Source organism: Gambusia affinis, linkage group LG15 (assembly GCF_019740435.1).
Source record: "Gambusia affinis linkage group LG15, SWU_Gaff_1.0, whole genome shotgun sequence".
Lineage (NCBI taxonomy): Eukaryota > Metazoa > Chordata > Actinopteri > Cyprinodontiformes > Poeciliidae > Gambusia > Gambusia affinis.
Window position 1 is genome coordinate 20,844,374 of NC_057882.1, and position 118,565 is coordinate 20,962,938.

The 118,565-nt window shown below is 37.7% G+C and overlaps 6 protein-coding genes across 24 annotated transcripts; 3 read left to right on the forward strand and 3 right to left on the reverse strand.

The window, feature by feature from the left end:
- Positions 1 to 19,848: 19,848 nt before the first annotated feature.
- Positions 19,849 to 41,389, forward strand: supt20 (SPT20 homolog, SAGA complex component). 13 transcript variants are annotated; one of them, XM_044140016.1, is made up of 24 exons: positions 19,854 to 19,994; positions 20,463 to 20,558; positions 20,716 to 20,751; positions 20,884 to 21,009; positions 22,130 to 22,265; positions 22,353 to 22,456; positions 22,622 to 22,738; positions 22,834 to 22,887; positions 23,822 to 23,961; positions 24,115 to 24,271; positions 25,922 to 25,978; positions 26,080 to 26,154; positions 26,976 to 27,145; positions 27,224 to 27,256; positions 27,356 to 27,467; positions 27,589 to 27,694; positions 32,163 to 32,321; positions 33,907 to 34,216; positions 34,298 to 34,413; positions 35,163 to 35,218; positions 35,711 to 35,821; positions 36,819 to 36,909; positions 37,588 to 37,676; positions 40,391 to 41,389. In XM_044140016.1, the coding sequence occupies exons 2-24, from the start codon at positions 20,556 to 20,558 to the stop codon at positions 40,535 to 40,537; spliced, it is 2,505 nt and encodes an 834-aa protein (XP_043995951.1). In that variant the 5' UTR covers positions 19,854 to 19,994; positions 20,463 to 20,555; the 3' UTR covers positions 40,538 to 41,389. The 13 variants fall into 13 exon arrangements, with proteins under 13 accessions (XP_043995956.1, XP_043995951.1, XP_043995944.1 ...); XM_044140009.1 differs by having other exon boundaries at positions 19,869 to 19,998; XM_044140013.1 differs by having other exon boundaries at positions 19,869 to 19,998; positions 40,406 to 41,389.
- On the reverse strand, positions 41,313 to 45,888 carry exosc8 (exosome component 8). The gene is made up of 11 exons (XM_044140024.1): positions 45,702 to 45,888; positions 45,416 to 45,452; positions 45,233 to 45,296; positions 45,065 to 45,138; positions 43,866 to 43,911; positions 43,676 to 43,781; positions 43,541 to 43,586; positions 43,361 to 43,457; positions 42,868 to 42,988; positions 42,162 to 42,268; positions 41,313 to 41,525 (listed from the first exon to the last, which is right to left on the reverse strand). The coding sequence occupies exons 1-11, from the start codon at positions 45,716 to 45,718 to the stop codon at positions 41,407 to 41,409; spliced, it is 834 nt and encodes a 277-aa protein (XP_043995959.1). The 5' UTR covers positions 45,719 to 45,888; the 3' UTR covers positions 41,313 to 41,406.
- A 1,684-nt stretch (positions 45,889 to 47,572) lies between these two features.
- alg5 (ALG5 dolichyl-phosphate beta-glucosyltransferase) lies at positions 47,573 to 52,788 on the forward strand. Its single transcript, XM_044140025.1, has 10 exons — positions 47,573 to 47,949; positions 48,794 to 48,962; positions 49,202 to 49,248; positions 49,636 to 49,704; positions 49,798 to 49,890; positions 49,997 to 50,110; positions 51,178 to 51,237; positions 51,330 to 51,481; positions 51,930 to 52,015; positions 52,225 to 52,788. Exons 1-10 carry the CDS (start codon positions 47,887 to 47,889, stop codon positions 52,338 to 52,340), a joined length of 969 nt encoding a protein of 322 aa, XP_043995960.1. The 5' UTR covers positions 47,573 to 47,886; the 3' UTR covers positions 52,341 to 52,788.
- A 3,566-nt stretch (positions 52,789 to 56,354) lies between these two features.
- On the forward strand, positions 56,355 to 64,264 carry smad9 (SMAD family member 9). 2 transcript variants are annotated; one of them, XM_044140026.1, is made up of 8 exons: positions 56,355 to 56,488; positions 59,513 to 60,071; positions 61,596 to 61,811; positions 61,937 to 62,194; positions 62,288 to 62,398; positions 62,485 to 62,706; positions 63,573 to 63,829; positions 64,083 to 64,264. In XM_044140026.1, the coding sequence occupies exons 2-8, from the start codon at positions 59,876 to 59,878 to the stop codon at positions 64,224 to 64,226; spliced, it is 1,404 nt and encodes a 467-aa protein (XP_043995961.1). In that variant the 5' UTR covers positions 56,355 to 56,488; positions 59,513 to 59,875; the 3' UTR covers positions 64,227 to 64,264. The 2 variants fall into 2 exon arrangements, with proteins under 2 accessions (XP_043995961.1, XP_043995962.1); XM_044140027.1 differs by having other exon boundaries at positions 56,364 to 56,488; positions 59,920 to 60,071.
- A 408-nt stretch (positions 64,265 to 64,672) lies between these two features.
- Positions 64,673 to 67,575, reverse strand: LOC122844505 (regulatory factor X-associated protein). Its single transcript, XM_044140028.1, has 3 exons — positions 66,911 to 67,575; positions 66,670 to 66,780; positions 64,673 to 65,454 (listed from the first exon to the last, which is right to left on the reverse strand). Exons 1-3 carry the CDS (start codon positions 67,340 to 67,342, stop codon positions 65,350 to 65,352), a joined length of 648 nt encoding a protein of 215 aa, XP_043995963.1. The 5' UTR covers positions 67,343 to 67,575; the 3' UTR covers positions 64,673 to 65,349.
- A 296-nt stretch (positions 67,576 to 67,871) lies between these two features.
- Positions 67,872 to 118,286, reverse strand: dclk1a (doublecortin-like kinase 1a). 6 transcript variants are annotated; one of them, XM_044140030.1, is made up of 17 exons: positions 117,847 to 118,286; positions 116,969 to 117,361; positions 115,260 to 115,609; positions 102,820 to 102,931; positions 98,262 to 98,369; positions 86,402 to 86,496; positions 78,174 to 78,255; positions 77,493 to 77,665; positions 77,140 to 77,259; positions 74,468 to 74,614; positions 73,343 to 73,476; positions 73,146 to 73,223; positions 72,764 to 72,860; positions 72,597 to 72,677; positions 72,405 to 72,518; positions 72,142 to 72,215; positions 67,872 to 70,989 (listed from the first exon to the last, which is right to left on the reverse strand). In XM_044140030.1, exons 1-17 carry the CDS (start codon positions 118,187 to 118,189, stop codon positions 70,932 to 70,934), a joined length of 2,559 nt encoding a protein of 852 aa, XP_043995965.1. In that variant the 5' UTR covers positions 118,190 to 118,286; the 3' UTR covers positions 67,872 to 70,931. The 6 variants fall into 6 exon arrangements, with proteins under 6 accessions (XP_043995965.1, XP_043995966.1, XP_043995970.1 ...); XM_044140031.1 differs by having other exon boundaries at positions 102,832 to 102,931; positions 117,847 to 118,285; XM_044140029.1 differs by lacking the exon at positions 67,872 to 70,989 and having other exon boundaries at positions 71,034 to 72,215.
- Positions 118,287 to 118,565: the final 279 nt, after the last annotated feature.

Consider the following 118,565-nt stretch of genomic DNA (forward strand, 5'->3'; position numbering starts at 1 on the left):
GACATATGTTTTGGAAATTGGGAAAAAGCTGTATCTACCTGAAGAAAATCCAGGCAAGCATAGGAAGAACACATAAAGTCAGCAGAGAAATGCCTCAGGTAAGACTTGAACCAGCCACCATCCAGCTGTCTGTTGGGTTCTGTGTTTTCCTGTGTTTATTTTGAAGTTTTCTTGTGTGTCTGAGTCTCTGTGTTGTCCTGTCTCCCCGTGATTAGTTTCCAGGTGTGTCTCGTTCCCTGATTACCTCTTGTGTATTTAGTGTCACCTGTGTGTGTCTGTCTTCGTCGGGTCCTCAGTCTATGTAACGTTACACATCTGTTGTTCCTTAGTCTGTCGTTCCTGTCCATTCGTTCACCTTGTCGCTACCTGTGTTGAGCCCTGGTTTCAGTTCAAGCAGTGCTGCCTTGGTTTTTGGACTTTGTTTGGATTTAGTCATTAAAATTACATCATTACTCATTTCATCTGGGTCTGCTGCGTCTGCCTCACCACCACCACCACAACATCTTATGACACTGTCAGTCTGCATTGTTAACTGTCAAAGGCCCAGTGCATTTATGCAGGTTCCTGAACTACTTTCCACTGTGCAGATAAAATAATCAAACATCATCCCACAAACCTCACATTAAGCAAGTCTATGCCTTCTCAGCTTTGCTGTTTTTCCTGTCACTTCCCCATGACAGCTTTCTTGAATGGGTTACATTTTAGAGACTTTGAGTTAATCCATGTCAGTGGTTTTGGTTGGCACTAAAAGTGGATGACTGACAACCCTTGTGCATTCTGTCTGGGATTGCTATGAAACATCCCAGGCTGAACATACATTGCATTAGGCGCAAAATAAACTTACCCCACCATCAGCACCATCACATCACAGCAGGTAAAACAACATGAGCAGATGTTCCACTGTTGTTCTGCAGCCTTATATCATACAGTCTCATTTACAGGAAACTCATATGAAAACATTTACAGACATTTCCTTTAAGAATTACATGCAGTCCTAGTGATGTCAGAAGTGCCACTTTTTCACTGCCAGGTGTACAAAACAACAAGGAATCTGATTCCAACCATGCTACGATTTATTCCACAGTCTCATCCAAAATCACAGACTCCCGTGTCTTTTTGCTTTATGCAGCAACATTACAAATGGACCCAGTTTGTTGCTTAACACTGTTTCCTCACCTGCTCCATTACTGCGCCTTGTAACTGTCAGTGCTTCAGTGAGCTGCCATCTGGCCACAGGCCAAAACAATGTATATTCTACCTCTGCAGGTGCTGTACAGTCATATAAGTGAAACTCTGACATAATGTCAATGTTTATTTTTCTTGGATAGTCGGGTGTGGATGCCAACGAATCTTTTTTTTTTTTTACTTAGATATTTTCACTGCTCCTGAAAGTGAAAAATTACTCGGGTCTTCATCTTAGCAATTTGTGTGATGTCTTGGATTAATATTGTCACATTCTTGAGTCTAACATTTCTTTCCATTTTGCTATTGCAACTGTACAGTCTAATTGTAACAAATAGACTGTAAAATGTCCTCAATCATCTCAGATAGAGATTAGGTCAATAGACTGTAATAACAGTATCAGAATCAACAATGAGATAACTTGAATTAGAGAGCATGGTATTGTGTTGATGAAGGCTAGATGCCAAATAGATTTTGTAAAGTTAGCTCATAATTTGTTTTTATGGCTTTTTTAACATTTAGTAGAATATTTAAAATGTAAACAGGCTGCAGATTATAGAATTCCACCAAAGATGATAGAACTGGCTGCCCATTATCACCTTTTTCTGTTATTAAAAATTTTCTGCTGACAGCTAATAAAATGATATTTAGGATGGGATCATTAAATCCGCTCAATAAAAAAAAAACATTTTGATGAAACAATGTGGTCTTAATGAAAGTATGTTAAACACCTTCTTTAAGATAGTTATTAATCTCACAATCTTTAAGGTTGTATTAATCTGACATAATAGTCTTGTGTGACACCTATTGTAACTTATTTAGTGTATTGAGTGAGAATATTTCTTTATGTAAGTCTTGAGCAAAGCGTAACTGTATAAAAACAGTTTAGTGTCCGTGTGTGACCGTTGCCTCTGATTTTTTACATGTACAGTGGACATCATGAACACTCACACTTTAGAGCCTTGTCATGAGTTCCATTTCTGGCGCCTTATCCAAATTCTCTTTGCTTATTCAAATTACAAAACCACGCATCTGCCAGGGGACATTTTGACATTCAGTAACTTATCCTGCTCACACAAAACAAAAAAAATCTATAAGATTAATTCTCAAAGTGAGATGTAAGGAAATAGCTAATACAACACTACTATAATCAAACACATCAATCACAGTACAACATTTTCCCTGGGAAGTACATAAATGAAGAAACAACAAAATCAAATCTCAAAATATGCGGTTTGTTCAGAATCCACTAGAGCAAACTGAAAAAATTCCAAAGTCATATTTTAATATTCCAAATTCCCTCCTTTCCTTTGTGGTCATTCAGAGGGCTTGGTTCTTTGGGATGCAATTATAATTTATTGTGGAAGAGAGACACAACCCTAAAGGCCTGTGCTAACTGGACCTGATCAGACTTCATTTGTTTGGCTTCCTCATTGTACACACTCTATCACTATGAGTGATGTTGTAGATGGAAGAACCACAAGTCAACATCTGCAGAAACCAATAGCAAGCCATATGGTTTGATTTGTTACACTCTCACCCTTGCAGATTTACCGATTTACTGGCTTTTTAGCAAACACCTCTTCCTCTGTCTTAGTTAAATCTGGCTCTCTGGGGAATATCTACTGTAACAGAGACTTTTTAATGACTCACAGCTTTCACCTTATAAAATTAAATTGATCTAATAATGTAAAATAATATTTCCTCATGTAAACTCTTTTTTCCTTTTGTGGTACAATAAAGTCACAAGCACTCACTCAAACTTTACTGTCCCAAATTGGATTTAAATTTATGATTTACAACTTTAAAGTCTGAGAGTGCAAGGGGAAAAAATGCTAACCCTTGCAAATACATCAGTAAGTACATTAAAATGTCGTTAATGGAGCAATTGCAGTTCATCACTCAAAATAGGATACAAAACTCATGTAACCTATGGCTGTTAGTGTTCAACCTGAAATTAATAATATTTCTTTAAATAAATCTTTTTTTGTTTGTTTAATACAAAAATCTAGACTGTCTCAACCCTCCAAAATATGGAATATTTAAAATAAACTTACCTTTAAAAGAATAGTATTATTTGAAGAATCCTGAGGTAAAATGCATAGAGCTTTTCTTACTAGTGAATATTATTTTTCCCAGGACTTTGAACTTTTAATTAGATGGTAAAACTACTGAATATTTTAATTTAAATATATTTTCAGAATAAAATTATGCTTTTTCATAATTTTATCATGAAAAAGCATAATAACTTAACATATTTAAGAAGCAGTAAAAAAAATTGCTGACATGTTTGGTAAAACTAAAATTCTTTTGTAGACCTGTTGACCCTAAGATCCCACTCTAAGCTTGAGTAAATGCCTATCCGTGTTTGTCACTGTAACAGTTGGTTTTAACATTTTAATCATTTAATGAAGTTGATCTATTGATCTTTATTTCTATTGAATATTTAAAGAATGCCTTCATGCCTTGTGTCACACTTTGATACAACATATTTTTATTCCACCTGGTTTACTCTAATCACTAAAATCTAACAAATAAGTCACTCTGCCACCGTGAGTTGTCCAATGAGTAAGTTTATTTCACCACTTTGTAATATAGTCACAGCTGTTTTGTGAAGGCTTCAAATGTTTGTTAGAGAACATCACTTTAAATCCAGGTCAGTCTATTGATATAAGGTGACAAAATGTTTACTTTTAAAAAGCACTGTATGTTTTGCTCTCGAAATTCTTGAAGGAATTTTTTCTACTTACACATAAAATCTCCTACATCTGGCTTGTAAAACAACTTATCAACTGTAGACCAAACCACACAGATATAGTCACATAACGTGTATGCCTTCTATAAAACTTTGAAACAAACCTGCACATGGCAGAAATCCTTTTTCCCCTGTGACAGAAGTACCACAACTGGTTGCATGACAGTGGCCACAGTGTTCATGGTCTGCCAAGCTTTCTTACAGTAGAGGTAATGTTTATTTCACAGAATAGAGGTCTGTTTACAAAGCTAACCAAGCTTATTACCACAGCATGTTTTACTGCTCAATGTCAGAGTACTGTGCCAAAAAACCACAAGAACAAATGTAAAACAGAGGTATACAGTAAAATCGTTGCTTTTTTGCTATTAAATGTATACCATGCTTTTTTACTTTTGTAGTCTGTATTCTTGAAAGTTTCATACAGCCATATAACAAGCTTGCCTGCTTTACCCTAAACACAGACATCTGCAGGTCGAATTTCCAAGTCTGAGCCAGCTCCTACTCGAACAGAAACCTTGGAGGAGTTTTCTGGCAACAAAAAGATGAAAGCTGGAATGCTAATCAAGTATCACTGAGTTCATATGACATATTGGAAGACGTGAAAGATTCTGCTGGGAACGTGAACATTTCGCTGAGCATTTGAGTTTTACTGTTCCACATTTGTTACTGGGTGTGTTGAAATCTTTGTGAGAAAGTGTGTTTTTCATTTCAGAGTTGTATTTTGTAACTTGACAAGCTCCATCAGCAGTGTTATAATCACCTGCAGTAATTCATGCTTCCACTTCAAAAGGGCTATGTGGGGTATCCTGCTTATTAAATTTTACAATGAGCCAATTCTTATCTGCAAAATGTCACCACAGCAAAAAATAGAGAAACACTTAGATGTTAAACTGGGAGTATGATGATAACTATGGCCCTGAATCTGCATCAGAACTTTTAAAACAACAGAACTCTGAAGATAAAACTTATATAAAAAATTCACTATCTTGTTGTATCATCGGTTTTGCTCACAGTCGAAACTCAAACTATGCTTCCAATTATTTTTACAGCAAACAGTCATTGTGGCTTTGTGAAACATTTCTTTTGACAGTCACTCTCAAGGTTGCCAGCTTTTAACAAGACAGTGGCCTGAGCCTCCCCACCAGTGATGCCAAAACCCATATCTTTTTTGTAGAGATTGTTGGAGCAACATCACAGTAATATCTAGCGAACAAAGAATGTCAACACTTACACCTATTTGTTCATGTGGAATATCTCTTTTGTACTCTTTTGTACTTCGTCCATCTTTTTTCATTTTTAAGAATAATGTGTTAAACTTTCCACATTTCTTAAAGGCAGATTTATAATGAACAAAAGCAAATAATTCATTCCTATCCTTAACAAAAGTTAAGGTATTGCATGTGCTTTTCAAGCTGAAACCAGACGTTCACATACATGTATTTTTAAATCTGACCAAATTTTTCTTGTTTTAGGTCAGTTGGGATTACCAAAAGTATTTTTGTTTGCTATATGCTAAAAAGGTGGGCAACATAATCTTTGCAGATATATTTTTATAAACTCTAATAGGCAGAATTTCTTCTGAACAGTTTGACTTGGGTCAAACTTCTCTTTGAGTGTCCTTCATAAACCTTTCACATTACTTTGCTATAAACCTGGCCTATTCCTCCAGACAAAACTGTTGTAACTGAGACAGATTTTTAGGTCACCTTCTTGTATACACCTTCAGCTCTGAACGAAAATTTTTCATGGGATATCAGGGTTTTGCGGTGGCCACTCAAACATGTTAACTTTATTGTCCTTAAGATGCTCTGCAACTAACTTGACTTGTTGCTTAGGGTCTTCTATTTTGGAATACCCACTTTTGTCCAAGCTTCAACTTCTTGGCTGTCTCGAGGTGTTGCTTCGATTTTCAACATGGTGTTCTTTCAGTCAAGAATTTTTTGAAAATTGTTAGTTTATCAAATAAAAATCAACTATTTAATTTCTAAGGAATTATATTAAGAACATCCCAACCCTTCAAAATCAAACTCTGTAAGATCTTATTGGAGCTCATCTGCGTGCAGATAATATCATTTTAGTCAGCTTTCTCCATATCATTTTTCTTTCCCTATTAGATGTACTCTGCAACCATGTGTTTATAATATAGTCACACCACTACCTCAAGTTTACTCCTGCTTATGGCAAGGATACCCACTGGGGTTAACATCTGGACTGTGTTGTAGCCACTACTTACGTGAAAACAATGTTTCATGGGTCCCTCAACAACTCTTTCTCGAGCTGATGCTGATGAATCCCAGCATAGTTATTTTGGAATATACTCGCAGCATTGGAGAAGACAGGCTTCTTTTTCTGCAATAACCTGGTTATGGAGTCAATTCAAACAGAATGTTTATTTCATTTCTTTGGCACCAAACATTGTTGAACCTAAGACTGAACAACTAAAACCAAAAACTGTAGATTGTCTTTATCTGCTTCTCACTTCATTCCAATGTGACCATTATTCTGTAGCAGAGTAGACTAATTTGACTAATTTTACAGTTTTCTGGAATTCAGGTTTTAATTTTCTCATCAAATGAAGTCTTTCTTGAACTAGATGTCATGACTTGTATTTTATTGAACTGCACAACTGATTAGTCTTATTGTGTTGAGTTCTTTGTTCCATGAGCATGTGGAGATACTTAGTTTCTCCATTATTAAATGCCAAAATATTTTTTTGTCTTTCCTTATTAGATTCATATGAACGTTAGCAGAATCAGAAATATTAAATGTTTTTCTTCTCCCACAACTACTCTTCCATTTTTCCTATATTCTACACTCCATAACAAAATCTTATAGTTTCAACTATGTTCCTATGTTGCATTTTTCCTTGTATCTAATTAGACAAAATCTCAATAAGTCACAATAAAAAAGAGCACAAACATGATATCATTAGCTTTGTACTTCAGCAAAACTGCTCTGTGTGCAAAATGTTGTCAGCATAAGAAAAAACATGAATTTGTTGACAATTGTAGTTGTATGTTTTGAGTCAGATGCATGACTAAACATCAAACTCAATTCTGAAGAAACACTTGCTAGGACAACAAAATGGTCCTGCATAAAAAAAGCTGTAAGCAGAGAATTGGGGTAAAAACTTTACCCTTCCACCAGTCCAAAAATGCCAATAACACTTCTAAATAATCCATGAATAAATACACTTTCTGCAAATAATTTGGAAAAAAGTCCTACAGAAAAATCCACCAAAAGGTGAATCCATAAATACTAAAGTGCCCTTAGATAGGGTCTTCTTTCCTTTAGTTGGCAAACTTTGAAAAGTGTGTTATTTATTAATATTTAGGAGTTACTATGCTAAGGGTTTGAATAACTACAATGTAAGTTCAGTTCATTCAATAGGCAACTTCTATTGTATACTACTGTGAAGCAATGCATTATCCTTATATGCTTTTACTTCACCGTCTACCTTCAGAGAACTTACTAAGACCAAAATAATGGCTTACTGTTTCTTAAATAAAGTGATTACAGTAAAGTTTTAACACTTTAACAAACATGGAAACAGACTTACAGTGACTTTTGAATTGTTCATCAGTCTGCTGAGATGCATGTGTTTTCAGGGTACAAGGAGTGAATAGGCATGTTTGAACAGGTCACTGGGATAAACTCAAACAAGCACAAAAGTCAATCAGTCAAATGTCTAACTCTAATACATTTCTCTTTGTCAGTATTTTTTGTGAGTTCAGGAACTTGAAAGTAACCTTAAAGTAGTGCTAAATCAAATTAAATCCAATACAGATGTTTGGCTGTGACAAGCATCAACCAAGGAGAAGAAGAGCACACCCAAAGCTGTTAGAGGTTGTACTGCAAAGTTGTAGGTATGAATTTATATATTTTATCAAGCTGTAAAGTAAATTTATTGTAGATATAAACATTTATGGGTGAAATTCAGAAAAAGTATTTTAAAGAGACAGTCAAAAGCATGTAAAAGGAAAATATTTATAAAAACGTTTCCCTTATAGCCACAGCTTAGTTACACTTAGTCAGCCTTAAGTGTTAGGAGCAGTTTTCTTTTGAACAAGCACGTGGTATTTTGTCTTCAAACAAAATCTGCATGAATTACCAAACTGTAAATCAGTTCACAGTGCAATAAAACTCCTTTATATGCTTGATCTCTAAGCAACCTCATAAATCATCACTTCAAGTAGAGATGGGCGAGACATGAGAGGAGCAGATTTTGATGAAAGTGAGGTCAAAACAGTGATTTCACTGTGCAGACAGTTGTGAAGTTTGGATAGGGGAAAAGACTGCATTTCCAGCTGCCTTTGGCAACAAAATATCAGGCTCCCTGTGAGATCTGACCCAGTTGTTAAACAGAGGATAGACATGCTCAAACCTAACTCTCCACTTAAAGTTCCCTCAAACAACTATAAGTGTTAAAAAGCTATTGCTTTACCTTCTTAAATGCCAGCAATGTTATGCTATGACAGGGGAGGAATCATAAAGAGTGTGACTAATGTCGAAATAAAAGCAAGGGTGTGTGATGATATGCTTCTTTCTCATCTATGTAAATATCAAAATCCTAAAACCAGCTTTAGACATTAGCTCATAACCCATATAAATTGTTCTAACTCAAAGAAACCATTTAGTTTATGTTTTAGCTAGACTCATAACAACCTTCCTTGAATTGAAAAACTGTTTTCAGGAAAAGCATTCCAGTAACATGATTCATGATATGCTTGGGCTTAAATAAAGGCCAGTGGTTCAGCGTCTGAGATCCTGCCATGTACGTTTTATGCTTTGTATCAATTATGTGTATTAAAACAAGACATGAGGGAAGTCGACCAAAAGATCTGAACTATACTCCTTCTACCACAACTAAATATATTCTTCTTTCTGGTTTTCAATACAAGATATTGGCAGAAACCGAGAGTGTGATATTTAGCATTAGTGCCTCACAAAAAGCAACCATATTCCTTCAGGGTGTTCATATCTTGCCACATCACGGCTACAAAATTCCCTCTATTATACTTCGAGTTGATGTGATAGAACACAAGACTGTACATATTTGTGAAGGACATTGGTACATTATTTTCAATGGTTTTACAAATAAGGATCTAAAATGTCTGCATTTCTCTTCAGCTCTGATTCTTACTCTGATAACTCTAAATAAAATAACTAACTGGACAACAATGGTATCAAGAACAGTCAGTGGGCACCAGGTAACTCTAGAGCCTAGACAAACTGAAGTCATCCATAGTTCACATGGGAGAATTTCTTGAAAAGATTACTACCCACACACACACACACACACACACACATTTTGTTTTTGGTGATGATCACTCAGTCTAGCGTTAGAATTTATTAAATTTAACAATGTTTATTAGAGTTAACAATGTTTGGGTTTCGCCATCGGAGGGCGCTCAGTACCACATGCAACAGCGGGTGACGCTCTGGCAGAGTGTAGGAGTCCGCCATTGCCAAGAGGACAGTTTGTTGCAGCAGATGTTGTGAGCGCTACTGTAACCGCTGTATTTTCTGTTTGCAGGTAAGCTGAGTATTAGAATGTATAGCTCATAACGCCAGTAGCCTCCGATGGGTATGGAATAACACAATAAAGGCGCTTCAGTATAGCTGCATTACCGAGCTAGATATAAAGCAGGAGTTAGCATCAGGCTAAAGTAGCGAGGCTAACGGCTCACGCTTGGCTCGCGCTTATGTGGGCTCGGTGGGTCTGCTTAATAGGGCCGTAAAATGTGTTTTTAAACCTATGTATTGTTCGAGTTCAGTTGAGTTAATGAAAGTATGTTGGATGTAGATGTACAGTGATGTCAGTAGAGAGCATGTGTATTTGTTGTAGTACCACATGCAACAGCGGGTGACGCTCTGGCAGGCTGTAGGAGTACGCCATTGCCAAGAGGACAGCTTGTTGCAGCAGATGTTGGGAGCGCTACTGTAACCGCTGTATTTTCTGTTTGCAGTTTAAACTGAATAAATATGCTGCACGAGGAGTGACTCGGCCCATCATTTCCTGCGGTGTAACATAACCTCCAATTAATCTGGCTTTTACAAGAGAGTGGGATTTTGTTCAAATTAAATGCCCCCAGAAAATTTGTTTCAATTTGTGACAAGTCTTACTTGGACATTTTGCAAATATGTGAAAGAATATGAGTCACATTGGACCAGAATTGAACCTTTTGGTCTAATTGCCAAACTGCACACCATCTCCAGGGTAAAAAAAAAAATGTATCCTTTTATTCAATAGGTACAAGAAGCAGGTTAAAAATGTTGGTATGATACGTGAAGCTAAGACATTTTGAAAAATACATCTCCTTTCATATCCCAAATATGCAACACTTTGTGTTGAGCTATCTTATTCTTTCTCAGGTAAGTGCAACAAAGAGTGTGGTTTCACAATGACAAAGTGTACAACATTAAAATTGTATGAACAATTTGCTAAGGAATTGGAAGAGAGATAATTACAACAGCTTCCACTGATCAGTTTGAGGCAGTTTCTCAGGCATGTGGTCCAGATTTCCAGCTCAAACAATTGTGGTGGAAAGTAAAAAGAGGAGTGAGGGAGAAAACTAGTCACAGCCTTGGAAAACAGAGGACATGTGTTCACTTACTGGCCTGCCATGTGTTTCCTTTGGCCAAGACCTCATGCTGTGTTGTCCCACATAGACCCACACACCATTCCTGCCAGAAATAATTCCTGGAAATATTTGCATAGCTTCTTTAACTATTGTCCTTTTGGTCAAAGGGACCAGAGTCATTGTTAAAAGTATGGCTCTATTTGCAGCTTAATGCCCGTGAAACACTGAAACACATCCAAAATTTGTCAGAACAAAGATTTAATAGAAGGCTGGAAAAATAGGAGCCGTATCCAAAGCAGCTTAATATCAATTTCTTTGAATCATTTTAAAGTGGTTCCCTGTAAAACCTCAAGATCTAATATTTCCAAACATCTCCAAAAATGTGCAGCCTGTAGTTCTGGTTTGTCAGATTTCATGATTTGTGTTTAAAACTCTGAAGACCTATTGACACCAGCTTTTAGGATGTGTAAGCTTAAAACAAAGTCATAAAAACTGGGCTGATCCTAAGGTCAGCAGCTGCTAACACAGTGGCGTATGTACACTGTGGTGCATGAATACTGTGCACTACTGTATAAACAGTGGTAGCACTGTTGCTTTGGAGCGAAATGATCCTCAGTTTGAGCCCTGATCTGAACAGCCTTTTTCCCACAAAAAAGGCAATTTTTTTTGGAAAAAAAACCTGCCTTTTTATTATCCAGGACAGTATATATACTGGATATATATCAACTAACGGATACATATTGTCAACCACCGAGTGCTGGTGACCTCACTAGGGATAATCATGTAAGATAACAGATGGATAGATGGACTTTTTTTTTAATCTCTTTGTAACAAAGGAATTGTGTAACACTGCTTGTTCCTTTTGTTTTCAATGACATGACTCACTTTCTTTTTCTTGCCAGCCTTTAACATCAGACAGTAAATGACTCATCAACCTAAGAAAGAAACAGATTTCTTCCATTGAAGCGATTATTAGGGTGTTATGTGTGTGCATGATTGTTTGTCCTGTCTGTGTTGCCCTGCAATGGACTGGCAACCTGTCCAGAGTGTACCTCACATCTCTCCTGTTGACCTCTAGAGATGGGCACCAGCGCCCCTGGTGACCTCACTAGGGATAATCATGTCAGATAACAGATGGATAGATGGAAATTTTTTTTAATCTCTTTGTAACAAAGGAATTGTGTAACACTGCTTGTTCCTTTTGTTTTCAATGACATGACTCACTTTCTTTTTCTTGCCAGCCTTTAACATCAGACAGTAAATGACTCATCAACCTAAGAAAGAAACAGATTTCTTCCATTGAAGCGATTATTAGGGTGTTATGAAAATCCTCTAAACTGATGCTTATGATTAATTCTTATTTTTATTCCTACTGGTGTATTTATTATGCCTGTTTTTATGAGTTTCTTACATTTTTCAACTATTTTCAAAATGCCAGAATGATTAAAAAGTATATAAATTTAAGGGAGTCTAAAATTTCTGCTGTTCCAACATATGGCAGTTTAGAGTCCGGCTTTGTCTTTTCTTCAGTTTGCTGCCGTGTGGTCTGATAGTTGGAACCTTCACTAAAACATGATTCAGTCTCCCACACACTCCAAATGCCTTTGGACTGTTCCCATACGACCGGATAAGGTGCTTTGCTAATCAGCTGGAGAGAAGCAATAGACCTTCAGCTGCAGATTTGCATTGGCCTGCTGTACATTTCCAGTAATTCCAGAATTTGTTGGCGCCTGGATTAAGGTTGAAAATACATTTACCTATTGTTTTATTTTAACAAAATGAAAAAATCACCTCCAGGCTTGGCTCCTCCTTGTGTAACTTAAAGCTTCCATCCTGGCTCATGATTAGGAGGGCTTTGTGCCTTCCTTTGACTCAAAAGAAATTTGACTTCCTGATTTGACATTTTGAAATTGGCCTTTTGTTTCTTTAAGAAGCTCTTGCTCTTTCTAACCCTATGTCTTCTACACTTCATTTCTATTAAGCTAGGCCGTTAAAGAGAGAGTCTTTGGTCTCCTAGTTGCTACCGGCCAGCTCACTGTGCTCTTCAGATATTTCCTCCACGGTGTAATCTTATAACAAGACCAAACAGCTCATTGTTTGGAACTAAAGCTAAATCATGAGATCAATCTGCAGTGTCCAAAAACACACTGATTCCCTGAACACAAAACAGAACTGCACACAACAGACTGCCAGGTATAAACACTGCAAACTTGGGATTTCTGCAAACACATTTGTACTCCAGCTGAATGGTGGAAAAACAGCCTGAACAATTTATCACCCTGCTCTTAACAAAAGAAATAAGAGTATTTTTAGAACCCATGCTTACTTGACCCTCCATATTTGTTCATGTCTTTAACTGTGTTTCAGTGCTCAAGTCTTTGTGACTTTATTTGGTATCAATATAAAAATCCAAATTTTGTGGTGTACATATGGTGTACGTTGAGCGCTGTTTTCTCTGAAGGGTTAGGGCTTTTGGCAAAAGTATGTTTTGCTGCATTCATTTTTCCACCCTTCCAGGACTCGTTGCTGAGAAGAATCATCACAGCATGATGCTGCCATGCTTCATGGTAGATATGGTGTTTTTGTGGTAATCTTCAGTGTTGATGTCCACCAAAGGCATCTTGTTTTATGGCTAAAAATCTCAAATTTGGTCTCATCTGACCAAACAACTTTCTACCGCTTAACAATGGAGTTTTCTTCAACAGTGATTTTCTAATTGCTATTCTCCAAAAGAGCTTTGCTGGATGATGAACTTGGACAAAAGTTGTTGGATGTAGAGTCTCTCCCTGATGTTTGTAGCTCCTTCAGTGTGGTCATAGATGTGATGTGGCCTCTCACAAGTCTCCTTCTTGCACGGTTACATAGTTCATGAGGACGGTCTAATTTAGGCAGATTGACACAAGTGCCATATCTCTACCATTTTATGATGATGGATTTAACTGAACTTCCGGGGATTCTCAGAGCCTCAGAGATTTTTTCCAATAGCTTTTTGTCTGATTTACTTTTATTCTTTTGTTTTCAGGCTGTAATGGTGAGAAATCCTGATTACTTCCTCCTGTAAATTTACAAAGCTAGTAAAAATATATATATATATACAAAAGAACTGCAGAAGGAACTGAAAAGTGGCGTTGCAAAGAACATCTTGGAGCTCAAATGACCAAAACAAAATCTCTTGGCATTTATTGCTACAAATTATTATCCGTAATATCTGGCATGGCTAACCTTAATATGTAAAATTAACAACTGTATCATTCATTCCAAGAATGTGAATTTAACAGTATTAGAATCTGAGAATCATTACATTCCTCTCTCCCCAAGTGTTAACTTATAAACACTCTCACACAGCTGCAAAACTTGTCTCCCCTTCTGAGAGGGAACATTTTTTTTGTTTCTTGTTCTCCCAGAGTTTCACAAACACCACCTGTTGAGGTAAATAAGGCATGGGGGACCAAGGCATTGAGGGAAAAAGAAAATCCAAGGCTCTTCCATGCTCTTCAACATATGTTTAACTGCTCCATACGGACTCAAAGTGTATTAGATTGTGTCTATCTAACTGCATATTGGAAACTAAAGTATGTTTTTTCTATTCAGTGCTTCTTTTAGTAGAGGAGTTTATAGGATTTCATAAATGAACAGGAAGAAGTACATCACAATAAAACCCAAAATGCACTAAAAAAAGCTTTAATCTTCAGACTTAAAAGTAAAAAAAGAAGAAAAATAGAGATTATTTGATAGGCTTTAATCGACAGCTGGAGTAAACTTTATTACTTTCTGTCCTGATATAAAGGAGCCAACAATTATTGCACATCAAAGATTTTCAAGTGACAGCATACCTTAGCTGTGAAAAGGCTTGTTGTGATGCTTGATCTTTCACACCTTTCATCATCTTGCAAATCAAAAGTCCTCAAAATTGCAACAGCAAGAAACATTTGTTTAGCTTTTATCCTAAATTTCCTTTTTATTTCAGTGAAAAATTACTCATTCCCTGATCTTTCTTAATTCAGCCTTTGAATGAAGGGAGGTGTCAGAGGAAAAATTGCATTTTGAGGTCTTCCAACCCAGTTTTAAACATCTGTAATGCATATGCACTGAGACAATCATTTTGAACGGTATCCTTTTAGGCTCTGGAAGCTTTATCTACCATGCTAGTAGATATGAGTTCAACAATTAATACTGTTGACCACATCACCTACATCTCTCATCTAGCGCATTGGATTGGGATCAGTGGTCAAGCAGAAGAAAATGTCAGTGTTAATATTAAAGATTTTCTGATTTTATTCTCAGGCCTCTTTTCTCTATATCTGCTGTGGTGTGGTCTACTTGGAGTAAAAAGTGACATCTCCTTCTACTTACATGTTGAATACTGCCAAATTTACTTGGCTCTTGTATAAAATAATTACTGTTCAAGCCAACTCCTATTCAAATGAGCTGATGGCATTAAGGCGTAGAATTTTGCCTTGATGGTTCAGAGTTTTCTTCAATGAAAGTAAAACAGATGTTATTTAAGTCAGCCAAACAGTACCTCACATATCCCTCTTGCCAGCCTTGATTACCTGGAGCCGTACCATTGAGTTACCAGTATAGGGGTAATTATGTATATTGGTTTTAAATTTAGTAAGCAGATATGCTCTGTTTTGCAGAAAAGCATTATTTATTCAAGGCAAGCAGTAAACATTTAGCAAGTTCTGTAAAAGCAAACCTAACGAGAATGAAAGATTCCTTTGTATCACAGGTCATCTTAACTACAGCCATACACTTTATACAGCAATAAGTGAGTGCCTTTTAATTGGTTTTGAAATCCTATTTTGGCCTGTGAATCGAAAAATGGTCCTATTCCCCGTACCTCTCTGACTTGCTTCAGGCTTAAATCTAGTCCCTTGGATTAGCTGAACAGCTGTTTTTGATTGTGTCAAATGTAGACTGAAGCTCAAAGGAGATGAAACTTTCTTAGTAATGGTTCCCACATTTTGGAACAAGTTACCTTCCAAATGTAATTTTTATGGACATTTGATTTAAAAAGCCCTTTACAGTTCTTGATCAGCAATGGGTTCCATATAAATAAATAGCTGTAGCCAACAGAGGCCAGTGTCCCTGTAGATCTGGTCCTGGCCCGTATCATTGCTCCTGTACTGAAGAGATAATCATAAATTAATTTCTTATAATGATATTCACTGGTACAGAAACCTTAACTAACTGGTTCCGTGGAACTAAATCATTTTCTGTCTTCACAGTTTTACTTCTGCAATGAATTAAAAATTAGGGTGCTGCACTGTTAGCTTCAGCTATTAAATATTACTCTGCTTTTTTTATTTGTTTATATGGTGGTGGTTGTTTTGTTTTAGTTTCACTCTTTTTATTTATGCTCCCTTAATAAACACTGGGCCCACCTTAACACTGACATTATTTCAAAGATATCATTCTCATTTCATATGAACAACAACTCCTTGGTTAAGTAAACCCTCCTGTTATGTTCGTTTCTGGAATACAGCAATAATGTCCGTGGGTCAATTTGACCCGGGAGTGTTTAATTATGTAATAGTGTCAGAAACCAAAAAATTCCTCCAAAACATTTTTGTATCTGATTATTAACTCCAATACTAATCATTTCTATCAGTATTTGTGCAATGATGTTTTTTATTTCTCAGAAATTAAGGATCTATGACGACAACTTACTCATTTACTCATCTGGACGTAAAAAGTTGAATTTACTTTTTTTTTTGTCCATTGAAAAAAACCTAGACACAAAAAAACAAACATTTCCTTAAAATTGATATTTGGTAAAAAAAAATTATATTCCGCTTTTTTTTTCAATGGGTGATCTTTAAAATTGAACTTGAGACACACATACTGTTCAGGGCCAAATTGACCCGCTGATTAAAATCAAGATAAATGAGTTATTCAGAGAGTACTTATGTTTCCCTCCACTTCTACTGAGTGTCCACTCAGTGTGGGTGGCGTTTATCCACAGGAAAAGAAAAGATTCCCGTCAAAAGCTGCATGAATACCTGCTTTCTCGCAGTATCCTAGTGAAGTAAAGGGAGTAGTGAGAAAGTGGGTTTGTGTGAGTGTGTGCATGTGTGTGTGTGCGTGTGTGTGGTGAAATATGGTTCATAGATGCAAGGAAACATATAGAATTGGACATTTTTTAAAATCTTTTTTTGCACTTTAACCTGTCTGTTGGGTTAAATTGACCCGAACAGAATGTAAAAAGTACACCCAGGAGGGGTTTTAAATGTGTAAAATGAATACATTTTCAATTTATATGTAGAGTGCACCTATTAAGACAAAAATTTTTAAACTTTAAAACGGGTCAATTTGACCCGGAACATAACAGGAGGGTTAAGTAAAAGTAATCTTAAAGCTACATCTGCATTTGATGGGATTAGCTGTACATCTATTACATACTTAATCATTTCACTTTGGTTTCAAATGGGTTTTACAAATAAATTGAATTTCAACTTTTTTTAGCTCCAATTCAAGCATTTTCTATGCCACTAATAAAATTGTTTGCAGTGTTATAGAAGTTAAGTTGCATTAATTTCAAAGGAGAGATCAGAGATTACCTTTCTGAATCACCTAATTGTTAGTCTGATTTACTTTTCATTCATCCGAAGGAACAAAAAGGTAAATGAACAACATTGCAAGAATCTTTTTCATTTGTTACACATGCAGCCATAACACCCTGTAAAGTCAGGACAGAAAACAGATGAAAATGCATTGCATCAGTCTGCTAAAGAACTATCTGCCTGCCAAGCATTTCCCTTCACAGGAGAAAGAGATTTACACAGCCATGGAGTCAAAATTGTTGAAATCATCATCACTGTCAAAATGGACTCAATCCCACTTATATAACTGCAACACTGTGCCAGTAATCGCATGTTTAGCTTTGCTTGTTTGAAATATTATGTTCCAAATTTACGAGGTAAGACTTTCTTGATGTCTGATCTCCTTATAGGACTGTTTACTTGCATTTTAATGCTTTTGAGTACATTAACTTTATCAAATAGTGTCCAACACTCCAGATGTTCAATATTATAAGATAATTTCTGCCAAACAAACAAACAAGTAATTGTCTCCACAGACGAGAACATGGAAAAAGAATTATTGTGAAAGAAGATGTCAGTTCAGCACCACAAGAGGGGTTTCCAGTGATGTTCTGGGTGCAGAAAGTCAGAACCCAGAGAAATAGAGATGGCTTTTTGCTGCACGATGCAGTCTCTTTTTAATCTTTTATTTTATTTCACATATAAATAAAGATTTGTTTTATACGTACATTTGATAAAGTCCATTACATGAAATGCAGTAATATCTGTCTGTTACTCCTAAAAATTCTTCCCCCCTGATTCAGCTTAAAGAATCTGGTGTCCTGTTCTACCATCTACTGGTCAGTGAAGGAATTTCAACAGGCCTATCTGGATTAGTCATGAACTTGAAGTCTTAAAGTTATGCTTAGGCAGATTTAATTAGTTGTATGAGATTTTGTCCTTCAGCAAATACTATATGCCACAGTAATAATGTCAATGTATTAATGTCTTTACCATTAGTCAAAACGCAATAATTTTTTATTTTTTTTTCCATTGTGAACCAGAGAGTAATGAGAGGGATTGATTTCCAGCTGTTTACAAATTTGTCACAAATCCAAATCTAAAATTAAAACAGTGAAGGATTAATTTTCTTTGGTGCACCAAGCCTTATGAAATGGAGTGGTAGCTTTTGATTGACCTAATCATTTTGATCAACTCCGCATTACCAGAACATGCAAAATGAAAGGTATGGGATTTTTTCGACAAGTGTCTGTGATTTAGTTTCAGTAATTTATTTAGTCTTTGGATTATTATGATTTTTTATACTCATCTGAAGCTCATCAATTAATCAGCTTAGACTCTGGAGTACAACAAATTTCACAATGTGTCAGATAGAAATCCCACTCTTTATTCAGATTTAATAGAATTTTAGACCTACTTTTAGAACTAAAGCCATGTCATGCAAGACCAAAAGAGTTTACAAGCAACAGAAGCAAAAATAAATAAATATTCTTGACATAATACAAAAAAGAGAAGTCGGTTGGTTTTCAGTCAAAAGCTTTAAGCATATTAACATATTATCTTGTGAATCTGTTAAGTAATCTGAATATATCTGTAAACTTTTGGTCTGGAGGACACTGGTTTTCAAAGGTTTTCATAAATCTTGAACTTTTTCAAATTGAGCCCCTTTCAATTTATGCTATGAAAATTTAATGAGTATGGCACAACTATATTCTACTTGAAACTTTGCAGAGATTTCATCTCAAATAGAAGAATCTGTTGACCAGACAGCCATTAGTTGTGCAGTCCACAGATCTAGGAAGAGTGGCAAAAGCAAAACAGGTGTAAAAATAAGACCATAACAAGTTCTATTTTCAACTTGCCTTAATTTATGAACATGTGAAGGGAGGTGTTCTAGTGGGATGAGACTAAAATTTAACCATCAGGTCTATATGCAAAACATTGCATATGTGGAAAAACTGCATCATGTTGCAAGATTATGTTTCTTCCTTGGGGACAGTAAAACTGATCAACATTGAATATGTGCATAAACAACATCATATAGATAGATAGATAGATAGATAGATAGATAGATAGATAGATAGATAGATAGATAGATAGATAGATAGATAGATAGATAGATAGATAGATAGATAGATAGATAGATAGATAGATAGATAGATAGATAGATAGATAGATAGATAGATAGATAGATAGATAGATAGATAGATAGATAGATAGATAGATAGATAGATAGATAGATAGATAGATAGATAGATAGATAGATAGATAGATAGATAGATAGATAGATAGATAGATAGATAGATAGATAGATAGATAGATAGATAGATAGATAGATAGATACAATGAAACAAATGTTTAGATAGATAGATAGATAGTACATAGATAGATAGATAGAAAATAGATAGATAGGTGGATAGATAGTAGAAACTATGATAGATAGACTTCAATTGTAATAGATATTAGTTCATTACATTGAACAATGAGCATAGATAGATAGCCTAGATAGATATACTTTCACTCAATAGTAATATCAACTGGTTTGTCACCGACATAGATCAAAGATGCATGTTGTTAGATGGATGGGCATGTAATAGATAGATAGATAGAATGAATTATTGATCAGGTAGATAGATAGATAATCAACTGGTTTGTCACCGACATATTTCAAACGCATGTTGTTAACCTGGATGGGCATGTAAAAAGAAAAACTGAATGAATTATTGATCAGGTATTGATCAGTTGTGAGGTATAGGTACCGGCTGAGGCTCCTCCCACCGCTGCTCAGACCGGAAGTTTAGCTGTTGTTGTCACACTGGAAGAAAATGGCTGCTGCTCCGACTTTTTTTCACTGAAGACACTGATATTTCCATTTCATTTTGTTTCATTGCACTGGGGGCTTTTCTCGACCGCTATGCAACCTCAAAGGCAAGTGCGTTCTGCTCGCTGACACCGACCTGTCTCTGCTTTGTTATGTCCCAGACGGTGTAGTGTAGCTTTTAACTTCAAGCTTGTGCTAGCGTTAGCCATGCTAGCCTCAACGGTCAGGCATCACCGAGCTTGTTGCTGTTCAGGCACTCTCTCTGGACTCCATTCACTGTCACTGGAGTTTCATCTGCCACATACATTTTATTCACTCCCAGCTACTTTCGGCGTGTATTTACTTTATTGTAGGATTTTAAGTAAAAATAAAAGATGGAACAACTTAGATTACAGTTCGCTCGTCAATAACCGTTGGTGTTTTTATATGTTGCATCTGATTAATTGCCAGCAACACTGTTTTAGCATAAAGATTGTGTGAACGATCCGATGGCCACTCTCGATGCATATAATCACTTTTCATGGGAGTTTGGTTTAACCGACTGCTTGCAATCTGTCTGCTGTTCTGCTCTGCAGGGTGTGAATGGTCACTCTAGGAAGGTGACAGTGTGGGGCAGAAAGGACAGCACCGTAAACTGTCACTCGCCTTGCAGCTGGCAGTGGACCACAATGGTAAATGCACTTTCACTTCACCCACATATTTGCTTTGTTTTTACTATAGCTGTTAATCAGATTGTAGCATTTCAGGGATAAACCTCTCATTTGCTCTGATCTCAGGCTGTTTATACATCCAACTGATCTGTTTTTTTTATTATTATCCACCTCAAAGCAACAAGTTCTGGAATATGCATTGGATCGAGCCGAGGTAAAATGTTATTTCTGCCATGCCGGTTTATGTACTGGTGGAATAATGTATTCTTAAAAAGTTTTAGGTTAGCATCAATTCTGCAAAGCTTTCCTTAGCTTCGTAATTCAGTTTGTTATTTGTGTGTTGTAGTACATTGTGGAAAGTGCTCGACAGCGACCAGCAAAGAGAAGAATCTCATCCAGCGGCAGGAAAAGTTTGTACCAGAAGCTCCATGAGCTCTATATTGAAGAATGTGAAAAAGAACCAGAGTTAAAGGTTTGTGTTTGGCTGCTTCATTCATAAATTAAATGTTGAATGAATGAATGAATAAAAGAATAAATAAATAAGTTAGAATACCTATTAGAATAGATTTATTTTTGTAATTTAATTCAAAAAGTGAAACTTATATTACTTGATTGATTAGGCAAGCTTGTATATCTCTTAATTTTGATAATTAAGGCTTACAGCTAATAAAATCTCTAACATTAACAGTAACTCAGAAATTTTGAATATTGAACAGAATTATTTTTAAAAAAATCATGAAGCGTCATGATTGGCTGCTCTTGACAGTTTCAATTTTCTCAATGCTGTGCCTGTTCCTGTTGCTTGTGTATGTTTCCGTTCCACTTGGCTTTACATTAATATGCTTGGATTCAGCACTTTATAAATGGTGAGCTAATAATAAGCACTAATGGTGTCTGAATTTTAAAATAATTTTTGTCATTATTGTAATATACAGCATAAAAATTTGTGATAAGATTTAAGGCATATTAAATTAAGGCATATCAATTACATGTGATAATATGTAATTTGCATTAAATAAAAGTATTCACAGTGATGTTTCAAATATTAGGCTTTGTAGCCAAAAAAATTGAAAAGGTTGAGTTGTTTTGTCAAAATGTGTGGAAGTAAATATCAATGTTTAAATCACCTAAGTGTTAGCAGCTACTGTCATTTAACTTAAGCAGGCAACAAAAGATCTATAAAAAGAGTGGAAACATTCTGCTTCTAATTGTATAACCTAACTGTTTTAAAAAATACATGACATTATTCAGGAATTGTCCTATAGAATTGCAGTTTTCTGAAATAACTGCAACCATGTAATCATTATTTACTTGTGCCAAGCTGAGTGTGTTGATGCTGTTTTTTATTCAGACTGATACAATTTTTCCTTCACATTAAAATATTTCAGGCTACATGCATTTTTGCAGCTTTTTAAAATGCACATATGCCATTCTAAAAGACCCATTACACATATGCCACAAGTTTAGAGCTGCTTGAAAACATCCACCTAATTTTGTAAAATAAAGCAATATCCTGTCCTTTAGGTTGTACAGTATTTCGGAAAGTAGTTCCAACATTCCCTGAGTAGGTCTTTTCCCATCTCTTTCTGCAGAATCTGAGAAGAAATGTGAATCTACTAGAAAAGCTGGTGTCTCAGGAGTCTGTATCATGTCTGGTGGTCAACCTGTACCCTGGGAATGAAGGCTATTCGCTAATGCTCAGGGGCAAAAATGGATCCGGTAAAAATAGTTATGTAGAGTTTTTTTGTTTTTTTTTTACCTCTAGATGTACGTAACATAGTGTTTCTAACCAGATCGTTTTGTTCTGCTGTCTAGACTCTGAAACCATCCGTCTCCCATATGAAGAAAGAGAGCTTCTGGAGTACCTGGATGCGGAGGAGTTGCCTCCCATTCTGGTGGATCTGTTGGAGAAATCACAGGTGTGTGAGCAGAGTGGATCCTACAGTAACAGCTTCAGATTGAAACCATATAAAGGAGATGGAAAAAGCAGTGATGCACAGTATTTTCTAAATCTCTGACATAATTAGTTTAGGTATTCTCTTAAATTTTAACTGCTGACTATTGATTTGTGGGTTATGTCTCAGGTGAACATCTTCCACTGTGGCTGTGTAATAGTCGAGGTGAGAGACTACAGACAAGCTGGTAATACAAAGATTCCCACCTATCAGAGCAGGCACATTCTTCTGCGGCCAACCATGCAGGTAATTTACTGACTGACATAATATGATGTTAAGTTATTGCTGGAACATTTTCGGACTGTTATTCAGAAACTAAAACAACTCTGTATGCCCTGCAGACTCTAATCTGTGATGTACATGCCATGACCAGTGACCATCACAAGTGGACACAGGTAAATGACCATGCTAGGTGATAGAGTTGTGAATGTCGGTGTCCTGTTATCGCTACTGTGCATCTCAATCTCTTGTATCCTCTGGTTAAAATGCAGCCCCACAGCTACATTCTTCGTTATATAGTGAGGCAACAAAATCTGAAGTAGAATTTTGTTTTGTTAGTAAAATTCTGAATGTTTTTCTTAAGAACACATTTTTCTTTCAGTACCAGAAAACACCTGCTACTGAAAGCTATCCATGCTCTACCTTACTTTAACGTTGGTCAGCAATTCTTTACCCAAAACTTTAGCACATTTATATAAATATATTAAAATATTATATAAATAGTTTTTAAGTCACTGCTTTTAATCAGAGCCTATGCCACTGTTCTAGAATCTTTAATTGCATTAAGATTACTGACATTGATATTGTCTCTTTGGGTTTTTGTGTCCATTGCTGTTTTATGCTTTTGCATAGATGTTTGTCTAATTATTACTCCTTTTTCTTCAGTTTTTAAATGAATTGTAATCTAAAAGCTGTTACATTTGCCAAGATAGTAATAATTTTTATTTATTTATTTTTTTTTGCTTTTTTTACTCTGCAATGTCACCTGTGCTTGGTAGAAGTTAGCAAGATCACAAAGTCTGTATGTCTTGCTTTGATTTTATTGTAAAAACAAATGCCTGTCTTTTTTCTGAAAATAGTTGAAATTACTACAAGATTTCTTGCAAAGCTGAGGAACTTTGTAATCAGTTCCATTTGTTTCTACGTGCAAAAAACTCCCTTTTTTAAATTCTAATACTGGTTAAAAAGCTTTCTGTTTCCTATTTTTATTAGAATGAAGCACATGTAGTATAAATTTATGTTGTCATTCTAACCACTTCTCATGTGTCTGGATCATTTTTGAAGCCGACTCATTTGTTGGCCCTTTCTCTCGTTTCTTCCCTGCTGTAGGATGATAAATTGCAGCTGGAGAGTCAGTTGATTTTGGCCACAGCTGAACCTCTGTGCCTGGACCCTTCCATTTCTGTTACTTGCACAGCCAACCGTCTGCTCTACAACAAACAGAAAATGAACACTCACTCGATGAAACGGTACTGAGTACACTCGACGGAGTTGGCAGGAGCTTATCTTGGCTTTAGTCATACAAGGGGAAAATCTTAAACAGTGGTTATTAAAAGTGAAGTCATGGGATTGTGAAAAGAAAACAGGAAAATAATGCTAACATTTGTTTGTCTGTTTTGTAGGTGTTTTAAGAGGCACTCCCGGGCTGCTCTGAATAGGCAGCAGGAACTGTCTCATCTGCCCGTGCCACCACAGCTACGACTCTACGACTACCTTCAGAAGAGGAAGGAAAGGAAACCTGCTCCTGTCATAGACTTAAAAATCTCAAAAGTTGGAAATGTAAGTTGATGATTATTCCCAATCAGTTTCTCCAAATATATCAGTTTCGTCCTGCAACTGAAAAGCATAGGTGCTAAGAATTTGGAAATTATATTTATTGAGCACACATGACATGTATGCGTGGGTGCAGTTTCTGTAAAACAGGCATTTACTGGCAAAATGATCAGGGTGATATTATGAATTCTTTAACATCTTATGGAAAACAGAAGCTATTTATTTTATTACATGTTTTTTTTTTCTCTTAACACTTACTGTTACTATAAATAGCAGTTGTTCCTTACATTTCCAAAAGGCCATTAACACTTCCAATATGTTTCGTGACAAATTGAGATGGAAAGTTTGAAAGGATAAAACGTAGCAAGTTAGCTGTACTCCAATCGGCCTTACTGTTATCTGCTGAAACTCTTGCTCTCTCTTGCAGTCTGAATGAAGCACAAAACTGTCTCAAATCGGGTGCCGCCAATAAATTGACCCTTATTTCCTCAATTTTGAGAAATCTGTCTTTAGTCATGGATTTCTTATCCACTGATCTAATCTACCTCTGCAAAGATATGAAAATCAGCCACTGCTCCCTTTTGTTCTGTCGTGAGAAAGGGCCAATTGACACATCCGTCCACCTGGTCACAGCCGCATGTGCTCGTTTAACAATCACCCACTGATGCTATATAAATCAACTTTTCAGATTCAAATTTGTTCAAAACTTGACAGGTCAGGCTTTATAAAGATCAGTGATCGGCCAGAAAACTGCAGTCGGCACAGTCCTAGTTTCAACATGCAGTAGAAAATATATTTCTCTTTTAAATAGATTATGTCATCTCTGTGGTTTAAGCATGGCTAACTTTGACGTTTTTTACTGAACACATAGAGAGAAACTTGGTTTACGCTGAAGGCAAAGACTGGATTTTTGAAATTTCGACCAGCCGGTCCACTGATGGAACCAATCATACTGAAATTCTGTTTACTAGCCAATTTCTCTTTGCAGCTCTTCTTCCAGCCTCTTTGTGACACTGTAATTGATTAAGCGGGTATAAAACAATGATAAATAAATGGATGACTTTTAGGTTTGAAGACCATGAAAAGGAATTCATACCGAACAGGCTAATCATGGTTGTTGATCTTCCAATATTTCTCACAGTTTTAAAATGTGTCTGGGTTTCTTATCCAGCTGCGTTATGAATCACCCTTCATAAACATGCAAATCAAAGAATGCATCTGAGAAATCAGTTTGTTAGTCGCTTTAATGCTTGTTTCTCCCTGCATCTGTTGTTGGTGTGAGTTTAATGATTCTCTGTGCTATTTGTTCCTTTGGGCATTCCCACATCTGTTTATTTGAGATACGGCAGTGCTACTAGTACTAAATTCAGAGATTGTTTAATCTATATTTTTACTAAAAAATGTGAGCCAAAATTAAAACACCACTAAAAATATGTTATAGCCAACATTATTATGGCTGTAATGATCGGCATGTCATCTAGGAGCAGCAGAAATAATTGCTGCTTTTCTGTTTTTAAATATAACATTAAATCTTGGAATACTTTATTATTAGATCATGGTATACATATCAAAGAATCTCATACCAAGCCAAGCCTAACCCAGAGTTAACATCTCTGTTTATTGAAATCTGTGCCTCTCAACATTTAACATTCACAGTGTGTCGACATGTGGAAGCAGAACAACTGCCAGCTGACGGTACCGAAGGAAATTGATGTAAGTAACATGGGATCATTAAAACGCTACTGTAAAACTAAAAGATGATTTGTTCAAGTGCGGGCCCAGCCATCCTGATCTTTTTTGTGGTTCTTCTGTAGGTGGAAAAGTATGCTGTGGTTGAGAAATCTTTGCAGTTGGGAGACACTCAAACCACTGTGATCTGGCCTGCTGAAGTAAGTTTGGCTCTTGCATTTAACACTCCCTGAGGATGAAAAGCAATACTGCCTGTGTGCTGTCAGAAGAAAAAGCTGCAAGAGCTTGTTAAAAATGTTTATGGCCCCATTAAAAACCAAGTTAATTATTTTTGACCAGCTATATTGTGCAACATGACCACACAACATCTTTAATTTAGTGAGCAAAAAGGAAATAATAAAAACAGGAATAGTTTGGAACTGTTTTAAATTTCACTCCTGCATCTACTAATGTCCCTAGAAAAGCCTGAGTGTCGTTTTCTATGGGCTGCATTGTATCTTCTTAGATATGAAGTTCCTACAAAGTCTGAAAAAGTATGGGATATTTTTCAAGTGTTTACTAGGTCTTCATGGATACTGAAAAAGTATCTTCTATGCATTGTTTCAGCTAGACATCTGTCCATTTACTCTTGTATTCTATCATTTTATTTCTTTCCTTTTTTATGTTTTTTTTTTCTTGCTTTTGTATTTGTAATTTTGTATTTACACATAGAAGAAAGAAAATCGAGAAATTTAGATATTAAAATTTTCTACTTCCTCATTTTCGAAGGTCACTGGAATAAAGTTGGATATTTGTAAGAAATTAAGGCCTGAAATATAGAGACCGCTTAGCATGTCTTATTATCAGCCAGGAGTGCAAGACAATGAAATCATTAAACACATTTCCAGGTCAGATAATGTGTAAATAATAAAAATGTGGCTTTGCAAAGACAAGTTATCAGATTTACGTTAGACAACATGTCACAAAAGACGAAAGTCTGTACTTTTGTGGATGAAATGACATTGGGGGTCTGTCTAAACAGGAAGTTATAGATGACTACACATTTGAATGTGAAGTGGGTGGCCAAGCTCAGAGAACCAAGGTGTCCATCTTCCAGTCGATGGGGGACCCGCTGGTTTACGGGAAGATCTACTCTGCTAAAGAAACAAAAGCAGAGGAGGACAGCCCAGATTTAAAGCTTATACATCCGACGTAAGGATACAGCATCAAATAAATTTTTCCTGACATAATTGGATTTTAAGTCATTTATTTTCATTGTTGGATTTGCAGTTTCCTCATAGGGTCAAAGATCGATGCAGAAAGGTCAGTCTCATCTTTAGTTTGTCGATTGTTTCCTAATCCTGTCATCGTTTTTTCAGTGCACTTTTAAATAATTCTGTACATTTTTTATCTGTTTCACAGGTTTCTTACCCAGTACAAAGGAGTCTATGAGAAAGATGTGAAGTGTGAGGTCAGGATGTCTCATAACTCAGGCAATGTGGGACAGGGGCCTCCGTCCCCCAGCAAAGATGAGGTAAGAACCTTCCTTCCTTTGAGGGTTTGTAGCTACTGCTTCATTAAGACCAACTGAATTGGTTTTAGATTATGTGATGTCTTGGTTAGACCTTTATGATTTGCCATGATGTCATCTGCAGGGTGATGGTATTTCTCCTCTTGTACAGACGTCTGTGTTAGGAAAAGGGGTGAAGCATCGACCCCCTCCCATAAAACTGCCTTCAGGATCGGGCAGCAGCTCCTCAGGTACGTCCCATATGGTGTTTTTCCCAGTCTCATTTGCTAGATTTTATTAGTCCATTCATCTATCTGCTTCTCCATCACCTATACATACATTATTCATCCATCTGTCCATCATTCTTCTGTTTATCCAGCCTTTCATTGACATATCTATTATATATTTGTTAGTAATCTAGTAACTTTTTTAACTATGTATTTCTCCACACATCTGTCATTATCCACCCTTTGTCTATATTTTTTGTTTCTTCCTTTCTATTTTTCTTGGCGTCTTTCTTTCGCACTGCATGCTGTGGTTTGCTGGTTGGGCGTGTGGTGAGTGGAATAAGAGATACAAATGGCTTTTTTTCAATAATTTCTGGGTTTTTTAATGTCTGGATTGGTATTTGTTTTTGCAGTTTGGTTTCAACAGTAGTGCTTTTTGGTTACTGGTTACGTTTTTTTTCTGCAGGGATGGCGTCATTAAAGGCACCGTCCCTGTTATTGAGACATAGACTGAGAGTGGAACATGGAAATATTGCATACGGCTCTCTTATGACTAAGGGGATTGTTGTTTTTGTCAAGCAGCCCAAGTTGGTTACTCATCTTGCTGAAAGTGGAACTGCAGTAAATTATGAGTTTATTAAAAATTCCCTTTTAGCTGTTCCGTCCACCCGGATTACACTGTCCAGAGTTTCACCCTTTGTATCTAACAAAGTGCTAGCACAGGAGCATACATGATTCAAAAGAATAGTTGGGCTATAGGGATTCCAAACTTCAACACGTTCAATCTCTGCGTAGACAGGTGTTTATGTACTTGGATTCACCAACCCAGTCATTAGATGTCTCTTTCCATGGTAAACACGAGGAAGGGATATTATGTGGTTTAAGCAACCTTGGGTGTTTTGAAGTATTTTGAATGTGAAGATGTGGGGCAACTAAATGTATTATTAATTTAATGTGCCACAGTAAGGAAAAATAAGGCAGAAAAACTGTTGAGGAACAATTCAGGACCACTTGTTTTCTTTTTTCTCACTCTCTGCATCATGTACGCGACACGCAGTTCCATTGCCATAGCAACTGACAACAATGCTACTGATGTATCAGGATTCACACCAAAAAACACAAAAACATTTCCCACACAAAGAACAGAACATTCATCTTGTTGCAATATTATGTTTCCAGGCTTGATAACTATTTTATGATTATTAATAAGTGATTGTCTGAACACAGCAGTGGTAGCTTAGTAGATTAGCTGATTTTCTTCTGGCACGACGCTCCGTACACCTCTTTCACGGAATTTCAAGCAGGGATTCCGCCATCCCTCACGGATTTTTGTGCAATTGCAATATAGAATCAACAATCAAAACATGACATTGAGTCAAGTTCCATCATTAAATTTATAATTGATTGTGTTTCAAATACAATCCTAAACAGGTGGGTTTTTAGTCGAGATTTAAAGGAAGTCAGTGTTTCAGCTTTTTTACAATTTTCTGGAAGTTTGTTCCAAATTTGTGGTGCATAGATGCTGAATGCTGCTTCTCCTCATCTGGTTCTGGTTCTGGGGATGCAGAACAGACCAGAACTGGAAGATCTGAAAGGTCCGGAAGGTTGATACAACAATAGCAGATCTTTAATGTATTGTGGTGCTAAGCCATTCAATGATTTATAAACTAACAACAGTATTTTAAAGTCTATTCTTTGAGCTACAGGGAGCCAGTGCAGGGACTTTAAAACTGGTGTTATGTGCTCTGTCTTCTTGGTTTTAGTGAGAACATGAGCAGCAGCATTCTGGATCAGCTGCAGCTGTTTGATTGATTTGTTGATCAGATCTGTGAAGATGCTGTTGCAATAATCAATCTGACTGAAGATAAACACATGGATGAGTTTCTCTAGATGTGGCTGAGACATTAGTCCTGTAATCCTGGAAATGTTCTTCAGGTGATAGAAGGCCGACTTTGTAACTGTCGTTATGTGGCTCTGGATGTTCAGATCAGAGTCCATCACTATTCCTAAGTTTCGGGCCTGATTGCTGGTTTTTAGTTGTAAGAACTGAAGCTGTTCACCGACTCTAGATTGTTCCTCTTTAGGTCCAAAAATAATAACTTCAGTTTTGTTTCTGTTCAGCTGGAGAAAGTTTTGGCACATCCACACATTTATCTGTTCTAAGCATTTGTTCAGTGATTGGATGGGTTCTGAGTCACGTGGTGACATCGTAATGTAGACCTGTGTGTCATCTGCATAGTTATGGTAGCTAATATTATTTCTTGATATAACCTGAGCTATTTATAGCATAATTATGTTGACAACTTGATAGAAAAACCAATAATAGTCATCATTGGCAAGCAATTGTTTGCCTTCCACACAGAGCTGGAGGGCGAGATCTTCCACATGTGACATCATGCTGCAAAGTATCTATAGATATTACACCTGAGACTTCTCCTTTCAGACTGCAAATTTCTCAAAAGCTGTTTGGTGGATGTGGATACTTTTGGTTGCCTTTGGCTTGGCTGCTTCTCCGGAAAGCTACATGTCTTGGACTGGACAAACATCTTTTTATGTCAGAAACATCAGAGCTCGATCTGACCTTGTTAGCACATTTCTGTTGCTCAGTATTGATGCTTGGAGAACCTTAAGAGTTTTCTGGGATTCTGATCCTAGACCTGACATGTGGATTTTGAAGGAACCATTGTTCTATAATGACTTTGTTACACAAGACTGATGTTGTCATCCACAATAAGGATTAAATTTGTTCAAGCTGGGTTTGTGAAACTTGTTCACCTTGCAAGAATTTCAATGAAAAGGGTATTCAATACTTACATCAAGTCTATCAGAATTCTGAAGAGGATTACGGTAGTCTGGCAGTCCGTACCGGTGCCACTTAGAGTATTAGATGGAAAAAGTGCTCTAGCTGACCAATGGAACAATGAATATAAGTACATATTTCCGGTACTTTCAGTCACTTCAATTTTTGATTGTTTGTATGAAGAGAGTAGATTGCTTCTTTCTCTGAAAATGTATCGGGAGCTCTCAGTTCCTGTGGAAAGAAACAGATCTGTCAAAGCTGCGCTCTCTGGCTGGTGTCAAAGAGTTGAGGTGGACTCAGATTTTTGGATCGTATCTTACCACTAAAGGCAGATGGAGGATCCTGTATAAGCTACCTGTTGAAAAGCGGGTTGATAACCTCCAGTGGAAGATTATATATGGTCAATATCTATAAACCAATACAGAGCTCACTTTGACCCAATTGCTCAGGAGGAATGTTCTTTTTGCAGGCATCAAGCGACAGTGGAAGTTTTGTTTTTGTCTTGTTGAACGTTAAAAAGCTTGTTTAGGATTTTGCAAGGCTATTTGGAAGTTTCGAGTGAACAATTTTCTACAGCTGTTTTTGTTTGTGGTCTTAAATACACTGCTAGTAAAAGTAAGATTCTTGTTTTACTTAATTTCCTTTTCAGAATGGTAAAGTTAGCAATTTGGAAAACAAGAAAGAATAAAATGTTTGGACAGGATTAGGTTAGGTAAGGTTAAACTTTATTAATCCCATAGGGAAATTGAGGTTATCTGTTGCTCACACATTAATTCACATCCACACAGCATTAAAATCGTACAGCTGGAGACATCCATAAAAGGTACAAGAATATAATAAATACATTACCACTAAAAGAGGTCAAATAAAAGTGCTTAAATATGTTAAAATACTAGTTACCCCGTCTCCCTTCCTTTCCCCTCCCACAAATAGCAGCATTATAAAGCCTAATGGCCCGTGGGACAAAGGAATTTTTAATCCTCTCAGTTGAACAACCCAGTGAGAGGAACCTGTCACTAAAGGAGCTCCTCTGATTGGAGAAAACAGTGTACAGGGGATGGCTGGTGTTCTCCAGAACTAAGCTGAGTTTAGACAGTGTCCTCTGTTCCACCACCGTCTCCACAGACTCCAGGCTCACACCGACCACGGAGCCAGCTCTGCAGATGAGGCGGTTCAGTCTCTGTGTGTCTCTCTTCCTTCCTTGATTGGACCGTTGTGATAAATAAATATGAGTTAAAGGTCTCTCCCTCTCTATTTCTCTCTCATTCTTTCTTTTATTTCTCTCCATCCTTCCTTCATTTGAATAAATAATTAACAGGGTTAAATGCTTACTAACTTTGGATATTTTACTATAGTTTTTCAGGTTACTCTGCATTTTAACGAGTACAAGTGTGTCACCAGCGGAAAAAGAGAGTTAATCAAGTCTTTGTCACAAAAACAATGAACAGCATATGATGTCTTAGTTTTCTCAGGTTCCAGTTCACAAACATGTCAGTGGAGGTTTGCTCTACATTTGTAGGAAAGAGGTGAACCTTCCAAAATCACCAATTTAAAGCTAAATGTTTACCAGATGTTTTCTAATCCTAAGGATTAAAGCACCATCTGGGATTGTTAGTACCTTATTTAAGCTTTATAAAGGGTTAAACAAAGCTTTCTGAGCATTTATGTAAAGAGTGCTGATCTTCTTTCCAGGTAATCTGTATAGTTCACAAACCACGAGTGGTTTACTAAAGTGTCCTACGCCGCCACCTCCAGCCAAAAGCCAGACTCTGAACAGGAAGCACTCCATGGAGCTGGGCCAGGTGGGCCTGCTGTCACCTGCCTCCCTCTCTCCGATGGGCTCCACGCAGAGTGAGTACTGCCAACTCTGACTAACTCTTGGGCTCAGCGTGAGCTGTGCTGGAGCGTGCTGCGCCAGCTCGTCTCCCAGCTTCCAAGTTTAACAGATGTGAATTTTTTATGACAAATTCTGATGGATTACCCCAGCAAGAGACCAAATCTCAAGAAATTTGGAAAAATATGGGAACAAGCTTGAGACCTTTGGGAAATGTTGGAATTTTATATACATATCATCTTGTCTCTAAATAGTCATAAAAATACTTCTTACTAAGCCTCATATTTAGGCCTGTCACAATGGCAATTTTTGCTGAGCGATTAATTGTCTCAAAAAACTATTGCGATAGACGATAGTATTGTTTGAAGACCTTTTTACACTGATTTAATGGAAATTATGTAATAATGCATGCGATTTCCTGCCAAAGATAAATACACTTTATTTTCAAAAGAACACTTAACACTGGAACTGATAAAATAAACAAAAACAAAAATAAAATGGATTCTCAGTCTCCATTAACAAAAATGTACTTGAATAAAAACACCAAAGTGTAAATAAATACTGCATTCAACCAAAAGAGTGCAGATTATGAAGTCTGTATACTATTTTACCCTTCAGTAATCATTGGATTTAAATAGAGAAGATGGGCACATCCGACTACCTGATTGAATAGTTCACACTACATGTTAGTTCACACCTACATTTTTCCCTCATGACAATCTTAGAACGTTGATGTTTTAAGATTGTCGCTTGCGATCATCCTGTAGTGTGTGGTGTGTTACGGTAGATCGTTGTGGCCGCTCCGATCTAAATCAGGGGTTTTCCCCACTGGGAGCGTTTATGCAGCCTGTTGAATGTGACAGGTAGCCAATCAGGAAGCACGGATTTTCCTCCGTGCTTTCTGAAGGGGAAATTACAGAGGGGAAAAACAGTTGACATGGCGCAACCCAGGGGACATTGGAGATAATATGTGGAAACAACATTAATGTTTATAAAACATTTCGTGCAAAGAATATAGAAATGACGAGGGGAGGAGTTGGAGCGACGCAGGTGATAAACCCGGTAACTTTTCACCTGTTTTTCGTTAATGTGACATAAATAGGTTGTAATGATTTTCATTCAGTCAGGATGTTATGCTGACACTAGAGCCACTTGCATTGCAGGTAGATTGTAGTAAAGCATTGATTAATGCCTGGTTTTAAAATGAGTTAACTGAACTTGTAGTCATTATTTTGTGCCCATTGTTGGACAACATGGCATGATTGAACCCGAACCGTTATACCTAGGATTTCTGTCGGCTAATGTTTGGTCTCTCTGGTTTTGAAAATGGGCCGACAGTCGGCCGACAGCTCTAAGATGGTGTAGTGTGCGCTGGGCATTACACTAAGGAAATGAGAAAGGGGGGGTCAGTGGAGAGCACCAGAGTTGAGCCTTTTTTCATTTTGTGTCATCAACAGAAAGATAAAAAGGCCGGAAGAGACAATAAAGGCGATAATTAAAATGACGTCGATAGTTTCAATTTATCGTACGATTAATTGATTTATTGTTTATCGGGACAGGCCTACTCATATTCTTTCTGGGCATATTTTTTCTCCTCTTCAGGATCTGGAACCCCTAAGCCTTCTACTCCCACACCCACCAACACACCATGCTCAACCCCTCACCCTACCGATGTGCTCTCCACGCCCCTATCAGTGACCTCTACCCCCTCGGATCCTGCCATGGTTCAGAGCCAGTCACAAGCTCCCCTGCTCACACCTTTCGCCCAGCAACAACTGGCTCTTAGCCAGCCTCTACCTGTCATGTCCATCCCTCTTCCCACCATGGGGACATCGATCACCACAGGATCCACCTCTTCACAAGTTATGGCAAACCCAGGGCTCAACTTCATAAACGTGGTCAGCTCTGTCTGGTAAGAAATAAGTTGCATTGGATGCCTTGTTATATGCTAGTCATTGTGTGTTCTAGTATTGATTTGGTATTTTCCCTGTAGCAGTCCTCAGACTTTAATGAGTGGCTCCAACCCAATGCTGGGTCCAGGTCTTAATCTAAGTGGAATCCTGCCACCTGCAGGGTTGATGTCCACCATGCAGTCCGGTGCCCAGACTGGTAAGTCACTCACTGGCACTAGTGCTCTAACTTATTGTAGACACATATTAGGAGCGGTTTCTAATATTAAACATTCAGAAATCAGACAGGACTGTTTTTCAAATTTTTTTCTAAACTTATACTGATAATTTCTTTTTAATATCTGCTTGAAAAACTGTAATACCAATGTTTCACCAGTGGGTGTCATAGTACCTCATGTCACTAGTGAAGTCAGACTGAATAATTTGTTGCTTCAGCAGTTTCATGCCAATAAACTGAACAACAGTTCAAGCACACAACCAAAGATTTTCCTACAAATCTTTAATGAAAAAAAAATTTGCTAAAACAATAGTTCCAAAATAATTGTATTTAGGGACGCATCGATATCAGCTGATCTGAGTCATTTGGTAACATATTTTTTTATATATAGATGGGAGTTCGCAATGCTACAAAAATATTATTATTAATCAGTTACTGCATTAAACATTCTGATCCTTTCTGTCCAATCTTTTTACATTGCGTCCCAAAACGTAGCAATGTAAAGCACTTACTGTAAATAAGAACATTTTTACTGTTAATGTATACTCAAAATGAATAACATTGTAAAACAACCCTGCCTTATCTTATGTTTACATATAATCTAACATATACGTAACAATCAATTTAAAGATGTCACAAGGATCTAATAGTAACAGTCAACAGATACGTTTGTGTTAAGAAACTAAAAAGCGTATTAGTTTATGCTGTTGTGTGGTTCTGGTTTGTTACAGGGAGTCCTTTTGGTCTGAACAACAGTGCTGGACTGAGACCACTGAACCTGTTACAGGTATGCCTCTCTCTCAGCCATTGTAAGAAGCATGTTGATGGATTTTTCCTCACCCTTACCTTCGTTGCCATGTGATGTGTGAACCAGTTGCACAGATTAAACTTTCTTTTATTCCCTTCCATCTCATTGCATATGCAAAGCAGAAAGTACTATACTTCTTACTAAAGTGACATTTTATACTTAACTGGAAAATATTATTGCTATTGTCTGATTGGAAGTGCTTAGTCTTTGCAGGGGGAATAGCAGTAAACTAGAAGAATCCCTCTTTTGAATCCAGTTTAGTTTTGACTATTTCTTTGTAGGCACAGTCCAAGTTGGGCTCCTTTTTAACTCTCCCATCTCCTTCTTCCTCCCCTTTCCATCACATGTACATCATTTTCCTCCCTCTGCCCATTCTGTCCTCCCATCCTCCATTCGTCCTCATCTCCTTGTGTTTTACTCCCCTACTTTTGTGTGTGTGTGTGTCGGTGTGTCCATGTTATTCATCTCCAGATCCCCCCTGGTCCTTACATCCTTAACTCTCTGCAGCAGCAGCAGCTGTCCCAGTTCTCCCCACAGCAGAGTCAGTCAGCTATGTCCAGTCCTCAACAGCAGGGGGAGATGGTGAGACACTGATATTTGAACACGCACTGCCAGCAGCAAAGATTACACAATCAAAGATGTGGAAAATATGTTGGCTAAAACTTGTAACTTCTACTACAATAGCAACATTTGAAACCAATTTCCAAACCAATTTCATCATGGTGGTGGCATCATGATGATGTGGGGATGCTTTTGTTAATCTGGATTGACGGGAGATGGATGAAGCTGAATACATGGGAATACAGGACAGGAACTTTCTAAAAGCTGTTTTGTAAAAGAAACCAGCATGCAATCAGAGCAACAATTAAATGTTTGCAGAAATTATATTTATGTGACAGAATAACCCAGTAAAAGAATTATAACAATGAATCTATTTCAAGTCTCCATCTATTCTGACTGAGCTTGAGCTGCTTTTCAAAGAATAATGGGCAAGAATGGTTTTCTCTAGATTATTTGGAACACACATTTCAGCAACAAGGCGCTTCAAAGTGCTTTACAAAATAAAACTTAACATACGCAAAAATTGTAGCTGTTGATTGCAAGAAAGATTTCTTCTACGAGATATTGTTGTGGGAGCCTGGAAAACAAATACACACCACACTTTTCAGATTATTTTTAAAAGGAGAAAAAAACATTCTCATTTTCTTTCCATTTCACAATCCTCTGCCAAAGCATGAACTTTGCTTACCTGTTCATGCTTAACTAAGGCATGCCCCACAGCATGATGCTGCCACCACCATGTCTCAGATTTTCAGATTGGGGACGTTATATTGAAATTTTTAAGCCTCTTTCTTCAACTTCACAGTTAGACCTTATATTGTGTCAGTCAGATAAAATATCAGGAAATATGTTGAAGGAAAAAGTTTTGTAAATACTTCTGTGAGACAATATTATTATTTCTGCTTGCACATCTCTTCTACGTTTGCTCTCTTTCTGTAAAGCACATATGTTTGCAATTGTACAGGTTTGTCTCTGTTGTCAGCTGCATGTAATTTTACCTGCTGTCTTGTCTTTTCAGAGCGACCAAGGATCCGATCAGAGTTTAGGAAACCAGCAGACGGCTGTCATCAATCTCGGGGTTGGAGGCTTCATGTCTCCACAGACAGCAGGTATGAGCCACACCGACTCACCAGTACAGCAGCACACACTTCTACTCTCAATCACTACGTTAACCTGGTTCCACACAGATGACACCATCATACTCACCACAATGAATAAGACATGATGTGTTGTTGTTTTTATGATTGTATTTACTGTTCATAATATGTATATAACCATGATCATTTTGTTGAAGTTAGTTATTGTTCTTCTCTTAGAGGAACGTGTAAAACTGGCAGGAGAGACTCAACTTCCCCCTCTTCTCTGCTACATTCTCTCTTTTTTTTCATTCCCCCTTGTTATTTTATTTTACTTTTTTGCCTCCACCCTTCTCCCCCGTTCTGTATTGTCCTCCTTCCCCTCAAATCACTCTGTTCCTTCACGCTTTAACTCCCCACCCAATTCATGCTATTTGCCCATAATCCATGCACATGGTAATTTTTAATGTGCCACTGGATTCCCTCCAATGTTCCACCTTTTTGCCCTCTCATTTCATCTGTCTGTGTGGTACTTTAACTGAAACTGCACTCTCCCCCATCCTCATCCTCACCAATGTTTTCCTCTTTGTGCCTATTCTCTCCTCACACTTCACCCCCATGTCTCTTTCTGACCTTCTCCCTCTCATCATCACCCATTTCCTACTTGGGGTTCCCCATTCTCCCCCTTCCTCCTCCTCCCCCTCCCCTTAGTGCTGTCCCAGTTGGGCTGTGGGCTGGACGGGTCTGGGCCCCCGCTGCCTTCTCCAAGGCTTCAGCAGCAGCACCAGCCACAGATTCAAGTAATACAGCAACATTAACATTCCTATACACTCAGAGAGGATTGTAGGAAGCGAACACAGAGATGGGAGCAAGCAGCCAACCGTCTGTGGCTTTATTCACCAGGCAGCTGTTTGTTTTGCTGTTCTGTAAACTTTGAGGAAATGAGGGAACACATGATTTTTTTTTAATGTTACAAATTATAAAGCAGGCCATTTTTTCTTTTTTTTTTAATTGCTTTGCATAGAGTGCATTGAAAAAGTATTCATACTCCTTAGAATGTCTTGACATTTTGTCATGTTAGAACCACAAAAGCCCAACACAACCTAGTGCGTAATCACAAACAGATATATTGTTTTGAAATTTTGGCACAAATAAAAATCTGAAAAGTCTGGCATCCATTTATTTTCAGACTCCTTTCCTCTGACACCTCTTAATAAAATTCAGTTCAGCCTGTAGTTTGAGGAGTTACTTGTATTGTAAATGGTCTACTAAAATTTACAACACAAAATTTCAGTAGATTGCTTTCCAACCTTAGAAGTTGGAAAGCATTAGCAAACAAAAAGCCTTATGAAAACCAAGAACTGTTCATTCCATCATCTTAAAATAAAATGTCTATGAAACAACTACAATCTTACCAAGATGTGACGATCCACCTGACTGTCAGGCCAGGAAAGGACAGTGTTAAAAATACAAGCAGCCAACAGCATTGTTCTGATCTAGAGTTCACATAAGACAATATGTTGACAGAACCCATTCACTCCACAAATCTGGTGTTTGGAAGAGCTGCAAGAAAAACATTGTTGAAAGAAGCCAAAAGAAGTCTGTTTGATGTTTGCCTCAAGCTATGTAGGGAATGTAATTCATATGTGAAAGAAGATGTTCTGGCCAAATAAGACAAAAATTACAATGTCTTTCCTTTATTAAAGACAGAGTTGGTTGGAAAATGAAACTAAATGTGTGAAAATCTGATTGAAAATTAAAAAAGTTTGAGACCTGGGTAAAGTGGAGCTTAATACCAGACAATGTCAAAATCAGTGTAATCAGCACTGATTCTTTATACATTTCCTTTTTTTTTTTTTTTTTTTTTATATGATTGTGCAATGGAATAACAAAGTACAAACTTTCATCAAACCGAGAATCTGTTGCAAGATTTCAAATTTGAAGCATATTAAAAAGATGCTTCCCTTATAATTTCACTGAGCTTTATCTGTTTTACAAAACAGAGTGAGCAAAAAATAACATTTTCTCTATGTAGCTGGTGGAAACATACACTTAAACCATGGGGCTGTAACTGCAACAACAGGTGGTTCGACAAAGTGTTGAATCGACGGGAGCGTGTGCTTGCCAGACTTTTCAGATTTTTATTGGTAAAAAATTTTAAAAATTAGGGATCATTTTCCTTCCACTTTACATTTAATGTGTACGCCTGACATATCAAGCTCAATGCTTATAATATGTGGCCCATAATACAATATAACATGGGGTGCAATATGATGTCATAAATTTATTATTAACAGCCTTCCTGTATTTTACTTACTCCAAATATACTACATGTTCCATACTGCACTATAACAGCTAGTTACTCGATGGGATGCACATAATCGCTGCTTGTTGGAACGCCAGAGGAAGAAAACAAAGATACTTCCCACTTTACCAAACAATGACTAAGTCAGCCCTACTCCGTCCTCAGGTGAGGAGCGAGTTCATACCCTCTTTGCTGATCTAAACAAAGACAACAAAACCTGGAATCGTTTTACAATCCATGAAAAATGCATTTGCAGACATCCAGATGGATTTTATAGAACTGAGGAGTGCCAGCACTATCAAAACCAAACAGGTCATGAAATTCTTTTTGGACTCTTGTGCGCTTTACATCAAAGTTCGGTCAAAAAATATATATATATAGCGAAATTTCACCTAAAATGGAATACCTTTTCAAAGCACTAAGTACATTTATAATTTGATAACACCTAAATATTAACAGAACAAGTTACATATAGTATTTTAGTCCAAAAAACGCACGAATCATTAAGCACTAGATTTTTCTGGGTGTGTTCTTTCCTGGTAATTTTCATCCCAAGCATTCTCAACTTAATATGTTTAAGATCTTTTTGCTGTGCTGTGTGTTTGGGTTTCTCCCAACAACCCACATATGTCAAAGCTTATGGAACTTCCAATGGCAGCAACTAACAGCGTGTCAGACCAGGCAGGCAGGCATGATCTAAAACAGCATTTAGCAGTGAGATGTTCAGTTCATCTGTGAAAGGTTCCTGTGATCATAGGCTGATAGGCTGCACGCATGAATGGAAGGGTTTTCCTCACTCTCGGTTGCTGGGCTGCATGTTTGTCTTCACTGAGATCACAGCCAATAATGTGCGTCTCCAGACACAACTGGTGCTGCTTGACTGCATCCTGCCTCACTCCCCAACACTTTCTCTCCCTCCCTTCTGAAAACCATTAACCTCTCTTCTGTATTTCTCTGCACACTCCTCTTGTATGTTGTGCAAACCGGCCTTTAAGTCAGCTTCACTAACCCTCGCTAACGTGGCACAAAGTATATTAGAGACGATCCAGTTTCAAGTGAGGGAGGCTGCTTCGCATCAGGGGCAGTTAAAGTGTTAACCAGTGCCAGAGATGATAACATGTAGATTAAGAAGCTCTCACTTTTTGTGATTATTCAGGTTAAAAACAGTGAGACTTTTCTGATTTGTTTGTTTACTTTTTTATTGAACAGTTGCAATTCTTGCAGCACCAAATGCAGCAGCAGCAAATGGCTATGGGAGCAGCGGTTCCTCAGGTGGGAGCGCCACGGCAACATACCGGCAGTCAGCCAAGAAGTAAGAGGAAGAGGAGCACGCCACAGCCCCTCCCAAAGTCATAGCAGACAGAAGTCACACTAAACCCCCAGCCCTACACACACACACACACAAGGACATGAATGATCTATACTGTGCTGTTTGTCTGCCTCACTTTTAAGACAGCAGACAAAAGACTTGTTTATGCTTTTTCTATCTGATAAATTTGTATGTATTGGTTCTCAGAAGTTTTGGAAAACCAAAACGTCCACTGTGGAGGATCAGGTTTTTACAACAGGGACTACTTATCAAGTGAGATGGTCCAGAAGGTGATGGGTCCGGTAAGCAACGGGCCTCCGTGGTTACAATGTCCTGTTAGGACGACTTTTTTTTTTTTTGTGAGGACTGAGAGGAGCCCGAATGCACATTCTCAGGAGGATTTTGCATGGGGCCGTCTGATCCTCCTGCCTCTGCTTTGTTGACCCCCCCAGCCCCCTTATCCCAAAATAAAAAACCCCAGTAGATACTGCCCTTTAAGCACAGATACAAGCTGAGCTTATATTGACACCAAATCCTCCATGTAACCATGACAACTTTGTGAGAATGCAAACCTGATCTTGGGAGTAATGCCTGGGGGCAGCTGTCTACCTCTCAGTCTGTCGGAAGTGTTTCTTCTGTTAGCGGTTCCGGCAAACAGGACTCAAGATCAACATGCAAGACAAGGTGTACTTTTTGTACAGCATATTTTGAAAAATGTGTCACCTTTTAATAAGTCCAGGAGCCATGAGCATATTCTTTACATGACATCAGCTGAGCGTGTGCGAGGCATTTCTGGACACTGAGAAATAATTTTTTAAGCAGTCTTTGTCATCAGTTTTATTGTTATTAAAAAAAAGAATATATATTGACAGTGGAAAATACAGCTTTTAGATATAAAACGTTGTCTTGACTGTTTTTATTTTGTCGTCTTCACACTGTCCAGAACCTTGTCGATGAGTTTGTGGATTTCTCTCTGCCGGGCTGTTGCTCTGTTGATGCAGTCCTGCAGCTTCTCTCCTGAAAGTGACGTTCCACCTAAGCCACAAAAGGTGTTGATTAGCCTTTTTATATGTCCTTTCATCTTTATAAAACTTTGAGATGCATATTTTTTATGTAAAAATTCTAGATTCGCTTCTTTATTCTAGATTTGCTTTAATATATAAAAGAATCACTATAAATTGATGATAAATATTTTTACACTAGGCAGGCTTCGAAACATGTAGTCTACAACAGAAAATAGGAAAGCAAGAGTAGGACAGAACAGAATGAATGACGAGAAAATAAGGAAGCAATAGAGGAGAGCAAAAGGACACAAAATATGGAGAGAGGCAGAACAAGAGCAGAGGTAAAGAAAGAAGGTTGGATACAGTAAAAGTGAAAGGAACAAATAAGTAGAGGAAAGACAGAAAAGGGGAAGTAAAGACGTATTGGAGGACATTAAAATTAAGAGAATGGAATGGGGCTTAAAGTCTGAAAACAAATATTTTTCCAAGCTCAATTTTTTTTATTTCATTCTTGACCAGACAAATATTGAGTTCAGATGTAAACTTTTAGGTGAACAACAATTATACTAAAAAAAATAGTCATAACATTTTTGAACTGAGCAGCATTTCTATTCCCATTCCTGCATGTTTTAAGCTTTTGAAAGAGTCCCTGTAGGCTGCATCTCACCTGGTTTATGTACAGAACAGAGACGACCCTCCTCATCTGTGACCACAGTGAGGTGAGCGGTTGACAGACTCTCCTCCTCAGCTGTGGGGTCTACAATCAGGATAGAGCTGAGCAGAGGGAACCAGGAGATGCAAAATAGATATGGGATGTAACAGAATCAAAGATCACATATTTAGAAAAAGAAATTTGAAATCATAAACTTCTATCTTAACATTCCTGCAGTTTGGAATATTGTAAATAAGATATCAAAGAAAGAACTGGAGTGGCCAGAGTTTTTGTTGCCCCATGAGGGTAAAGCTATTTTAAAACTATCTTAAGCTATGCATTAGCTGGGTATAGCAATGTTAGCTTGCCATACTTGTGTTACTTCATGAAGAACAGAATGGGAAATGGTATATTTTGCACAAGGACCTGGGAAGTACAACTCAATTTTTATTAAAGTGTCAAAATAGTTTTTCTATTATGCAAAACAAGATAACTATAGTATTCATATGTTAGAATAGTTTAGGACCAGCAAAATATATTTCCTATTTTAATTAGTATCAATTTGATTATGTTATTAATTTTCTTATTTGTTTACATACATCCCACCAAACTGGTGTTTTCTCTTTAGGCCATCATGTATATTGTTATTCTTTTCATATGGGATTACAATTGATGTAAATTACGGACAAAAAAAAAAGTTTTTTTTACTAGACAAGCTTACTCATCAAAGACGCAAAAGGAAGCACTGGCGGGATGTTTGTGAATATGAAGCCTTTGTCGCTTTTCCAAATTCACCTCTGGTGAACATGTCTCTTTGTTCACGGTGACTTCTGGGAGTTGTGCTGTAACAAGAGCAGGAAAGGTTTAGTCAAAGGCTCAAATAATTCACTACATAAAATCATTTATGAAAAACAGCTAGCAGCACTGTTTGACAGGCATGTATAAAGTTAGTTTTATAGATGATGTGACAGATAGATGAAATAAATTATTTTTTAAAGAGATGGATGAATTATGCTGTGCCTTGCTGATACTAACTTTTTCTCTGATTGGTCAATTATGATTGGTTGATGTGTTTATGAACCAAAATAGAACGTTTTTAGTTTTGATCAATGGAAAACCAGCTGATTATGATCCCTGTCCAACTGATTGGTGCATCTCAAGCATTATTTCTTTATTTTAGTTCCCTCCAGTGAAGTTGATGTAGAATCACATACTGTTCTTCAGGGCAGCCAGCAGGGCGATAATACAAGCGTCCAGAATGTTCCCGTCATAGTCAAGACACATAATGTCACAGTAGAGCACCCAACAAAGCTGCAACAACAACAAAAAAATCATTATTAATGATCTATCATATAAAACAATTAGCACAAGTGTGCTCATATTTCTCAAGCTACCTTTCCTCTGTCGACGCATAAGTCCTCTGCTTTGATCACCTCAGAGCTGCGGCGCACACACATCACCGATTGGTGAAAACACAGACAAGTGTTTAGGCAGTGAACACACACACAGTTGTAAAATGTTGGTCACACCTTTCAATAATGTCAGCAATAAACTGGCTGGCAGCCTGGGCCTGTTCTCCTGGTGGACCCGGCCGAAAGCGGGACGAACACAGAGGAGGCAAATCCACATTGGGCACTGAACATGAACATGTAAGGGTCATTAAAAACCTTGTTAGTAGTATTAAAAGGGAAGTTCTACATGAGAGTTTGTGATACTTGCCAATGTAACCTTTACCAGAGGCATCTGCGGTGGGATTAGCCAGCTCCTGCACAAAAACAAGTTGTGAGATCTCTTAATGAGAAACTAATGGAGAATTTAGAACCAAGATGGTCGCTCTTGATTTTTAAACTTCATTTAAATTGTGGTCAATTTCTTCACCAAAAATGTACTGTATGGTAATAAAAATACAGCTGGATAGTGAAGAATGTATTTCCACTGCAGATATTCTGAAAATACATTGTTAAAAGCACACTGAAGTAAAAACGTCATTCTTTGCATGTGTGTTAGTTGATGACAGTGGTGAAAAAAAGTAAAGCCTTTCAGGCGGCATTAGTTAACACTGTGGTGGATAACAAAATTGACGGATCTTAATATAGATTCTAAAAGATTCAAGTTACAAGTGGGTTCAACTGTAAGCATCTAATTCAGAGTTTGGCTCCAATGAGTGGTGAAAAAGATGACATGGATAGCAAAGCAAATGTTTATTTTTAGTATTTTAACTGACACATTGTTTTACTGTTTGAATTTTTCTATCTGACTTGTTTTTGTTAATACTACCAACTGATAAAATGAGTAAATTATTTGTTTTATTTGTATTAAATGGTCAAAGTGAATCAGTCTGAAGTCAGACTATAGATTAAATGACAATTTTCAGGTTTTTTTTTATTATTTATTTATTCTTATTGTCATTAAAAAGAATTTTGAAGGCATAAGCTTAACACTAAACATAGGGGAGGAAAATGGCAGGGTTGGACTCATTCTATATCAGTATGACCAGCAATAATTTTAGGCATAACCATGCCCTCACCCTCTTCACAACAAACATCAAATGTTTCATTGTTGTCAATTTTTTTTCTGAAAGTCATGTTGTGTTCTCATTTTAGCTCAGACTTTTAGCTGAGCCAAAAAGAATAGCAGAAAACATAAATACCTGTACTTAAAATATCATTTGGCCTATGTCTGTTATGATGTCACCAGGCAAGGTCATGTTGAATCTCGTAAATCTTTATTTTTATCATAGATTTACAAAATTTCCAAACAAATAAAGGAAGCTAACCATGAAGTCCTGTTCTGTTGTTGACAAACTTTCCCCAAGGTGAGCTGGACTGATGTTTCAGATCAAGTCTAGATGCTACCATTAAAGATCTTTTTTTTTTTAAGACAATAAATTGTAAAACTCAGAAATGTTGTGTCTGTACCGCTTTGATTCCGCAGATAATCGTTGTGTTTCCTATCTTCACCAATGCTGAACCATCTGCTGTGGATATGGATCCTGAAATAAAAGTGAAATATAGAATGTACTCCCAAAATATTCCCTTAGGCTTAGAGATTAGTAAAAGTGGGTCAGAACCAGCAGCTCGCCTTACCAATGTTCAGTGTTGTGGTTCTGAATTCAGACAGCTCCCGTCCATCAGGACGACAGTTTTCTTTCTGGGTCGGAAACAATTTCAGATTGAATTTTCACATAAAATTTGTTCATGTAAAAATTCAATTTGTTGAATCAGAAGATCGATGACAATCATAAACTAAACATGGAACATTTCACAAACCAAAAAGCTTCTGTGATACTCCAGAGGTTCCGCAATCCTATAGGTAAGATGGAAACAACATAACAAAGACATCACTACTTCGTACATGCATTAACCTATATTAATAAAATGAAGTGGAGAGGAAATGAAAAACTGACAGAAGCTATTCGTGTTCTATATTTATCTAAGAATCAGACGACGAACACATTTAATGTGCCGCTGTTTTAAAATAATTTCATACGCAAAAAGAAGCTAAAATAAAAGGCTTGCATTTGTAGATAAAAATGAAAAGTTAGAACAATCTTACTTGAACCCAGTCGCCATGATGTTTTGGTTAACCACGTGGGTTTGTACTACGGTGGCCGGTTGGAGGAAGTGCACTTTTTAAAAAAGTGGGCTAATGGTGTCGGTGCTCTCCCCTGAATGTATTTACAAACAAGAATTGGGTGCAAAAGTTTGGGTTACTTCTGACTAGTGATGTTACGTGATGTGCCGAGGCTTCGAGGCGTGTGTCGAGTAATGGAGGGGGCGTTTCCGTAAAGCGCGTATCGAGGCTTGCTTCATTTAGGGGAGGAGCCGAAAACGATGACGTCCGAAGCCTCGCTGCCCGGCTGTACCACGTGACTGCTTCGGGAAGTGGCTGAGATTTTGGCGCGGGGTTTAGAAACCCCACAGGCTTCATTCAAAATGTGGGTGGATAGAGTTTTGATAGTTTGGATTATTTAGTTTGAGACAGGTAGAGAATATATATATATATATATATATATATATATATATATATATATATATATATATATATATATATATATATATATATATATATATATATATATATATATATATATATATATATATATATATATATATATATATATATATATAAAGAATAAACACATATAAACACTACAACTTACCCAATAGGGCAGTTTCACTAGGACCGCCGCACGTCGTCTACAACTCCTTGTCCTCTGAGAGAGAGAGAGAGAGACACAGATACAGAAAGAGGGAGAGAAAAAAGACACAGGCAAAGAGAGAGAGAAAGATATATAGATCTAGAGATAGAGAGAAACAGAAAAATCAAAAAATATATTTAGACAGACAGACAGAAAAAGAGAAGAGAGAAAAAGCAGAGACAAAGAGAGAGAGAGAGAACAAATAATATATATATATATATATATATATATATATATATATATATATATATATATATATATATATATATATATATATATATATATATATATATATATATATATATATATATATATACAGAGAGAGAGAGGGAGACACAGAGAAAGGAAAAAAGAGAAAATCCTATCCTGTCCCACAGCTATCCTATTTTTAATTTTAATTTTAATTCTAATATTAAGGATACGTGAGTTACCTTGAACTCCAATACCATCATCACACACATCATAAGCAGATTTGCTCTGGAATAAGCAAGGTATTGATCTAAATTAATTTTTTCCCCCTCCCCCCTTTATTTATTTTTCTGGGATTATTATTTAATGTTTTTAGACTTTATTATTTCAGGACTTATAATTGGGTTATTTATTTAATTTGAGCTTTTTACTAATAATCTCACTATTCTAAATAGGATTGGTTAGTTAGTTGTAAAGTTCTTAATTTTTATATTAGGATTTTTAAGATAGCTGTGGGACAGGATAGGATTTTTTTGTATATATATTTCTCTCTAACTCTATCTCTATATATTTCTTTCTCTCTCTCTTTGTCTCTTTTTTTGCTTGCATTTGTAGATAAAATGAAAAGTTAGAACAATTCTTACTTGAACCCAGTCGCACATGATGTTTTGTGATTATACAACTGGCCAGTAGGTGGTTTCGTGTGCACATGAAGCCTCAAGAAATGAACCCTTTCTCGAACCAGTTGGCTCAAGTGGTTCAATGCCTCATGAGGCTTCATCTCACCATCACTACTTCTGACTATAACTGAATGGAGGGGAAGATACAATTGAGCACGATTCTCTAACAAAATGTTTAATTCATCTCTTCCTACTCATTCTTAAAAAAATAAATTGCATTGTAATGAGATAAGTTAAACAAGAATTACGCTCTCCAAGAATTGCGCTCTGCAGTAAAGCTGTATTGTCTTAAATCAATTATAAATAATTGCCGTCGTTTCCCCCTATTACCAGTAGATGGAAGTGTTTTGTGACTACTGCCTGTCTAGGAGCAATGCGGTTCCTTCTTGTCTCAAACTGATGATGTGTCGAGTAACAACAGTGACTTCCGTGTCGCCGCTGTGTACAGTTGTGATTGGAAGCAGAGTTCATCTGTCCACAGAATATTGGACGAATGACGAGTTGTTCATCATTTTCACTGTAAACGAGTTATTGTAAGCTTGCGTTTTCATGTAGGAAGGTTGAAACTGGAGCACCGGCTGCAAGGTTTCAATTCAAATATCAAGGAAAGAAGCTAGCCTTTCAGCTAGCCACCTGGGCAGGTGGTCTGTTAAAGGCTGCTTTAAGGAAAATGGATATCCTCTGTGATATAATCCAGGTTCTCTTTGCTTTGGCAGCTCTCGGTTTGATTGTGGTGAGTAATATTTGACGTTGATGCGGTTGAACATGTTAAGAATTTATTGATTAAAATGTGATGCAAGAAGCTGGCTACAGTTTTAAAGTTTATGCACTTTTAATTGACAGTCCTGGGTAAAATGAAGACTGACTTAAACTTTTCAGTTTATAATGTAAAATGAGTCCAGGTTGTCATGAGGAGTGAGTTGTAATGAAGCTGGTTAGAAATCAGTGTTTTAGCCCTGAAAGCATAATTACTGTAGCCTTACGGTTAGATCGAGTCAGCAAGTGTTAATATGGACAGAACACATGATGCCACTCTACCTCTGTGATTGTATTGGAAGAGGATTATAACTGCTTTAAATTGTGTTTAGTTGAAAATATATGTTTCCTTTATCAACTATAGTTTTTGCCAAGATTGGATTTGGTTTTATTCTCAATTTGTTTTCTTTTTGACCTATTTTATATTAAGCACACACAACATACCATAAGGCATAATCATAAGCCGATCTTAGCAGGGATTACTAAGGGTTAATGAATTGTTATATACTGATTTTTACAGGGTTTACATTTAGTCAAATGTTATACAAAGCCTACGTAGAAGTCATAAATGTTTCAAACCAACAAATAAGATGAAAATAAACTTATAATGTATAGTTTAAAAAATGTCCAGTCTGTACAATGTAACAATATTATTTGCTTTAATGTGAACAAAATCCTCAAACATTATATTGTTGTTTTCAAAACACATGATAACTTATCATCTGTACAAAACGTGTAATGAAAGGCATGTTGCTAATATAAGATGAGATATTTCCTGATATTTTATTCTGAAATTCATTACCATATTTATCCCATTTTAGGTGCTTCTAGTTGCACATCTGACTGCAGGGATGGTGAACCTGACTCGCCACGAGAATGAGAAATACTTCCTCACAGCCACAGGAGAGCGCAAACCCTTCCCGAGTCTGCATGATCCATTTTCCAGAGAACTTTCTGTGGTGATACCTGCCTACAACGAGGAGCTCCGAAGTGAGTTGTCTCTGCTTTTCTGTCAGGTACTTTTTTTGCAGTAGCAAAATAAATAAATTGAGGAAGTAATCTTTAATGTGATTTATAATTTAAATTAAATCTAAATCATTAAACCGAACAACGGGCCTTCACTAATAACTGGGAAATTCTTAATAATGCATCAAACTTCATCCGCTAGGTTTTATGTCATGGTCCACCCACGGAAAACTGAAAGGTCTTGCATCTTTCTTTGATTTCAGTGCCTGTGATGCTTGATGAAGCAATGCAGTACTTGGAAAATAGACAAGTGAGTAAAAACATGATTATATGAAAAGTCTTGTTCTACTTACTAATATATAGGTGCAAGTTTTATGGCAGCACTATTCTTTTATTCTGTGCTTAGTTTTTGACACAAATTTTTTTCATGCATCTTAGATGGATCAGTAGATCAATTTAATTGTTCTACTCAACATTCTGTTAGTACAACTTTTTTTTCATTTCTCATAAGAAAACAGTTTATTTAAAAAAATTATAAGACTTTTTGTAGATTATGACTTACAATGAGTCTAAGAGTAGCATCTTCTAAAAGTTCTCATTTCAGGATGCAGGCATTATTTCCAACTGCTACCGCTAGGTGGCAGCATTAGTCCGATTAAAAGCATTGTTGTGAAAATCCCTCTCATTATCACTGCAGAAACAAAACCCCTCTTTCACCTATGAGGTCATTGTGGTCGATGATGGCAGCAGAGACAAAACCACAGAGGTAATGGTTTGAATCGTATTTTTTAATATGCTCCCATGAGTTCTGCTCAGTGATGCCGTTTAAAGCGGGGATGTTTTTGTGATGCTCTACCAGGTTGCTTTGCGTTATACCAACAAATACAGTGCAGATAAAGTGAGGGTCCTGACGCTGGTGAAGAACAGGGGGAAAGGAGGAGCTGTGAGAATGGTGAGGCTGTGGGCTGCAGATTTTTAAACATTTTTCTGAAGTAACTGACATGGTTTGATTTTATGTTGCTATTACTAATGTTGGAGTCTCTCTGGTGCTCCTAAAGGGAACTCTGAGCTCCAGAGGGAAACTCATACTGATGGCAGATGCGGATGGAGCCACGAAGTTTTCTGATCTTGAGAAAGTGGAGGCTGGACTGAAAGATCTCGACACCGGACCAGTTGGGTTTTTATTTTACTTTTCCTATACAATCTCTTATAAATGTACAGTGCTGTGTTTTTATCAGTTATCCTCCAGACTTTTAAAGTTACTCAATGTTTCTCTTTGAATTCTGGCTCTTTTTCATATATTACACAGCACATGCTTAAAAAGACATGGCAGTGTACAAGTAAAGTGTGAAATGTGTTTTTCAACCCTAAAATAATTTTTTTCATCAGATCAATACTATATAATAGTAATGTCCTCAGTTCAAAACAGGTAAAACATGAGAAGTTCTATCATCTACTGCATGTCCCATTATCAGCCAACAAATGAGAATCACCTCATTGTTTTTAAAATTATTAATATGTTTCTGGTTATTTCTCCAGAAAGTGATTGGTAATGTAAATACACATATTTTCAGCTTAATGTAATCTGTAAACCTCTTTAGTGTGGATGTTACAGAATTAAGAAAACTGAATGTATTGTATTATCCATATCAGTGGGAGAAGTCTAAAACAAAATCAAAGAGTAACATTAAGAACAAATGTTTTTATGACACATCTGTGGTTAAAAAAAAACAGCAGAAATTACCCTAAGTGTTAATAGAATATACTAAAAGCAGTTTGAAATGTGAACTCCTTTGTTAAAAATCTTATTTTACAGATACTGCTCCATTGCATACAATGTAATGTCACCTCTGCTCTTAACATAAAAATATGACTTCTAATGGCAGGGAGACTGTAATAAATGTTTGAAATGCTGTTCTTCTCTTCTGAAGCTTTAACGCTCTTCAGAAGCACTACAGCTTCTGAAGAGCATTAATGCATTTTAAAGCTCTTCAGAAGCAACTAAAATTAGTGCTGGCGGGTCACATTTTTACAAAAGCGTATATAAGTAAATGGCCACTGTGACCATTCTGTGGCCGTTCCTTCAGTTCAGACTTAAATGGTTTCATAAACAAATAAAAGTAATACTCAGAAAACAGTCATGTACCACACCTAAAATGAGTGGAAAGAAAAAGTGAATCAAAGGTTTTAAGAAGACACTCAAAAGACACAGATTATTTACGCCATTTCTTTCCTGCAGGAAAACCTGGCCATCATGTGTGGCTCCAGAGCTCACCTAGAAAAAGACTCTGTAGCTCAGGTAAACTCTTTTGTCTTCTTAAAGACGGGAAAAAAACCCCAACAAATTATGTCTATTTTGAGCAATGAATTCCCAATTTTGTATTTCTTCAGCGATCTGTGTTTCGTACATTCCTAATGTATGGCTTCCACTTCCTGGTGTGGTTCTTTTGTGTGAGGGGAATCAAAGACACACAATGTGGCTTCAAGCTTTTTACGCGGGAAGCTGCTCTCAAGACCTTTTCCTCTCTCCATGTAGAGCGATGGTAAGAAATTGCAAATCCAATAAGTCACGTAGTGATCCGAGTGTAATGTGTCAAAATGGAAATCTGTTCATGTTTAGGGTCATTAACTTTTATTTATAAATGCTTGGTAATAAGGGAAAGGTTTTTGACAAGTTTTTCAAACTACTAATTGTAGTTAGTAGTTTGAATTATTTAGAATTAGAAGTCAACATTCAGTGCGGTGTTGAAGTCCTCCTATCCCTGGAAGCATTTCATATTTTGTCATTGTATAATTACAAACTTCAATGTGTGTTATAGTGATTTTATATAATTAGATCATTAAAATAAAATCTTAGTATAATATATAAAACGGAGTCATCAATTGAACTGTTATTATTTATTCTTCCTCTCTTTTAAAATTTTATTTAGCTGGTGTGAAACCTGGATTTATTGCTGAAGGCCTGCTCTGTATCTGTCTTTGCTTTCTCAGGGCTTTTGACGTGGAACTCCTATACATTGCCCAGTGCTTTAAAATCCCCATAGCAGAAGTGGCGGTGAACTGGACAGAAATAGAAGGTTGGTTTTTCATGAAGTTTTTGGTCTTCACCCTTTACCTCTTGTTTGTCCCCAAACTGAATTCCTTTGCAGTTGTTTTTTTTTTTTTATGCAAGCTAGCTACTTTTTCTTTTGTCAGTAATTTTTAATTGCCTGCAAACCACCACAGTTTTACTGTTTGACTTTAAAGAACTTCTGTTGAAAGTGCAGAGTTGATTTTTCCTCCTCAGGGTCCAAACTGGTCCCATTTTGGAGCTGGCTGCAGATGGGACGGGATCTGATTTTCATTCGCCTGCGCTACATCACCGGAGCCTGGAAACTGCATTCGCCACATAAGACTGATTAGCCAAAAGGACAAGCCATTGTGTCACAGAGACAACCTGTTATAGGACCATGGAGCCTTACAGTGAACATGGGGGGGAGTTCTGTGCCTGTGGTTTAACTTAATCATCAGAAAAAGCAAAGCTTAAATCAATTTTCCATCCAAACATTATTGGAAATGAAATAATGACACTGTTGTGGATTCCTGGTGGTTCTGCCTTTTTTGTGGATACTGGCTTTTTATTGGCCCCTGTTACACATGCGTTTCTGTTGTCGACGTAAACAGGATGTCTGACTGATTCTGTACTGATGTCTCCTGATGTTTATATTGTTCTCAATCAGCTAAGAATGTAAGAGTTGCATGTAAAAAATGTGTGAAGGACCTGATCATGTGGAGTGTCTGTCAAAAGAACAAATGTGGTTGATGGGCTGAATGACTTGAAACATAATTAAACAGAAAATAACAGAACAGAGATTGATTTTATTGTCAGTATTTTTTTTCTGCCCTTTAGTGGCCAGCCTTTATAAAAGTATAAATGTTTGTTTTTAATAATTTTCCAACAAAGATGTACTTCAGATTTAGAGCTTAAAAATATGTACATTCATTGCATTTGTCATTTAAGACAAAATAAAACACCACTTTGCGCCAAAGGATATTTTCTTTCTTTGGCCATTTCCACAGTCTGGGTTATATCAGTATGTAACAATTCATTAACAGTAAACTACAAGAATCTGTGTCAGACAGTCCCTTTTAAAACTTATATATATATATAAAGACCAGAAAGTTCTTATTAGAAAGAAAACAGAGCCTTCTAGAGTTACACGTGTGTCCAGGACATGGACTACAGCTGTCGCCTGTCTTTACAATAAGCCACACCTGTACCACAGACGATGTCAAGAGTATATCCTTGGCTATGGAGAAAAAGAACCTGACCCTCTTCTCATAGTGTGAAAGAAAGAGTTCATTGTGAAGTTTCTACAAACAGCAATAATCTGGAAAGTGAAGTAATCTGCTGGTGTTTGGTCACCGATTACTGTTTTATGAAATCATGTCATCTTGACATAAAATCTGGATCACAATGTTTTTGGGTTTTTTTCATTTTGCTTTTGAATTCTGACAAATCAGAAATTCTTTGAAAAAGAAACTGCTCAATCACTTGGTCTGGTTGGCATTAAATTGGCCTCTGGTAATACAGCAAAGAATCTCTGTGTTATCTCTGACCAGGACATACCATTTAAATCCCCTATTAAACTGGTTTCTAGGATTTTCTTCTTTCATCTCAAGGATATTGACAAAAGTTTGATACTCTTAACCCTTTGATCCCAAGAGTCTCTTGAAACCAATGATACTGCCCCTAAATTTGGGATCTTTTTGGAAGATGATAATCAACCTCCATCATACAACAGAGATCTGATTATTCCAAATGTTCCCAATAGCACTTTGCTCAGACTGCAGGTTCACTGCTGGTTCTTGGAATTTCTAAAAGTAGAATGGGAGGCAGATATTTCAGTTATCAGGCTCCTCTCCTGTCGAACCAGCTCCCAGTTTTAATTTGTGAGGCAGACACCTTTTCTACCTTTAAGACGAGGCTCAAAATAATCTGTTTTTGATAAACACTATAGTTCGAGCAGCTTAGGTGATCCTGACATTACGTTGCTATGGCTAAGACTGCTGGAGGACATTATGACCACTTCTCCTTGCTCTGATATGTTATCATTCTGTTACTTCAACTTTTACCTTTATATTCTTTTTTACTCTTCAAAGAAGTTACCCTTGGTCTGGTGCTTTATTTAACTAAATTGAGATTTACTCTTTCGTTCAGAATACCATGCACTTTGTACCTACAACCCCAGAGCAACATTTATCTAATCTGACTGATTCAAATTTTAAGTTTACTAAATATCTAATTAGGTTCTATGTTTTAGCTACAAGGGTGTCTAAGTATTTTTATTGATCTAATTAAAAACCAAAAGGAACCCCTGAATTCTAGATGACTATACCCTACTCCCTTTTGTTGGTTTACATTATGCACAGGTTGACATTTTGTGGAAAATGTCCAGAAAGGGTAGCTTCTTTTTTCTAAAATGAACCTTAATAGTGCTGTTTTCATCCTGATCTCTAGAGTCCCGTTGATGCGCATGTCTCTAGGGCCTCACGGGGCCCCATGGAGCGCATCCTGTTTGTGTTCTCCCTGTCTGCGCTCTTACAGCCAGACAAGACACAGAGGCGGCGAATCATCATCATCTGCACAGTTCTTGCTTCCTGTCTCCGGAATCAGCTCTTTTGTGAAAGAAAAAAAAGCACATTTTGGCCGTGGAACGCCTCTGCTTCCCTGTGTTGAGACTTTGGAAACACCGGCTTTTACTCAGGTCTCTGCGGTCCGCCGCTGATAGGGTTATTGGATGATTTACCTGACGGTTGGTGGAGGGGGAATAAAGCATGTTTTTTTCTGAAAGGGTCTCCTGAGAGGTTTCACTTGGTGCTGGCAGTACCGTTACGTCCCGCAGCAGTTGCTGTAAACTGTGAAAATGTCAAACTTGTAGACTCACTGTCGCCAGCCGAGTCTGCGTCATTAACTGGACCGGTCACGGCACTCCCAATAAAAGGATCGTATCCATCCGCAATGAAAAAGACCTCTACGTGACTTCCAACGATGGGTGATTATGCAAACCTTAATTCAACAACAGAAAACTCAAATTTCACAGCGTGGAGGAATTTATGCAGCAGTAGCGCAGAAAATGAGTCCCAGTTTTATCATTTCTTCACACCACAGGTGCAGTGTTTTTATTTGTCTGCATTATTATTATTATTATTATTATTATTATTATTATTATTATTATTATTATTATTATTATTATTATACGTTAATGTTAAGCGAGAGTCTAATAAGCAAATTGTCCCATGATGCTTATAATTTCAGTTTTTCAGATAAAGAAATTAAACTCATTTCTGTAGAAATAATCACAAATGCATTGTAGTAGAGGTCAGATAACTAAAGTTAGAAGCACACTATAAATAGCTTATAAATAAGACAAACTATCACTGGCTGTCTCGGAAAACTTGCTAAAATAGCCTGAAAGAGAACAGGTGTTACTGTAGCTCTCCATGAGGTATAACGTGATGAATGGAGAAACGTGCGCGTTGTGCGTGGCTCAGGTGGCACGGATGCACGGATGAACGGGCGCGTGCGGACAGAATCTGAAATCCTGGGAAAGTTCCAGGACGGTGGGGGGAGGCGGAGGGATCCAGCACACAGGCGCTGCGGTTCCAGCCAGGCTGACGCCGCCGAGGCTGTGTGGCGCTCGGCTGTGGCTGCTGGAGGAGCGGAGTCTCTGAGCTCCATGAAACCTGCATCAAAACGGGAAAACGTGGTCGCGTAGCACCGGAAGACACTGTCACCGGTATTTCACAATAAAATTACTGGACTATGTTAGTCACTTTTTCAACCATGAGCATCCTTTAGTGAGCTGGAAACAAAAAACAAACAAACTAAAAAAAAAAAAAAAAACATTCAGTGAATATGTATTCCCAAGTTAACTATTGACAAGGGCTAATGTCTTCTTGTACATTTAAGCATTTCTCTTTGATAAACATTTCAGATGTACTTCAATAAAAAGAAAAAAAATACCCATGAATATATAATGAATTAATACTATATAATTAATCCATACTATAAGCATTAGGTTATAAAACAAAAGTATGTTGATAAAGTCATCTAGAGCAGGATTGTCCAAAATACAGCAGGTCTCTGACTGCAGATTGAAAATGGTGCAAATTTGGCCCTCCATCTCATAGTCAGTGCAGATGGACACTTTTTGTAATTGTTTTAGGACAGAATTTCAACATCAAGTATATATCTTCTTAAACAAAAAATGCTAAGTACTCCACAAATGATTCTTTCTTTCCAGGTTACATCCACCAACCCGAGTTTCTCTCTGACACTTTTATTTTGAAATAGAACTAACTGGATGCACTTCGGTTTTACTACTTTCTTTGTTTTTCAACGTAAACACGCTCCTAGACACAACCCACTCCGCAGACACACACATGCACACACATTTGCAGACAGAAACACACCTTCACAACCTCAGCACACCGGCCTGACCCGCTGCAGACGCGGAAACATCCACACACGCTTAACACTCAGCGGTGCACTTGCTATGACAAAACAGGTGAGAAATGAAATAACAACACTCTATTTGAGAGGGTTATGAGTGTTTTTGTCATTTTACCGTTTGTTATGAATTTGCATCCGATACAAAGCGTAAAGATTGTTATTGTCTTAGGAGTTGCATAAGATGTTTACTCTGACAACTTTTATCCTGGTTGCTATTAAAATGACTTTCTCTTAACATATAACGTAATTTAAAAAATTAAGATGCCAATTTTAGACTATTTTGGTTAAAATGTTTTCATTTATTTCTAAAAGCATTCCTGTGGCGACGACATGTTGTTAAACATTATATATTAGACCTGAAGTAGTGGCTACTTTATGTTTTCTTTTATGGTTTTTTTTTTATGTCACAATCTCCTGAGCAGAGTAAAGGTGTGTGTGCAGAAACCGGATTCTGCTGCGGCACAGAGACTGGATGCAGCGATAGTTAAAGGAAGCTGGCGTGTTTACTTTTTTGGGAAGGGGTGCACTGGTGATAAAGCATTAGGTAATTAGCCTATCTGAGGCTGCAGACTGAGTGACGCCAGGCTCCATAAAGCAGCGGCAGCAGCAGAGACGGACTGATGCAGCTTTGCTGTCATTGTAAGAGAAAAAAACCCTCCTCAGCTGTCTGCTTGTCTGCCATTCTGGGGCCACAGAACTGGTCACATTTCAACCAACAAGCACAAGTATGCAGATACACAGATGTGCTGTCTTTTTGTTTAGATCTGCTCAAGTGTGGATCTGGTCTTTAGTTTTTTTAAAAAACTCATTATGCCATAATCACCTTTAAAATGAAGGTCCAAGTCATCCTAAGTCATCTTTTACATTTCCGGTCTTTGTTTTTTCTAAAGTTCCATCCAATGCACAAAAACCCCACAATATGCATAATGTGAAACAAAGCTGTAATCACCATTGCAAGACTGAAGTGAAAATGCTGAGAGCCTGAACCACACAATGAGAGAAAAACAAGTAGGCAAGTTATAATCTTCTGCTTCTGTCTCAGATAATTCCAGTGTAAATATTTTAGAGGCCGGACATCAAAGTGTCTCTTTTTGCACATCCGCACCTCGCTGTGGGCATTTGTGTAATACTCAGTGGCTATTTAGGCAGACAGAAAGATACAAACAGGGACTGTGTTTCTGTCTCCCTCCCTGTCTCGCTCTCCCCCTCCTGTTCTGTGATGTGTTCTGGCCAGACAGTAAGGCTCCTGGGCGTCAGTGGCATGATCATAGAAACAGAGGCCAGAAAGGACATTCCTCATTGTTGGTGGATCTAGAAATGAGCCTGGCCATATTGGCTTTCTCTAACTAAGACAGTTTTGTTAAGCATTTAATGTTCTCTTCCACATATAGTGTAGCATGTGGAAGACCACTGTGATACAGGCATGCTCTGTGTAGCCCTGCTGATTGAGCCTCTTTATTGTGGAAATCCACCTACAATGCCTGTACAGACCATTTTACCCTTTCCCATACTAGTGAAGTGAAGGGAAAGTGATTTGTGATTAATTTTTCTCTTTTTACAATTCAGTAAAAGTCTGGAAAGTGTGACATCTATTATCATCCAGCCTCTGTTACTCTGCTACCTCAAAATAAATCCTTATCTAAAGCTTTGATAATCTTATAGAACTGTCCAATCCAACCTCCAAAAGAGTGTTGCACAACTACAAAGTGTTAAAGACGTACTTGTCCAGCTCAATTAAAAGGCCAGAAAAGGAGAGCTTTGCCCAGAGAAGCAGCCATGAGGCTTATGATAAATCTGGAAGAGCTGCAGAGATTCACAGCTCAGGTGGGAGAAACTGATGATAACTGTTATCTGTACAAACCTGGCGTTTGCGGTAGAGTGTCAAGACAAAAGCCAGAGTTGAAAGACATAAGAAGTTAGAACAAGCTTTAAAAGCAGACACAGCAAACATGTGGTAGAGGGTGCTCTGGTCAGAGAAACAAAACAGAATTTTTTGGCCTACATGCAAAACATAATGCTTGGGGAAGAGGCTTGATGGAGAGTTATGACCTTCTCTGCATCCAGGGATACGAGGTACTTGAACCATATTCATACTATTTTTGGCTCAGTTGATTTGCTCTCTTCATCTTGATAGTGGAGATGACTTACTAATTTGGACACTCCCTATTCAGATGTTGAAAATAATGAAATGGGGGATTTCTCTCCAGGAAATCAAATTACTTTTGTTATTTTGCTCTTCCTAAAAGATAAATTATCCAAATGAGAAAAACAACATCTTCTTTGTGCTTGGAGTTACTAATGGTAACGTTATTGTCACAGTTAATGAGTACAGTCTGTGCTGTCAAAAAACCTGAGCTGCATGCAGACATCCGAGGAGAATTGTTATGAAAAATAGCAGGCAGATTCACATGACGAAATTTACACACAGAGCTGAGTCCGAGGTTTGAATTAGGTCCTGTGCACACCCCTCTCTATCAATAATGCCGGTGGCAGCATCATAAAGAATGTATGCTTTTCATCTGAATCCAGGAGAGCTAGTCAGAGTTGGATAGAGTCAGACACAGGGCTTATTTATCTGAAGGAAAAAACTCCTCCACGTTACAAAAGTCAAGTCAAGTCAAGTCAGAAGATTCACTTTCCACTTGGGCAACAAATCTAAACTTGCAGTCAGAAATGGCTTAGATTAAAGTTCATCCATGTGCTGCAAAGGTCCAGTCAAAGACCAGACCTAAATCCAATCGAGAATTTGTGGCAAGACTTGAAAATGGATCCTTACGTAACATTCTGTCAAATCCGACTGATCTAGAGATGTTTTTCAAAGGAAAATGAGAAATAAATTCTAGTCTCTAGACGAAGCATACATAAAAATACCTGCTGCTGCAAGGCAGCGGCAGGTTGTTCTACAGTGTCCACTCAGATCTGCTGAATATAAATCTGCGTCACATTTTTTCGAAGCATGAATCACTTCTCTTCTACTACACAAATACATCTCTTTGGCCTCAAAATATACAAACAGTGCTTCCATCCCCCTGAATTAGCAAAACTGTTCCTTAACTCAGTCTCTCCTCTCTCTTGCTAGATGATTGAAACCTGAGCTGGATGTCTGGCTGCGTGAGGAAAAACTATCCCTGCAGGAGGTTTTAAATCCAAAGTTGCCGGATCCCATTTGTGCCAACACAGAGAAGGGATTTATGGTTTACACTGTGCTGGCTGAAGTCCAGCTTCTTCCCCCAGAGCTGCTTGGAAGTTACAGCAAAATAATAAAAGGATCGTCTCTGTTTACTCATCACAATACCTCTTTCATCCTCCATTTTTATTTTTTTTTGTCTTGTGTCCTGGCAGCAAGTTATTTGTCTCTTCACTCCTTCGCCTCAAGGGAACGATTGCACTGCTAACTGGACCTAATCTCAGCCCATCCTGCCAGCTATTTATCCATATCACAATGAACTCTTCTTCGTCGATTACATCCTTGTTCTCCTTCACTAGCCCTGCCGTTAAGCGTCTGCTTGGCTGGAAACAAGGAGATGAGGAGGAAAAGTGGGCAGAAAAGGCCGTGGATTCTCTGGTGAAGAAACTGAAGAAGAAAAAGGGAGCAATGGAGGAACTGGAGCGAGCTCTCAGCTGCCCTGGGCAGCCCAGTGAGTAGCACATTGAGAAACACAGAAGAGCTTAGCCCATGGTTCTGCCTAAAGCAGCATTCATAGCCGATAAATGGAGTCACAAGGCAATCCCGAGATGAGCCCAAGAAAATGCGACCTTTATCCTTTTATCCATGGTTTCATGGTGCTTCTACCTGTAAAAACACCAAATCGAAAGAGCTGTGCCCAAGTTCAGCTTGGAATATTTGCCAGAATAGTTTCATTTTTTGTTATTGTAATCCATTAACTCTTGTATTAGTAAACACACATGTCCGAAGTATATAATATGACAAACTTGATGTAATATGTGAGGCAGTTAAAATCCCAGTTCAGGACTTTTCTCTGTATTTCTTTAGCCTTTCTCTGTACATTACCCTCTGCAGAATAATATACATACAAAATTGTATCTTTCTTTTTGTGAAGGCCTAGTCCCAGGTGGTTTTTTGAACCAGTGTTGCATCAGTTTGTATCAGTCTTTTGTTGGTTTGGTAGCAGCTGTGATTATCAATGAGTGACAACCAGCCACCAGGGGAGATAAACACTCCAGGTACAAGAAAGGGGTTGCCCAAAATTGCTGTTCAACCCCTGTCAGATAGTTCTGCTGGTATCATGTTATTTATAAAATAATTTATGATAGGAGAGCACATGTTTACATTTATTCACTTATATATAGTATTTCTTTATTCTTATGTCATTTTTTTTCTATTCTTAATAGGATGATACCAAGAAATTACTAGTGACCCAATCCTGCTAAAAATTTCAGAAATTTCTGAAGGTGCCTTTGTATAATCGGTTATAGGGAATTATTTTTTATAAATGTCCAAATCATTTCTAGTGCACAGTTTGTATCATTAGGGACAATAATTTGTCATGTTTCATAACAGACAACTGGTTTAGAACCACAGTCAATGGAAATACAAGAGTAATACAAGGTGAACAAAAACATATGTGTGAATAATGATATACATATACAATTTGAGCATTTTATGATAATGTAGATAATTCATTTAAATACTTTACCATCAAGATAACTAAACTAATATTTATCTTGGTTCATAAAAGGGTAATAATTTGTTTGTGGGTATGGAATGGATATAGGTTTTGATGAAGTAGGTATGAAATTGGGATATGAATTTACAAGGCGGAACTAAAGCAGAGAAGTTAATATTAAAAACAATGGAAAAAAACAATGAAATAATGTGAATTTGACTTTTGTTTTCTATCTTTTTACCACTGAAAGACACATGAAAAGTTTCTAAGAACTTTAGAAGTTAGAAGTTGTAATAATTTAGACATTCACACAAGGTCTAACTTTTAGAAATGACCAAACATCTCACCAAAGTCACAACTTTGAAAATAAAAGTTCAAAATCTCTCCTGATTGATACATCAGTCTCTATAAAGCAGCTCCGTCTTTTCTAACTACAACAGTAATATTGTTCCTGATCGCTGAGCTCTAATGATTCAGTTTGTCTGCATTTAGACAGATATTTACATGTATTTCCATTTTTACTCCTACCTTCAGGTAAGTGTGTGACAATTCCTCGGTCGCTGGATGGGAGACTGCAGGTGTCCCACAGGAAGGGTCTTCCCCATGTCATCTACTGCAGGGTGTGGCGCTGGCCTGACCTGCAGTCCCACCATGAGCTGAAACCCCTCGAATGCTGCGAGTTCCCCTTTGGCTCCAAACAAAAGGACATCTGTGTCAACCCTTACCACTACAGGCGTGTGGAGACTCCAGGTACAAGAAAGGATCTGCCAGAGTTTTTGGTGAAAGACAGGATTTATAAACTGATTGTGTTTATTGGAGGATTTTGAGCTTGTGTTGTCTTTGGGTGTTTTATCAGCTCTCTCTCATGTCATCAGTGCTTCCACCAGTTCTGGTCCCACGCCACAGTGAGTTCAACCCTCAGCACAGTTTACTGGCCAAGTTCAGGAATGCTTCCCTGAACAATGAGCCACTGATGCCACAGAATGCCACCTACCCAGACTCCTTCCCGCCGCTTCCCGTCTCCTCCTTCTCCTCCTCTCCAACTTCCTCCCTCGCCCAATCACCCACCTCACAGAGTTACCCCAACTCCCCCACCAGCTCTGCAGAACCTGGCAGTCCGTATCACATCACAGGTAGGAACCAAAAAACTTCCAGCTGTTAAAGATTCTGACCTTGATCAATTTGCATTGATTATTTTTCTTCTTCTGATGTTTGTGTGAATCTAGCTGAGACTCCTCCCCCTCCATACAGTATGATGGAGACAAATACTCAAGAAGATATGAAGCCAAGCAATTCTACAGAAACCCCCAAACTCACATTCTCTGCTCCACACAGAGGTAACTTATCATTTTCCTCCATTCTCAAATCTACACAATTATTTTTTTAAAGTCCACCATCCCCCCTAAGCTAACTCTGTCTTTAGATATGAGGCCTGTTTGTTACGAAGAGCCTGAGTACTGGTGCTCCATAGCTTACTATGAGCTCAACAACCGGGTGGGGGAGACGTTCCACGCCTCGTCCCGCAGCGTCTTGGTTGACGGCTTTACAGACCCATCCAATAACAAGAACCGATTCTGTCTTGGTCTGCTTTCCAATGTCAACCGCAACTCCACCATCGAGCACACTCGCAGGCACATAGGCAAAGGTGAGTACCTCCAGCTGATTTGCAGCCGTTTTAGTTACATTAAGCCCACGAACTTCAGTTAATTTTAATGGGATGTTATGTGACAGACCAACACAAAGCAGTGTAGTAGAATGGAAGGGAAATTATACAGCAAATAATGCAGTAAATTGTATTCAGTCATCTTTAGTCTGATAGCCCAAATATAGTCTTAAAAAAAATCTAACTGGGCATTTACAAGGTAACGCAAAAAGAAAAAAAGATAAGTAATGTGTAAATGAACACACACACACACACAGTCAAATATTTTAATGGGGTCTTTTCACAAATTTTGATTTTCAAACTGAGGTTGAACATAACCTTTTGGATGTTGACTTTATGATCAAAATTATGTAGGGCACCTGGATTTAATTTAATATTGGAGATGTATATCTGTTAAACAAATATAGAGTATTGATGTGAAGGGATTTTGCTCCATTTTTCTAAAACCACCTCAACTCTTAACAAGTGGTAATTATTCAGTGTTACTGTATTTTTGACTGGAAGGAACTTTGTTTTAGTATTTTTGCAGTTTTCCAGAAGTTCATTCCTGGTTAGTGTTCAGGAAAAACAAAAGCTTGATTTGATTCGTCTGAACACTGAAAAACCAGCTTTTTCAAAAAACAAAAATGCACTTGTTTGTCGCAATCCATTAAATTCATACATGAAAATATGAATCTAAGACTAATTGGCCAAATTTATTGGAATAACCATTTCTCCTATTGCTGTTTCCTTGGTGATGATAATGTTTATGTCAGAATACATAAACATTATTCTAATTTTCTAGTGGTTTACTTATATTGGACTTCTCAAGCTTGAATGTAACACCTCCTTCCTTCCCTTTTTCTCAGGTTTACATCTGTACTACGTGGGAGGGGAGGTTTATGCAGAGTGTTTGAGTGACAGCAGCATCTTTGTGCAGAGCCGTAACTGTAACTTCCAGCATGGCTTCCACACCACCACTGTGTGCAAGATCCCAAGTGGCTGCAGCCTTAAGATCTTTAACAACCAGCTGTTTGCTCAGCTTCTCGCCCAGTCTGTCAACCACGGCTTCGAGGTCGTCTACGAGCTCACCAAGATGTGCACCATCCGCATGAGCTTTGTCAAGGTACCGGAGTTCATTTTTCATTATACATCTGCAGGAACAAGCCCAGTAATTCTTCCTGAAAGCTGAATGAAAAGTTAGTGCTGGCACTGTACATTGTTGGTTGTAATTTATTGAGCAGTGAAATGTTTAGACCTTATAGCCGCTGCCAGACATGTCAGATCCTGCCACATACAAGGTGGGGTGACACTCCCTCCCATTAGCACTCACACCACCATCCAACCAGCTGAGATTTATGGCCACTTCCATTCCTCAGGGTTGGGGTGCTGAATACCACCGTCAAGATGTGACCAGCACCCCCTGCTGGATAGAAGTGCACCTGCATGGACCCCTGCAGTGGCTGGACAAGGTGCTTACGCAGATGGGATCCCCACACAACCCTATCTCTTCTGTATCATAACATAAACGCAAACACACACTTTTGAGTGTGTGGTCACTGTCTTCACACATGTAGTCATATGTTCCGTCCGTAGGTTTATGTCATCACATCTCATGATGGCTACTGTAGGAGTCATAAGGATGTACTCTAGAACTGTTTTTGCATTTAACATGACATAAAGACACAACGTAATTTCAGCATAATGAAACATTTCTGGATTCAGACACTTTAGCTGTACAAAAACTAATTGGGATCTATTTGGAGGTACTCTTGTGTTATAGTGATTTGTGGTGTATTTCCATGTTTTGACCAATGTTTGACTGAATGTGCTGGGTTTTTTTTTTTACTTCTCCAATTAAACATTTTCTTTATCATGTGTTTTTCCAAAATTTGTATTTTTTGAAGCCTTAGCACCCTTATTAAGAATAAAGCTCAATCCGTACTGTAAATGCAATCTGTAGTCTGTGTCTGAGTATTAATGTTTTTATTTTTATAGGCTCAGCAGACATAGACGTCATAATTTTCACATCACACATTTGGCTTATAGTAACTTATTTAGATCTAGATAAAATTTAGTTTATGCTAAACTTTAAGATAAAAAGAACATGCAAAATGTTATTTTAAAAATAACCAGTGACACTCTGTGGGGTGAAAATATGACCACTGATTGTCACAAGGAAAAACATTAAACTGCATAAATACAGCACTTCTTTTAAAGCAATGCTACAATTGTTTTTGAACATTTCATGTGAATTACATCAAGTTGATGTTCAAAATAATACAACACATAAATACCACAAAAACAGTAAGGAAGCAAAAGAACACACAAGATAAATAAGCAATTAGAAGACACAATATAAATATAACGACGCAGGGATGCAATGTCTTAAAAACATTAGACAGTTACAATTAAATGTCCTGATTAAAACTGCAATACGAAGGACAGTAAAACCAACTAACTTTAAACTAAAACATAAAGCTAATGGAGAAAATGTTTTGCTTACACATTAAAAATTATTTTTTTGTTCAGTTCAAAGTCCGATTTTGAGCAGCTTCATCTAATTATAAATAAATTACTTTTCTGTATTTGTTTCACAACCCTTGTGATGTATCATAAATACTATCAAATACACACTAGTCACTGTCAACAGCCCTGAAAGTGCTGCTGTGATTGGCTGCGGCTTTGTGCAGCCAAGAGCTGCTGCTGCTGCTGCAGGAACCGGATCACCTCTGGACTCCTGAGCAGAGACTGGAACACAGAGACATTCATGTTAGATTGGTGATGCAAATATGAAAAAAAAGAGGGAAAAAAAACATCAATACAGAAGATCAGGGTTCTGCCACATGTGGCCTACCATTCTGCATACCAGTATATGAATGTGTGTGTCTGTGAGTATTAATATGTTAATGTGGGTTAAGTGCAAAGTGCTTTATTTATTCAATACAACTAGAAAAAGGTTATCAAGTTTCAGAAAAAAAACTTATGAATGACAGAGAAGTCAAGTCTTATTTAAAGCAAAATAACAAATGTTTCAGAAACGCAATCTCTATGTTGCATTTCTGACAACATTGTCTGGAATCTAAGTTCCAGACAATTTACCTGACATTTCAGGAAAGCAACCTCGGACTTAAAGAAAGTAGCTTCAGACTTCCTGAAAATAACATTTAAGTCCCATTTAAGTCTTGTGTATCTGGTCTGGGAGTGTGGCAATTAGAACTGTTGTCTGGAGGCCAAGGAGAAGACTAGATTTATTTTCATAAGTGCAGTAATAAGGTTTTTGCGATAATGCGTGATTATATTTACAAAAAACCTTTATTAGAAATGTCTTTGAGTGCCTTTCAAATGGACACAAAGATGAACAAGAAAGATACAAAAAGGAAGGGAGAGAGGTGGTGTAAAAAGTTAAAAACAGAGAGAAGATGAGAATAAAAAAGAGTGATAGTAAGAATACAAGAAAACACTAATAGTGTGGTTCTACACCTGCAGAAAGAGAGAAAATGAAACAGAACTGAGAAACCATTGACAACATGTATGACAATAACAATGTCACAGCAAACCACACAGTAGTAATTAATAGCAGATGTTTTTAGTTTAAGTTCTTGAAAGAAACGTCTAAATTCTGGGAGGTAACCATTTAGGTAAAGGAACGTTCCAGAAAATTTTCAGAAAAGTAAACTAAAGAAGCCCCTGTAACATTCAGAAAAGTAACCTCTAAATTCCTGAATGGTCACCTGAAAGTTCCAAAAGAAAAAGAAAAAGACTCTTCTTTTATCTTTCAAATCCTGAAAAGTAATCTCCGGAATTTACTTTCTCAGACTTTATGGCAAAAATAAAGGTGAGCAAGCTTTTAACAGGTATTCGTCCTGGAAGAGTAACCTGTACATTCCAGAAAGTATTCTGCAAGTTTAGAGAAAAATACAATATGCTTCAGCACATGGGAGCAGACTCAGGTCAACAACTCACCAGTCTTTTCTGGTTGAGGACTTGCTCTATAAGGGAGGGTCTGGCTGGACGGTCCCCCATGGCTCCGAGGCGCTGTTTGTTCACAGACACTGGACGCTCCTCAGAGTTTTCCTGGTTATCCCCACAAAAAGAGCAGTTATGTTACATTGGAGTGTAGAAACCAGAGAAAAACTCCCGCGATACCTTAAATTATTTGCAATTTTTAAAACGACCCTTTAGGTTTAAAAACTGTTTGCCTTACATCAAGCTTCCCGCTGGACATAGCCTGGTCGCTCTTCTTCTTTTTATATTTATCCTTATACATCTTGTTGCGATGTTTTTTGCACATCCACGGCTTCCTCTGCTTGGCCACCTGTGTGGTGGTCTCCGTGCAGCCCTCGTACGTGCACTGTTTGGGGGCGTTGTCGCCCTCCGAGGTCTCCTCTTCATTGAGCTCCTCCGGGCTGGCTGCGCCTTCTCTGGGATCAGACGCATCCAGCACGTCGCTCTCTTCGTCCGGATCGTCCACGCTGAAAGACGACACGTTGTTCTCCGATTCATGCGACGTTGTCACGTTTCTGCTGTCCACAGCTCCGCTTTTACTAACGAAATACCGCTGGCCGTCTTTAGTGAGCAGAAGAGTGGAGTCCTTGTCTTTATTTGAAGCGGATGAAGAACTGTCCTTGTTGCTCATAGTTATGGCAGTGAACGCAATGCTAATCGCCGGTTCTCTACATCAACCTCACTTTGATACGTATTCACATACGAAACGCGCAGCTACAAGTTACTAGTACATATTTTTGTCATAAAACATGCATTATCTTCGTAAAACAAATGTACATAATCGCCCATAGGCGAAAGCTACACTTCCTTGATGATATTCTTCTTCTCTGGCATTGTTAGCGTCTGACAATAGCGACGCCTTTTGGCTCAAACGAGAGCTACACATAAAAATGTTTGCTATTTTAATTCTCTAAACGGTACGAAAAAAACATTTCATACTTGTTCTACCTCTCTTTAATTTACACTTTCTCGTCATCTTCTCAAATTAATGTACTTCTTAGTCTTCTACGGCTTGGCAAAAATGCTTGGAAAACAAACTTGGAAAAATATTAAGGTGACTTACGTAATATTTATTGAAAATATTCAGTCAGAGCAAATCTGTGTGATGATAATTATTCATCACCCTGTAACACCCTCAAGAAAAGAAAAGAAAAAACACATTAGTTTTTAAAGGTGTTTTAATTATTACTTTTGATTATTGACAGACCATTGATGAAGAGAGGTACAGGTATCAGTATTCAGGAAAGGCTGAATGCAGTAGAGCAGCAGTGAGAGCACTTTGGTTAACCGTGTACCGGAGAGTGTGGGTTTCATCACCACAACATATTCACACTGCAGCACATTACTGTGTAAATGTCATGATAGGAAGAAATGCAGAAACACAAACAAATGACACAACTGCTTTAAAATCTCTAAAAAATAATAATAATAATAATAAAAAACAAATGCAGTTCTGTATTTCTCCCTTCAAATCAGTAACTGAAAATCAAAATTACTGTCTGATTTTGCACATAGAGTGGCATCTTTGTTAGAACTGACAATGATGCAAAAATTATGGTTTCTATTTTTTCCCACAAATGTATATTTGACTGTGTGGATTTATCTAGATGAAACAACATCAAGTAAAGATACTATTCATCTCAACTGTAGTTTTCTTTTCTCCATTTTGACCAGATGATTGAATTTATATCTTTTTTCTTTTCTTTTTTTTTGCTTATTGACTGTCAGACATGATTCTTTTTGTTTCATTTTTTAGCTTCTTTTTTAGTTTTTTACAATTATCATATATTTACTGCTAGTAAAGAAATATACTGTATTATGAACTATCAAAATAAATAAAACTGTTATTTACATAACATATAAACAATACTTCAACACTAAACATTTTTTTATTATAAGAATAGGCTACTGTATGTCTGTCATGCTTTCATCTAAATAAATGAAGTCATGAATGAGGTTTACAGAGCTTAAACAAGTCCTCCTCCATCTTTTAACTGCTTTGCACGAGTGCTGCTGGTTTTCATCCATCCTGCCATTGTTTCTGTCATGTTTAACTGTATAAAAACTGCAAAACGTTTGTGTAAATAGGCACCCCTTCATAATCATGAGTACACATTTAAGAAGCATTTGGACCACAACAATCATACCGTTCTTAAATGTTGGCATAAAGGTGCATCTCAGTAAATCAGAATAAAAGTTCAATTATGTCATTAAATAAATTCAACAACTGAAAATATACCATAAACTGAGAAATATATTTAAATAGTTTATTTCTGTTAATATTAATAATTGATTGTTGATCATTACCCCTAATGAAAATCTCAAATTCTGTTGTTTAGAAAACCAGATTATCACATAAGACAAATAAAAAAATGTTAGAATGGAAATGTTATTTTACGAGAGTCTAAACAATTATTTGGAAGTACTGACTTGATAGTTGTCCAGCCGACCAACATCAACAAGAAAAAGGTAATTACAGAAGAAGTTGGCTTTCCACACAGTGCTGTATACAAGAATACCGATGGAAAATTGAGTGGAAGAAAAAAGTGTATGGGGAATCTTAAAATGATTATGAAACAAAGTCCATTCAAGAATTTTCCCTTCCCTCTGCTGAAGATGCTGATGTCTGATATAAGCAGGACCTGGTACTTACCCATGCTGCTTAGATTTTCAGTACCGTGTTTACTAATCATGACAACACCAAACTTGGTCAGAAAACTTGCCTGACTTAAACGTGAAAGAGAATTGATGAGATATTATCAAAAGGAAGATGAGAAACACTATTTCCAACAATGCAGGTGAGCTGAAGGCCACTATTATATCAACCTGTGTTTACTGAACATCTCAGCAGACCTCCTCTATTACACGCTCCACTGATCTAGTAGTTCATGCAAAAGGAGCCTCTGACCAAGCACTGAATTAATACACTGTAAAATAGCTACATGGATATTCTCAGTAAGCTGTTAAAAAATTGTTTATGGGTATCATGTAATATTAAAATACACATCAGAATTTTTAATTCCTGTTATAAATCTGGTAAATATGACTTTCACAGTTTGAATCAAGTTGATGAAATAAATGAACTTTTCAATTACTTTCTAATTTGACGAGATGCAGCTTAATATTAATGGATTACAACGAAGGCGTTGGTTGAAAATAAAGATCAATGAAGTAAATCAACATAAATGTGTTCAGAAAAAGTGGTTCAGATGTCTGCTACAAGCATTTGGATGCTGCTGTATCTTCTGGTTTAAGATGTTGTGACCATAGCAGGTATAAAGAAGAGAGAAGATGCACCATTATCATCTTTGTAACATGTAAACCCTGCGTTAGGCGAAGCTCGAGTGGAGCAGGGCTGTAGCACGAGTCTCTGAACATCTTCACAAATTTCTCATAAGTGATTCCAGTGTTGACCAAGTCTACCCCAGCCTATGTTAACATGTCCCAATTCTATTTCTACATATGTCTCCTTCATTTTCATTCCACTATGCTCTTTAGGACGACAATTATTTTTTTCCTCTATGAAAAAGAGCAATGCGTATAAAAAAATTTAGTAAATAAATCATGATTAAATAAGGTTCAATAAAACATGAACATCGGTCAGTGTTCTCATATTGCCATATTGAGCCATCCCAGAAGTGAGGAAGCTTCCATGTTTGGCCCGGATCATCACTGAAAGGCAAACTATTCTCGCTCTTTCTTGCTCCTTGAGCTCGACATGTGCTCAGATAAGAGAATGTTCAAAAGAAATAAAAGAAAGTCTATTTTTCTACTTCCACCCTTCCATCAATCTCTCCTCTTGAATTGATAGATGGATTCAGGGGATTTTAAAAATTCTCTCTTAATTGTCTTTTCTCCATAGTTATCTGTGATGACCCCACAGTCAGGTGTGGGGGGGGTCATCTCCTTTTCCTCCTCTTCCTTCTCCTCTGTACAGGAGGAGCTGGATGAGGATTTCCTCCTTGCTTCTCCTCCTCCTCCCCCTCCGTCTAATCGCTAGAAGGGTGAGCTGGGGGAGCAGACGGTGCTGACCGAGCTGATGGAGACATCATCGGAGTCCGACAGGGGGCTTGGATCCGAGGAGGGGTCGGAGCAAGAGTCAGGGGTCGGACAGGGAGGGTCTGCGGGCAAGCCAGGGAGGCAACTGGGCGGCTCAGGCCGGAGTGCCCTCACTGTCATTTCTGTGTTCACAGTCTGGATCATCTGCAAAGGTGACGGCTTCACATTCGGGTGGCGTCCTCGTCTGAGAACCTGCCCCTCCTTATCAAGAGGGGTGGCCTGTCAGAGACAAACGCAGTAGAACATCATGATCAGATCCATCATGTGTAATCCTGTAAGGGGTCAGACAAGTTTTGCCCATGCTGGTCAGGAAATGATTTGTGGTTAGGTGGGCAGTGACAAGAGGAATTACTAAGTTAAATAGTCTACATAAGGTTTTTGATTTCTCCAAAGCTTTACCAGGGTTTTTACACAGTTCTGTCATGATTCCATTCATTTACAGGATAACATTTTCTAAGGTCTCATTCATTTTATAGGTAGTTAAAAAAAAATTTATTCAGTAACTCACAATAAGTGCTACAATTGTAAGGCTTTGCATATAACCAGAGAATGGAAGGAGGAGACATGGAGAAAGGTGTTGATGGATATCCAGATCTGGAAAACACTTTTCCAGATAGCATAAGAATCCTGCATCAGTCCTTTAATTTCCATAAAACCTGTTCATAAGATTCATCATCCTAAACTCAAATATACACCAAAATAACTAGAAATCAGACACAATGGTTCATCAAACTGCTAATTTTGTTGTTAATTTATTCATATGTGTCGTCAATTCGTCTTGCCACTGGTGTCTCAAAAAGCTGTGACGCTCAAGGTCGTTCATATGTCAGTGATTGGGCCAGATAACAGAAGCCAGGGAAGTGAAGCTGAAGAGCAAGGTCAGTTCTTAAAAGAGTGAGCTGGGTTGGAAGCAACACACATCAAAAATGATTAACATATTCATGCACACAAGAGTAAAACCACAGGAATTTAAAAACGCAAATAGAGAACATTTGTTTGAAAAGGCAGGATTCACAAAAACATTCTCTGAAGACATTCACTGTGACACTCATTTTTGACGTTTTCCATCAAAGATGTAGCTTTGTTCCAGGCGACACAAATAAATGAACACAACACAGGACAGTGCAGGTTAAGCAGGTGTGAAATGTGTGTTCAGGCCAAGGGGAGGATGAAAGGGAAGAAGCAGAATGCCAAGTACAAACACCAAATCTTGCTAAAATAGCAGCACAGCAGCAGCAGCAGCCAACCAGCGGGGTAGCGCTCAGCGATGGATGGGACTGGGGCCATCAATTTCACAGACACTACTTTAGCTTGTTTTGAATTCTGACCACTTTGTGGCATTTTTCACATCTCCATGAAAACCTGGCGTACCTTATCCAGTACATAGCTGGGTGCTGGTAGAAATCCAACGACCCAGATCGCTGCATAGAAAAGCTGTCATCCAGCTGAACACAAAGAGAAACCAAAAACCAGGACATGTGAGAAAACTTCAATCAGAAAGCTGGAACTGTCTAAAGTGTTGGAGCTATGTGAACAAACGAAGAATACAAATGGTTCTTTTGTGTAAAACATTTTAATTGTGTGCAATAGTTGTCAAAGTTGTCAAATAACTGGGTCTGCAGTTGATTACTTACAGAAATGACTGACACCCCTGCGTTGGTGTCGTTGACCTTGGGCCCAGTGTTGAAGTGCTTCTTTATCTTTCCCGCTACAGACAGCTGGTGTTCGTTTTCACACAGACCCTCATTCTACATTGAGTAAAAGATTAACAAGTCAGTATTTCTGAAGGAAAGGCAGTTTCACAAACTCACAGATGCTATACTTACAGTAACCCAAGGATGCTCCAGCACCTGCAGGGCAGTGTATCTCTGGTCCACCTCCACCTCCAGCATGGACCGGATCAGATCCTGCAGAAACAAACAGCGGAGGGTGAGCTTGTTTCTGTGGTGGCACATCATCTTCACAGTCACGATGCATTCAGGGGATTACTTACCTTTGCTGTCTCTGACACGTTGTCCCAGTAAGGAAGAGGAAATTCAAGCTGCCCCATCAGTATATGATCAAAAAGGGCTTCTTGATCCTCAGTGCTCCTGCAAAAATGTTCATAATAGAAATCAGATATGAATGAAAAAGTTCTCTGATAGAGCATTTTCGCAGCTACAGTAAGACTTCAGGTGTAGCATAGAGACACCGAGTGGTGGAAATAAGTAATTGCAAAACAATAACCCTTGTAAAGAAACATTTAAAAGATTTATTCTAACAACTCCAATTATACTTCAGTACGAGATATTATTTCAAGTTTATGTCAACCAAAGCTACATATTGGAACCCTGATGCAATAAAACACTTCTGTTTGTAGATAACCATAAGCTTACCCTCGAAAAGGTGGGAAACCACACAATAGGATGTAGGTGATAACTCCAGCTGCCCAGATGTCCACCTTAAGGCCGTACCTATTCAAAGATAAAGAAATAATTAGAATGAGAAATACTGCAGATCTGCTGAGAAGATAGGATTTTATTTTGCCCAGCAGCCATCATCACATCTGATCTGAACTAGGTACTGCTCTTACCCTGTCTCTGCAATAATTTCAGGTGCTACATATGTTGGGGTCCCACAGACCGTGTAGAGGGGTCCATCCACCACCGTCGCCAAACCAAAGTCTCCCAGTTTTAGACTTTTGCTGCCATCTGCGTGTTCATACACCTACAAATTTACATAAAAAACAATCGGTCTGACTAGAGGTCTGGTTTTAGACAGCTCCACTGAGTGTAACACGGTGCAGTAGGAAAAATGAACTCTATGAAAGGGTAATAAGCAGTTAACATAGCTTATCTGCTGTAAATACTAATATGTTGTCCTTAAAGGATTAAAGACCAAAGTAGACTTCTATCACCTGAATATGTCCAGTCTTAAAATTTAAAAGCTATATGAAAGCTATTTTAAGAAACTTTTGCCAAAATAATGACTTTATATTGAGTATAGAACAGGCAGACCGATACTGGACAGAATGACTGACCAATATCAAAACTAAGGTTTATACAAATTGTCATAGCAGTTTAACTGGATTTTTCTAAGGTAGTATAAACTGCTGCTCCTTACTGGGGTTTTTTGACCAGCCAGTTGCTCTAGCAGCTCATTGACCTATTTTAGCTCTCTGGTGGGAGATATCAAAGTAATCAGTGGGAAGATCAAAGACCAGGATGAGTTATTTTAATTAAAGCTTTTAACACAAAAGATATAAAATGAAATGTTTGGTGCTCATATGTTTTATCAATTTAGTTGTTTTTTTTCTGTTGCCTATTAGCTGTTGGTGGTACATTGTAAAGTTAGAAGCAAAAATAGCTAATATAGTGCCAGCAGCAGTTTAGCTCTGTGCTAAGCTCAAAGGTAATGAACAAAGATACTAATAGTTTTACATATTGCAGCAAGATATTAACTGTTCAAAAACTTTTAACAGAAGCTCAGTTGAAAACTCCCAAACTATCCTAATATCTGCCTGAAGTTTGAATGTGACCCAGCATCATTTGGCACATTTTTTTGGGTGGAAGAACAACATAATTTGGAGTAGGAAAATGACAGGAAAAATTTGAACAGAAGGATAAAGACAGAAATGAGTGATGCTACATCCTTCAGGGACCAAGCAAAGATGCAGGACACCACAAATCACCATGTCACTGTACATGTGTTAACTCACCAGCAGGTTTTCTGGTTTGATGTCTCTGTGCACAATGTTGAGGCTGTGGAGGTATTTGATGGCGTTGGCCAGATTGTAGAGCATCCCACTGGCATCCCTCTCCGTGTATCTGTTGGCAGAGGTGATGGCGTCGAACAGATCTCCCCCCTACAGATGAGTCATGTGAGTTATTAGGACTGGAATCATACTATTTTGGGGAAACTGTCTGGCATTTTCAGATTCAATCTTTTTGACCGAATCGCTAAGTCTTTTCTGCAGGAAATAGTTTTCTTTATTGGACAGTGCATGTTATGTCTGATCAGCGGTTGAAAGGGGTGATATATGACCCCATTTCTTAGCTTGTTTGAAACCTTTCATTCACATCAGCAATTTGCATTTTCTACTAATTACTTCTGTTGATCCCTTTAACCGTTTTTCTCAGGTTTCAGATTGTCATATTTTTCACCTTTCCAGATTTCAGCCTCTTCTCTCCTCTCATATTCTCTGAGACTGTCTCTCCAAGTGAGCTAAATGGAGCAGAGGACTAAAATAGGACTCCGGTTTTCTGTCATCTAGCACTTTCTCAGACTCTCTGAGGCTGTGGACAAAGTAGCACAAGAAAATGCCAGACACACTGTCCGGGTTTGACCCCTGGACTGACAATTGCTTAAATGAGACCTGGAAATAACCCTGCTCAATTGTAGTGGGCACATGACATTACTTCACAGACAAATAGGAAGTAGTGGATAGATGTGAAGTGGGAGAAAATGGATAATTGTTTTTTATTTTATTTTATTTTTTGACAAATAAAAAATCTGAAAAGTCTGGCATGCATTTCTATGTGCTTGTTTAAGGTGCAATACTGCTGGAAGGAGTACCTCCACTTCAGCGTCAAGTTTTTTGCAGCTTCCCAGGATTTTCTAGCATAATTTATTGCAAAGGATTCCCACAGGATGGTGCTGCCACCGCCATGTTTAACAATAGGTCTGGTGTTCAGCGTAATGTGCATTTTCACCTGTCCTCTAGTACATAGTTTTAGTGTTAATTTGGACATTCTTTCACGTGTTTACTGTATCCCTTATATGAGCTGTGGACAATTCCAAACATAACTTCTGATGACTTTCTTTCATTATTAGTCAGTCTAAAAGGAACCCAGGGTCTAGATAATCTCCTGTCTTACACTGGCTAATGTTAATTTTCATCATCAAGAAAACTCTGACTAAAAGCAATACATTCATAGCACATTTTTTCCAATTAAATTCTTTTGAATCACTCCTCTGTCAAAATGACATTATGCGTTTACCAAAAAAGCATAAATTCTCCAGGGTTTAATTTGGTTACACCCTTCCTGATACTGTCTCAAATTGTTTTCTGATTGCTCCCTTAGTTCAAATTAAAGTAACAAACCCAAATCAGAAGCCAAAAAAGTAACCCAGAAGTACATGATTACTAACATCTTATTCTGCATTAGTTGTCTCTCTCACTCTCTCGGTCCCTGGCAGTGACTATTTTATACCTCATTCATCCCCAGCCTCCTCTCCGTCCTCCTCCCTCTTTTGGACATGGTAACAAGTACGCACATTTCTCCCACAGACTGGCTCACGTCTATGTCCTGTAGTACTCCATACAACAGAGCGAACAGATGGATCGCATTCCTGGCTCCTGAATTATGCACAAACATTTCTCAACTCATAGAGCAGGAGAGAGAATGAAGAATGCGAGCACTAGAGCGCCTGGAGCCAAGGAGCGATTCTCTCCATCTCATGCTGCGTGACTTCGTCATTCGTTGCACTGCTTGATTGCTACGCCTCTGTCGCTTTCGTCATTTCAGCTGCTCCACTCAAGATATGGATCAGCATTATGTGTAATAGAATATACACTGAAAACTCGGCTTGGTATCCCTAAGCAGAGCAAATGGCCATGAATCTGTTGACAAGACAGCTGAACTTCAGAATTTGTTTAAGAGTGGTAGAAAGAAAGCCATTTTTGGAAAAGAAAAAGGCCAAAACAGGGGCTGTTTGCAGTTTGCCACAAGTCCTTTATGGATGAAGTTAAATACAGGACAACCCTGGAAGAAAATGTTTTAAAGGCTGGAATATGGAGGTTCACCTTCAAGGAGGAAAACCTACATCCAAATCTAAATCTAACCTACAGCTAGAGACACAATGGAATGGTTTACAGCATGTTTCAATACTAAAACACCCCAAAGGCCAAACTAAAATCAAATTTTAGAGATGTGGCAAAGTGAGAAAATTACTAATGCTCATCATCCAGACAAACTGAGATTTAGCTATTTTGAAAAGATGAATAAGAAAAGAAAACATTTTTTAGATGTGCAGAGTTGGTATTGATGTACGCAAAATGTATGTCACACTTTTCAGATTTTTAGTTAGTTAGTTAGGTAAATCATTATTTCACCAGGCAAAACATTAAGGACAATTTATTTGCAACGTTAGCCTGAAAGCACAAAACCAAAGGAGAGAGGTAGACACTGCAGTTATAACTGCAAATAATAATTGGAAAAATAATTAAAACCATTAATCCTCTCCTTTGCACTTCACAATTTTGCACTACCCTGTGTTGACCTCTGTGTTTATATCCTAATTATTTCCACTTAGGTTTGGGGCTTATGTGTCAAAATTTGAAAAAGTTTAAAGACACTATACACATCAGTAAATATGAAATGAACATACCTTGACCAGTTCCATGACCAGGTAAAGCTCATTATAAGTGTCCACTTCCTCAATGAGTAAAACGATATTTGGGTGTTTGACCCTGCGGAGGATGGCCACCTCATTCTGAATCATGTGTTCCTTAGAGCAGACAGAAGAACATTGAACAACTAAGTGAGATATTTGAATTAATAAAAGTAGATTTATTTCACCAAACAGGATAAGCAAAAACAAGCTAAACAATTTCAGCTTAAATTGCATTCCATGCATGATGCTCTTTATGAAAACTTCTTTTCAATTACACAGACATTACAGTTTCTCTCCTTGACTGAACCGAGTTTAAATTCAAAAGTTGCTTTCAGACATTTGTTTACCTTGCCTCTGCATTTGCCCTTGTTGATGATCTTCAGAGCGTACTCCCTTCCTGTAGAGAGCTCCACGCATTCGCGCACAACTGCAAAGTTCCCGTCGCCCAGCATCCGGCCCACCCTGTAGCAGTCCGATATGTAGGATGGCACAGCAGGAACTTCGTCCTGGAGAATCTCAGCTGCAGGTGCGGGACACAAACGGTTTGAATCAGTTTTCAGACTAACAAATATATACCACTTTATGAAAATGGTTTTCAGAGCTCTGAGTAAAAAAAATAAATAAATAAATCAAATATTAAGATTTTAATATTAAGATTTTAATATATTAATATTTTAATATAATATAACATTATTAACATCATCATATTAATAATGTTAATTTAGAACATGTTCATCCTTTTCTCCAGATAAGTATTTTTTTTCTCTCCAGATATTGAAGTTTATAACTGACTAACCTTTTTACACAAAGCAACATCAATATTTTACAGTAAGGCACCAAAGGAGGGAAGAAGTGCTGAGAAACCATGTTGAGAACAGAATGTATAAATCAGAGAAGCATAAAGAAGGTACAAAAAGAGGCATCAAAGGTCACAAAAACTGACTCATATAAGTTTGACATTTGAACGTGTCAAGCTCTTCCTTATTAAATAATGAATGAAACAATTTTGCAGCATAAATGTTCCTCACCTTCAGGTTTGACGTCATTGCTGTCATCCGCTGGGCTAGAAACCTGGGCGGAAGACAAAGAGGTGGAGGAACCCAGTGACCCCTGCAAAGAGGGAGAGAAATTCACTTTAAAATTATGTTATTTACATAATAACACACCACAAACTGCAGAAAAAAGAGATTCTAATTTGCAATGGATAAATTGTCTTTTCCTTTGAATTAATGGATGATTGAAGCTCCTTCAATCATGGATACCTCTGTTCATCACTGCTGCTTGCTCACACAAAACTAATAACAGCAGATTCCACAAGTTAGAAGATCTAATATGAATAATCTGCCGTTCTCTAAAAATAAAAATGTCAGGATTTCCCCTAACATGTAATTTCCTTTTATGGACGCAGTAGAACTGCAGAGAATACTCTTTCAGCCACAAAGGATTTCAAATGGTATGAGGTGAAAAATAAATTGGCTTCCAAATTTGTAGGAAAACATTATTTTAGAATGGTAAATGTTAGTGCCACATCACTTTGTATGTCCAGTGAAAAAAAAGTGTTATCTTAGCATTTAAACAACTGCTTTCGCTGATTGGTTCCTAAATCAAATCAAATAAAATAAAATTTTATTTGTATAGCATATTTCAGCAGCAAGGCATTTCAAAGTGCTTTACATCATACACAAAAATACAATGCAACATAAAATCAACAATCAAAACACAACATTAAGTCAGGTTCCGTCAATAAATTTGTAATTGATTATGTTTCAAATACAACTCTAAACAAGTGGGTTTTTAGTTGAGATTTAAAGGAAGTCAGTGTTTTGGCTATTTTACAGTTTTCTGGAAGTTTGTTCCAGATTTGTGGTGCATAGATGCTCAATGCAGCTTCTCTTCGTTTGGTTCTGGTTCTGGGGATGCAAAGCAGACCAGAACCGGAAGACCTGAGAGGTCTGGAAGGTTGATACAATAACAGCAGATCTTTGATGTATTGTGGTGCTAAACCATTCAGTGATTTATAAACTAATAATCCAATCAGAACGAAGAACTACATCTGAAATTTTAAACAATAACCTAAATCAAAGTTCATGGTGGCCTAATAAAATTTATCTTTGAATTGGCAGCATTAGGTTAGGATTTTGAAAATTTCCGCTACAAAACAAGTGAAATGTCTGTCCCAGCAAACATCAAGAACTGAGAAAAAAATGCTTAATCACCCAGTGTTCCCAAAATGGAGGCAAGATAAGGTATGACGCTTTGCTCATCATTTTTTTTAAAGCTGCCCTGGGTTACTGCCATTATCTCATATCAGAAACTATCACTGTGTGTGTGACTGTGTGTTTCAGATACCCATCTTTAGTTTTTGGATGACTTATTTGTTATCACATTTTAAGTCTATAAGACATGCCATCCATTGAAATAACCTATGAAAATATCATTGGTATTTCTTTTATATATGTAAATATATACCTTTATTTTTCAAATGAAGAGAAAAAAAGTCAGTTGCAGAAACATATTTTAACTTGATAGAAAAAAATTCTCGTGGCGTAGGGGATAGCGCGACCCACGTTTGGAGGCCCTGAATCCTCGACGCGGCTGTCGTGGGTTCAATTCCTGGACCCGGCGATATTTGCCACATGTCTTCTCCCCTCTCCTTCCCCCTTTCCTGTCAGCCTACTTTCAAATAAGGGACACTAGAGCCCATAAAAGACCCCCTGGAGGGGAGGAAAAAAAAATATATATATAAAATCTCCTAAAGAGCAATTGAATACGTTATGCTGCCGAGGACCACAAATCCTTTTCTGTGTCAAAACTTTACAGATTTTCTCATGTGAAAAGATGATTGACACTTGCACATTGTAATGATCTTCACAGTTGTTACAGAAATGGAAAAGGCTGTTTTACTGAACTTTTAACGACTTTTGTTCAGAACCTATTTACAGAAGTGATCTGCCCTAATTCTTCGACTGAGTTGCTGTCAGTGCATTTACTCATCTCTGTTGCTGTGACCTGAAAAACACCTATCTGAATGTAGCCATGAGTCAGACTAAAGTCAGATTTATATAATGTTTGTGTTTGGTCGGGCACTCGTTCCCAGAACAAGAAAACCCACTTAATACCCGACGGCCCTGAGGTGCTTTTCATCTCCTCTTTCTGCTCTTGTATTTTTCTTCCTCCGTATGTCCATTTCTGTTGTTGTGCCCTAATCGTACATCTACACTCGCCGTCTCATTTCAAACCCCTATCTCTACCCCTCTCTCTCTCTTGCTTCCTGCCACAGAGGGAAACAAAATACTGTTGCTATGGAGACTGCTCACAGAGAGAGGAGAGCAGCTTATGAAACTTCCAGTGAGGAGACAGAAAGCCTATATATGGCCATTTCCTGTCTGCAGACTGGGAGGTGAGCTCAACCTTCGATGAAAACGCTGCCTGTCTTTTCTGTGAGGATGCCGGTGAGACAGATGGAGCGACAGACAGAGTGACAGACAGAGTGAGAGAGAAAGGATGAGGAGTCTGTTCTGGGTGATGTTAATCATGATTATATCATAAAGCCCAGCATTCTCCCTGCTGGCTCATTTTGTTATTTCTGTCTTCAGAGCTCGGCACTCTTGTTTGAACTGAGTCACTCTGCTAAAAAACACAATTGGCAAAACCTTTCACATAATTTTTTTGGACATACTTCTCTTCAAATCTGCAATGGGAGCTCTCGGCAGCTGAAAACTGGTCAGAGGAGAAAAGAGAATTAGGGAGGCTGACTTTAAATGGGAAGCATAATCGCAGAAGCAGATGTGTTGAGGCAGAAATAATGATCTGTTCTGTGGTGGTAAAGAAAGGCTGCTAGCTGTAGAGCTGCTGATTAAAAATGCAGTACACATTTACATAACCAACTTAGAGGTATTTCCAGCTTTGTCCTCTATGCTGCTGTCTGAATCTGATTAGGAGACACATCCCGAAGCCTTCCTGCTCTCTGTCTCTCTGGTCTCAAAGAATTGAGGCTCTTTGTTTTTCCCCTGCAGCCTCTCTTGTCACTTCCAGTGCCAGACAATATTAGACAAAGGACTTAACGCTGTTTGTTTTTGGTGGAAAAATGTAATATGATTTAATGGAAACTGAAGAGTTTGTTTTGTCCCTGCATGACTCTCTGAGTTTAAATAGCAAACGAGAGATTAGATTACTGGACTTGTTGTCTAGACATACAGACGGTCTTTTTTTTCTGGTCTGCACTCAAAGTGATGGGATCTTATCGGGATTTTGAACTTCATTTGCAAAGAGATAATTTAATACACCCAAGACAATTTTTTTTTTTTTAATTGAGAGGACTTCAGGTGCGCTTTCTAAAGTAGTAAAATAAAATCAGCCCAGTAAACTGTAATTAAGGCTTTTAAAGTGATCAATTGTGCATTTCAGTGCATTTGTCAAACTTCATGTTTTAATCAAAACAGGTTACATATTTTTACCAGTCATGTTACTAAATGGAGGAAGCTGTAATAATTGTATCTCTTTATATACCAAAAATGCATAGATGAAGAGAAAATTGTCCAATTGGAGTGGATAGCAGCTGCTCTGGGCTTCTAGTTATTAATGCAGAGCTATTCCGCTCAGTTGGGCAGCTTATGAAAAGTTAATTACAATCATACATAAAAATAAGAAACATAAGGAGCACAAGAAGAAAGACCACAAAATGAAAATGGAACAACAAATTTAATGACTCAAACAAATGAAAATGAATACATTCAGAAAAAAAGGAAACACAAAACAGGAACAAATGAGCCAAGAAGGGCTGGCAGCCTCACATGACAGTTGTCGTATCATAAATGTAATTTATCCCAGAAAAAGGTATGCATGAAAATGTTCTGCATCTCTTTGCAACACAGTTATCTTAAGGAGCATTGAATATTACACATTTTAAAACCATTTAAATAATTTATTTGGTTAATAAAACTTAAAAAAAAAAACAACCCCAAAACAAATCTACAGGTTTAGAAACTAATGACACAGCCTCATGTGGTGCAGCCAGTCACATTAAGAAAAAACAGACTACTTAATGACAATAACACAAAAAGTAACGGGAAATACAATACAACAAGAAAAAACAAATGAAACAAAAAACTGTCATATGGATGAATAAGAAAAAGTTACAAGGTTTAATGGATAATTTCTTCTTCATTTCACAGTTTCTTTCTCTCTTTCTTTCTCACACAAACACACAAATTAATTAATGATAAATCGCCCAATACAAGAAATGAGTGACATGGATGACGGACAGAGCATGCAACTCAATGGAAATTGGATATGATTGGCTAAAATACTCGCCTAATGAACATTTGAGGAAGACACCTAAGCAGGTGCAGACAATGGATGGATGGATGACTAAAGAGTGAAAAGATGGTATATGTGACATCATATGGATGAGAGTCAGCTCATCCAAACAACCCAACCTTCACAGGTTCTGCAACGTTAATGTCTGTTTCTTTCACCTCCAAGTTGTCGCCATCATATTTTATCTTTTCGCTTAATGATTTATTTCTCCGCTTTGTATTTTTCACAGCGCTGTGACCTCGCCGGCTTCTTTCATTCATCTACATCCGCCTCGGATCACAAAGCCTGGTGAGTTAAATGTGCTGAACGTGTCAGCACATTTAAAAGGAAAATATGAAAGAGAAGTAGACTGCTGTTTGAGAAGCGAGTGGCCTTGAAGGGACAATGAGAAGTTTGAACAGAAAGGAGGGAACGAAGGGAGAAGGTGGGTGACTTTGTGGATGCACACCACTTTTATAAGCTTTGGCTGCCAGTTTACAAAAATAGGCCACATTGTGCACAGAATGTGTAAATCAGACAGCAAGTGCATCGTGCTCATCTGCCACCAGAGCACAAATGATGATTTTATGCATAACTGTTTCTTCTGAAGCCTGCATGAATGTCTACTCGGATTCCTGGAGGATTTATGCGTATCTTTGTAAATACAGTTTTGCATGCATGAAATTTAAAAAATAAAAGCCGCTATGTCAGTTTATTCTGCTTGAGGAAAACAAGTTGCACTGAACAGAGGAATGTAGGCAACCTAATTCTGAGAGTTGATTCCACCAAGGTGACATGTTAAAGTGAACCGGAGGACTGAAACAATACGGCTGCATCTAGAATTCTGTTTGGAAAGCTATTAAAAAACTGTTTCTTTGACATGTTAAGGCATGTTTTGAGATTCAATGATTTTTTGGAGAGAACAAGATTTTCATCCGGTAACAGGAAGGCCAAAAGGACTACAGCAAAGTTTCTCCATTTTATCCTTAAGAGTTTTCAATCTCCATCTGTCATGCAACATACTGGATTAGCAGTGTTGTGAAAAGCTAAGGGATCTAACATTCTTTAGCAATACACATGGAAATTGCTCCACTGCTAGCTATGCTAACCATGGCAATCAATAATACAACTTTTGTTTCACAATATTGGTAAAATCTTGACTTTTTACTTCAGTAAACTATTGCCCCATATTACTACTCAAAGAAAAATCAGAAATCAGCTGCTGAAGTGGGCATCTAGAGAACAGAGCTTTACAAAAATTGCAGATCAGAAATAACAGAGTTCAGATGTAGAGTTCTGTATTTGATTTGTTGAACCTGGTGCCTGCTTCTATCATTTCTCCCGTGGAAGTAATCCACAGGAGAAAGAGGGGATACAATTTCACCCTTTCAAATGAATCCAGGCCTGGGACTCATTCTCACTCACTCACCGTGAGTGAGTAGGAATTGCTGCAGCTGAAACTGTCACAGGGGAGAGAAGGAATCTCTACTATGGAGCACAGGAAAGTAAGGCGCACGGGTGAGAATTATAACATAATATTGCTGAAGAGTGTGAAGCTGCAGAGTGGAGAGGGGAGATAATGGGCTGAAAGAGGCTTCCACTCCTTCTTCTAGTCAAGCTATTGCCGGCTCAGTATAAAGTGTTAGAAATTGCAAAACTCAAAATAATCTCTCTTTATGAAATAGGCTCTCAGCTTGTGATGTTCAGAAGAATTTAACTGCTGTTTTCAGTGAACTGTGCAAAAAAAAAAGTGTGTTTTACTTTCATTTTCTCATTATGAGTTCAGCCTACGATCACATCTCAGAATAAGCTGTTTGCCTGAGTAATAAGATGGTAATTCACATGTGTAGTCACCAGAAACACAAAATTAAAGCTGAATAACTGCCAACCTTTACCAATTTTAAGTTTGACTCCAGTCTGAAGCAATTCAATTTAATTTTTACTTTGGTATATGTGTTTACAGTTAAGAAAAGATATTTTTCTATGTGAAATTTAAATTTTCAGTAGTCTCCCTGTTTATTCTCTGAGTGTGTTTGGCAATGTGGGTTAATGTAATGTATGCACGTGCCAGCCTGTTTCTTTTATGTCGACCCAGTTCCAGGCAAATGCGCAAGTTCTGCTGTCTGGTTCTCAGTAGCTGATCCGCTCCCACAGCCCTGGCTAACTGCTGTGGGATATAAAAACAACTGTACTACTGATAGATCCTTCTTGTTTTATCAAATTGCTTCTCAAATGTTGCACAAAAAAGAACCTATGAAGCCTGAGGCCTTGTTTTCTCAAACACATTCACAGGCATCTCTGTAAGTGCTTATTTATGAGTATATAAATAATTTACGTTAATGGAATTCTATTTAAACAGTCCAGCAAAACTTTTTCAAATAAGTCATGTTAAGTTAATATGCCCTTGTTCACTGTGAACATACAGTAAAATAAATCTTCTGTTTTTTTTGTTTTTTTTTAATTAGCTGTTTTTGAGGTGTCAAGGTGATCCAATCCCGTTATGGCAGCCAGTGTTCATTAATTAAAATTGTATTCAAAGCTTTGAGATGTGGAAAAGTCACAGCACAGAAACTAGAAGACGAACTAGAAGACGAACCCACCGGGTCCGTCGGGTTCTAGACCCGGGTCCGTCAGTGTGCCCTTGTGATCCATCAGTGCAGAAAGGGTTAATGTAGAAAGACTGTTTTGTAACATTAAATACTGTGGGCATGCTACAAGCCAAGCAGAAAGCCCCATTTACTGGCCAGCTATATTGGCCTGTTATGTTGCCAATGTTACTGAAAAAATGGCAGAACAGAAGAAAAATAGTAGCATTGTTGACTTGACGAAGTCTAAAAAGTATTTCAATTTGCCTAAACGGAAACTTACATAAGAAAAGACAAGAACAATCTAAAGCAAAGTTATCAGAGCAAGAGCAATATCGCAATGAGTTAATATATATATCAAAAAAGTCTCCTGAGTTTTGGTCAAGACAGAAACTAATCCAAAAACTTAATTCTTCTGGAAATTTTGAATCACATTTAAAATATAAAATTGAAGGACTTGCAGTAACATTCAGCCACAAGGTTAGGGGAAAACTACATGAGCTTCATTTGTACTGCTGAAATCAGTAGCTTTGTTGAAGGAGAAAATAAAAGCTCACCATTATCACTGTTGCACCAAAATGTTCATCTTGACATATTTAAGTTAAAATTTAAGCTCACAACAACAGGGCGATGAAATCAGAAGGGACAATTTGTCTTTGAATTAAACATTTTTCCATTGAGTTGCATGTTCTTTCTCTGCATTATACCTTCAATTTGTGCCTCAATCCTATTATTATCCTATGTCATATCCTCTTTAGTAAGTGTTTCCAACAAATGAATGTTTTAATCAGTAAATTGAAACTTTACAAACAGATGAATTGATGAACTCTTACTACTATAAAATGTTTTCTAAACCCTTTGCAGGGGCGTACACATACAAAATGACACAAGATCCGCCCTCGTCATTTTTAGATCAGATGCTGGACAATCTGCTGACTCATAAAACCAGAGATAACTAGAAGCGAGGGTTGGCGCTGTGTGATGCAGCGCTAACACTTGCAGATAGAATTCTCGGCGAGGAGCAAAGAGCAATGCGTCAGCATATGTGCAAATGCAACGGAAGTGTTTTTCCGGCTAGTTACACGTGTCCAAACGTATATGCCTTCAAAGCTTCTCAGAGCAGTACTGGATGAGATCAAAGCTTCACTCCCCACCCTGATCTTAGATGCTAAAGGTGTTGGGATGTGCTGGTTTCTTCATGTTCAAGTGACTCTAAGATGTAGTTGGCCTATTCTCAGTCACAGCTTTGTCCTTTTCCTGAGAACATAAAAGGAGTGTGTTACAGACTTAAAAGTCTCTAAAATGTGTGGGCTGATTGTGGGTGGAAATCTTATGTGGTTGTGTGTGTATCTGCTTGTGTAATCTAGTCCTACCTGGCGTCGGCTGAGGCTGCCTGGGCTGGTTGGGGAGGGGGTGGGAGATTTCCCCGAATGAGGAGTGGACTGCTGACTGGCCGGCGTCCCGTTCACTGGAGGAGGAGAAAAAAAACAAGAGAAAAGTGGTACATGCAAGAGATGAGAGAGGGAAAGACTGGAAAAGAAAAACATTTAAAACTGGACTTGTGTTTTTCAGGACACTTACAGCAGCCCACATTTCTGCCCTCAGCATATCCATGTACATGAATGAGATGGAGTAGGAGTGAGGAAGCAGAAAACGGAAACACTAAAATCCATTTTACGCTTCTTTCGCTTATGTTATGTTTTGGTATCTTTCTTTAGCCATGACTTAAACCCTTTCGCTCAAATTATTTACATTGTCGGCTGGAGGTAAGCGAAGGTTGTCCTCATTTTTGACTGCCAGTTCAGTGCACGTGTGACCTCAGTAGTTTCTTTTTCCAGCTGAGGCACAGCACAAAAAAATCCCCGCAGCAGGATCTCGTTGAACAAGAAAATTATATTAATCAACATTTCACCTGAGTCCAGCAGTCAGGCAAAATAAACTTGAGGGCATCATTAAGAATTTCATGTAGAGATGCATGACGTCAGTACAAATTAACAACATGTGCAATTTTGCAATCACAAAGCATTGCCTGAATTTAAAATTTGGTGGGCTACAATGCTTTTTGTGTTGGTATTCTTTAAACACACATTGTGTGGATCTTAAAGAGTAGGATTCCAAAGCATATGAAAATTGTCACAGTGATAAAAGGGAGAAGTGAGAAAATGTGGGTTATTTGAAATCAATGTGATCAATGTGGTTTTTTACCATAAGTGCTTGTGCCAACCCTCGCAGAACGGCATTCTGGGCAGTAAGATAAGTTACCTGTATCAAACATTGCCACTACCTGTAACTACAGGTTTTCTTTTCTTGTCTGAGAAATTTATGATGTCAAAAGCATTGAAAATCTCCCTTTTTTGTTTTCAGCAAAGTGAAGGTTTTTGCAAACCAAAGATATTAATCACAATCAGGCTAAAATGAACAAGAATGTTAGAGCTATAAACTGATTATCAAATGAAGTCCAAATCAATAAACTGTGAAATGGCTCCTCAGGTTTGCAATACCATTAAATAAATTCAAAATAGATGTCAACTTTAGTGGCAACCCTTACTGGCTCCCGTTAGCAACGGTAACAATAATATTGCGATGTAATGGTGTAGACTGCATGTTGGACAGGACTAAATCTACCAAAGCATCCAACATGACGCTACTTTTAACTAACTACTGCAATAGCAAATAAGAGGAATGAGAAGACTTGGCTGAGTTTTAAATACTAAAATAATATTTTAACTACCTAACCATTAGCTGCTAAAGTTAGCTCTTATAGACCCAAAAGTATGCATTTGCTTCAGGATTATTGACGGTATTACCAATTAACTGAAGGTCTGTCTCACAGTTGGTTTGAATGTCTGGACTCCATTTGATATTCACTAGTTCAAAAATTAAAATACTCAGGTTAGTCCATAAAAAACACAATTCTTAAAGCAAAATCGGAGAAAAATTTATGATACTATAACATGAAAAGCACTACATAGAGTGACAGTCTTGATGTTGATAACGCCAGCCTGATTCTGCCAGTGTGGGTTTGATAGAAAATTCTACAATTTGCATTTGCTTCTATTATATATACTAATTTCATTCTATTTATACATTTGTTTTTAGGGACCTTCGATTGCATTTAATCACCTTTAATTCAAAATATAAAATGTCTAAAGCAAATTATTCTACAGGGAACATGAATTTATTATTTGCAATGTTAGAACTGCCATGGAAAATGTTCTAATATTCCAGTTTTAACTCATTCCAACTGGAATCTTTTCTTCTTTTACTGAAAGCACTGTTATAGGCTTTGTGCTTGACCTTTCTCAATTTAGGGAATCACAAACACTGGGCACAGAAGAAGACAGAACATTTGAGAAAATTATTCTTCACTGATTAGTTGTGGATTTGTCAACCTTCTTCTCTATTTGTGTAAAAAAATAATAAAGGGAGCTCATTATATCACATCTGGGTCTCAATGTCACACCCCTAAATGTCATAAACTGAAGTAGAGTGAGTTTTGAAGCAATTTTATACAAAAGCCGATTTATTGTGCAGCAAAGGCCTGCTGTCTGAAGAGAAAAAATAGGTCTGTTCTTGAAGAACTGGGAAGTAGTGTTATTCAGGATTTAAAGTAAAACAAATAAAAAAATCCACTAAACGGGATTTATGAATCTTTTTCGCTACCAAATGCCCCATCTGCGCCCCACACTTTTGAACCTTATTTCCCCACTAATCTGAAGATTGCTAAATGTAGACAGCATAGATTTTCACAATCCCTTGATGCAGGACACACGCTTTTTTGTCAATGCGTTATTTCACTTGATTCCCTGAGCCTCAGCATGAATTGAACAAGAAAAGCCTCTTCACGGATACATTTTTGTAGTCCAATCCATGCCTAAGAACTTTCTGAATTATTCCACAGTAAAAGGAAATGAACACAGCAATCGGTTGATGGCTTCACCATTAAATTACCCAAACGTTCATAATTAGTTTTTTTAACACGTGTGAAGATAAATTAAAGCGATGAGTTGTCGGTGCCGTTCCTTCATTGATGAAATTCAGCATCAGCGTTAGACAGTGAAGCCCTCCTTTCAATTACAAAACAATATTAGCCTACAGCGTTAATGTCGCCAATTTATTTTGTACTATAAAACAAACAAAATCGCTTTTAGTAAAGCTGTTCGTCAAGGTCAAATATCGGGGAATAGAACATCTATTAAACTGCAGCCTCCGGATTTTAACGCATAAGTTTCGGGCTTGAAATGGCAACAAAATCGTCGGCCGAGTTTCCTACCTTCCACTTCTAGCATGGCGAAAAAAGCACAGTGTTAATCCAAAGTGGCGAAAGGAGAGGAGCAGCACCTTTTTTTAACGCGTTCCGACCGAGTGTGTGTCTGGTAGTAAACTGGTGTGAATGGGAGACGGAGCTGCGCTATACTACACGGAGAGGCGGAGAGGCTGCTTGCGCAAACTCTGACGCGCACGGGGAGCGGAGGGAGAGATAGAGAGCTGGCAGGAGAGAAGGAAGGATGGCTAAAAAAAAATCTAAAATTGTCATCTTTTAGTGCTGCTCGGTTATAGTTACCAATAAATTTACGCTTTTATTTAATCTGGAAGCAAAACAGATTGGCGACCAGGTGGATTGAGTTTAAAGCAAAGGATAGATACCGGAGTGATTCAGAACAGAGTGTTCTAAAAGCCCTGTTTCTTCATAAAGAAATGTTCTATTTATGACCAGAAAACCCACCCAAAGCTTCAGCTGCTTATTCAACACCTCCATTTTCGCATTCCCGAAGAATCAAAACCAGCCCGCACTATAAAAAGGAGTTTCTAAAGGTAATGGATTTTGGTAATAAAATGATCAACATTGTAAATTCTAATATTAACCGTTTTTAACAACAAATCCTACAAAACGTTTCGCTATTTAACTAAAGACGTTGCTTCAGTTAGCTACTATTCTCCTTCACTGTATGATGCTGAAGTAGACTACAGTTAAATTGATATATAGTATAATATAATTACAAGCGTGCCTCAATAAATTATAGTTGAAAATGCAGTTTATTTTAGTAATTCAATTTAAAAATGAAACTCATATAACCCATGTAAATTTATTATAAGCAGAGTTACATATTTCATTTTACATAATAACAGTACATATTTCATACTGTTCTTGTTAATTTTGATACTTATGGCTTAGAGTTAACAAAAACACAAAGTTCCCTGTATCAGAAAATAACATTGCTTAAGACAAATAAAATGAAAAGTCATGTTACAGTGATGTTATAGCTATACAATCATGACTATTGACACATTATACAGGAAGGGTAATCCAGAAAATGCCATTGCAAAAGATGTTTCCATCCACAGAGTGCTGTATTCAAAAATATTGGAATGCAAAATTTGGTGGAAAGAAAAATTTAGACCAAAAAAGGTGCATAAGGAACAGGGATAATTGAAGCCTTGTGAAGATTTTCAAGCAAAGCCTTTTAGAGTTTGGAGAAGTTTCAAACTGTTTGGACTGCAGCAGGAGTTCAGTGCTTCAAGAACCACCACTTGCAGACATATCCAGCATACAGCCTACAACTGTCACATTATGTCACTTCACCAGAAAGTACAGGAGCGATTTATCTGGGGTGAAGAGAAAATGACAAGAATATTACTCAATAGTCTAAAACTGTAATTTTCAATAAAAAACAATTTTTCGTTCCTCAAAAATGTCAGGAACTGAAAAGGATTTTCGGAAGTCAAAAACTACATATCTGGGTCAGATTTTGTACATCAGGTGGAAAGTTATACTTATCTGTATATGATACAGATCTTACCCTGCAGCTGCAGACTTCAGGTGTAAATATTTGCTGGTCTAAGCTGTCTGCTTGCAGGCTGTCTTAAACGTTTTCATTAGATATTACAGATGCATCCTGATTTTACAACCTGAGCAGTTATTACAACAAACGAGACACTAGCTTTGTCAACAATCCTTAACCTGGTATTCAAAAATAACAGGTTATGTGATAATTTTTCATGAGGTTGTACGTAATGTGCACTCAGACATATTTGATAGCATTTGTGGGAACAGTTGTTACATAACACATTCTATTATTTAGTACATTAGTGAAAGGGAAGCTCTATCTGCACAACTGATTTTGATAAGAATGTCTAGGTATTTATATACAGTAAATTAAGAGAAACATAGCTCATAAAACTCCTATGAAATATGCCTGTTTCTTGTTTATAGCGCAGACTCAGGAGCAGTCTTATAAACCAAGGGCTGACTAAGGAGACTGGACTGTGCAGTAACAATTGCCACTTATGATACTCAAACCTTGGCTCCAGCTGTTCTTGAATATGGCACCTTTTATTAGTTTAACAATTCAGCTATATTTGCACTTCATTACTGTTACTTTCAGTGCCAGTAAAAGCATAATTTTGTAAAATTATGCTTTTACAAAATAATACGTTTCTTAACTCTAAACCATGTTTAGAATTAAGAAAAATATGTCATATTTCTCAGAGATTGAAATGCAATAGATATAAATTCAGGGCATAAAAGATATACTTTTATGCAGTTTTTTTCATTGCCCATCCTTTACTTTCCAAAGTACACTTTCAATAGTAGAGCTACTATTGCATGTGCAAAATAAACATAATTTAAGGTGAGATGATGTGGGTTGACAACTGCGACACATTACATTGAAAATTTGAAAAGGCCTAAGATGGGTAAAAAAAAAATAAAAAAATTATGGCCTTCCAGTGACTATGGAATACACAAAAAGTATGCAACTAAAATTGGGCTACTAGCAGCCTGAAGCGAGTTCTACTATTTTTAGTGTAATTAAGCCTTTAACGTGTAGTTGAAGTGACAATTAAGAGTTAGCTGGAGGGTGTCTGATACCCGAGCAGGAATATGACTGTACATCCAACTGTTTAAGGCTATAACAGATTAAAGTAAAGCTACAGCATCAATGTGGAAAATGAAGGCTCAGGCTGAAGGAAATGAACTTGTTGACCAGACGATGCTTTGGGAAATATTGAGTGTGTAACAAATAGCGAAGCACCAAGAGATTGGGGTCACACAGTTATTGCTTGATGAAAAAAAACAAACGACAAAAAAAAAAACCAATGGAGTAATTGCATCAAGCTAAGAACTCCCACCATTTGAGTGACATGCATTTAAACCACCTTTCATAGCAATTACAACTGCAAGTCTCCATTACGTGTGTACAACAGGAGAATGAAGTGTTTGCTCTTCCTGAGTTGCAAAATGGCTCAAGTTCAGTCCAATTGGATAAAGAGCATCTGTGAAAAATCAATGCTCAAATCCTGCTCATTCAAATTTAGGTTTAGACTTCCAACGCTTTCATCAAAACTGTTCCACTATATTGCCAACTGAATTCTTCCAGTCATTGTTCTGTTGGTCAACCTCTCCCCCAGTCTCAAGTCTTTAGCAGCTTTTAAATGGTTTTCTTGTAGCACTGCTCTGTTTGATCCATCCAGCAACTATAACAAGCTTCCATGTCCTTTTTGTGAATCACAGTAGCATGATGCTGCCACCAGGCTTCACAGTCAACATTATGTCTTAATTATATATGTCCAAAACGTTTCATTATGGTCTTATTTTATCAGAACACATTGTTTTAGATGTTGTAGCTCTATGACTATGTCTTGGTAGATTAGCTTTAAACTTTTCCATAACTTTATCCCATACCTGTACAACCTTCACAGAGAACTGCATTTATCCTGAGATTACGTTACAGAAGTGGACTCTACCCGCTGTTACCTTGACTTCTGAAGTTTGCATGAGATTTCACGTAGTTGTACCACAGATTTAAAAATTAGAGTGATTGCTATAACTTTGCCAAGAGTTTTGAAAACCATGTAAGCTTTTCTTACAATATTTTGTGTAAACAGTAATTGTGTGATTTTTTTTAAGTAGTTACAATGAACCAAATGATCTGCCCGGCATCATTCTATTATGCAAGCGACATATTTTCATAAGAGATTAGCGCTGCAATGACATTTAATGCATCACATCAACTGCAACAAAAATAATTGTTATAATTGCTGAGAACTTTAATGGCAAATAAATGCAACCTGTAATTGTCATTATGTCACAGTTGAATTTTGAGAGAAATATTTTCTATGTCGGAAATAAATCGGCACCACAATACATAGACTACTGACTTTTAGTGAATAACCTGTATTATTCATACACATTAATGCACATTTATGTTTTCTGTGTATGTACGCCTGCATAAACAGGTTTTAGGGAGCACAAAAGTAACGGATGCTCCAAGTATAGCACATTTACAGTTCATAAAGTTTCTCAGACAGGATTGGGTTCTCTGGAGACATACTGGATCTTATTTTTGGGTCACCCCACCCCAGAGGTTCCAACACAAAGAGCGGGATGATTTGCAGAGGTGTCGAAGCGATGCTTGCTGATGACACCATCTGCACTTCTCTGTTGATTTTTAGCAGACATGAGGCATCAACGGAGGCACAGATGGTGAGAGGAACTATGTCTGAGTGCAAATTGTTTTCACACATTATTTTGGGTCGGTGTGCATAAGCACTCTCAGCCGGGGTTGTGGCATCATGGGAGAGTGAATATCGAGCGATGACAGTGTTAAGCCTGCCCACTCACAACCACTGGCAGATAAAGCACAACATGACAGAATATAGCAGACAATTTTCCATATTTATTTTTATGTAATTTTCATTTCTCTACCTTTATCCTACATTAAGATCCGATACTATAATTTTAGAATTATAAAACATGGGGTGGCTACTCAAAATGAAATACCCAACAAACAGATAACACATAAGGTTGCTTTATTTTGCTTCAGTAAGAAGAAGGAAGGAGAATTAAATTCAAATGTGCTGTGAGCTGCATACTGAGAAGTTGTTTGATGCTGCTGGGAACTGATAAGGCATTCTGTCTCGTTACTTGGAAGGCTTTTGTTGTTAAACCTAAGTAGAAAGGACAACATGTTTGCCTAAACCTAGACAAAAGATAAAACATTCTGACTTGAAAGCACCACTATCTGAATGCTGTAGACTCCTATGCAAAAATGACTGTCTCATTTTAAACATAAAACTAGAGAAAAACAACAAGGACATCTAAAATAGAAAACGTGACCAAATAAATGCTTTTTGAGTTTATAGATTTCTTTGTTTTTTTCCCCAACTATGCATAACTGTAGTCATACTGTGTTGCATTTCTAATGTCTGTTCTTTGTTGTTTCTATGTTTATTTAATCATCAAATATGGCTTTCAGAGTCAGAGCATCATTCTAATTTTTAGCTCTCTTCACTGATTTCCTGGGGGATTCTTGTTTATCTGGCGGATCACTGTCAATCTAAATTGATTGGGGATGAATATTTTTGTTTTAATTTCTTGCAACTAAAATTAAAATATACTCAAAAGTAGGTTTAATGTTGGAATCAGTTACTGCTAGAATCAAGAAGTACCTGTTGTCAGAGAGAAGAGTGAAACACAAATAAAATAAACCAAGCTTCATTCATTGGGTTGCTGGCCTCACCCTCGCACATAAGGTCCATCATCCAAAAGGAAGTCAGAGTCGGGTCAGTAGGCACATTTACATGAATAAGTCATTTGAATAAAGTTTTGTCACATAAACGCTCCAATCGGAATACTTGGCTAGAACGGATTGAAATTGTAATCCGAATGAGAGGTGTGGTTCATGTGATTGAGGAAAAAAAACAAATTTAGCTTATTTGCTCAAATCATATTTAGGCTTCATACCCAGATGTCCATCTATTCTATTAGAAGTGTAAAATTTTAGTGAGCGAAACTTCTTTTCAATACATCCATTGAACTTCTCTCCAACATAAAGAAATGGAAATATATTCTTACGTTTCGTTGGACAGTACATTTATTTATGTTTTCCCAAGAATGGGAGCAATGCAAGAACTTAGTATTTATTTAAGGGTTACAAACAGATTGTTGTACTGCTGCAACTGGGTAATAGAAATAACTGTAAAATATTCACTACAAATAGTTTCATTTCATCCGCAAAACAAACAGGTTTCCAGTAAAATTCTTCAGTTTAACACCTTATTGGATTTACGGAGCTAGTGTGAGTGTGTGAAAAACAGTGTTTGTGCACATGGCAACCCCAACCCCTTACACACACAGGCACACACCAATCTAGTGTTCAGCAGTGTCCAGATTTTGGCTGCAAGCTCACACAGTCATGGGCAGTCAAACACTCAGAGGGACACCAGGTGGTGTTTGATGTTGTGCTAAATGCTCTCTGTGACAGATACAATTCACACTAAACAGCTTTTAATGCTTTTTTACTCAGATTTGGTTTGGCAAAGGTTTAAGTTGATTTATTTTATGTCTTATTTGACTTGAAAAGATTTAAGTTAGTATGCTATTTCCAGAGCACTCTGCCATAATAGAAAACGAATGATGGCACACAAGAACCTCTTTTTTTTTTTAAACATAATTGTTATTAAATATTTATAGAAATTCTTCAGACTTCAAAATGAAATCTTAATTTTCTTTTAATCTTGTTATAGAACAAAGCAAACAGGGTGACACTGATGAAGGTTCAGAAACTGACTATATTTTGGTGTTGCTCATGTAAACAAGCAATAGTCAAACACAGACTGGGCTAAATCCATAAAGCATTATTGGCAAATTCATTCAGTTTAACTTCAAAATATTAAATTCTGTTTCAATTTAGTGAGTCATTTCCCAACAGACAGATCATATTTCATATTACACTAATTCAGATTCCATTTTTAAAAGGATTTATCCAAATTCAGTGTCTGGTATCACAAAGTTCTGCCCATATGAGTCTTTCTTGCAACCACATAACAGCAGCAGAATTGGCTGCACATGAACAGTGAAAACAGCAGATGATGTTGACTCATTTTCATTTGAGAACAAATTGTCCTGCAGGGAAGTGAGCACGGTGTATTTTTTTTTAAACGGGGGAGAGCGAGGGACATTGGGGGGATAATAACAAACAAGAGAGGAGCAGAGAGGGTCAAACAACAGATCCATCAGTTGCTTTCCTACTGTCACTCCTCTCTCTGCCTCTCTCCTGTTACAGTCAGGCAATGTTTTATGAAATAAATACAACATAGTCAACAACAACACAACATCTGATGTGAAACAGCATAGGTGAAGCCAGGAGGGTATATGGGGTGTTTTTTTTCTGTTTTGTTTTTTTTAACAAAAGCGACGAGACAGGATGGTCTGACTCACGATTCTAGACGGGCAGGGAATGTCAGTTAGCTCTGTCTGCACAGACGGCCATTTCATAGGAAGTCACTGCCATATATGGGTGCCTATTGTGTCTCCAGCTACATGCTCTAAGTGTGCTGCATTTCCATAGCAACCAAGAGAAGTCTCCCCCCCACCCAACATGACTTTTTGTTTTTTCATTTTTTCTCTCTCTCGCTCTTTTTCTCTCTCTCACACACACACACGCATGTACACCTTGGTTGCAGATGGAATGCTGAGAGCGAGATCAGAGACTGTATGACTCACCCTCATAACCTTTTCCCCAAAGTTCTCAGTCTGACAGCACTCAGAAGCTTCTCTTCACATAAAAACATCTTTCTCTCTACACCTTTTCACTTTGTTTTTCACATCTTCATTCTGCAATTACATTTGCAAGAAATAAAAGTAAAAAAAAAAAAAAAAAATAAAAATAAAAAGTTTCTGTGCATATTTATGATTTCAAAAAGCAGGTGGAAGAAATAATTTTTGTTGGATTTCTGGGGGTTGCATCACCCCACCCAAACCGGTAGGTCTCTATACAGTCAATAACTTCATAATTACAACCGAAATGAAAAAGTGTGCTGGTGCATAACTAGGCAATACCAGTCAAAGCTTGTACCGTGAAATCAGGCAAAGAACGAAGTGATATTTGCTAAAGCTGAAAACTAATCACAAACCCCACACTGCTATTAAGACGAAATGAATGGAACACAACAATGCTGGTGGATTAGTGAGAACTCGAGTCATTTCTATGAATTAACATTCATTTATTGGGATGTTTGTGTAATCTAAAGGAGTTTTAAGGATGTCTTATTAGGCACAAACTAAGCACAGTGTGTGTGTTTCATGACATTTCATTAGTATGTCAGGTGAGAAGCAGTTTGTGTGGAGCTGCAGGATTGAGTCACCAGCCCTCTTATCTTCCCTCTCTCTCTGTATCATCTCTTTTTTGTTACCTCTCTTATCCCTGCTTGCATTTTCCTCCTCCCCAAGTGAAATCAGCTGGATCTTGTCTCATTTCAATTTGCATTTTGCATGCACTGAGACACAGCTCGCATGTATGTGAAAACTGCCAGACAGTCTGCATAGCGCTGATTTCATTGCAGCGTTTATTCACACTGTGCTGCGACATGGATGGAAGTAATGAGCTGGATAACATAAGAAAAATAAAGATGAGGGAGTATTGCGACACAAACACACCCCAATTATTTCCACTGGGTCTGTGCTACCATACTCATTCCTCGTGTACAAACACAGACATGAAGGCTCGAAGAACTCAGTGAACTATAGTGCCTTGTATTTGTACCGCATGAACTTTTCTCCCATTGTTGCAACGAAAATCTCGTTTGCATAAAATGTTGTAGACCAACACAAAGTAGCATATAATTAAAAAGTTAAAAGGAATTAATCATTGTAATTCCAGCACAAAGACATGCTTTGATCTAAATCATTTTATAGTTTTGTTTTGTATTTTTCTGCATTTATCCATTGACTACCCACTTTACAAGACTTTCCTATCCTTGCTAAAGAAAGGCATCTGTACGGCATGATGCTGCCACCACCATGTGTCACGGTGGATCTTGTTGGTTCAAAGTGATGTGTAGTGTTTCTTTTCTTCACATGGGGGATTTTAGACAAATTAGGACGTACATTGTGCTTGGTGTGTGGTAATCTGCGAACAGGGTTAAAATGCTACTAAAACTGTTTGGACTCTATTAACTAGATTTCTGAAAGCAGTTAGCTCAGCTGGCTAAAAACAAATGTGCACCACAATTTTCAAGTGTTTCTTCATTAAAACATTGGAAAAAATGCACCTTTTCCCTCCACATTATGCTCATCTAACATTAAAAATGCTATTAAAACTTGCTGGAGTTTTTGCTTGCAATGTGACAAATTGTGAAAACGTTTAAGTTGTCTAAGTGTTTTGTATGTTAGATGACACTGAAGCAAAATTGCTTTAGGAAAAATGAAGCAGAAAAAGTGAACCACTTTACCAGAAGCTGGGGACTTGCTCCGATGTGATTGGATGACAGTCCTGGGAGAGCATCGGTTGAGAGAGCCTGACATCTTGCCATAGGTCACCGACTTCATCATGCGGCACTCTGCAAGAGCGAACAGCATAACATGCATTCAGAGGCAATTAGGTAGGCACAAACAAATAATATCTGCTCAAATAGCATCTAAATTCAGAAAAAATTAGTATTTAAAAATGTTCTCCAAGTTTGGAGGTCTGATGGCTAGATTTAAGCCTGCATTGTTAACAGAGAAATGATAACCTATGAATCCAGCTGTAATTGGATTTAGCTTCACATCCCCAGGAAAAATGTGTCCTGACCTTCTCCAGGCTCGCTTTCCAAACAGAATTATTGCGGCGTTGCAGGAGTGGCAGCAATGACTCATGGAAAACTAGTACTTTGCAGAGACACAGTCCAAATAAATGAGCCATGTGAACGCCAGCGCACAACCTGCCTGCCTTCTTCTCCTCCAAAACTTTTCTCGTCTCCTGCTCATTAACTGTGCCCCATTAAAGCTCATTAACATTTCAGACAAGTGGGAAAGGGAAGACTACGCAGCCTGCCAGGCGTGTCTGGCCTCATCTACCTCATCTGTGTGTGTCTGTGTGGCTGATTGTGTGACATTTTCTGTAACCCAGTGATTAATGTACAATACGGAGTGTTAACATGATGACTGAGTGCCAGAGTTGAAGCAGGGGTGATAATTATAGCAATGTTGAGAGGAGGCAATGTCTTCTGCAGCTCTACTTCCAACTGCCTTACTGCTTAGTCTGTCACTCTGTGTTCCTGTCTGTCTGTTTCTCCATATTGCTCGCTGTCTGCCGGTGGATAAAGAGGTGTTAACTTACGCTCCCCATCCCCTGGCACAGACGGGTTTGATGTGTGTAGGGGGCAAAAATGGAATCTTTCAGTAATGTAGGATTATTAAAAAGTGGTTAGGAAATCAACTTTTAGGTGGTTTTTGAAGATGTAAAATAAACAGACATCTTGGGTCCCATTTTATCTCAGTTTGAGGTTTAAAAAAAGAAAAGAAAAAAAAGAAAGTCAGACATGAATTGTACCTGGATGCAGCTCTTCTAGGTTAACAAGCTGTTAATCTTAATGTGGCATAGCATATGCCAGGACAAGTCCGATACTGAATGAAAGAAATGTACTGAGTTGGTTGGCAACACAGAATCTGTATACTTCCATATTTAACCTGCTGATTCCCTTCACACATTTTCCTGGGTGAGAAAAATTGGTTGTTTGTGTTTTTCACTCTATTAAAAGCTTTTGTAACTGAAATTAGCCATATAAATAATTGCATAACACATGATAAAATGATACTGTGAAAAAAAAATTGCTTTGGTAATTTCATAAAAAAAACTCACATAATTCTAAGGTTTTGCAAGGAAGATAAAAATGCAAAGTAAGGACATTTTTTTCTATCTTTGATTTAAGTGATCCATTACATGGCAAGTATAGTAAAAGACACTGAAATTTAAACTTTTTAAATGTAATATCAGAATACTGATTTAACACTAAGGCATCTTTTTTTTTTTTACAAACTTGAGAAGTTAGATTAGTTTGTCAAATCTGATGTTTTCTGTGTACATTTTCTGCAAAGTTTTGTTTAGTTTCCTCCTCTTGCCTATGGAGGAAACTACTTGGTTTGTTAAGAACAAACCAAGTTCTGAATCCAAAATAAAGGGACTTTGGACATTCAAAAGCTAGTATCAGCAGTTGCTGGTACTGCTTGCCTTCTCAGGCGTAAACTTCAGACACCTTCCTTGGAGTTGCTGCTTACTTTCCCCCCCAGAGAGACTGAGGTGGCAGAACTACAAGTAGAGCAGAAATGCAAGTGCTTTCAAGAAAGTAAATAACCTCATCTGACCCACAGTAACCATTCTAGTTTCATGCTGGTGCTGGAAGCTGATGGCTGATAAGGTGGTTCAGAAATCAAACTGCTTCTCCAAAAATAACCCCCTGAAATCAGTATTACATCAGATTATTTTTCGCTGAAAAACCATTTTCTTCAAAGACCAGCAAATTAAATTAAAGTTAAACCTTTAATCAACTTAGATAATATTAAGAACATTTTATATCTGGTTGATAAAACTCTATGTCATAGTGCAGTGTTTCAGCTCTGTTTCTGTCTCTGTTTACTTAATCAAATCATTAGGGAGGGGGTTAATAATAAAACTAACCCTTGATTACAATAATTATTGTCTGAGGTGGTTTTCATAATTATCCTTATCTGAAGAGTAATTATTTTTGATTGCTCATTAGAGAAAAAAAAACAAAAAAAACTTGATTTGACTTGGGAGAGTTCCAAGAGAAAAGCCACAGCTGACAAAAGAAGAACACAAAAGTCCATTCTCACATTTACAAAAACACATGATTCTCAAGAAGTGGAAAAAGATTAACCTTTGGAAGGTATATATCATGTCACACCTTGCATAAAACTAACATAACATGTGGTTAGGCTACCAGACAATAATCCAAAGATGAAGTCCAATTCTGAATGGTTGAATAAATCTTCAAAATGAAGGTTTTAGAGCGGCTCATTTAAAGTCCAGACTTAAACGAGGAACTGAGGCATGACATAGGCATTTCATGCTTCAAACCTTCCAATGCCACCTGAATTTAAATAATTCTGCAAAGAGAGGTCCAAAATTTATCCAGACAGAAAAGCATGATGGTGGTTTTTGCTGCCAAGAGTGACACAACCAGTTCTTAGGAGCAAGTTGTTCTGAATAGCTTTGTTAAACTAATAGATTTAATCGGAATTTGAAAACTGCATTTTGTGTTTAATCAGGTTGTCTTCTGAAAAAAAAGAGAAATGAAATTGCAAAAGCTCATAAAGGAGCACAAAAAAAAAAATCCATATATATATATTTTTTTACTATAAAACATATTTTTGTTCATTCAGACAGATATTTTTGTTTCTTTAAGAATATGTTATTATATAAAATCTGACTGCATCCAGTATGAAAAAAAGATTCATGCTCTTTATGAAACTTGAACATTAACAGCAGGGCAACGGTACAGATGTGTGCCCTACCTGTATGTTCCATCTTTACAACTGATGCCAACATTGAAAAAGAAAGAAAGTTTAATCAGAAAGATACAGTAAGAACTAGACAGACTGCTAAGATCCCCACTTCTGGAGATAATTATCAGTAATTCTGGATAATACAAATTCAAAACCATAACCCCCTCCTCACCCCCCCGCTACATGTAGGTGGTTGCTCTGTGGGTTATCTCAAGAGGGAGGAAGGTCACCAAAGGAAGACTGGCTAATGGATTCAGGTAAGTATTATGGTTTGGAAAAAAAAAGGGAAAAAAAGGAAAGAATAATGAGAAGGGGTGGATGCTGGAGACCCAGGTTGGATGGACTTTGTTCGGTGTATACAGGGTTACAAATTAGACAAATGTACAGAACAAAATTTGAACAAAAGCCAGCACAAACTGATTCATGTGGGAGCAGAGGAGGGAAAGAATACAGATGAGCACTAAATGGCAACAGAAGGAGAAGCAGACAGCAAATTATAGATGGGTGAAGTGAGGACAGAGAGTATCCTCAGTGGGCCGTGGCGGTAAGATGGAAAGAAAGGGAGCAGGGTTGTGAGAGGTGAGACAAGTACAGGAGACAAGAGGGGGGATAAGAAAAGAAGGATCAGCACACATCGCAGCATGGACTTCATTTCTTTTGTAACCTGCAGCAGAAAGATGGCAGTCCTTCAGGAAATGAAGCGATAGTCAAAGCAGATGGATTTTACATCAGGTTCATTAATCACAGAAGTCACATCCCATTGTAAATGTTTGTATTTAAGGAGGCTGTTTCCTGCCATTTGCTAGTGGCAATACATTTCCACAGAGAATGTTGTTGTGTTAGATTGTACTAATCAGTTTATGCTTCTCCGTAATTATAGCTTGTTCTTCATTTAATTAGATCAACAGACCCTGAAAGGATTCAGATAACTGCTTTTTATGTGAGTGAATGTTTGTTTCCCCTCTGGTTCCCATTGTGAATGAGTGATTCTAATGCTGAAAAGAATGCATATAACACATGCAGGGACATTTGTAGAACATCTCCTTCTGGTCTGGCTCTTAAAATGCAAAAGGGACAACTCAAAGAGATACAAACACATAAATTAAGAATAGATGTGTCAGTACATCTGTTCTGCTTGTACACAAAGCATTTGGTGTCTTGCAAAGCTCTTTATATACATTGATAAGGTTCACATTCTGTCTGTGTTTTATCAGGAGTTAATGTGGTAAACCAAAATAAAGCATGAAAAAAAGTTAGGATTGTTCCAACTGGCGTTCATCTATGACATAAGGCATAGGAACATGTATGAAAGGGTCTGCAAATACACAATGTGAGCAGGTTTCTGAGAATCACACGTCCATATCTCTTTTCTGGGAAGGCCCGAGTGTCTGTTATTGCAAAAATGTATTGCTATCAACAAATATGTGCCTGTACTGTTTACCAAGTTGTATAATTCTGAGTTTGTAAATTCAGCAAGAAACAATTAAAACTTTTGTAGAGCACCTTTTCCCTTACCACTCTCATCCAACATCAAGTCATCATGGTAGCGGAACTTCTCTGGTCCACAGGCTACAAAAATATCCTCCTCACCAAAGAAGTCCTGCAGACATGCAACCTAGAAGTAAAGACAGACATGTGAGTTGGTATTTTAGCAATACTTTTTAATCCAGAGTGCCAAGCAGAATACACAACAGCTGTTTTCTGCAATCAGAGCTGTTCCTGCAAAGAAAGATTATCTACAAAGTCTGACAAATTTTAAAGTAATGGCTTTTTAGAGACAGTCCAAATTCGATTTTTTTCAACCAAAAACTAGACTTCCTATGTTTTGCTGGGAACATCAAATTAACCAAGCTTCAGGAAATGGGCAAAGATCACCCAGGGTGTCCGTTTGTGTTTGTAGTCGGTGCACGCTGCAGTTCTTCACTGTTTATCAGCCTTTTGGTAATTATAATTAGACCTTGCTAAGTTGCAATTTGCTGATGTGCAGCGGCATGTAAAGCAGACACCCAGAGAAGCAAGTGGGAGATTCTCTTCCCATAATTCTTGCATCCTACAAATAGAAATAATTAAATCACATAATGCAAGTAAGCATAATGGACTTCCAGGAGAGAGGATATAAAAATAACAAGATCACTGTCTAATAGGAACATAAATGACTAAATCCGCATCTGACTCAGTCTTAATGACTCACTGTCGCTCTTTGACTCCATACTGTGCAGTTTATACCAGCTGACAGCACCCATTTAGATGCAAACTTACAAATCACAGGAACTTCCTTGAGAAAGAAGGGTTTAGTAATGTAGCATATGATGAATAAATATTATACACATTATTACTAGATGGATTTTGCGGCTTTTTAATTTCCAAACTCATTCTTACGTTGCGGTTTAAAAGTTAGAATGAGAGAACTCAATCTGAAAAGGGCAGAGGGTGAAATCGAACTAAACTCTGAATGATTTATCAACTGAGTTAATTACACACTACACGTCAACCATCACATTTGACCCCCAAGGCACCAATATTCTAAATTATATCTCATGCATTGGCAACATTACAGTCAGAAACACTCTTTATGAGATGGCAACAGTTCATCTACCATGACAAATTTGTCACCACAAAACCTATTAAGAGCTATTACAGCTTAAGCTGCTGGGATGTGCAGCACCGCCTGGAGAAAACACATAAACACAAAACAACTGTTATTGCATTTTCAGAGCAATTAATATCCAAGAATCTATTTAGATTCCCATCTGCCTGCAAACTAGAGCCCCCAAAAGAAAGTCAAAGCTTATGTAACGGCATCATTGACAAAGTACTGAATAAACAGGAGAAAAGGGCTCGTTAAAAGAATGTTTGATGATATGTGATGAGTATGAGAGTATAGGGAGACCGTTTTATCCCTTAAACAAGGCATGGGTGAGACAAGGAAGGAATTTTAAATCAAACACTCTCACACAAACTGTCTACTGAGTATGCATTATTTCCTAATAACTTTTCAAATCTAGCACCGTGTGTGTGTGTATTTCCAAGTGTGTTCATGCATTCGGCCTCAGACAGAATGAGACTGAGAGCTTCTGCACAAGTAAACATGAAAGGAAATTACACTCTTGTTTCATAACAGATTGCATATTGCTTTGTTCCCTGATGTCCCCTGACAGGGCTCTGATGATTTCAGGGCCGAGCATCTCCACTTCCCAAAAACATAACAATGATACAGACGCTGACGCTGCTAATGTTTCCCAAAAGTGTCACTACTGATGAAAAAAAACTTTCAGACAGCTATGCTTCTTAAGTAATATGTTGTATTATTTCAGCGTTCTATTCATTTCCTAGGACTATAGGTTTTCTTGGACCCAGAGAACAGGAAATAAAGACCACAACGACTATCAGATTAATGTTATTCAAGCAATTCAATTTCTTTGCAGACTTCTGACTTTCTTAGATTTTTTTAAAGCATAGATGCTGCCTATGCAACATGGCTGTTCAAAGGTATATAAAGTGCAGGGACAAAGTGTTTTCTATTTGAATCATCATTTTAACAAGCCACAGCCAGGCCTGATTATTGCCAGACCTATAGATTAAAAAGAATCCCTTAATCAGAACCGTCTGACATCATGAAGAAGACTAAAAGATCTCAAAAACATTACACCCACATTTAAAGAAATCCAAGAACAGTTATGAAACAAAATCAGTGACATCTATCAGTATGGTAGTGGTGGTGAGCCTTCCATACCATTATTTAGCCTACTTAAATTACTGTAAATCCACATTAAAAACATATCCATCCATCCATTTTCTATACACCCTTTGTCCCTAATGGGGTCGGGAGGGTTGCTGGTGCCTATCCCCAGCTAACGTTCCGGGCGAGAGGCGGGGTACACCCCGGACAGGTCGCCAGTCTGTCGCATAAAAACATATCCACAAGGTCAAAATTTTAAGTTTGGCTGGCCCTAGTTAAAGTCCAAATCTAATTCTGATGAGCAGGACAAAAAAAAAAAAAAAAGGTTTCCATGGCAGTAATGTCCGTTGGCCATCGATGCATGCAGGCCATGTGCCATTTTATTGCACAATGTGCAGGCAGAGATAATAGAGTGCCATCATTCATATTTTAGCTACTCTGAGTATTTTACCCAGCAAAACTATGCCATTCATAAAAATTCCCTACATGAACGAATCCATGCATTGCATGGCCTACTTATGCTGAAACACTTATGCAATACCTCTTTTTTTAAACTGTTGTGTTCTCAAGAAAGCACAACCAATGAAGGAGAGCAGAGGGAAACATATCAAATAAAAGCAGAGAGAGAAATCAAATATTCAAGTCCCCAGAGTTAAACCAAAAGCAAATACAGAGCAAGAAAAATGGAAGAAAAAAAAAAAATCACAACAGGGGAGATCTGTTTCTGACTGCAGTTCTGAACCCCTCATTGTGCTAGATGACAAAACAAGCAGCTTTGATGTATCTGGTGCTCTGTTCATACAGAGAAGTAGTGGAGTTACACAACATGTGCCACTTTCAGAAACAAGGACAGGATGAAATAAACAGAACAAAAACAGGGGCAGAGTGATGTGAAGAGGGGTAATTTCATAACCAGTCTCTTTCGCTGTGCTGTCCGCTACACACAAGTGACTGCACAATTAACACATTATATGTAAATTTAAATGGCTACAATAAAAAAGGCATATAAATCCAGGATAAGACACAACAAGCAAAGTGTGATATTGCAAAAGCAAATACAAAAGCAAATGGGCTTTTTTTGAAGAAGGCAAGTACCTTCTTCAAAATCACCTTCTTCAAAAAAGCCCATTTGCAGAAAAAAATGAATGCTTTTCCGTAGTAGTTTTGATATTATCAGTGTGCCACCTAGTGTTCAAATCACAAAACTCAAATTTTGTTAGTTCTCTCTTCTGTTTCTGCTACTTGTTTTCATCTACTAAACAAACAAAACAACACACAAATAATTTATGTTTTAATAAAAGATTAGTAACTAGTTATTTAGCAACTCTGGTGCTTCAAAAAACATAATTTGCTGAACAATTACAGAAATCATTACCACAGCTGGACAAACAAATAACACCACATGGTGGCACTGTTTAGCTATAAGATATTGAAAGCAACAACAATTTACTAGAAGCAAGACTGAATTTCTGGTATTAGGTGACAATTTTTTTTTCTTAAATCAGGTTACAAAAGATTTAAGATTGTCTTGAAACACAGAGCAGTGCTGATAAAAGGAAGTGGAAAGGAGGAATGCATTTTAAACAGATTCACTATGAATAACATGCAGATCCAGTAACTGAGCAAAAGCAGATAAAAAAACAAGATGCTTTAAACTGTAAACTAAGTAACACCACTATATCTAATCTTGTTCAAAGAAAATGTGTGGGCATAAAATACAGCACTATGTAAAACAATATTCACACCCCTTGATTTTATTTGACTGACCACTATAAACATATGCATATTGGAGTGGTAGAAAGAAAAGGATACATGATATTCAAACATTTCCACCTTCAACATCCAAAACATGTGGCATGAATTTTGAGTCCATTTTATGCTGCTAAACAAAATTCAGTGCAATCAATTGTAAGAAATCACTTACTGAATGAGTGGAATCAACGTGTGTGTGTCACACTCACTTTATGAAAGAGTGGCAAGAAGAAGAAAAACATTTAAAAACAAAGCTAGAAGAAAAAAACAATTTTTAACTTACAGCTTAGAAGAGCTACAGAACTGCATGTCACTCTGATAATGTCATTCCCAGTGTGAAACATGATGGTGGCAGCATCATGGTGTGGGGACTCGGGAGGCTTTTCTTTGTAAGGGACAGGACAGTGGGTCGTGTTTCATTTGAGAATGGATGGAGCAAAATACAAGTCAATCCTGTGTTCTGGATGTAGTAGACTTAAAACTGAGGCAGAGGTTTAGCTTTCAGCAGCCATAGGGGTTTGCTCCATTTGCCATATACGGTTTATATTTTAAACTTGTTTTGTTGACTTAAACACCACTACAAAATTTACGCGCAGCTCATATCAGAGCCACTCTCTGAAACAGGCTGTCTTGCTCAAAAGCAGTTCCAGCAAATCAGTTGCTAAGAACAAATGATTAGTGACAGCACTTCTTGTTCTGCACATTTACATCAGCTATTCTTGTCTTGCATGTCATATGGCAGGTCTTACTTGAGAAGTCATATTGCAGCTCCTAAGCAAAACAATAGGAAACTAATTACTGCTGCGTCTTAAATGTGAAGACAACTAAACCAAACTCTGAAACAACACATAGAATAACCAAAAATAAAAATCTTATTGCGAAATGATGTTTGTTCAGACTAAGACTTACCAAACCTGTGACTGTAAACTTGTTTTATAAAAGGTTTAATAGTGTACTTGCTGTTTTAGTTTAATTTTGAGCTTTGGGGTCATCATGTCTCTTACATTATACATAAATATGGAGTGTTGGAATTTCAAGAATTAGTTTTTTGATGTTACTTGTTAGAGAAGTAATATAATAAAAAAAATTGACCATTTCAGCAGAATTCCTGCATACTCTATTTGAAGCGGAATCTAACAGGTTGCTGCAAAGCCAGAACTCAACCTGCAATGTTCTTCCACCACAATAGACTAACAGTGTTTACACAGAGGACAAGGTGAGGGCAGCGTAATCCAGCCCACAGAAATACCACAGTTTGGAGGGATGAGCTGCTACTGTGTTCTGCCAAAGAAGCTTAGATCAGTGGAGCTCTCCATGGTCCTGGAATCACAGTCTCAAGCTAAAAGGGCCAGCCATGCTGCTCAGCAATAATAACCAATTCAATCAGATCAATTATCTACCATCTATCCATCTATCATTGTTTTTTCATAATTGTTCATGCTTATCAAAGAGAATTTATATATTTTAAAGTCTTTGCTTCACAAATTAAATTTCCCCCTTTGTTCAGGCCATTTATTCCATTTCAGTTTTTTCTCATTTTGATAGTTTATTTTCAGAGTCTTTGTTCTCCTTTGTTTTATGTAGAAAACACACAACAGGGAAAATTTGATTGACATTTTAGGGACAAGATCATCCGTCATCTGAAAAAGGGAACATTGGCTAAAACACAATTTCACAAAGGTAGTAGGCGAGAACAAAGCACATCAGAAGCCAAATTCACACATCACTGCTGTTTAATTAGCAGAGCCCAGACTGAATGGTCACGTTTCATCAAACACCTGCCACGAAATGAGAAATGATTAATTTCGTGAAGCAGTAGAGGTCAGGAAGAGTGAGAAAGACAAACAGGAGCGGTGACAGAGGCCAGTTAACTGTGTTCACCTCAAACCAGCAGATGCCTGCCAGGCTGGCTGCTCTGTTGCATAACACTTTATGTAACCACTTCTGTTCACCACATGGTGGGAGGAAGAGGAAAAGTTTCTGATGAAGCTGTGAATTTTTTTCTTTATTAAATGTGACAGCATCTCCCCACCCTCCATGTGTTAAAACACATCTTTTGGCAGCTCTGATAAAAAGAAAAAATAAGGAAACTAAAGTCCTACTGCGTTCTCAACGACACGCAGCCTGAATATGACTTCATTTTATGCTTTGAACAATTATCTTTGCAGCCTTCTATACATTTCGGCTGCATGTCCTGCCAGCCTATTACCAGTTTTCTACACCAATTATTTCACACTACTTCTTTAAGCTTTAACCTTGAGTGTCGGTTTCTGCTGCAATTTCAGTCTGGAAACTGATTAGGCTATGTCCAGAAATTGTCTTAAATTGTACCGGGGGGGCTGTGTGTGAGGGTGGGGGTGGACTGGGGTGGGGGGTCATTAAGAGTGAAGCTTTAATGTAGGAAAATTGTGATAAAAATGTGATTATGATTTTACAATAAACAAAAAAGACATCATGATTCAACATTTATAGACTTACTAATCTAGTTAATATATTGCTATCTATAACATTTACACATTATATTTTTTTTATAAATAGATTTAAAGAGAAATAGAATAAACATAAAATTGCCTAGTAGCAGATTTCAAATGTTTTTTTGTTTTTTTTCCACAGGCTCAATTAATAATAATCAGTCAATCAATTTTTTTGTTTTCTTCTTTAAAGAGTAAAACACGTCCAACGTTAACTGGTTAGTTAGGCTGTAGCCAACTGTGGTGATGCATCGTTACTAATATTATTATATGGCGATGGCTATTGTAATCTTTAATTTTCAGAGGGAGAGAGCATTATTCAGTTCAGTCTGACAGCTCAGAGATGTCTATGTGTTCTTTATGCAACTAACAGCATAGAGCTGGAACACAGCTTTCTACCATACAAATACACTGAGACTGTGTGTGCGTGTGTGTGTGTGTGTGTGTGTGTGTGCGTGTGCACGTGTGTGTGTGTCTGCATCTGAACTTGCGATGTGACTGAGTTCTCCACAGTCTGTTGGTGCTACAAACGTCTGCCATCGATCCTAACTTGGCAACAGATCCTCTGACTGTACAACCAGAGCTCCAATCTGCTACAGTGACTCTTCACAAGCAGACAGAGACACATACAAAAAGCTCAGTCACTGAGTCGGAGAGAAAGGCAAACATAAAATCAACTTTGCTGAAAAAAAAAAAAAAGAAAAAGAAAAAAAGATGCTTAAAATAACTTGTTTACTAACAAAAGCAGTATTGGGAGCAGTATTCTCCCAAGTTTATAAAAAAAAAAAAAAAAAACATTTTTCAAACACTGTCAACTTGCACTTAGAGCAGTGCTGATGCATTACATACCTGCTCACATTCGCAGAGAAATACCTACACACCCCCTCACACACATGCACTACGATGAGTGGCTGTGATTCAGCAGATCTGAAAGAGCAGATGCCCTTTTCCCACTCATGCAAAGCAGAACCGTGACACCATCAACAAGCCTAAAAATCTGAAGATGGAAAGGAGATAAATGCTTAGACGTGAGCGTGAGATAATTTTCACATAATTCTGACGTAGAATGAAGCTTTTTTGGGCAACACTGTTGCAGCTCTTCTCTATAGTTCTACAAAGTTGGAAAAAAAATAACAGAAGATAAACTAAAATAAATTATGGAAGGAAGTTCACAAGACTTGATTTTACAAATCAATCCTCATTGCTATACAATAAATAATAGCAAAATAAGGAAAGTGATTGACTGAAGCAGTAATGTAATTTGTTAAACATTTAAAGATGACACATGAACAGCAAATGGAGATGCCAAAATAAAACAGAGGAAAATCTTAACATGAGATTAAAAACAGTCAGAATGCAAAGAGACCAGACGAGGGAAATAAAAGCTGCATGGCCTTGCCAGCAAGGAGAGAATGGTGCCAGCAATGCAGTTTAAGACGCGAGAGCTGCACTGCAGATTGTGAACAAGTTGCTCTTCCTCATTTCTCTCCCACATAACACCTGCATTAAAACTGGGTCATTTAATGTACAGGAAAATACATAGCAGAACTGTATCCTTGGTAATAGGAGTGGACTGTTCAAATCAAATAAAGAATTGACATGGTCAGCATAATAAGTGGATTAGTGTCAGCATTGAGCATTGTCAGTTAACACAAGATGCAAAAAATGGTTATATTAAACAAATGTGTGTTTGAGGAATATTGAAGGAATTATCAAATCGATTCAAATTCTAAAAAGTTATTAAGGCTTAAGTAGGAAGATGTCACCATTAGACAAGTTTGACAAATACTTCTCAAATGTACTCAAAGTGAACTAAGTTGTGATTGGTCAACACTGCTAAAATCTGAACCAGTAGACTTTGTTCCAAGACATTCTGTTTCTCCACAATGTATTCTGTCTTTTTATGATCACATGTATTTATCATAGAAAAATCCATTAATTAATCCCTTAAACTATACGGAATATATAAAACTATTAAGGACTTCAGGCATATTTATTTGCTTTTGTATGAATTTGCATTTGGATGTTTTCTTCTTTATTCGATAAGGAAGAAAACAGCACATCTTAGCCAACTGGGCTAACGTGTGCTGTAGCCCAGTTGGCTAAGATGTGCTGGAGATAAAACTATGGCATCACTTCATGCTTTTTTCTGGCAAAATCTAAATGAATGCAGTGAATGGTGTGTGTTACACATTGAATATGCATGAGGCATGCAAATGCTGGACGAGGTAGCAGGTGGGGTCTGCCATAGTGCCTGTGTGTGTAAACACAGCTAAGAAGTATTAATATGCCGGCCACGTCCATGTCCTAAGCCACTTACGGGTCGTCTATTGCAATGATCACTCTGTGCAGACCGCATCACGCCGGTGTGCTACTGTGATAATTCAACAGTATGTAAACCAGTTCCTTAGCAACTAGATTACATTTTCAGAAAAACTAGCAAAACAAAGCTCAAAATAGTTAGGTTGTGCTAACACAAAAAGTAGGGGAAGAATCTAAACAGGATGGATTTAGTATTGGAGGTGGAATCTGATCTAGGCTCCTGAAGCAAGATTCTCATATTACACATAGATATCCAAATGATCACAGGAGGAGTAAGAGCTCACAGCAGAGAGGAGGTGGCACAGTGTATCAGATACTCACAGAGACTTGCTCCCATTGTGTTACACAGTGCTGAATAAAAGTATTCACACCCTTGAACTTGTTCAGATGTTTTCAGGGTACAACTACAAACATTAATGTATTAATTAATGCATTAATGAGATTTTAATGTGAAGAAAATGTTAGAAAAGGTTTAAGGGACTTTGAATACTTGAAAAAAGATACATCATACCTTATCAAACAAAATGTAAAAAAATAAAGCAGCAAGATCTTGCAACATCACAGTAAATATAAAGGTTTTAATATTAGGAAACTGTGAATATGGTCATAGCTTCATGTCATGGAGCCATCTGGAGCCACTGTAACTGATTTATTGCTTTGCCACTCTACAATCCTAACAACAAGGCTTAATAAATGGCACTGACAGGATGACTGCACATAAAATAATGATGAACATCAACTTTAAACAAACACAAAAATATACCTGAAAAGTGCACCACAGCTGAAACACATCTAACAATCCTTGTATAACTGAGTGCATGCAAACCTGACGACCTCTGTTTCTGGCCTCATTACAGGGTTAATGAAAGTAAGAGGCTCAAGCTCCTTTGCAGTTCTGTTGGGACTTGACGTTACTGGCAGACAGGCCCAGAAACCTACTTTTGTGCAAGCTCACTGACTGACGTGGTTCAGCTCATGAAAGAAGTCCATACATAGAGAAACACATTCTCATAAATATGTTTGTGGTTGCACAAATCTAGACACACATTTCATTTAACTTTTAAAGTAAAGTCATCATGATACTTGACTAACATATATACAAAATTACAACATTTTCATGAGTTTGCTCTATAGTATTCAGGTCTTCTGCAAGATTTTCTTGTGTAGATAAATGACTTGGAAATAAGTTCTGGAACAGTTCATTCATCAATTTAAATCCCGCATTTAATTTAGTCTCCCACAGCCCACTTTCCAAACTGCGTCAAGCATCAACCAGACGCCAAACATAGAAGGAAAGATAAAAATGAGGAGCTGGATTTGCACTCAGCCCAGCCCATTTTGCAGTGAGTGTGTTACCATGCCTACATGTTCAATCAATACCATGTCTAAAAATAGCACACCAAAACAGACTCATTTCCAATCACAGAGGGATGAACAGAGCAACAGTAGTACTTATTGTGTAATCTCCAAGAAAACTGCTCGTTAGTGGGTATTATGCAAATGTGGTGAGTTTAATCCCCAACAGAAGGTTTCTCTAGGAAAACCTGATCCTCAGATTTCATTGGCTGGTACTAGAATCTAATTGGAGTCAGGATCCTGCTGAGCTAACAGCGCAACATTAAACAGACAGAGATGAAATGACATGACAATAAGAGCTTATTAAAAGCATCACTGAGCATAAAAAGATCCTAGAGCAAAGATCATTTCTATGAGCATGATTCACTAATTGGTCATTTACATCCCAAATACTTGCCATACAACACAAAATGTCAAGAAGCCCATCACAATCTGTTTCAAGAATAATACTGCTGACAGGATGACAGCAGCTTAGTGTCATTAAATTCAGTAACTTGGAGCAGCAGCATCACGTAAACAGAGGCAGACAGAGAAGTGGGGAGCAAACAAAAATACAGAGAAAATATGGTGATGCATGAGACATGTGGCATGAATCCAAACAGGAAAAAATGTGAAAGAATAAAACGCCAACATGCTGGGGGAGACAACATGTTCTTCCTTTGCTTATGAATACACACAAACATCAACATGTGCCTGAAAGAAGACTTGTTTGACATGATTCAGCTGCAGTGCAGACCCAGTTCTCATTTTAGCAATGCAGTAAGGAAAATGTGCATCGTTCTGAGAGAGTAGGAGCTGGATTGGTGGGAGGACTGTTTTTTCGACGCCGATTTATTTTTGTGTTTAGAGACAATGATCTGCACACATCGCTGCAGCGTGGGAGCGACTCCATTCATGGATTTCTTTCAACATTACCTCCTCTTGACCTCTGCGTCAATCGTTCTGTTCACAGCTCTGACTGTAAATTTAGATGTATCCATAAAATTGGAGGTGTGGAATGAAAAATGAAAGAGTACTCATTAAATATTTAGACATTCTGAAGTCTTAATTCCACTCTTCAAGCAGCAGCCACTGGCCTAACTCTTTCTGCAGATAAGATATGCAGTAACCTCCAGTGAAGAATCAAACAGCAGTTTAAAACTTTGCTATGTTTCAGTTTTCAGCACCACTGTCTGTTCAAACAGCAAACCAGTGATGCCTCCAACATTTAAAAGAGCATAAAGGTGAATAATTCAAATAGAATTTCTCCTGAACACATCTTGTGGACTTCTGTCTTGCCTTTAACTCAACTCAGTAGCAAGTGGTATTCCAGAAGCTGTACCACCTTATCATCCCAACGCATTTGATTAATCTTTTACAATTTCCTAAGCAAAAGACAGCAAGAAGTGTGGATGCGCTCAACCCCGTCCGCTGCCCTCACCATCGACACCAGAGCACCACAGTGTCTGTGTTTAATCCATTCCTAAACACATTCTACTAAAGCAACAGCATCAGCTAACCACTCAGCAAACCTTTTCTAAAAATACTCACAACACAGCCATCCTGTCCCTATTCAATACAAGGCAAGTTTATTTATAGATCACCATTCATACACAAAGCAACCCAAAGTGCTTTAAAATACATAAATTGAATGCCAGAAAGTATAACAAAGCATTAACAAAACAAAATTGCATAAAATGTTAAAATAGAGATATTAAAGTCATACAAAACTAATGCCATGAACTGTTAATCAAACACTTAGAGCTAATGCTGCTGCAAACAGAAAATGTTTTAAGTTCTGACACAATAAAAAGAATTAAGGACAATAACTCTGTCATACTTGACTCTCATCGTCTTGGGCTTCATATCAGAAAAGCCTGTACACATATTATAATGGGCAGCTAGGGTATGGAGGAACTAACTATAGGAAGTACAAGTGGATTCAACCACATCTCCTGCTCTGACCATGAACATTGAAGCAACACAGGGCTGTGTGTTTGGTCCATTGTGAAACACTCTCTACACACATGCCATCATCAGCCCGACAACCAGCAAAAACTAACCAGCTGCTTTGTCAACAAGGTCTTTATTGTACTCTAGACAAAACCCACCAACACAAGCTTTTCCCACAATTTCCCTAGAACAGGACTTCATCCATTTACTCAAAGAACTGCTAGTTGTACTGCCTTCTCTGTTAAACACATGTGAAAAAAAATTCCTCCAAGGGACAATAAAGTAAAAGTTCCAAGTTTACCGTCATCTGTAGATATATCTCACTAAGCAATATGTCTTAGCAGGATATGCTTAAAGACAAATGTCTCCTGAGTGCAATGCACAAGGAATATTAGGGCTAATGTATTAATCTTTTAATACTGTAAACTCACCAGTTTGCCTTCCAACGTGTAGATTTTCTTCACCACCCCAGAGTCGAGCTTGATGGCATCAGTGATATCAGTTAGAACCTGCTCATAGGAGTGGGCTGTTTTCTTATTCAGCAGGATCCTCACGGCTTTGCGGGGCTTAACTCCACTTCGAACCACCGTTACTAGCTTTGGACGGATGAAGTCCTTGCCTTCGCGGCCGTCTGAGGCACAAGCTTTGGCACAGCTCAGGGACGGAGGCCCACGTGATGAAGAGGACGAGGCCTTGACATTCACTGACCAGTTGGGGTTTACGTTTTTTGTGTAATCCAGCTTTTTGTAGGCCTCAATGGAGCTGCAGACATAGCTTTCACCTGTTAAAGTGACAAACATTTGGAAAAAGATGAAACATGAAAAAGTGAGTTTAATTTTAACAATTGATAGTTCTTCTTATTTCATTTCTCCTGACAATTAAGCACCGACAGCCATAAGAGAGAAATTATCCTGAAATGATCCTGAGAAAACTAATCTGACTTGAAACAAAGGGTACATCTGTTTGGACATATGGGCATCAAATGCATGACATACTTTGGTTTTAACAGATTTTTTTATGGAGCACAGCCCACAAAACAAAAATAACTTACAACCATTGGGTAAATCCTAAGTTTTCAACAAAGATTGACCCAGTAGCATGCAGAATAGCAAAATGGTTTAATATTGCAATAAGCCAATGAATTTAGTCACTGTCAGTATTTTAGACAATGCATCAAAAATAACAAAAAATAGGCAAAATAACAAGAATTTCTTTATTTTATGCAATAGCCCCAATACTATGAAAGAGCTGCATTTTTACTCAGGTTTTTATACAGTGAAAATCCCATTGAATCCGTGTCTAATTCGAAGGTGGGACGTCTAAGTAAATGTCCCCGTTACGTTAGCCTCATCTAAGGTTTATCAGGAAAGGGAGCTGGGCAAGATCAAATTTCTTGGAGGCTCACCGGTCATGAAGAGTTTGCTCCTTAAGAAAGGATGAGAGATGTTTTAGATTATTTAGTGCAAAACTGACTCCCAAACAGATGCAGAGCTAACCTGAGGCATACACAAACTCAGCTACAACTTGAGCCCCCGGAGAAAGAGCTTTTGTATTCTCACACATTTTTGAGCTCAGACGTTTTTTGTGTTGTTGTAATTTGTATTCAATTTTATGAAGAATTAGGCAACTTTAAGTTCTCTCTATTGTTTGTCATAGCAAATTGACAGAAATTTGACCTTTTTGATGATTTTATATAAATTAAAATGACATTTTAGATCATTCTTATTAACTGATTCATTTTAGATGTAAGTGAACTACATTTAAAAATGTTTACGGTTTGATACATGTAATTTAAGTCATTTTTAATGATAGCAATTAACAATTTATGTGAATATTTTTAAACTAGAGTCAGACATACTGTACTATCTGTTATGAGTTTCAATAATTAACATAATATTTTCTGTAGTGAATGTAAGCACTAAATGGTCCTTCCTTGCCCCATTCAAATTAAATAAAATGCTGTCCACTGAAAATGGCAAGCAAAATCAGAAAAGAAACATCTCAGAAACTGAACTTTGACATGCTAGAACACTTTATTTTAGAGTGCATGTTGATTGGACACTTTCCAAGCTCAAGTAACTGAGATGATTGTTGTGTTAAATCTTGTGCCAGCTCTGAAAATGCAATAAAACATCATTACCTTCAACCAGATGATCAATACTAGCGATCTTCTTGCCATCCAGGGTGTAGATAGTCCGGACTCCCTGGGGCAAGTTGACGTTGTCAGATAAAGAGCGGGTCAGGTCAGCTAGCAGTGCGTCAAAGGTCCGGAACCTATCCGAGGAGATGGCGTACACGATCCCGTTGAAGTAACGGTCCCCGTTGCGGTAGAAGCGAACTTTCTTGGCCCTCTTCTCGGCACTCAGAGTCTTCAGGGTCCTGGTCCGGTACAGGCTGCAGTGGGCGCTGTGCGTGGGGCTAGGGACCCCGTTCATCTTAGCGTTGGACCGGCCGTGCCTCTGACCTTTGTCCCGATCGTCGAAATGCTCCATCTCCATTTCGCTGCCTAAGCTGACGAGTACGGCTGTACTGTCTGGGGGGGAACAAAAAAGGGGAGAGGGAAGAGGGCTGTTATGAAAACTTTACACTGCAGAGGAATTGGGGAAATAAAAACAAAGGTTGAGAAATTAAACCAGAAGAGGCGAACTGAGCAGCCAGTTCGAGCAACTGAGCACCGCCGGTGCGCTCTCAAAATAACCCCCTAATGACGGATTAAGTGCTGTTAAGCAGGGAGTGGACAGGGTGCTTCATGACGTCCATGAGGGTGCGTCTGAGTTGGATGAGGAGCGACAGTCACGAATCGATTTTACTTATTAATATTAATAAATACTCAGAAGCTGCGCACTCAGCAGGACAAACATCAGCCTCATTTATCTCCTAAATACATTTATCCACAACACCATGCACCGATTAAAACTAACAGCATGTTTACATCACAATTATACAACTTGGAGCAAAGTATGGAAAAGTTATTTAATTTAGAGAAAAGACTACTCACTTTTGCGCAGACAGACTTACCAACGCGAGCAATTAACGCTTCTGTCACTGTGACCTCCAGTCTGAACGGATGCACTACTTCCAAGCAGATGCGAAAGAAAACACTGGAGTTCAGTGGGCTTGTCGCAGTTAGGATGGTGGCAGTGTCCTTTGTTGTCCGGTTGATGTGCTCCGCCAGGCAACACAAAACGTGTGTATAATCAAGAGGCAGTGACTGGTTTGAAAATTGACTGGGTAGCAGCTGCTTACCCTCCCATTCTCTCTTGCAGCCACCCCCTCTCTCTTTCTCTTTCTCTCTTCCCCACTCCCACATCTTCACGTCAGTCGTGATTTCCATTCGGCGCCCGCGCCCCCTCATTTCCATGCGAACCCACACTTCACACTCGTGGAAGGAGATGCAACTGATCGTGTCCCCCTCGCCAGCCAGCCCCGCGGACGTATGGGGGGGAAGTCAAATCACCGACTTTCACAATCAAAAGCATACTCTGGCAACAGCTGTGTTCAATTAAACAAATAAATTGTTTTGTAATAAATAAATTACAAAATACAGTTTTCAACCAAAGATCTCATTTATAAAGTGAAAATTGTTTTAAAATCCAACCTAACAAAATGTGGGAAAAAATAATTAAATAACTTGCAGTCATCGTTGAGAGCAACAACTGCCATCAAGAATTTGGCTTAACTGGCAATGATTTATTTTATTTTTTTATTTTTTACATTACTGGCCCACTCTTTCTGTA

Bases quoted from the DNA above. Each gene is read 5' to 3' on its own strand.
- dclk1a (XM_044140029.1), bottom strand. From the start codon at position 118,189: ATGGAAATGAGGGGGCGCGGGCGCCGAATGGAAATCACGACTGACGTG. The intron at 117,362-117,846 runs GTAAGTCTGTCT...GTTCCCCCCCAG, and splicing joins AGCGTTAATTGCTCGCGTTG to ACAGTACAGCCGTACTCGTC. The intron at 98,370-102,819 runs GTGCTCTACAAA...TCGCTCTTGCAG, and splicing joins TGAGAGTGGTAAGGGAAAAG to AGTGCCGCATGATGAAGTCG.
- alg5 (XM_044140025.1), top strand. From the start codon at position 47,887: ATGGATATCCTCTGTGATATAATCCAGGTTCTCTTTGCTTTGGCAGCT. The intron at 48,963-49,201 runs GTGAGTTGTCTC...CTTTGATTTCAG, and splicing joins CTACAACGAGGAGCTCCGAA to TGCCTGTGATGCTTGATGAA. The intron at 49,249-49,635 runs GTGAGTAAAAAC...TTATCACTGCAG, and splicing joins AGTACTTGGAAAATAGACAA to AAACAAAACCCCTCTTTCAC.
- smad9 (XM_044140026.1), top strand. From the start codon at position 59,876: ATGAACTCTTCTTCGTCGATTACATCCTTGTTCTCCTTCACTAGCCCT. The intron at 61,812-61,936 runs GTACAAGAAAGG...TCATGTCATCAG, and splicing joins CAGGCGTGTGGAGACTCCAG to TGCTTCCACCAGTTCTGGTC. The intron at 62,707-63,572 runs GTGAGTACCTCC...CCTTTTTCTCAG, and splicing joins TCGCAGGCACATAGGCAAAG to GTTTACATCTGTACTACGTG.
- LOC122844505 (XM_044140028.1), bottom strand. From the start codon at position 67,342: ATGAGCAACAAGGACAGTTCTTCATCCGCTTCAAATAAAGACAAGGAC. The intron at 66,781-66,910 runs GTAAGGCAAACA...GGGGATAACCAG, and splicing joins TGTCCAGCGGGAAGCTTGAT to GAAAACTCTGAGGAGCGTCC. The intron at 65,455-66,669 runs GTGAGTTGTTGA...TCTGTGTTCCAG, and splicing joins TCCTCAACCAGAAAAGACTG to TCTCTGCTCAGGAGTCCAGA.
- supt20 (XM_044140009.1), top strand. The intron at 27,146-27,223 runs GTAAGGATACAG...TTGGATTTGCAG, and splicing joins TTAAAGCTTATACATCCGAC to TTTCCTCATAGGGTCAAAGA. The intron at 34,414-35,162 runs GTAAGTCACTCA...GGTTTGTTACAG, and splicing joins GCAGTCCGGTGCCCAGACTG to GGAGTCCTTTTGGTCTGAAC.
- exosc8 (XM_044140024.1), bottom strand. The intron at 43,782-43,865 runs GCAAGTATCACA...GTTCATGTTCAG, and splicing joins CTCTGGTAAAGGTTACATTG to TGCCCAATGTGGATTTGCCT. The intron at 43,458-43,540 runs GTAGCTTGAGAA...TTGTTGTTGCAG, and splicing joins TATGCGTCGACAGAGGAAAG to CTTTGTTGGGTGCTCTACTG.